Consider the following 144,179-nt stretch of genomic DNA (forward strand, 5'->3'; position numbering starts at 1 on the left):
CATGACTCTGCAGCCAGCTGCCAGCCCTGAGCTGGGAGTAGCAGGTATTGCACCTCTCCCCAAAGTTTCCTTTTCGTGAGTTTAAGGAAACCTGACCTAATCATCTATACTACATTTTAATTGTAATTTCAGCTAACGAAGAAATAAAATCCTAAATTAAAAATCAGATAAGACTGTTTTTTAATTGTTTCTAGCTCATAAAACACCAGACTTTGGATAGCCTCATCCCAGAGGTTCAAGACTATAATTAATTTTATTGAAGATAAGAGTGTGGTATAAGCAGATAACTATGCTCTGAAAATTAGGATGCCGGGAGTCTAATCTCAGCATTAAAATTTAGTATTAACCTAGAGCCCAGGCCTCAAGCCAGGAGCTATGGAGAGGAGGGGTCCAAGCTATGATGCATGGGTGGCTTACAGAGATTAGAGACTAAAGCAAACCAAGAGGGAGGAGAGGAGCTGAGATCAGGGACCCAAGACACTGGTAACATGCCAGGGAAACCACATCATTCTGGAAAGTTCATCTCCATGGGAAAGTGGGAATAAAACAACGATAGCTACACTCAGGCCAAGCAAAGATGTGCGAGCTGCTTCAGCGTGGGGTCTATGGCAACTGCATGACTGTGGTGACCATGATGTCCCCGTTGTCTACAACTTACAAACCCCCTCTTCATAAATGGGACATAACTTTGATATCACAGACGTGGGCTTCCCACTCATTGTGTGACCCTGGGGAAGTCACTAAACTTATCCAAGCCACAGTCAACTCATTTGAAAAATGAGGAAGATGGGCCAGAAATTGTATTCCCTCTGCATCCCTAAAATGACTCTAATTTTATTGAAAGGACTATTCAAGTATATTAGCATGCCAGAAACATATATTCAAGTTAACTTAGCTAAAATATAATACTAAGTCACCAGGGAGTTTACTCTGGATGCACAACCCAGTTGCTTTTTGGATCACTGAGTCTCAGCAGAGCATTAAAGTAATCCACATGGTGGAGTCTAGCTGAGAATCTATACCATGAAGACATTCTGTTCAATTCGTAATGAAATCGTTCCTTATTTTGGGAATGCTTCCCAGGGCCAGGATGAAGAGAACACATACTGATGTTGATGGCAAGTTAGGTGTGTTTAGAGGAGGATTTTCCCCAGAAATCAGAATAACCCATCTTGGAACTCTCCTCTGGAAGAAATTTGGGACATTCAGACTGAAAGCCTATTTTGGCCTAAGTGTGCAGTCAGAGTTCTCATGCCGCCAAATGTGAAACTCTCCTGAGATCCAGGCAGGAGCAGAGACCCCCAGATCCATGACTTCTCCTTCATTCTCTCTTTTTTTTTTTTGACTGTCCTAAATTGTTTATTAAGTAAGAATTTTACAAACATTACTCATATTAATGGTAACGGTGGAGCTGGAGAGTATTGTGCCTTCTCCAAGCTGCACGGCAGGAACCACCAATAAATAGTATGGTGGAACTCGTGGCCCTTTCCAAGGCCACGGCTCTTGCGGCCTGCAGATGTCAGCCCGCGCATCTCCCTGTGCTTGTGGACTGGTTTGGTGATCCATTGGGTGTCAGGATTCCGTCTGATAGCTTTATGGAATGGATCAATGAGGATAACCTCAAAGAATTTGTACGTGGAATCTTCACCAACCCAGTAAGAATTCAGGACTCTCAGAGTCCTACGGTGGTGTCCAGCTCACTCCTCAGCAACAGAGTGAAGGCTTCGAGCAAACTTTAGCTGGTTAACACCATGATGGACAGGCTTGCCATAGGTGGCACCCTTAGGAACTGGGCGTTTGCGGCCACCAAGGCGCACACGAATCCGATATATGACATACCCTTGCTTGGCTCTGTATCCCAGCCTGTGCGCTTTATCCGGCCGGGGGATTGGCGGCGGGGGGGGGCCCTGTGGAGCACAGAGAGCTGGTGGTACTGGCAGCAATGCACCCTGAGAAGAAACTGCATTACGTCGGACTGCTTCTTCCTCCCTAGCTCCTGGATGTACTTGTAAGCACCCATCTTGGTTTACCTGATGGCTGAGGCCAGACCCATTCTCTCTTTTTTTTAAACTTCTGTTTCCTAGTGAAATGCAGAAACTCTCTTAGAATGGCAGACAGCACCTGGCCTGATGAAATAGAATTGGGTATGACAGACTTATGCACATAGAATTAAGGACATATCAGAATTCAGAGCTCTTAGAGGATAGAACACTGAACCCCTTTGACCAGGGAAGGGGAGGGAAAAAAAGCCAGGAAGGCTACAAAGCAATAGCAGAATCAAAGTCAAGGGGCCGGAGCCACAAGGGGATCTGCTCTCATTCCTAAGGAGAGGTTTCTGAGGACCTTGGGGGCACTGTTGCTTGGACAGCAAGTAACATCAGAACAGTATCCCTTTTCTTATGGCAGAGTAGTATTCCACTGTACATATGTACCACATTTTCTTTATACAATCATCTATCGAAGGACACTTTGGTTGTTTCCATGTCTTGGCCACCATAAATAAAGCTGCAATGAACATTGGAGCACCTATATATTTATGGGTAAATGATTTCAGATTTTTTGGGTATATATCCAGGAGAGGGATTGCTGGGTCATATGACAATTCTATACTTAAGTTTTTGAGAAACCTCCACACTGCCTACCATAGTGGCTGCACAAAAGATGAAATAATGCCATTTGCAACAACATGGATCGATCTTGAGATTATTATGCTAAGTGAAATAAGTCAGACAGAAAAAGTCAAGAACCATATGATTTCACTGATGTGTGGGACATAAAACTGAAAACAACAAAGGAATAAGACAAACAAATAAAGAAACAAAAACCATCGACACAGACAATAGTTTAGTGGTTACCAGAGGGTGAAGGGGTAGGGGTGTTAGATGAGGGTAAAAGGGGTTAAATATATGGTAATGGAAGGAGGACTGACTCTGGGTGGTGAGCACACAATGTGATATATAGATGACGTATTACAAAATTGTACACTTGAAACCTATGTAACTTTATTAACCATTGTCACCCCAATAAACTTTAATTAAAACAAAACAACCAAAAAAACAGTAGCCCTTACCTCATCCAAGTCAGAAACAGTATTTTCCCTAAAGCTTTTATATCTACTTGGAATTAATTACCCTGCTAATCTCTTCTTTATTATTTAGTATACTTTTTCCTGATAAAAATACGTCTTCAGTAAAGAAAAAATGAAAAAAATATAAAAAGCATTACAAGAATCAGCTATAATTCTAATATTCAAAGAAAAACTGAAGGATGCAATATTATAGATACTCTTTCAGGAGATTTGAAAATTATATACTACTGCATTTTCTTAACTAGAATTTGGCATGCCATGTCTCTCAACATATTCTATTTTTTTCTGCAATACTCAATAATGTTTTAAAATTTTCATATATTGATCCTATACTTGTCTCTCTGTATTCATCCCAAGTCCCTTCTCTCTTTTTTTTTATTCTTTTCCTTTTCTATTTTAAGGTGGATCTTCATTATAGGATTTTTCTCATTTATGATGAAAAGAAAACTCAGGAATTTTGTATATTTGTTTTAATTTAGCCACTAGATTTAATTTTATTATTAATTCAAATACATCAGTCAATTATTATATGTTTTCAGCATATGTGAATGATATGTTTTTCTTCTTCTTTGTAATGATGACAACCTTTAGCTTCTTTTCATATATAGTGGCTAGAACTTTTTTTGTCATTTTTTTGCCTCTAATTGAAATAACTCTCAAATTATACCATTGTGTTGTACAATGGGTTCAAATATTACTTTCAAGTTAGTATCTGCTACCACTTTAAAGAATGTATCCATTTAGTCATAGTTTCTCTAAATTTTAAAAAATAGTTTTAAATCAATAATGGACATTATATCTTAAACGCTTTCTTCACATCTACTGAAATAATTATATGGTTTTCCGTTCCTCTTGAATTTCCTGTTGTGATGCATTATATTCATTTCCCTCCATACTGTCTTCCTTAAAATGCTGGGATAAATGTTTTCATTAGTTAGGAGGCCTAGAGTCCTTTCTGGATCCCCTGACTCCTGTCAGTGGGTAGAGAAAAAAGAGAACATGGAGAACAGTACACCAACTCCGGTAGCTGGTGACACTCCTTACCACACTCACATTCCATTGGTGAGAACTAGTCACCAATGAGAACTTAGATGGTTCCATCTAAGATACAAGGGAGGCTGGGAAATGCAGTGCAGCTGTGGGCACAGGAGGGGAAAAAATGAGGTTTGGTAAACAAACAACATGATCTCTTGTACAACTTTCATAGTATGTATTATTCTTTGAATTATTTGTTAGATTCTATTTCTAGTATTCCAGTTATAGCATTGCATATTGATTCAAAACCAGTCATTTTTTTCTGTCTGTGATATCTTTGTAAGGTTTTTTTTATTAGCCATGATTTGCAAGGCTTTCCCCATGCTCCCCAATTTATTGTTCTATATTCTGAAACACTGTATGACCTACGTTATTTCTTTCAGAGCTCTTCAATTATTTTCTATGTTAGAACTTTATATCCAGATTGGTTATTATTTAAATGTTATTTTACATAATTAATGACTATTTAATAAACTTTCAAAAATAATTATTTACACTGAGCACTAGTTAAACAAGTGAGTTCCAACCTTTCCACCAGTGTTTATTGTGAATTCCTTATTGTGAATTCCACCAGTGTCTATGCAAATACTTGTACATGGATCCATCTCCCAGTTGGCCTGCATGTCCTGCTTTAGTTTCATAATTTTGGGGGATTTTCATAAATAAAAATGTAAGTTTCTTGCAGAAGTAGACAATTTGTCTAGGCATGATTATTCTAATTCTTTTAACATGATTTTCCCCTTTAAAACTAGACTCTTCAAATGTCTTTTGTCAGAATTGCAAGAAGTTTGAAGCCAGACTTTTTGTTCCATTAGAATTTTCTTCTTCTTTTTCTTCCTCTCCCTTTCTTTTCTCCTCCTCTTCCTCCTCCTCCCACTTCTTTCTCTCCCTTTTACTTCCTTCTCCTTTTCCTCTTCCTTCTTCTTCTTCTTTTTCCTTTCTTGGATGCTTCTGGAATTCTTTATTCTTGAAAAAAAATTCTCAGTAATTACTCAGGCACAGGAGTATTTTAATTAATTTTGCGAGTACTTAGTGAACTTTCTCTGACTAAGGTTTCTTTAGTTCAGTTTAATTTATTCAGTTTGATGAAGTTGTCTTTGTTTCTTATAGCATCCTATTAACTGCATTGATTCTGTTTTCTTTTCATGGGTTTCCTTTTAAATATATATTCTGAGTCTTTCTTCCATCTCTGTGTTAATTGAATATAACAGAAAGTCCAACTTAAAAATTAGATTAAATAGTAAATTAAATATATTGGTTCTATCTCTGAAAATCTAGAGGTAGTTCATGCTTTATTCAAGAAATGAGAAGAGTCCCTGTTTTTGTCAATTCCTTTGGCTCTATTCTCCTTCTTGTGTTGACTTCATCTCCACGCTAACCTCTCAGATGTTATCAAGATGGCTTCCAGCACCTTTCAGGGTTATAATCTTCCTCATTCACATCCTGGCAATCCTCTCTCACAATCACTGAAAAGAAATCTTAATTTCCCTAACCAGGTCATCCTGAATCACATGCTCATCCCAGAAGTAATCACTGTGGAAGGAAAGACGTGGTTAGTTGTGTATCCACACTATCCATACCAGTGGGCTGCCCCACAAGAAGCAACTGCATCATGCCTCTTAAAACTCTCACATCTTTAGTCTAATTTTCATGTATTTATCCCTCTCTGGTTTTTGGATAAATTTCTCAAGTTAATTCTCTTGGACTCCTTAAATTCTCTGTGATTGTGGAGGTATGTGGTGTTGGATTATACTTCTCATTTCCATTTGAGTTTAAAAAAGTGTATCTCATATTAGTACTCATTCAAGAATATGACTCAGAATTTTATTTCTTTTTCCCTAATTGGAGAGGCAGTTTTTCTGCCTCTCTTCAGGGAGGGTTGCATTTTTTTGATCTCAGGTATCTTTCACAGGCTCAGTGATTTTTCTTTTAAGATTTACCCATACAACCCTACACACATTTAAAAAAACAACAACTTTATATTGTTTTTAATAACTGATCTAATATAATATTTCTCATAATTCCCTGACCTGAGAAGTATTGAGGATGTTGGGGAAGGTTGATTAATATCTGCCACTTAGCAGCATCTAAATATCTTTTCTCAAAATATATTTAGGGCAAGTATTGGGTTTTTCTTATTTCCTCTCATCCCCACTACTCCCACAATATGGTGTTTGGGTCTTTGTGGGAGTGTGGCTATATGGCCTTGTGGCCCTGGAGAGGAATAGGGCTCCATGTCTGTATATGGAGTCGGAGTAACGCCTCTACATTGGCCTCTATCTTGCCAAATCCCTGGTTTTGCAATGGGTTCCACCTGGTCTTCAAGCCTGTAATGATACTCAATATCACTAATCATGAAACCTATTATGATCTCTTTTGAATGCTATACCAACCCTTGGCATCCTTCTCTTTTTAATCCCAGGTCTCTGCTGGTCTTCGAGTTCCGTTCAATATGCCCCCTCCCCAGGAATTGCAAACTCTTCTGGACCCCTGCCTGCTGTATGGGAGTTATGGGAAGCCAGAAACATCACCACTGGCTACTTATCCAGGCATTTCCCTCTACTAGTGTTACACCATATCTTCAACACCATTTTGGCCATGTGTCCAGTCAAAGGAAGAGTTTTTCCCTCATGCTACACCCCGAGAGGTGGCTCAATACTCTATTATTCTCAGGCTTTCTCAAACTTCTCTAAATTTTTATAGCTCCTTTCCACTGATTTGGGCACTCCTACACCATGGTGCATCTGTCTCCTATACCCTCCAGGGAAAGAAGGATGGGATGTCCACCTCTCTTACTCTAAAGCACTATGTGTCATGTATCGAGATCTCTACTTTCTGTGCTTATAATATAATTGCTGATTATTCTATCAGGTCTGACTCTTGGTATAGAGTCACAAATAACCATGAAATATATTCATATCCCCCAGACTGCTCATTGAAAAGGAAGAGGCTTGATTTCTGGATTTCTCCTTAAGTATACCATTTGTTTTGGAAGGAATCCTCACAGAGTAGATTTTCTTCCCCTGTTCCTTCTAGCCAATCCTTGCTGCTCTGAGATGGGAGTATTAGGAGTTCTCTCTGGTGTCTCCTTTTAGATGAAAGAAATTGGAGTCAGTCTTCTGTCTTTCTCAATCTAGACACATCTGCTCTATTTCTAGGAAAAAATTTCTATGCATAGATGGTACTCCATTTCATTGCCAATGGTAGTGTCTTCTGTTTTTATATTCTGCTAAGCTTTCTATAGAAATCTGGAAATGGTAGATTTACTTTACCATATTACTTACAAATCTGAAAGTATTTAATACATTTTAAAGTCATGGAAAAGTGTAATAAATCACTGTTTGGTTTTTCAAATGATTTTACCCTTTGTCTACAATGACGACATTTTCCCCACACTGTCAGCAAAGTTATTTTTCCAATAGTGTGTTTGTTGAGTACTACCTTGCCTGGTTTCTCTTATGACCAACAGTATCATGTACTCGTATTTAGCTAGTGGGAGATAGCACAGCAAGGACTATGGGGCAGGATGTGTTTTAGTACCTAATGCTTAGGATTCACACCTTTGTGGCACTGGGCCACTCAGACTGTGCCTGAGACCATCACATGTGGAATGAGCTGGCATAACAGGCAGGAATATAATATGTACAGTAGATAGCTTTGATCCAAATATTTACCCTCACTTTTGCTAGATGTCTCACTCCTGGTAAATTGTTTAATTTCATTTCCTAAACTTCATTTCCTCTCTCTATAAAGCACAAATAATAAGAACAGCTTCCTCCTACTAGTGGTAAAACACTAGTTTTACCACTAGCCGTATGCATTCTAGTAATGGTAATACTTATTATCACTACGGGTATAGTGGTAGTAATAGCACTAATACTAATAGTGAAACTCCATGGAAACTCCTCTTGTCTTGCCAAAATCAAATTTACTGCCATGTAAGCTGAACATAATTGCATTCCACTGCAAACATTTTAGGGATAAGCAACGACTTCCTTAACAACAGTCTTCTTGAGAATTAGAAAGATGGAACTTCCCAAAGAAAGCTCTCCCCACTGCCCGCTCAGTGGGAAGTCGTTAGCTAGAGATTGGAGTGGTTCTTAGGGGGACAGCTGACCCTCAACATACACTGGAGCAACAGGGCCCTTTTATGGCTGACAATTGGCTTTTGCCCAAGTGGCCCATGAAATGTATGGGCCAAGCATTGGTTTTACGCTGCTTTTAAAAGAGGGCTCCAAATGTTGCCGAATAACTTAAAGTCTAAGCTGTTACATGTGGAGACCACCCATGCATGCATAGGTTTTCTCTTTTAGAAGCAGGAGCACATTCCAAAGCTGTACTTGGTATGTCTTGCCAGCCTAGCGTCTCCAGGTTGTTAATATAAACTATTTCTTGAACAATGGACTCCACACTCATTTGCTTAAACTGGGATTTTAAAATTTTTCCTATAAATGGAAGACCTTAAATAAAAAGTCAGATATTGATTTGGTGTTTTTTTTCAGCCAGCCTAAGACAGCAGACAAGGTATGAGCAAGGTGGTTATTGCTGATCATGTCAGCAGTGCACCCAGTCACAGAACATGATTGTGCAGTCAGTTCTAGTGGGGTGAGGACATTGTCAGGATCGGTTACTATGGCAACCGTGAGGCTATGATGATTAAAGGAAGTTGGCCCACGCTCAGTGGGCTTATGGCCCTATACAAGTGGTGTGAACAGAGTGCTATGGAGCAGAGAGGAGAAGGCACTGGTCCTGTCTAACAACCTTGGGGTGGATTTCCTACAGATGGTGAGGTTATGTCTGGGCCTTGACAGAGACATTGAATATCACCAGGATAAGAATAATGAAACCTTATGAAAAGATAGCATCATTTAAAGAAAACAAGTGTGTGTACAACAACAAATTTAAAATGATGTTGGCCAAATATTACAACTATATACTGTAATTGTTCTAACCATGTAATTATTAATAATAGAGTTATTAAAGGAGTATTTTAATTCTCCCATATGTATGCAAAAGGGCACATAATATATCTTCCTAGGAATGGAAATGAAAATCTCTCCAAAGTACCTTCTGGAGGATTAGAGCAAAAAGAAGTAGGTGTTCCTTAGCACCTTCCAAAGGGCGCATGCGAGGCAGTTCCCAGCCAAGGCGGGAAGTCACAGCTCCAAGCTATTTCCCAGCCACCATGAGGCGTCAGTGGGCTGGTCTTGTCTGACTGCTTCCCGAGATTCTCACATTATGTCCCAGGGACCACAAGCAAGATGGAGATTGATGGCCTGAGCTGAGTTTATTTAGAGCTTGAATCAGACAACGGGGATTAAGTCCTCTCACCCAGACTGACTCTTGCCAAGATGGTGGACCTCTCTGCTCAGATTTCCCTTAACTTCTATTTTAACAACCAGAAAAGTTGCTGCTTTTAATTAAGTGTCCAGCCCTTTGAGCTGGATATTCCATCTAGGTTTTTGAATACCAATTCTTCCATTCAGTTTCTTTTTTTTTTTTTACTATTAATCCAATATATATTTTTTCTTTTTTAAAATTTTTTGGGGTGACAATTGTTAGTAAAGTTACATAGATTTCAGGTGTACAATTCTGTATTACATCATCTATAAATCCCATTGTGTGTTCACCACCCAGAATCAGTTCTCTTTCCATCACCATACATTTGATCCCCCTTATCTTCATCTCCCAGCCCCCACCCCACTTGCCCTCTGGTAACCACTAACTATTGCCTGTGTCTAAGAGATTTTGTGTCTCATTTGTTTGTCTTGTTCTTTTGTTGTTTTTGGTTTATATACCATATATCAGTGAAATCATATGGTTCTGTGCTTTTTCTGTCTGACTTATTTCGCTTAGCATTATACTCTCAAGATCCATTCAGTTTCAATTCTCTAAATCCTTGTCTGTGTGGCTCTTGGGATGTAAGGACTGAAGATATTTCTGAAAACAACCTTAACAATGTTTTGAGAGATAGCACTTTTTTAACACTGTCTTGCTATGCTTCATTTTAAAAGTGCCCATTGTACTAACAGAAGTTGATGCGGTCTTTCCTTCTTCATGGCCGGCATCGGCAAGGAAGGGCAATAACTTGAGTTGCTTGATACAATTCAGTAATTAGCTGTTTCTGAGGCATCTCCTACTGGGGTATTTTCTGTTCTTCCCTTCCCTTAGTGGACATGACCTCTCCCTCCCCAGGGTGATCTTAACATCCCCAGAACCCAGTGGTGATGCCAGGCAGACAGGAGGCCACTGTAAACATCAGGAAATGGGTCAGGCACAGAGCAGGCCTGCCAGGAAACAGGAAGTACAGGATTTGAGTTGCTCCTAAACCATCCTCTAGCTTCCTCCTGACTTTAAGGAAACAGTTCTGACCATGCATCTCTTAACCACAGAGAAGTCCCATAAGTAGTGGATTGCTTTGTGTGAAGCACCACATCCCCGGGAGGGGATTGAGGAGACAGTTACCAAGCCACATCGATGTAGCAGGCCTTGCACCTGGAACTACAGATCAGATGAGTTGCTTCTTTAATCTGTACTGTATCACGAAGTAGTGTTATTAGGGCCATTTCCTGAATGAAGAGATTGGTCTAAGAAGATGAAGTGATTTAACCAGCTAGTATCTGGCAGAACCTGGGTGGGAATTGGGCTGGCTTGGCTATACTGTGCTGCTCTCTTGGGGGGGTCACCAGGCTCCTGTGCAGAAACAGCTTTGCAAACGTAGAGGCTCTGAAGCATTCCCAGTAGTCCCTGCACATGTCTTCCTGCACAGGCACCTCAACTTCACAGTCCAAAGCTGAACTCATATTCTCCTCAGCTTGCATCCCCACCTGTAATGTACATCTTTTATCCAATGCCCAAGGAGCAGCTAAGCTGTAGCTTCTAGAGACAGACCATGTGGGTTTGAATCCTGGGCCCACCACTTACCATGTGAGCTTGAGCAAGACACTTAATCTCTCTGTGCTTCAGTTTACTCATTTGTATAATGAAATATGCACAGTACCCTCTTACAGAGCTAGGGAGGCTCAAATGATTTCACAGGAATAAAGTGCTTAAAGCTGTGCTTGGCACATGGTAAATGCTATGAGCGTTGGCCATCATCATGATGTCATCACTGTCGTAAACACCCTCATCTGAATGAAACCTTGTAAGACATTGTTGAGTCCACCCTATTCCTCCATCCTTCTGGGGTCGGGCATTGTGACTCCTAACTATTTCTCAAATCTATTTATTTCTCTCTAGCCCATTCACTATCTCTAACCCACACAATTACACTTGTTTCCTACTGTGTTTCCCCCAAAATAAGACCTAATTGGAAAATAAGCCCCAGCATGATTTTTCAGGATGACATCTCCTGAACATAAGCTCTAATGCGTCTTTTGGAGCAAACCTTAATATAAGACCTGATCTTATTTTCAGGGAAACACGGTACCTAGTTTTCTGTGACTAACACCTTCCCTTCCCATTCACCACCTGCACTGCTGTTGGAGAAATGTTTCTACAGTCGAGTCTGAATATGTAATCTGCTTAAAAACCGGGTTTGTCTCTCTGTTGCCAAGAGGACCAGTTCCTAATGCCTTAGTCTCATTTTCATTTCTTCCTAATTTGACTTTTTCAGTGGTGTGTTTTGTCTCTCTTCTCACCCATCCTGTCATCTGTTGGCCTCCACCTCTTCAAACTTCCCTGAAGACACTTGCAATTTCACATTCCCATGACTTGTCTGGTCTGGTGCTTCTCCCAGAGGCCTTTCTCTCTCTCTACCTGGCAAACTGCTACTCCCTAGCCTTACTACTTTAAGAGACATTGTGAATTCTTTTTGGAAGCCTTGTGAATCCTGCTCTGGCTCCTGTCCCCTACCCAGATGAACTTCCAGGATAGCACTCTGAACCTTCCTCTCAAACCTCCCTCCGTAGTTCTCTCCATTCTATGAGTTTCTTAAGTATTTCTACATTCCCAGCACCTGGTAGAGGGTCTCACCTTGGTAAATGTTTGTTGATTGAAATCTTACATAACATTTGGGGTTGGAATGGAGAACAAGCTCCCTAACCTTTTTGTTTTCAGAAAAAAAGACACAAGAAAAAAAATACATCGTAGTCAGTATATTTATGGCGTTGCATTAAAAATATGTTTCAAATATTGCATCTTAAAAGTTTTGCTTAAACGGGTTCTAACTACACTTTCCTTTCTGCTCTGCTCACCTTAAAGGTTAACCCCAGGTGTGCATACCTATAGGAAAATTGATTCTGTGAGCTTAGATGCTCTTTTTAATAAAAATCATTCCACTATCTTTTGTGGGAACCATCAAAAAATCCAGGATTTAATCTAGGATGCCTGGATGAAACCTTCAAATGAACAGAAAGTCTCCATTTTTAAAATGCAAGCAAATACAAACAAATGGGCCTAAACCCTAAGGAATTTAAAATGACTGAAAACATCTGCCAAAGAGACATTGTGGTTTCTATACCTGGGAGAGAGTCCTCCCTCACCAGCTGCTGCTCCCACAGACTTCTGGCACATGAGTGAATTTGTTTGGATTTGCCTTCTGGTCTATTTAAAAACAAGTCATCTTACTTTTTTTAATAAGTGGGTCAGAATAAAAGCTATCTCAGCTTCACATTTGCAAATGCTATTGTCTGCGTTAAAAATCTTAGAATTTCAGGTTCAAGGGTGTTCTTTTGTAGATGATAAACCTGGAGTAGTCCACCAACCTGCCTATGGACCCCCTTCACACAGTCCCTCCTTCTACCCCACCCCCAAACCCCAAGTGCCTGAGCAGGAACTAAACTTGGGCTCTTGCTTTCAGCCAGGGATCTCTCTAGAGCTTAGGAGAACAATTTCTTCTGTTTTCTCTGGAGCCAAGACCCTCCTTACTTCCTGGATTGGCTGTTGCTTCTGCACAGTCACATTTTGTGTCACTCAATTCGAAGCAGTGTTGAGATGCTCTTTAAGAGGAAGAGCTGTGGGAAAGAGCCTGGCAGCCTCAGAGAAGCCTCGAGTGAAGAGCTGAGCTGCATCCTGAGCTAGGGTTGGGCCCAGAGTTGCAGGCTCTGCATCCACAATTGGAGCAGGGCATCGAAAAGAACCTATGACAGATGCAGCAGAACAGGCCTGTTGGCTCATCTTTCCAAAACTCCATCTACATACAAAGGAAAAGGAACAGCTGCTCCTGAACCATTTCCCAGGCTGAAGGGTTGCATAAGAATGATCCAATGCAACAAATATTCATCAGTAACCACTGTGTTCTGGGTCCTGCACTATATGCTGGGGAAAAAGATGTGGTATGATTCCTGCCCTTGGCAAGTTCTTGGTCCAGTGGGGAAGACAGATGAGTAAACGGTGAACCACGACATAGAATGTGGGGCCTTATCCTTGCATAATGAACAAAATGTGATGGGAATGAAAGTGAGGGAAGGACAATTCACGGTGATGAGTTCTGAGAAGTGGTTGGAAGCATGTGTTGGATTAGGGTTATAGATAGAAAGTAGGTCTCTGAGGGGCGGGAGAGAGAGAGAGAGAGAGAAGGAACAAAGGTAAGGAGTATGGCTGAGCATGGAGAAAGGAACTGGGATGGGCACCAGTAGTCTAGGGTATGATGCCCATGGGGGTGGCGTGGGGGGAGGTGATGATTAAAAAACAGGGACCTGGGAGAGAAGGGCCTTGAATACTCTGGAATTAGGAGCACTTCTTCTGGTGTAAGCCCACTGTGCCAAAAAGAAAGCACTTTCCAAGTTGCCTGTGACCTCAGCTCTAAACCCTCAGGACAGTGGCAGGCAATGTTTGATTCCTGGAATCAATTAACAGACAGCAGGAGCTGCTTTGCTTTTGTTGCAGCCTAATGATACCTGGTAACAATGCTGTTTGTTTTAACATGTATCGTGGTGTTTTAACTGGCAGATTGATGGTGAAAATCCTGAAAACTGAGAGACAAGCCAGCCAGGATGTGCTTTCCTTGGCCCCAGGGGGAGGGTCTTTTGACCCTTCCCTTGTTTGACTATTTCAGGCTGGCTCCAGTCTGTCCCTCAGTTTAGGAAGTCTTACCCAGGGGTCTTCCTTCATATCTCACTGCCCCAAAGGGCAAATATTTGGCAGATTTCTGTCCACGCCTGATTCATCTTGTACTTCTAGAAAAGAAAGAGGTGTCACCAGGGGCTTTGGGAATGTCGACACAGAGGAGACCCACAGACGCAGAACAAGGAACTTTGATGGCAGCCCTGCATTGAGACAACACTACTCACCTTCTCTGCAAGCCGTTGTGTGCATGGCACTACCTGCTAGCCAGTGAAGGGAGCTCTTTTCAGGGGCTGCTTGAACTGAGAATAGCCACGGAGCCCCTTAATCTGAACCTCTCATGTGATGAATAGGAAAACTGAGGCCTGTAGAGGTGCAAAGTCAAATGGGCATAGTTAATCTAGACTTTTGGAACACACATACACACACACACACACACACACACACACGGTGAAGTCAGAGGGGACTAGGTGAGGAAATAGGCTTATTGAAGAATCCCATCTCTCAGCACAGATTTCTACCAACAAGGTCATGAAAGACTCATGGCTAGATCAAGAGAATGAGAAATTGAGATGCTGCAGAGGACTGAGCACTAGGACATGTAGGCATGAGACATGTAAGAAAGTCACCAAGAATTTGAAAGTTCCAGTTAGGCAGAAAGCTGTCTGCTAATCACCTGCCTCACTCTGGTTAATTCCAACATACGTGATTGAGTGCAATTTAAGTGACATTTTTTAGAAAGCCTTTGGAATGATCCTACCTAGATCAACTTGCTTGATTATGGGTCTTATAACATCAAGTCCCTCTTCTTCAGAACACTTATCATAATTGCAATTTCCACCTCATTATTTGATTGAAATTTATCTCTCCATTAAACCATAAGCCCCATGAGGGCTTCAACCACGTCTGCTTTGGTTCACAATTGGGCTTCTAGTGGCAAATATAGCTCCTGGCACCTGGTATGTTGAATTAATGAATAAAATAATGAATGAATACAATTTCTTGAAAATCAGTGGTTGGTAAAAGACAATTTAAAACTGAAATTTTGAAATTACTAAAGGAAATAAGAGAATAAATATATCAAAAGCAAATAGAAAAAAGCATGATACAGATATGAGGCAATGGCTGGCATGGAGGCCGCATCTTTATGGTGGTTTTGGCATACAGTTGTGAAATTGCCTTAGTCACTTAACAAATATTTGTTGAGCATCCATGATGTGTTGAGCTTCATGCTAGTTATTAGAGACATAAGGAAAGCTATATCTTTCATGTGCTTTCCAGTCTAATCATAATCTGTAGTCCCTGTGTGAGACAAATAGTGGGATTGATTCAGGATAGGAAATATATTGGGTGAATTCATTAACAGGGCAGCAGTATGAGAAATTTGGGGGTGCTGGTGATTAAAATTCAGGTAATCAGCCTTGAATGTTCAGGCTGGAAAAAATGAAAGTAAGCCGGTTTAAAGAGAGTGGGGGAAGGAAGAGTGAAAGGAAGGAAGGACTAAAGGAAGAAAGAAAGGAGGGAGGGAGGGAGGGAGAAGCAGAAAAGGAGGGAGGGGAAGGAAGGGGGAAGAGACAGAGAGAAATTGAAAATCTGACTGGGAGAGCATGGAGAGAACATCAGCCTTGTGTTCTCTGTGAGTTTGAAAACTAGTTGTGGTAGAAATGTGGGCACCAGAGAATGAGAAAAATGCAAATATGACAGCTAATTTAAGATTTCAGCCAAGAGGCATTTCTATATGTTTATCGGGTTTTGCCTTTGGTGTAGATCCCTGGAGTTGGATAGAGCTGAGGATGAAGAGACTTGGAGAGGTTAAGACATTGTGAATTCCATGTGTTGGATCACCCATCCAAATAGTTATTGGAGCCACCCAGGAAAGAAAACCAAAATGCCTCAGATAACTTTTAGACCAATAGTCAGTGATAAGATATCCTACACATATCAAAACACAAATGGAGAAAGATAAACTGTCAATTGCAGCAAGATTCTTATGGCATTTGAACCATGTGGGAAATGGTGAAGGGTAAAAGGATTTCTGACAACCTTTATAACTAGAGAGCCCCTAAATTTTAACAGGTATTAACTGGACTTCTCAGTAGGCCATCATGAAACAATCAGACAAAACTAGAAAGGGTCTGTGCAAGTTCTAATCTGAGGATGAGTAAAGGGGTTAGAGTGATGTCAGATGGTTGGTGGAGGGTTCTGGGCCCTGTGGATTTTCCAAAGTAACCCAAAGAAACTCATTTCCAGGATGAAGCTTTAACTGAGAAGAACTTACTAGGAGTAAAATGCAAATTGAGAATGGCAGGGACAATAGGAGTAAAGGAAAGAGAAGATTCAAATAGAAGAAGGTAGCATAAGAAAGCCATCAGATCTTACAATGTTTTAAACTGTTGGTAAAAGCTACAAAAGAGAATATCTTGTATCAAGACCTTAAGAAATTATCTTGACCTTGCAATAATGCAATAAAACTCATCTCACTTAAATATGAGCAATAGAAAAAAATTGTTATCAAATCCCATAGAAAGATATGTTTTTAGAAAAAGAATAAAAACAGAACAGTGTCTAGACAGATAACTAACGAATCCACAAAACAGGTAAAAGCCATAACTTAATAATGAAAAATTAGCTAAGAGAAATTGAGAAAATGATAGATGACATAAAATTAGAGCGTAAATCAGGATTAATAAAAACTCAGAAATGACAAGATTGGAAAAAATTGAAAAGATAGCTATCAAAGCTCAGGAAATAATTATAAATAAAACATCATTGCTTTGTTTAAAATTAAATGCTAATTTTACTTCAGAAGTAAAGACTGTATTAGAAAGTATGTGACAATGCATATCACATACCATGCATTAAGAGAAATAGAAGATAGAAAGAAATGAACATATAAAAATAATTTAAGGGAAAATAACAGTTATAGAAGATAGGCAATGAAGATCCAATTTATGATGATAGGAGTTTCCAGAGAAGAAAATCAAAGTAGTAGAATATAAAATAATATTGAAAATGGTATTAGATTATTTAGGGTTCTTCAGAGATAGATAGAGATAAAGATGATATTTGATAGGTGATAGATAGAAAGATGATAGAATATATAATAAAAGACACAAAGACACATGCACACAAACATCAAGCAATATGATACACTGAATAAATAATATCACACCCCAAATCCTATGCAAACGTAAATGGACATCAGATTAAAAGTAAAATATTTTTAGATTGGCTAACAAAGCTAACTCCAATAATATGTTGCATGGAAAATCACACCTAAAACAAAAAGATTCTGAAGTGTTAACAATAAAAATACTTTTTAAATGAGTAAAGATTTACCAGGCAAATGCAAAGAAAAAATGTAGGATTCACGATCCTGATGTCCAATAAAGTGAAATTCACAAGAAAAGTATTAAAAGAAACAACAAAGTATACTTTATGTAATGACCTGTAATTCACTTTGAATATATAATGATTATTAATATTCTTAAACCCAACAACAAAGTAGCAGTGTTCCTAAAACAGAAATTTCAGGAGATGCAAGAAAAAAATAGACTAATACTAAAAATAAAATTACTTTGTCACTCCAAGACTGATTAGAATGGACAAAACATTTATAGGACATAGATGACCTAGTCAAATGAACTAGCATTTATTGATCTATGACAGACTCTGAACCCTGATAATAGACAATATCCCAAATTTGCAAAAACACATGAAGAATTCTTGAAAATTAACTATAACTTGGGCTGCAAGAGCACACTTTCATAGATTACAAAAAGCAGAAAAAATACTAACAGATTTATCTGAACACAGCACAATACATTTAAAAAATATTTAAAAAAACAATAATGGCCCTTTGATGTAAGAGAAATAAAAAAAATAACCTTTAACCAAGGGTTTTAATGTTGCATTTGTATCATAGAAAAAGACTAGAAATAAAGACTAGTGACTAAATTGTGGTACACCCACTGGCACAATGGAATGAGGAATACGTATATATGCATGTGTATAACACTGTGAAATGATCTGTAGTAATTATTGCTAAGTGGGTAAAATGGCAAGATAAAAATGCATAAAGTATGTTACTGTTTATTATAGAAAGGGGAAGACATAGTTGCTTATATATTTTTTAAATGGAAATAATAAGTCCCAGAATTTGTTTCAGGGTTACCCAACGCTTCAGTTGCAACAGCTAGAAAAAAGATCAGATAAACTATAATAAATACTATTTGTAAAGGTGTCAGAGAACTATGAAAGCAAAAAAAGATTATACCAGCTATAATAATATTTCAGGTAGGAGAAAATTCCTGAGATAAGATGACAATCTCCCTCTGATGAGAGAAATAAAAGAAGATCTAAATAAATGAAGAGATACTTCATGTTCATGGATTGGAAGACTCGATATTATTAAAATATATTAATTCCCAATTTGTCGTATGGATTAAGCACAATCCCAATCAGAACACTAGGAAGCTGCTTTGTAGATATTGACAGACTGATTCTAAAGCCTATAAGGAAAAGAAAATGCCTAGGAAAACCAACATAATACTGAAGAAGAAAAAGAAAGTTGGAGAACTTATGCTACCTGACTTCAAAACTTACTTAAAGCTACAGTAATCAAGACAACATATGATTAGTGAAAGAATAGATGCATAGATCAATGGAACAGGATAGAAAGCCCAGGAATATACTCAAGCAAATATAATCAAGTGACATGTGACAAAGAAGCAAAGGTGATTCCATGGAGAAAAGACAGCTTTTTCAATAAGTGGCTTGGACAGTTGGACATCCACACACACACACACACACACACACACACACATATACACAAATACATACATACAAATATATATATATATATATACACACAAATATATATATACAAATACATACATACAAATATATATATATACACATATGTATATATACATACATATGTGTATATATGTGTGTGTATATATATATACACAAAACGTATACCTTTCACATAAATTAACTCTAAATGTAAAATGAAAAACTATAAAACAGACTTAACACGGGACAAAAATCTAGGTGATCTTAGTTTGGTGATTAGTTTTTAGCTATAATACCAAAACCATGATTCATGAAAGAAAAACATTGATTATTTGAACTTTATTAAAATTAGAAACTCCTGCTCTTTGAAAGAAACTTAATAAATGAGAAAGCAAGCCACAGACTGGGAGAAAATATTTATAAAACACATATCTGATAAAGGACTAGTATTCAAAATATAGAAAGAACTGTTGAAACTCAAGAATAAGAAAACAATTCAAATAAAAATGGGCAAAAGTACTGCACAGACACCTCACCAAAGATACATAGACTTGTACACTAGAAACCTACATTATTTTATTAACCAATGTCACACCCCAATAAATTTAATTAAAAAACATAAAAAATCACAATACAAAAAATCCATTAAATCAAAATCCAGTTCTTTGTAAAGATAAACAAAATTGATAAATCTAATTAAAAGACTTTTGATGGAATCTTTAAGGTTCCACATTAAGAAAAAAAGGGAGGAGCCAAATAAAATCAGAAGTAAAAGATGAGAAGTGACAACTGACATCACAGGAATACAAAGGAGTATAAGAAAATATTACGAATAATTATATGCCAAAAAATTGGAAAATCTGGAAGAAATGAATAAATTCCTAGAAACATACAGTCTTCTAAGACTGAATCAAGAAGAAACAAAAAATCTGAGCAAACTGATTACTGCTAATGAAATCGAATCAGTAATCAAAAAACTCCAAACAAACAAAAGTCCTGGACCAGATGGCTTTACAGGTGAATTTTACGAAACACTCAAAGAAGAAATAATATCTATCCTTCTAAAGCTATTCCAAAAGATTCAAGAGGATGGACGTCCCCCAACCTCATTATGTGAGGCCACCATTGCCATGATTCCAAAGCCACACAAAGACACTACAAAAAAAGAAAAATTATAGGTTGATATCCCTGATAAACATAGGTGCAAAAATCTTCAACAAAATATTAGCAATATGAATTCATTAATACATTAAAAAGATGCTATACCACGATCAAGTGGATGCAAGGTTGGTTCAATATCTGCAAATCAATTAATGTTATATACCACATAAACAAAATGAAGGATAAACACCATATGATCATATCTATAGATGCAGAAAAAGCATTTGACAAAATCCAGCCTGCATTTATGATAAAAACTCTCAGCAAAGTGGGAACAGAAGGAAATACCTCAACATAATAAAGGCCATATATGACAAACCCACAATTAACATATTTAAAGGCGAATAACTAAAAGTGTTTTCTTGAATATCAGGACAAAGATGTCCTTAAGAACAAGACAAGGATGCCTACTTTCACCTCTTTTATTCAACATAGTAATGGAAGTCCTAGCCATAGCAATCAGATAAGAAAAAGAAATAAAAGGCATCTATATAGTTACAAGAAGTGGAGTACAGCATTAGGAATAGAGACAGTGGAAATGTAACGGCTGTGTGCGATGTCAGAGGGGTAGTGGATGGGGGGAGGGGGTTGACACTGTGTGAGGGATATAAATGATAAATGTCTAACTATTACATTGTTTTGTGCACCTGAAACAAAAAAAAAAAAAGAAAGATCTAAAAAAATGAAAAATAAAAAATAAAGATGCGGAAGCTGTAGCTTAAAAAAAAAGAAAAGCATCCAAATTGCACAGGAAGAAGTATAACTGTTGTTATTTGTGAATGACATGATACTATATATAAAGAACCTGAACTATTCCACCAAAGAACTATTAGAATTGAAAAATGAATTCAGTATAGTAGCAGGATACAAAATTAATATCAGAAGTCAGTTGCATTTATATACACCTATAATGGACTGTCATAAAGCAAAATTAAGAAAATAATCCCATTTACAATTGCATCAAAAAGAATGAAATGCCTAGGAATATATTTAACCAAGTAGGTAACAGACCTGTACTTGGGAAATTATAAGATATTGTAGAAAGTAATTGAAGATGATAAAAATAAATGGAAGTGTATACTGTGCTCATGAATAGGAAGAATTAACAATGTTAAAATGTCCATACTATCCAAAGCAATCTATAGATTCAATGTAATCCTTATCAAAATACCAATGGTATTTTTCACAGAACTAGAACAAATAATCCTGAAATTTATATGGAACCACAAAAAAACCCAGATAGCCAGAGCAAATTGAGAAAATACAAAATTGGAGGTATCACACTACCTGATATCAAACTATACTACAAGGCCATAGTAATCAAAACAGCATGGTATTGGCATGAAAACAGACACATAGATCAATGGAACAGAATAGAGAGCCCAGAAATAAATCCATGCCTGTATGGTCATTTAATCTATGACAAAGTAGGTAAGAACATGCAATGGAGTAAAGACAGTGTATTCAATAAATTGTGTTGAGAAAACTGAACAGATACATGCAAAAAAAAAATGAAAGCAGATCACTCTCTTATATGTGCAAAAAATAAATGCAAATGGATGAACAACTTAAATGTAAGACCCAGAATTAGAAAACTCTTAGATGAAAACATAGGCAGTAAACTCTCTGACATTGCTCTTAGTGACATTTTTTTTTTCTGCTCTATCTTCTCAGGCAAGGGAAACAAAAGGAAAAAATAAACAAATGAGACTATATCAAACTAAAAAGTTTTTGCACAGCAAAGGAAACCATCAACAAATGAAAAGACATCCTACTAAATGAGAGAAGATATTTGCCAATGATATATCCAATAAGGGGTAAATATCCAAAATTTATAAAGAAGTCACACATCTCAACATCAAAAGGACAATTAAAAAATGGGCAGAGGACCTGAATAAACATTTGACATTTCTCCAAAGAGGGCATACAGATGGTCAATAGACATATGAAAAGATGCTCAACATTACTAATCATCAGAGAAATGCAACTTAAACCACAATGAGATATCACCTCACACCTGTCAGGATGAATGCTATTAATAAATCAACAAACAACAAGTGTTGGCAAGGATGTGGGGAAAAGGGGACCCTCATACACTGTTGGTGCAGCCACTATGGAAAACAGTTTGGAGGTACCTCAGGAAATTAAAAATTGAACTGCCTAATGACCCAGCAACTGCAGTTCTGGGTACTTATGCAAGGAAATCCAAAACACTAATTTGAAAAGATATGTGCACCCCTATGTTCATTGTAGCGTTATTTAGAATAGTCAAGATGTGGAAGCAACCTAAGTGCCCATCAACAGATGATTGGATAAAGATGTGATACATACATACAGTGGAATATTACTTAGCCATAAAAAATGAAATCTTACCATTTGTAACAACATGAATAGACCTGGAAGGCATTACGCTAAGCAAAATAAGTCAAGCAGAGAAAGACAAATACCAGATGTTTTCACTTATATGTGGAATTTAACGAATTAAATAAACAAACAAAACAGAAACAGAGTCATAGATACAGAGAACAAACTGATTGTTCCTGGATGGGAGTGAGGTTGGCCGGATGGGTGAAAAAAGGGAAGACATTAAGAAGTAAAAATTGATAGTTATGAAATAGTCAATGGGATATAAAGTACAGCACAGAGAATATAGTCAATATTGTAATAACTATGAGTAGTGCCAGGTGGGTACAAGAATAAAGGCAGGATCGCTTCATAAATTATATAAATGTCTAAACACTATGCTATATACCTGAAACTAATATAAAATAATATCGAATGTCAACTGTAATAGAAAATTAAAAAGAAAAGAAAGGTTAGAAATTGTAATACTATTTTTTAACTTGGTTAATATTATATTTGGGGTTAATTTGATCAGGAGGAATGTTGGAGACAATAATTTTTCAAACTTGGCTGGTTTTGAAATCATATGGTTATGAGTATTAGCAGCTTAATATAAAATGTGGTGCTGTCCACAGAGTTAAAAGAAATTATTTTTGTCATAATAAGCTATATTAATTTAATTAGTTATGCGTATGGTTATATTTTCCATTTGAAAGTGAAAGCCGAAGATCTAGTTCTTTAAAAAAAGAAAAAAGAATTGCTTGATATTTTAATTCCATAAAAGTCATTTTGCCTCCTCAAGTTTTATTATTTCATATGTACTAGAGTTTTCACATGCTCATTAACCCCTGTGTTCATTCAGTAAGTGTTCACAGGGGCTCCGTGGTGTGTTAGGGGCTGCCTCACCAAGTCCGCTGCAATGGCCTTGCACTTGGCTGTCCGGTTTCCAGGCTCCCTCCCTCCAGTCCAGTCCATCCTCCACCCTGACACCAAGGCCATCTTCTGACACAACAACCTGGGGCCTGTACCCCTGTATTTCATGCTTTCACAGGGCTTATTAATTCAAAACTGAGGGTCCGTGAGCCGTTTCCAGCCAACAGATTTGTGTTTTTTTGAGTTCATACTGTGATGTAAGACTTATTCATTATTTTTGTTTGTATTTAAATTTGCCTCCAAATTTAAAAATAAGGAAATTTCATATAAAATTCTAGAAATCTGTTTTTTCTTCAAAAATTAAAAAGCCACTAATAATGTCAGTCAACATTCCTTCTGGAGCTAAGCAGAGGCTTCAACATTCCTTCTGGAGCTAAGCAGAGGTTGGTCACAGCTGATGCCTCAGGCCCTGGATGCACTGACATTACCCACCTAGAATCTGAGTCTGTCCCTGAATGCAGGCTCAGAGCCAAACTATTATTTTTACAGGGCTGTAGTATGTTGAATGGTGGCCCCCGAAAGATATGTTCTACCAGAACAGCAGAATGTGACTTTATTTGGAATAAGGGCCTTTGTGGGTATAATAAAGTTAAGTACCTTGAGGTGAGATCATTCCGGATTAGAACAGACCTTAAATATGACTCCTAAAAGGGTGTCTCCTAAAAGACAGAAAAGGGAAAGATACAGAGACACACAGAGAGAAGAAGGCCGTGTGAGGACAGAGACAGAGATTGGAATTATGCAGCCCCAAGCCAAGGAACACAAAGGGGGCCAGCAGCCACCAGAAGTCACAAAAGAGGCATGGAAGGGATTCTTCCTCAGAGCTTCCAGAGGGAATCAACCCTGCCGACATTTTGATTTTGGATTTCTGACTCTAGAACTGTGGATTTAAGCTGGGGGAAAAAAAAAAAAAAGTTTGAGATATTATTATTTTATAATAATATCTCATTATACCAACAGATATAATGAGATATTATTATAAATCTGTTATTGGTTCAAAGAAAGATAAATTGAAGAGTAGAATGGAACAAAGTGCCCAAAATCAAACTCACATATATTTATGATAAAAATAACAGTACAGTTCATTGGAGGAAAAAATGGCCTTTTCAGTAAAATGTGCATAGTCAATAGGATATCTATAGGCAAAAAAGTGATGGAACTAGACTACTTCCTTTCACCAGACAAGTATAATTTAGATCCAAAATACGGATTTTGGATCTAAATGTGTAGTGTCAAACAATAAAACTATTTGAGGAGAACAATAATACATACGTGAGATCCTGGGGTCAAGTTTTGTTTTGTTTTGTTTTGTTTTCTAAAAAAGACACAAACACCAACTGACCATAAAAGAAAAAAGTGATAAGACAGTCTATATTAAAATTTAAGAAATTTTGTTCATCAAAGGTAACTTTCAGAGTAGAAGGAGACATTTTTAACACATATATCTAACAAGGACTTGTATCCAAAAAAATAATATGTTTAAACCCTATAAATCAATAACAAACAACATATGTTTTTATTGTAATTATCAAATGCTGGCACTTGAAAATTCACTTCACTATTTTAATTGGTCCTCAGTTGTACAGAATTGTTTACTCATAATCCCTGGTTCATAACATACTTTCATCATTGATTAATGCATGACTTACTTTATTTAGTTAATTCTTTAATTATTTAATAATATAGTACACTCTTGAATTAACCACTCTTTAAGAACAAGAACTTCGAATTTAAACTACATTTAACCATATTTTGTTCCCTCTCCCTGTTGCCCTGCTTCCTTCAACTCAGTTCACCGTCATCTTGAATATCATGTTCTTACCTAGATTCCTGTTTATTTGATTTTTGTTATATCAATACATATTCCCCAAAACGTGTGCATATTTTTGTTTTAATTACTTTTAAATTGTAAAAAGAATGCTATGTTTTAAATGATTCTGGAATTCACTTTTGTCATTTAATATTATGTTTTAAAGACTTATCGAAACTTTTGTTGTTACTGTTATTTAATGTTGACTGCTATGTAATAGTGCATTATGTGAAGATGCCACATTTTGCTTGTCCTCTTTTTTACTTATGGACATTGGATTGCTTCTATCTGCAAAGCATTCTTGTATGTGTTTCCTAGGGTATACTTATAAGAATTCCTCTCAAATATATGCCTAGAAGTTTTGCTGGGTCATAGCATATGTGGACAGTCAACTGTACATTTGCTTTGCTCTCCACAGTTGTCTGTTCTTCCTAGAGTTTTTCCAAATTATTTAAGTTACTATATTTTATCAGTTCTAACAGATACTTTATTCACATTTTAAATGATCTAAAAAAATAGGAATATTCTTACAATCAATGGTGTATCATGGTTTAATTGTTGTTATTTTTTTTCTAAATGATACATAAAATAGTGACTTGCCTTAAAATCAACAGTATTTTAGATTTGATAAATATGATAGCTTTCAAAAACAACTCTTTTCACAATACACTTCATCACCCCCATACAAAATGTTAAATTCTGTAATTAAAATAGCAAGTACAACTGGCATAAACAAGTGTGGGGGGAAAAGACACCTGACTCTTGGCAAGCATACAAAATTGGTAGCAGGAACGAGACAAGCAGTGAAGAGGAACCTGTGGGGTGGTACTTACCCACTGTGGGCAGCAGCCAGGATGAACCCTGGAGAGAAGGCAGAGAGTGTCCATCTGTAAGTTAGTTAAATGAGCATGGGTGGAGAGAGCTTCCATGAAAACCCTTCACGGTGGCTTTCCCCAGTGCACAGCTGTTCACCATCCCTTTTCCCAAGTCAGCCTGAGAAACGACCAGACCAGGTGGCCTGGCAGGCAGCTGAGCACCAAGCAGCTCTCCTTGCAAAGGGACTGCTGGTCCTTCCGGGCCTGTTTCAGTGAGTGTGGGCCATTAACACATCTTCTCCCTAGCAAAACACTTTATTCAATTCCTTAGAAAACTAAGAAGAGTAGTAAGATAACATCAAAGAAAGGAATGTTACTGGATCCTCAGCAAAACCTTATCTTTTTCTTTGAAAATAAGATGTTCAAAGGGTGTTTTTTTTTAGCTTTTATTTTTCTTTACAGTAACTTCCATTTCCCAAAGAGCTGGGGCAATGGAATAAGCAAGAGGGACTGAAGGGGTTTCCTGGTGGCTTCCAGTTCCACATAGCATGTTTATCTGAAAATAAGACCTAACCAGAAAATAAGCCGTAGCATGATTTTTCAGGATGACATCCCCTAAACATAAGTCCTAATACATCTTTTGGAGCAAACCTTAATATAAGACCCGGTCTTATTTTCGGGGAAACACAGTATCTGTGGCTCTGGGGTGGGCGTTTGAAACTTCCAATCTGAAGACGTAAGTTTGTTTTCTGATTTCCAAGTGAGGGAGGCAGTGTTATGCTTAAGAATGAGAGTGATCCTGTTCACATTCTGATTCTACCACTCACACGGGTTTCCTTGCTGGTGCCAACCCCCTAGTATTGTTGCAAGGCTTAATCATGATCAGTCTGACAAGGCGTTTTGCATGGTACCCATGAAGCAAGCACCTAACACATGTCACCTTCGTTATCTTTACTCATTGTCCATAGACAGAGGGTAGGTGGGAGCCCCAGCCTTTCATCCTCCAAAGAAGAAATTTGCTTTTCACCGTGTTAGGAGCAAAACAAGAAAGTCTCATATACTGCCAACACTTTCCTTGCAGTTTTCAATTTCCCTTTCCTAGGAATAGAGATGGAAAAAATAGGGAAAATGTCATTTGGCAGATAACCTTCCCTCCTCCAGTTTTGTTTTATTATTATTTTCCTTTGGGCATCACATCAAAAAAAGTGGGGAAAATTATTTTATAAAACTTCTTAGCTCAAAAAATGAAAACCACATTTCTCTGTCTGTGGCCTCTGACTTCTAACAGATGGCTTTGGCAGAGCTTCCTGTCCCCACACCAGGAGCAGTGTGCTCTCATTCTTTCACTGATCATTGTGACACACCAATGACACACCAGCAGTGTCGAGAGCCTAGGAAGAGCAGGGAGGCCCAGGACTAATGTGTGAGATAGATTTATTCAAGATGTAATAAAATAGCACAGTCACAGTGATTCTGTTCAAATATGTGTTCTGCAAATTACTTTAAATCAGGTAATTCGAGAAAAGGCATTCAAATGATAAGAATCAATTATGATGTAATCACTTTGTAGTTTGAAAAACACTTACACATACATTGTATTATTTAACCCTGACAGTGACACTATAAGGGGCCATTATTATAATACCTCACTTAACAAATGAAGGGATTGAGGCTTAGAAAAGTTGAATTCTTTGTCCAAAAATATGGAGCAATCAAGGTGCAGAGCTAGGAGTTGAAACAAGCATTTCAGAGTCTCTGGTCTTCCACTTCCAAGAGCTTGGGACTTATATTAGAAAGGATATCAGTTATGTCACTCAAACTCCCCACTACTTCTTTCTTAAGATTTCAAAATAAAAATAGTTACGTTATATGAAACTATAAAGAAAGGAAGGTAAGGGGAGGGAGGGAGGGAGGATAGAAAGAGGGAGGGAGAAAGAAGAGGAAAAAGGAGAGTAACGCCATGGTATCTGGTGTCTCCATTAAAGAAATGTCTGTATTCCCCCAAACCACAAGAAAGGATCCAGCCTTTTATCATAAGTTACCTGAAAGAAATAGCACAGGCTTTGCATCACACAACACAAAGAAAACTTTCTCTATAATCCTCTTTACTTATTTCTTCTTGTCCCTGAAGATTTAAATTCAGACAACTGCTGAACAAGTCTCCTCCTTCTTTCTGTAGAATCCCATGACTATGAGTTTATCCTCCCCTTTCTATTGCACAGCAGGCAGGCTCACTCATCCTGGCCGCCTCAGAAGCCTGGGCTCCCCACCAGTGATTCTCCTGCCTTGAACTGGAATGAACAATATCCTCCATCATCCTATATATAAAGCCCATTGCTCCCTTCAAAAGAAAGACTAAATAAGAGCTGCTTCATGAAATAGGAAGTATAGTTGGTCTTAGAAAAAGAAAATTGGAATTGCCAGTAGAAGTTGGGAAATGAAATAAGGCACCAGAAGTGTCTGGGGCTGCCAGGAGGACTTTAAGTCCCAAATTAAGATAAGTGAGCCAAGACATGGGCAAGGCGAGGCTGAGATGAGGAACACAGAAGGCCATGCATGACCAGGAAGAAATGAAAGCACCTGTCATCTAGGAAGATATGTGGGAGGGGATAAGAGAGGGCAGTGCCCTCCATCACCTACTTCTGTACCTTGTATTACTCTAATCAGTGAATGGAGGCTGGTCATATTTGGTAAACACATTTGAATTCTGAAGAACATGGTACTGGGTATATGGGCCTGCTCAGCCTCCAGGAATGGCCCTTTTCTTTGGGGATCATGGGGGACCACAGGCGTTTTGGAGAATGTGGGAGGAATACTGCATTTGGGAAGCTCAGTAACACCAATGGTCTGATGCCAAGTCAGGGCCGCCCCACTGTACCATGGCCGTCTCTCACATTAACTGGGTGATTGGAACATCTCAATTGTTGATGAAATGAAAAACTGTAGGAGGTAAGCCACAAACTTGTGGGTTCCTAACATTTTGATAGTTTGGCTGTTGTACAGGCTTTATGAAACACAGACCTACACACACATGCATGCAAATCGCTCTAAAAAGAGTGTTTTGAAGATCAGAAGACATTTCGGCCTGGCACCTCCTGCCGCTTAGTGTTCCGGTTGGGGGAGAGGGAGGAGGGGAAGTGATTAGACTTTCCCCGGTTCGTTGAAGGTAGTCTCTCAGTACCACGGAACTTGTGTGCTGGGCTGAATCTCTGTTCCCTGAGTGACGGCGAGCACACGATTTTGTAGAAACAGCACAAGGAAACTCCCTGGTGTTTTCTGCAGCTTCCACGGGAATTTGATACATTTACTACGTCTCTCTCAGTTTGATGAATTAGAAATGATGAGGTTCTGTATTACTGCGTAACCCCTCCATTTGCCAGATTTGGAACATAGCGTGTGATAAGACTCAATAAATGCTATGAATGACTGACAGAGTGAACGTAAATGAATGAGTGAATGAACGAATGCAGGGGAGCCTGGGTTCCATTATGGTTCCTGCACAGTTCCCCAAGGATGAGCACAATCAAATCGCAGCCTTTGCAAGGTGAGCTTAACCCAGGAGCTTTGGGTAGAGGCTAGAGATGAGCCTCCAAGTCCCTCAGTAATGGTGTTTCCTCCTCTGATTGATGCCACAGTCGCACTCCCTAAGCGAGGGGCAGGAGCTCCAGGGAGGATACACCTGGGGAAACTTGATGGGGTTTTCCACCCAGGACCCCAGCTTGCTGGGCGGGGCTACACTGAAGAGCACGTTCTCCTGCCAGTGGATGTGTTCCATCCCCACACCGGGCCCTGCTGTGCATCTGGGGGCATGACAACAAACACTCCAGAACAGCTGCAGGTCCTCCGTCTTTGTCATCTCTAGTGAAATTTTCTAAGTCCTCCGTCTTTGTCATCTCTAGTGAAATTTTCTAAGTCTATCTACAAGCAAACTGCTGAATCTGACACTTGGATTTGTTAATAAATAACAATTATAAATAAATATATGCCTTTTAAATAATGGCTAATGAATATTATGTCAGAAAAACATCTATCCACATCAAATAAAAGGTCCAGCTGAATTTTAAATTTCCATTAAAATTTATTACTTAAACCATAAGTTAGTAGCATTTTTAAAATTTCCAAATATACATGTTTTAAATTTAGATATTTATTATTAACTTCAGCTTAATTGTTACAGCAACCCAACATGAACTCTATAATACATACAATGCTGTAAATTTTATTGAGGCTTGCTTTATGACCTAGTTAGTGCCTTATCAAATTTTGTAATGTTCCTGTGTGCTTGAGAATAATCTATATTCTCTAAGGTTGGATATAAATTTAATTGAGTTGTTTACATCTTCAATATCCTTGCTAATTTTTGTATTTTGAGGTTCTAAATATATTGATGATTTTCAAATCTCCCTGCAGTTCTACCAAATTGGCATCACATAGTATGAGAGTATTTCATTATGTATATATGTTTAAAATGTTTACATCATCTTTTTGTTTTAATTTATTCTTTTTTTTTTTTAACTTTTATTTATTTAAGTGTGTTTTTCCAGGATCCATCAGCTCCAAGTCACGCAGTTGTTTCAATCTAGTTGTGGAGGGTGCCGTTCATAGTGGCCCATGCGGGGATGGAACCAGCAACTTTGTTGTTAAGAGCACTGTGCTCTAACCCACTGAGTTAACTGGCCGACCCTGCTTATATCATCTTGACTCAAATATTTTATTATTGTGTAGAGATTCTCTTGATGCTTAATAATTATTTATTTCTTAAAATCCATTTTTTCTGCACCAGATTTCTTTTGGTTAGAATTTTCCTGACATATCTTTTATATGTTTTGTATGGAGTCCAGAAAATGGATATGTAATCCAGAAAGTAAAATATTTCTTAGGCAATTCTGAAGATAGAATTTTAATACAGAGAATTGGCTACAAATATGGTGGAGGAAATAGAGTAACAAAAGGAGAAAAGTGAATAGTTAAGCTAGATATTAGAAGCTCCATGAGGCCATTTCCAATTAAAGCTGGAGAAGCAAATAAAAATGGACTTTCCCAGAGCCCACAGTGGCTGTGTTGCTGGCACCACTGCTGTGGGAACCAGCATGAGCAGGAAGCAGGAGTCTGTGCTCCCTGGCTCCTGCTGTGGCTGCCACTGCTGGTGCATTATTTCTGTGATTTTCTTTTTATTGTTTTATTGTATCCCTATGCGTTCCTTAAAATTATATTTTGCATTTCAGCTTTTTTAACTTTGTAAAAATGATATGATGCTGTATATAACCTCCTGGATTTATTTTCACATTTAATTGTCTATGGCTAAGGTTTGTTCATATTAAAGCAAGTCTCTCTAGCTTCTTTATAATTCATTGTGTAAACATACCAGTGTTTATTCATGTACTCCTATTGATAAGCATTAGGATTGTTTTCAGAATTTCTGTGACTAGTACTGCTATGACCTTCTTGTGTGAAGGTTTTGTTTAAAGATATACAAACAAGTGAAATTGTGGAACATACGGTGCATGAATAATTAACTGTATTGGTTAATGAGGGGCTGTTTACCAAAGTACTTTCAACAATTTATGTCATAATGATTCCAGAGGTGGATGGAATGGATAGATAGATAGATAGACAGATAGACAGACAGACAGATGACAGGATACGGTAGATAATATTTGCAAGTGCTCTGATAGTATTGACAAAGTAAAAACAAAAGTTCTAAAACACAGACTGTAGAATCACAGTTGCCTAGAGTCACACTCGCACTTGCCACATAAGAAATTTTGGCCTTTCATTCTCCAAAGGGAAAGTAGAAAGTCTCAAGCTGGAACACTTGCTTTTATGTGGTAATGCATTCAAGTCAACTACTTAATGACTTTTTAAAAAGTCCGGTTATTGAGGTAAAATTTACATAGAGTAAAATATCACTCCTTTTAGGTGTACTGTTCTCAGTTTTGACAAATATTAACAGTTGTGTAATCACTACCACAATCAAAGCATTGAACAGTATATCAGTCCAAAAAGTTCCCTTATGCCTCTTTGTAAGTCATCACCACACATCTATCCATAGTCCTTAGGAACTATTAATCTAATTTCTTTTTAAATTCTTTTCATATTTTTTATTTTTTTATTAAATTTATTGGAGTGACCTTGGTTAGTAAAATTATATAGGTTTCAAGTGTGCATTTCTATAATACATCACCTATACATTGCATTGTGTGTTCACCACCCAGAATCAATTCTACTTTCATTGCCATATATTTAACCCCTTTTAACCTCTTCTACAACCCACCTCCCTGCTTATCCTCTGGTAACCACTAAACTCCACTAAACTGTGCTCTATGTCCATGAGTTTTTGATTGTTTGCTTTGTTCATTTGTTGCTTTTACTTTTATATCCCACATATCAGTGAAGTCGTATGGTGCTTGACTTTTTCTGTGTGACTTATTTCATTTAGCATGATAATCTCAAAATACAGTCATGTCGCAAATGGCAGTATTTCATCTTTTCTTATAGGCCAGTAATATTCCTTTTATACATGTATATGTACCACATCTTTATCCAATCATCTATTGAAGGACACTTCAGTTGTTTCCATGTCTTGGCCACTGTGAATAATGCTGCAATGAACATAGGGCTACATATATCTTTACGGATAAATGTTTTCAGTTTTTTGGGTAGATACCCAGGAGAGGAATTGCTGGGTCATGTGGTAATTGTATTCTTAATTTTTTGAGGACCTTCCATACTCTTTTCCATATGGCTGTACCAGTTTACATTCCCACCAGCAGTGTATGAGGGTTACTTTTTCTATACAACCTCTCCAACACTTGTTATTACTTGTCTTGTTGATAATAGCCATTCTAACAGGTGTAAGATGGTATCTCATTGTGGTTTTGATTTGCATTTCCCTACTAGCTAGTGAAGTTAAGCATCTTTTCATATATCTGTTGGCCATTTGTATGTCTTCTTGGGAGAAGTGTCCGTTCAGGTCCTCCGCCCATTTTTTAATTGAATTGTTTGGGTTTTTTTGTTGTTGCTGTTTTTGTTGAGTTGTATGAGTCCTTATATATTTTGGATATTAGCCTCTTATCAGAAGTGTTGTGTGAAAATATCTTCTCTCATTCGGCTGGTTGCCTCTTTGTGTTGTTGATGGTTTCTTTTGCTGTGTAGGAGCTTTTCAATTTGGTATAGTCCCATTCATTTATTTTTGCTTTTACTTCCCTTGCCTTTGAGGTCAAATTTATAAAATCCTCTCTAAAGGACCATGAATCATCCCAAGGTCCATACGTTTAGTACCTATGCTTTCTTCTATGCAATTTATTGTTTCAGGCCTTATATTAGGTCTTTGATCTATTTTGAGTTAATTTTGGTACATGGTGACAGATAGCAGTCTAGTTTCATTATTTTGCACATGGCTTTCCAATTTCCCCAGCACCATTTATTGAGGAGACCTTCTTTTCCACATTAAATGTTTTTGGCTCCTTTGTAGAAAAATATCTGCCCTTATTTAGGTGGGTTTATTTCTGGGTGCTCAATTTCATTTCATTGGCCTGTGTGTCTATTTTTTTCTGCCAATACTATACTGTTTTGATTATTGTCGCTTTATCATATAACTTGAAGTGAGGAAGTGCGATACCTCTGGCTTTGTTCTTTTTTTTCCTCAGGATTGGTTTGGCTATTTGGGATCTTTTGTGATTCCATACAAATCTGATGATTTTTTTTTGTTCTATTCCTTTTAAAAAATGGCATTGGGATTTTAATGGAGATTTAATTAAATCTGTATATTGCTTCCAGTAATATGGCCATTTTAACTATGTTGATTCTTTCAATCCATGAACATGAAATATCTTTCCATTTCTTTGTGTGTCTCCTTCATTTTTTTTTAATATCTTGTAGTTTTCAGTGTATAGGTACTTCATATTGTTCGTTAAGTTTATTCCTAAGTACTTTTTGTTGTTGCAATTGCAAAAGGAATTTTTTTTAAATTTATTTTTCTTAAATTTCAGTGATAGTATATAGGAATGCAATGGATTTTTGTACATTGATTTTGTATCCTACAACTTTACTGTACTTGTTTTTAGTTTCCAATAGTTTTTTTGGTAAAATGTTTTAGGTTTTCTATATAAAGAATCATGAATCTGTAAAAAGTGATAATTTTACTTAATTCACAGTTTGGATTCCTTTTATTTCTTTCGCTTGTCTGATTGCTCTGGCTAAGACTTCTAATACTATGTTGAATAACAGCGGTGAGAGGAGGCATCCTTGTTTACTTTCTGATCTTAGAGGAAAAGCTTTCAGTTTTTCAACATTGAGTACGACATTAACTGAGGTTTTGTCATATATAGTCTTTATTATGTTGAGGTACTTTCCTTCTATAACCATTTCATTAAGTGTTTTAAACATAAATGGATGTTGTATCTTGTCAAATGCCTTTTCTGCATCTATTGATATGATCATGTGGTTTTTATCCTTCATTTTGTTTATGTATTGTATCACATTGATTGATTTTAATGTGTTAAACCATTCTTGTGCCTCTGGAATGAATCCCACTTGATATGATGTAGAATATTTTTAATGTATTTGATTTGCTAGTATTTTGTTTAGAATTTTTGTGTCTGTATTCATATGAGATATCGGCCTATAGTTTTCTTTTTTGTGTGTTATTCTTACCAGGCTTTGGTATCAGGGTAATCTTGGCCTCACGAAATGAGTTAAGAAGTATTGCCTTTTCTTCAGTTCTTTGGAAGAGTGTGAGGAAGACAGGTTATTGATTTATCTTTGAATGTTTGGTAGAAATCACTTGTGAACCGTCTGGTCCTGGACTATTGCTTTTGGGGAGAGTTTAGATGATTGTTTCAATTTCCTTGCTATTGATCAGTCTATTTAGATTTTCCGTTTCTTCTAGATTCAGTCAAGGATGGCTATATATTTCTAAGAACTTGTCCATTTCTTCTGTGTTATTAAATTTGGTGGCGTATTGTCTTTCACAGTATTCTTGCGTTATCCTTTGTATTCCTGTGATATCTATCTTAACTTCTCTTTCATTTCTGATTTAGTTTATTTGTGTCTTTTCTCTTTTTTCTTAGTGAGTCTAGCCAGGGGCTTGTCAATTTTATTAATCTAGTCAAAGAACCATCTCTTTGTTACATTAATTTTTTCTACTGTGTTTTTGTTCTCTATTTCATTTAATTCTGTTCTATTTTTTATTATTTACTTCCTTCAGCAGACTTTGGGTTGCTTTTGTTCTTCCCTTTTTAGTTTTTTATGATGTAATATTAGGTTGTTTATTCGGGATTTTTCTTATTTCTTGAGATAGGCCTCTAATGATACAGATTTTCCTCTTATTATTGCTCTCACAGCATCCCAATTATTTTGATATGTTGTATTTTCATTCTCATTTGTTTCTATGTATCTTTATTTTGTATACTTTAATTTCAGAACAAAATAAACAAACGAACAAAAACCCCACAACATACAACATCCAAACCCAATGTCAAATGAGGAAGGAGAAGTCTCAAGGCCCTTGTATCTTGCCTTAGGCAGAAAGACAAGAGAAGATAAAACCACTAGACATCAGCAGAGGAAACCAGGTGTGCCAGGGCCACTCAGGGCTGCTGGGGGAGTCATGGAGACACTATACACAGGGCACAAGGTCTGCAGGTAGAACTCCTACTCTTTCACATGAGAGGCATCCCATCACCCTCAAGAGGGGGGGGGGGTGAAATCTTGTCAGGAACAGCAGCATTGGGTTCTTCTGCTGTCACTTCATCTTCATCAATGCCTAGGCCTAGCTCAATCATGCAGTAGATATGGTTGGAGTGAGTCTGGGGATCTTCAAGTGAGAAGCCAGAAGAGAGCAGCACAGTTTCAAACAGCAGCACCACAAGGTCTTTAACAGCCTTGTCATTCTTGTCGGCTTCCACCTTCTGCCACAGGGTCTCCACAATGGGGTGGTTGGGATTGATCTCCAGATGCTTCTTAGTCATCATGTAGCCCATCGTAGAGTTGTCCAGAAGTGCCAGGGCTTTCCTGATCTGCTCCATGTTGGCTGTCCAGCCGTAGGTGCTCATCACAGTGCAGCAGGGTGAAGACACAAGTCTATTGGAGATAGTCACCTTTTCAACCTTCTTATCCAAGATTTCTTTCATGAGTTTGCAGAGTTTCTCAAACTTGGTCTGGCTCTCTTCCATTTTCTTCTCCTCTTCATCCTCAGGGAGCTCCAGGCCCTACTTGGTAACTGAGACCAGGCTCTTTCCATCAAACTCCTTGAGCTGCTGCATGCAGTACTCATTGATAGGCTCTGTCATATACACTACCTTGAAACTCCACTTCCTCACTCGCTCCACAAAAACACAGTTGGCAACCTACTCCTTGTTCTCACCAGTGATATAATAGATGGACTTCTGGGTCTCTTTCATGCAAGAGACATATTCTGAAAGAGAAGTCATTTCGTCTCCAGACTGAGAGGTGTGATAGCACAGCAGCTCAGAAAGGCGTCCCTGATTAATAGAGTCATCGTGGATTCCAAGCTTTAGGTTTTCAGAGAACGTCTCGTAGAATTTCTTATAGTTCTCCTTGTCTGCCGCCAGCTCAGAGAAGAGCTCAAGGCATTTCTTAATAATGTTTTTTCAAATGACCTTCAAAATTTTGGTCTGCTAGAGCATTTCTTGGGAGATGTTCAAGGGCAGGTCCTCAGTGTCGACCACACCATGGATGAAGTTGAGATACTCTGGTATCAACTCATCACAGCTGTCCATGAGGAACACACGACAGACATAGGGTCTGATGTTCTTCTTCTTTTTCTAAAGAGGTCGAAAGGAACCCGATGGGGGATGAATAACAAGTCCCTGAATTCCAGCTGACCTTCTATAGAGAAATGCTTGACTGCCAAGTGGTCTTCCCAGTCATTGGAAAAGCTCTTGTAGAACTCTCCATATTCCTCCTGGGTGATGTCATCAGGGTTTCTGGTCCAAATGGCCTTGGTCTTGTTCAGTTCCTCCCAATAAACGTATTTCTCCCCAATCTTCTTTGTTTTCTTTTTCTTATCCTTAGCACTATCATCCTCCTCATCTGAGCCCACATCTTCAATTTTGGCCTTTTCCTCATAATGTTTTTCTTTTTCTTTTTTTCTTTTTTTATTTAGAGGGATATCATTTATATCCCTCACACTGTGTGAACCCCCCTGCCCCCATCCATTATCCCTCTGACATCGCACTGATCCATTACATTTCCACTGTCTCTATTCCTAATGCTGTACTCCGCTTCTTGTAAGTATATATATACTTACAAGAAGCGGAGTATATATATATATATAATTCTAGTTGGCATTCATTATTATTCAGCTTCAGCTTCAGGTGCACAGTGCAGTGATCAGGCATCTACATCATCCCTGAGGTGGTCGCCCAAATGGGAAAAGTGTCCATTGGATACCTTGCAAAACCTTTACAACATTATTGATTACATTCCCCAAATTAATTTTCAAAACCCCGTGGCCATCTTGAGGTTACCAACTGTTTTCTAATCCCCACCCCCCTCCCATCTAGCAACCCTCAGTTTTTCCTCTATGTCTCCAAAACTGTTTCTGATTAGTACATTCACTTATTCTTTTCTTTAGATTCCACATATAAGTGAGATCATATGGTATTTGTCTTTCTCTGTCTGACTTATTTCACTTAACATAATGTCCACATAATTTTTATCTTCTTCTTCCTTCTCACCTTTCTCTTCCTCTGTTTCATCATCACTGATTTATTTCTCTTGTTCCTTCTCCAAATAAAGGGTGATGGGAAAACCTATGAACTATGAATGCTTCTTCACCACTTCTTTGACCTGCCTCTCCTCTAAGTACTCTGTCTGGTCTTCCGTAAGATGGAGCATCACTTTGGTACCCTGGCCAATGGGCTCACCACAGTCAGCTCGTACAGTGAAGGAACCCCCAGCAGAAGACTGCCAGGCATACTGCTCATCATCATCATGCTTTGTGATCACACCACTCTCTCTGCCACCAGGTGGGCAGAATAAAAGCCAACACCAAATTGTCTAATCATGGAGATGACTGCACCAGCCTGAAGAGCTTCCATAAATTCTTTAGTACCAGACTTGGCAATGGTTCCCAGATTATTTATGAGATCTGCTTTGGTCATGCCAATGCCAGTGTCCACCAGAGTCAGAATATGTTCCTAGGGGTTGGGGATGATGTCAATTTTCAGCTCTTTACCACTGTCCAACTTAGAAGGGTCAGTCAGGCTCTCATAGCATATCTTGTCCAAGGCATCAGAAGCATTACTGATCAATTCCCAAAGGAAAATTTCTTTGTTGGAATAGAAGGTATTGATGATGAGAGACATGAGTTGGGCAATTTCTGCCTGGAAGGCGAAAGTCTCCACTCCTCTCCATGGTGCACTTCCTCAGGTATCTTAAAGGTGAAGAGATGCAAGAGTAGAGAGCAAGATGGGCAGAGACTGTGACGGGCTCACACAACCCAAGAAGCATGTGAGGGGGTAACTCAAGAGAGAATTTCTATGTATCTTTTGATGTATCCTTTTATTTCTTCTTTGACCCAGTTGTTCTTCAGTAGCATGTTGTTTACTCTCTCTCTCTCTCTCTCTCCATATGTGTGTATGTGTATATATATAATATTTACATTTATATTTATTTACATATTTCAACTGAATATGTGTGTGTGTGTGTGTGTGTGTGTGTGTGTGTGTGTGTGTGTGTATAATATCAGTTGATCTCCAATTGTAAAATTGTGGTCAGAGAATATGCTTGGAATGATTTCAAACTTCTTAAATTTGTTGAGGCTAGTTTTGTGTCCCACCGTATGGTCCTACCCTTGAGAATGTTTCATGTGCACTAGAAAAGAATGTATATATAGTCTGGTGTTCTAGGACGGAATGGCCGGTAAATATAATTGTGTAATTATGTCCATTTGGTCTAATGTGTTATTTCAGGCTGATATTTTCATATTGATTTTCTGTTTGGATGATTTATTCATAGCTGTCCATGGAGTATTTAGGTCCTACTGTTACTGTGTTTTTGTCAGTTTCTCCTTTTAGTTCAGTTAATGGTTGCTTTATATATTTTCAGGCTTCTTGACAGGGAACATTTACATTGATAAATGTTATTGTTCCCTTTATCATTATGAAATGTCCATCTTTGTCTCTTGTTACCTTCTTTATCTTAAAGTCTGTTTCGTCAGATATTACCCACTTTTCTCTGAATACTATTTGCTTGAAGTATCGTTTTCCCCACTTTCATTCTGAGTCTATTATTTGTCCTTGCAGCTGATATGTGTCTCTTGAAGGCAGAATATGGTTGGGTTTTGTTTTTTGACTCAATCTGTTACTCTGTGTCTTTTTATTGCTGAGTTCAGTCCAATTACATTTAGGGTAATTATTAATGTATGAGGATTTCCTATAGCTATTTTATCTTTTGTTTCCTGGTAGCTCAGTGTCTCCATTGTTTCTTTGCTTCTGTGTTTCTGTCTGTTATTTTAGTTTGGTGGTATTCTATGATTTTTTTCTCTGTTTCATCTATTTTTTGTTATGTGTCTCAGTTCTAGATTTTTTGTTTGAGTGTTTACACTAAATTTATGTAAAAGTAAGTTTCATATATACAGTAGTCCTTTTTCTTCAGCATGCATCTTATCTCCATTTCCCTTTGCAAATTCAGAACTTTACCCTCTCTTTCTTTGTGTTTTTGTTGTCACAAATTGTCTCTATTTATGCTATGAGTTCATTTCTGAGTTGCAGTAGCAAATTTTCTTCTTTTCTTTCTTTTTCTCTTTCTTTTTCTTTTGATTTTTTACCTCCTTTACTGTTTATTTTATATTTAAGTGTGTAGTACCCTATTCTGTGTAGAGGTTGTCATTTCCTGCTTCTGTCTGTCTGTTAGTAATCTTACTCATAGTTTTATGCCTTTTTGTCTTTTTGTTTCACGTAGAAGAGCCTCCATCAGTAGTTAGTTCCTTTAATGCAGGCCTTGTGGAGAAAATTTCCTCATCTTCTGTATATCTGGAAAGGTCTTTATCACTACTTTATATTTATTTATTTTTATTTTTAATTAGTTTTATTTTTAATTAGTACAAAACAACATAATGATTAGACAGTTACACCCTTCAGAAAGTGACAAGCCCAACAAGTCTACTACCCATCTGACGCTGTACATAGCCAGTACAATACCATTGAGTATATTCCTTATGTTGTACTGTTCATCCCATGACATGTGTATATATATATATATATATATATATATATATATATATATATAATGTCAACTATCTATATATATTTATAGTTGGCATTTAATATTATTTTATATTAGTTTCAGGTGTATAGTACAGTGGGTAGGCCTTTATATAATTTAAGCAGTGATCTCCCTGATAAGCCTAATACCCTTCTGACACCATACATAATTTTTACAACATTATTGACTATATTCCCCATACTGTATTTCAATTTCCTGTAACTATTTAGTGACTACTAATTTGTACTTCCTAATCCATTCACCTTTCTCAACCATCCCCCAACCCCCCTCCCATCCAGCAACCAGCATTTTGTTCATCTGTGTCTATGAGTCTATTTCTATTTTGTTTATTCATTTATTATGTTCTTTAGATTCTACATATGAGTAAGATCAGAATGTATTTGTCTTTCTCAGTCTGACTTATTTCACTTAGCATAACATCCACTAGGTCCATTCATGTTGTTGTGAATGGTAAAATTTCATTTTTTTTTATGGCAGAGTAATATTCTATTGTATAAATGTACAACAATTTCTTTATCCAATTATTTATTGATAGGCCTTTTGGTTGTTTTCATATCTTGGCTCTTGTGAATAGTACTGCAGTAAACATTGGGGTGCATATATATTTTAAATTAGTGTTTTGGATTTCTTTGGATAAATACCCACGAGTGGAATGGCTGGGTCATAAGATAATTCTATGTTCAATTTTTTGAAGAACCTCCACACTGTTTTCCATTGCGGCTGCACCAATTTGCAATCGCACCAACAGTGCAGAAGGATTCCCTTTTCCCACATCCTTGCCAGCACTTGTTTGTTGATTTATTGATGATGGGTACTCTGAAAAGAGTGAGGTGGTATCTCATTATGATTTTTATTTGCATTTCTCGGATGATTAGTAATGTTGAGCATCTTTTCATATATCTATTGGCAGTCTGTATGTCCTCTTTGTAGAAATGTTTATTCAGGTCTTCGGCCCATTTTTAAAATTGGATTGTTTGTTTTTTTGGTGTTGAGTTGCATGAGGTTTTTTTTTTTAAAAATAAATTTGGATATTAACCCCTTATCAGATGTATCATTGGCAAATATCTTCTCCCATTCAGTAGGATGTCTTTTTGTTTTGATGGGTTCTTTTGCTGTGGAAAACATCTTAGTCTGATCTAGTCTCATTTTTTTTCTTTTTTTCTTTTGTTGCCCTTGCCCAAGGAGCTATATCAGCAAAAATATTATTAAGGGTAATAATATGTGAGAGTTTACTTCATATATTTTTTGCTGGAGTTTTATGGTTTGAGGCCAAAAAAATAAGTCTTTAATCCATTTTGAGTTTATTCTTGTATATGGCATAAGAAGGTGACCCAGTTTCATTTTTTGCATGTGTCTGTCCAGTTTTCCCAGTACCATTTATTGAATAGAATGTCTTTATCCCAGTGTAAATTCTTTGTTCCTTTGTCCTAGATTAAATGACCATATAAGCATAGATTTATTTCTGGGCTCTTTATTTTGATTTACTTATCTATGTGTCTGTTTTGATTACCATGCTCTTTTCATTTATTGTAGTCCTGTAGTATAATTTGTATCAGGTAGGATACCGCCAGCTTTGTTCTTTTTTCTCAGAATTTCCATGATTTTTTTTTTCATATAAATTTTAGGATTATTTGTTCTTATTCTGTGAAAAATGCCATTGGTATTTTGATAGGGAATGTGTTGAATCTATAGATTGGTTTAGGTTGTATGGACATTTTAACTATATTAATTCTTCCAATCCATGAGCATGGTATATGTTTCCATTTATTAATACCTTCTTTAATTTCAGTCTTCAGTGTTGTATAATTTTCTAAGTATAGGTCTTTTGCCTCCATGGGTAAATTTATTTTTAAGTATTTTTTGATACAATTGTAAATGGGATTGTTTCTTTAATTTCTCTGATAGTTTGTTATTGGTGTAAAAAATGCAACTGATTTCTGATTATTAATTTTGTATCCTGCTACTTTACTAAATGTATCAGTTCTAATAGGATTTTGGTAGAATCTTTGGGATTCTCTATATACAATATGTCATCTACAAATGATGACAATTTTACTTCTTCCTTTCCCATTTAGAAACATTTTATTTATTTTTCTTGTCTAATTGCTGTGGCTTGAACTTTCAGTGCTATGTTGAATAAAAGTGGAGAAAGTGGGCGTCCTTGTTTCTGATCTTAAGGAGAATGCTTTTAGCTTTCCCTCATTGAGTGTGATATTAGCTATGGGTTTGTCATATATGGCGTTTATTATGTTGGGATATGTTCCCTCTAGTCCTACTTTGCTGAGAGTTTTTATCATAAATTGATGCTGGATTTTGTCAAATGCTTTTTCTACATTTATTGATATGATCATATGATTTTTGTTTTTCATTTTGTTTATGTGGTGTATCACATTAATTGATTTGTAGATATTGAACCAATCTTGCATCCAAGGAATAAATCCCGCTTGATAGTGGTGTATGATATTTTAAAGTATTGACGAATTCAGCTTGCCAAAATTTTGTTGAGGATGATTTTTGCTTCTATGTTCATCCGAGATATCTGCCTATATAGCTTTTTTTTTCTTTTTTAATGTCTTTGTCTGATTTTGGAATCAGGTTATGGTGGCCTTGTAAAATGAGCTTGGGAACGTCCCTCCTCTTGGATTTTTTGGAATATTTTGAGGAGAATAGGTGCAAATTGTTTTTTGAACATTTGATAAAATTCACCTGTGAAACCATTTGGCTCAGGACTTTTGTTTGTTGGGAGCTTGTTGATTACTGATTTGATTGCATTAGTAGTAATTAGTGTGTTTGGATTTTGTTCCTTCTTGATTCAACCTTGGAAAATTGTATGTTTCTAGGAATGTATCAATTTCTTTAAGATTGTCCTATGTGTTGATGTAAGGTTGCTCTTCATATTTTCTTAATTTTTTTTTTTTTTAATTTCTGTGGTGTCTGTTGTCATTTCTCCTCTTTCATTTTTGATTTTATTTATTTGGGTCCTCTTTCTTTTTTTTTTTGATGAGTGTGCTTAAAGTTTTGTTACTTTCATTTATCTTTGCAAAAAGACAGCTCTTGCTTTCATTGATCTTCTGTATTGTTTTTTTAGTCTCTATTTCATTTACTTCTGCTCTGATCTTTACTATTTCCTTCCTTGTACTGACTCTGGGCTTATTTTGTTTTTCTTTTTCCAGTTCCGTTAGGTGTAAAGTTAGAATGTTTATTTGAAATTTTTCTTGTTCTTTTAGGTAGGCCTACATTGCTATGAGTTTTCCTGTTAGGACTGCTTTTGCTGTGTCCCATAGATTTGGGATTGTGTTATCATTTAGTTTGTCTCAAAGTATTTTTTGATGTCTTCCTTGATCTCATTGTGGACCCAACTAATTTGTGGCTTCTGAGAAATTCAATACCTGACATTAGCAAAGAGTTGGCATGTTATTTAGTCTGGTGTGTGGCAGGGACCCCTCCCTGTTCTGAGGGTACCTCCGCCTTTGAGGTGCCCCTCCCAACATTCAACCACTGTCTGTGGGGTGGGGGTCAGCTCATTTTTCATCTCCACACCTCCTACTAGTCTCTATGTGGCCTCTTCTTTATATGCTTAGTTATAGGGGTTCTGTTCAGTTACTCCTCAGATCATTCTTGAGGTTGATTGTTGTATAATTTATATTTAATTTCAGTGTGTCCTGGGATGCAGTAGGCATAGTATTTACTGAATCTGCCATCTACTACTTCATATTTAAAGGATAACTTGCCTGGATATATTATTATTGGCTGGTAATTTTCAACAGTTTGAATATTTAATTCCAATCTAATTTCAATCCCTATGGTTTTGATTTTTCCAGAGAGTCAAACAATTGAAATCAGGTAGTATGTAGCCTTTGTATCTGTCTTCTCCCAGTTGGTATAATGCTTTTGAGATTCATCCATGTTATTGTATATATCAATATTTCATTCCCTTTTATTGCTGAGAAATATTCCATGTATGGAGGTACCACACTTCATTTTTCCATTCACCCAAAGAAAGACATTAGTATTTTTCACAGTTTTTGGTGACTGTGATTAAGTTGCTATGAATGTTTGCATACAGGTCTTTGAGTGGAATTTGTGTTCATTTATCTTAGGTAAATATCAAAGAGTGGAAACATTGCATTTTATGGTAAGTATATATTTAACTACATAAGAGACTCCCAAACTGTTTTCTAATATAATTTTACAATTTTGTATTCCACTCACAATACAGTTGCTCTGTATCTTTCTCAGCCCTTGATATTGTTAGTCGTTACAATTTTAGCTATTCAAGTAGGTGTGTAGAGTTATCTCATTATGGTTTTATATTGCATTTTTGTAATGTCTAATGATGTTTAGTGTCTCATAGTATGCTTATTTGCCATCTGTACCTCTTCTTTGGTGAAATGTTTCTATAAATCTTTTCTCCATTTTTGACTGAGCTGTTTGTCATCTTACTCAGTTTTAAGAATTCCCTGTATAATTTAGCTACAAGTCTTTTATCACTGTGCTTTGAAAACAATTTCTCCTAGTCAGTGGCTTGTCTTTTTCATTTTCTTAACAATGTGTTTTAAAGAGCCAAGTTGGAAGGCACACTGTTTAATTTCAAGACTTACTGTAAAGTTAAAGTAATCTAGACAATATGGAATGGGTGCAAGATGAACATGTAGATCAGTGGAACAGAATATAGAGTCAATTGATTTTCAACAAAAATTCAAGGTAATTAATTGAGAAATGATATTGTTGTCAAAAAATTGTGCTAGAACAAATAGCCAACCTTATGAAACAAACGAAACAAAACCCTCAATTGTTCCCTTGTACCACAGGCAGAAATCAATTTGAAATGGATCACAGACCTAAAGATAAAATCTAAAACTGTGAAATTCTAGAAATAATTATATAGTGATGGAAGGAGAACTGACTCTGGGTGGTGAACAAATAATGTGATATATAGAGGATGTATTATAGAGTTGTACACATGAAACCTATGTAATTTTACTAACCATTGTCACCCAAAAAATTTTCATTAGAAAAGAAAAACACATGGGGGGAATCCTTGTGATCTTGGGTTAGACAAAGATTGTTTAGATAGAACACAAAATTATACACCCTAAAAGAAAAATATAATAAATTAGCCATCGTTAAAATTTAAAATTTCTGCTTAGTAACTTTTAACCTTCAAAGCACCATACAGAATAAGTATTATTATCTCCATTTTACAGATGAAGAAATTGAAACACAGAGAATTTTAGATCACAATGATGGGAAGTGGTAAAGCAAGTGATCAAATGTGATAGTTGGCTTCCAAGTGCAGGCTTTTGCCTCTCCATAAACATAGCAATCTATCTAATATAATCTAAATGAAAACATAGGTAACTTTTACTAGCTGTACAAAAACTCCGTCCAAGATAGTTGAAAAATGGATGTATGTTTATATATATGGGTCCCTTATCTCTTGTGTATATGAAGACAGATATACATGCAGCTATGTAATCTCCTGGTGTTTGCCATGACTAGTATGAGGTCACCCAAAATGGACTTTTTCCAACAAGTCTCCAAATAAATCTGATAGGAAATAGCAACTGCCAACTAATTTGTGGCTTCTGAGAAATTCAATACCTGACATTAGCAAAGAGTTGGCATTGCCAACTTTGGCACAGGGATTTAGTGACCACACTGGAAAGAACTCAACACCCATCATTCACCATGTCACATGCTCTCAGATATTAATTAGTATGCAAAATTACCACAAATGTTATGAGGACCTACATTCCCTATGAGTTCCTCTCTTCCCTGTTGCCTGTTGTTCTGCTTTATTCTGAGAGTAGTATCTGAGAAATTTCACCAACAAAGATCAGCATAATTGAACTGGAAACCAGTCCAAAACTCAAAATGCAGGCTTATATCAAATTGTCCAATAAAAACTAAATTGGGGGTGAGGGTGGGGGTTGCAGCCAGTGTGGAAGTTTTCAGGGAACTGAGATCAAAGCTAGAAATCCACCCTAAAAAACACCCATCATTTGCAAGAAAGTTGGATCTCTCCCATGCATGCTTTCCATTTTTTTTCAGATTTATTTTTTTGAAGTGAAATGCTCAGTATAGAGCATAATAGAGTCTAATAGAGCATACCTGATGAAAACAAAGCAAAACTTACCTGTCTCCAATGCAAATACACATCAAACAATAAACCCTTCTTAAAATTACAGGCCAAAATTCCTGTTTAAGTCCCCGATCAAAAAAGAAAATATTACATACAGTCTACCAATGGATCAATTCCTGCATTTAGTTGCCATATTAAAGTAACATTGATTAAAATAGCCATTTCAATTGCAAATTCTATTTGGAAATAGGTCCAGCAGAAAAACAGTCTCCTCAGTTGCAAAAACCAACCCAAATCAATTAAAGAGGAGCACTTCCTCTCAGCCTGGTTTGGTCTGAATCAGGCATCTGCCCCTGGATCCATTGGGTAGAGGAGGGGAGCAGGATCACATTCACCAGATAAGGCCCCAGTGTTTTAATGCTGATGTTCAGACGAGGGGAACTTACTCACCTCTAAGAAGCCACTTTGCTAGGTATCTGGTACAGCTCACTATCCACCCTCCACCCACCTCTCCCGTGCCCTAAACGTTTTCACCTGGTACGTGGGACAGGAGCCAGATTCCTTAGCAGGGTCTGGCTACCACTGAACTTATAACCTTGTGCCTCACCTCTTTGCCCCAACCCTCACCTCTGCCTTAAACTTCTATTGCACTAAACTTCCTGTGGATCCTGTTCAGGCCGTATCATCTTGCATTGTCAGTCTTTTGACTATATTAGGTTAGTGCAGAAGTAATTGCTGTTTATGCAGTGTTGAAATTTGCCGTTTGATATTGGAATACATTCTTTGGGGGGAGGGGGGGAGGGCGCAGCTCACAGTGGCTTATGCAGGGACCGAACCGGCAACCTTGGTGTTATTAGCACCATGCTCTAACCAACTGAGTTAACCAGCCACCCCTGATATTGGAATACATTTTTAAATAAATGAGGTTATGTTATACATCATTTAAATGCACATTTCTCACTTATTTTTTTTGCTAGTGACTTATTACTTGCTGTTTATTTTATACTTATTTTAGATTATGGAAATGATGTTAGACAAAAAGCAAATTGGAGGGATTTTCTCATTTGAGTTCAAAATGGGCCATAAAGTAGCAGAGACAACTCATGACATCAACAACGCATTTGGCCCAGGAACTGCTAATGAATGTACAGTGCTGTGGTGGTTCAAGAAGTTTTGCAAAGGAGAAGAGAGCCTTGAAAATGAGGAGCGTAGTGGCTGGCCACGGGAAGTGGACAACGACCAACTTAGAGCAATCATCAATGCTGATCCTCTTAACTACTTGAGAAGTTGCTGAAGAACTCAACATCGGCCATTCTAGGTAATTCGACATTTGAAGCAAATTGGAAAGGTGAAAATCTCGATAAGTGGGTGCCTCATGGGCCGACCAAAAATTTAAAAAATCTTCGTTTTGAAGCGTCATCTTCTTATTCCATGCAACAAGGAACTATATTTCTTGATTGGATTGTGACATGAGACGAAAAGTGGATTTCATTTGACAACCGTTGATGACCAGCTCCGGGGTTGGACCGAGAAGAAGCTCCAAAGCACTTCCCAAAGCCACACTTGCACCAAAAAAAGGTCATAGTCACTGTTTGGTGGTCTGCTGCTGGTCTGATCCACTACAGCTTTCTGAATCCCAGTAAAACCATTACATCTGAGAAGGATGCTCAGCAAATCAATGAGATGCACCAAAAACTGCAATACCTGCAGCCGGCATTGGTCAAGAGAAAGGGCCCAATTCTTCTCCACGACAACGCCCGACCACACGTGGCACAACCAACACTTCAAAAGTTGAACGAATTGGGCTACAAAATTTTGCCTCATCTGCCATATTCACCTGACCTTTCACCAGCCGACTACCACTTCTTTATGCATCTCGACAATGTTTTGCAGGGAAAATGCTTCCACAACCAGCAGGATGCAGAAAATGCTTTCCAAGAGTTTGTCAAATCCCGAAGCATGGATTTTTATGCTACAGGAATAAACAAACTTATTTCTCATTGGCAAAAATGTGTTCATTGTAATGGTTCCTATTTTGATTAATAAAGATGTGTTTGAGCCTAGTTATAATGATTTAAAATTCACCTTTTACCCTGAATGAATCTACTGGGAAATGACTATTTGTCTTTTTACAGATAGCTTAACCATCATCTTTTCTAAAAAGACTTCCCAAATTCTTTCCATCACACTCTCATCTAGGACTGAATCAAGTTCCATTCTGTCATGCAGGGTGTCATGTGGGGTCTCTGGTCCCACTCCCCACATAAGAACGCAGGATTTGGTGAGGCCAAAAAGAAACACCCACGGAGCTATAGATAGGGGAGTCATACCATTATATTCTCGCTGGCGGCTGGGTTGGAGACACAGGAAGTAGGAGCCACACTATTGGCAACCTGCCGTCCACTTCTGCCAACAAACCAACCCCACTTGCTAGCTGTAATCCGCCCTGCTAACTGCAATCAGCGCTTGCTAGCTCAGCCACCATCTTCTTGCTAGCCCCACCATCTTCTATGCTAGCATCTTTTTGCTGCTAGCATAACCACAGCAGTTATATTAGTGGCCAATGGCTCACTGGTTACAGCTGACGGCCAACTAGCCACAGCTGATAGCCATCCAATCGCAGCTGATGGCTATTTACCACCTGAGCCAGCACCTTTCCACATGAGGTCGAGAGCCTGGAAACTGCACTCCTGGCTCTGTCCCCACACTCCACCCCTACAGGGTCTCGTCTCACAATCTACGCGACAAGCATCTTCCGCGAGGCACCCTGTGTGAGGAACCTGGAGGTGAATGCAATATCCTGGACACAGCCAGGCTCTCTGGGCACAGCCAGGGTTTCTCAGGGCACCACCAGCTCTTCTGGGCACAGCCAGACTTCCTGGGCTTCTTAGGGTACCACCAGTCTCCCTGAACACAGCCAGGGCCTCTCATGGCACTGCCACTCTCTCTGGATTCAGCCAGACCTCCTGGACTCAGTCAGGGTTCTCAGGGCACTGCCACTCTCTGGGCACAGCCCAACTTCCTGGACATAGCCAGGGCCTCTCAGGGCACCGCCACTCTCTCTGGGCACAGCCAGACTTCCTGGACTCAGCCAGTCTTTCTCACATATTCTACCACCAGTCTCCCCGGACACAGCCAGGGTTTCTCACATATTCTCCACAAAAGCTGGTTGAGACACAAAAGCAAACATCCGCCAGTTCCACTACATGGTGGTATGTTCCCAAGCAAACAGTCAAGCGGTCCTTTAAATTAGGGATGGAAGGCAATTCCCCATAGTCCACAGTCATTCGCCAGGGCTGTGCGTTAGCCTCACAATGTGTGCCCTCTTCGCAGGGCAAGGGCTCCATGTCCTCCCCAACCTGGGGGTGAGGGCTTCAGCAAGCATTTCGCAGCCCACAGGGCCGCAACGACCTTCGCTTTCTCTGGTCTATACTGGTTGGAGAACCATCCACATCTTTCCACCCCTCCACGGGGGTCCAGCTCTCCGGCAGCTGCTCCTCCTCGTCTTCCTGAGACTGAGTGTTCATACGCACAAACTGCTCCACCACCCTTCGGAGAGCTTTGGCCGGCACCGTACCCTGCTCGCTGCGCCATGTGTCATGTAGGGTGGCCTGCGGGATCTCAGCTCCCGCTCCCCACATAAGAACACAGACTATGGTGAGGCCAAAAAGGAACACCCACGGAGCCATAGGTAGGGGAGTCATATCACTATACTCTCACTGGCGGCTGGGTTGGAGACACAGGAAGCAGGAGCCACACGATTTGCAACCTGCCATCCACTTCTGCCAACCAACCAACCCCACTTGCTAGACGCAATCTGCCCTGCGAACTGCAATCCACTCTTGCTAGCTCAGCCACCATCTTCTTGCTAGCCCCCATTTTCTGCTAGCGTAGCCACAGCAGTTATATTAGTGGCCAATGGCTCACTGGTTACAGCTGACGGCCAACTAGCCACAGCTGATGGCCATTCAATCACAGTCGATGGCCATTTACCACCTGAGCCAGCACTTTTCCACATGAGGACCAAAGCCTGGAAACTGCTTTTTGAAGGAATGAATAATCAAATCAACCGACTAATCAATTAATTAATTTAGGCTTGGCACCAAGGTTTACATGCTAATTGTTTATGCCAATTCTAGTACTCTAAGTTGAATTTGTATTACTTTGTAATTTGCTTGATTTTTTTAAATTAATACTTCAAAGCCTTGTAATAATATGTAACCACATATTGAAAGTATTTAAGAAAAAAAATCAAAGAAAGAGGTATGTGGGGACAGAGCCCCAGAGAGCAGTTTCCAGGCTCTCGGCTTCACATAGAAAGGTGCTGGCTCAGGTAGTAGATGGTCATCAGCTGTGACTAGTTGGCCATCAGCTGTAACCAGTGACCACTGGCCACTAATATAACTGCCATGGCTATGCTAGCAGAAAATGGGGCTAGCAAGAAGGTGGTGGCTAGCAAGCGCAGATTGCAGCTAGCAAGTGGGGTTGGTTGGTTGGTTGGCAGAAAAGTAGACGGCAGGTTGCAGATCGTGTGGCTCCTGCTTCCTGTGTCTCCAACTCAGCCACCAGTGAGAGTATAGTGATATGACTCCCCTACCTATGGCTCCGTGGGTGTTCCTTTTTGACCTCACCATGTCCTGCATTCTTATGTGGGGAGCAGGACCAAAGACTCCTCATGACACCCCACATGACAAGGTAATTTTAATAGCTCAAATTTTTATAGAGCCTTCTACATCTCAGGCCCTGCCCTAAGCACATTATTTGTATTAAGCCACTGAATCCCTATAGGAACCCTGTGATGTGGATTCTCTTTGATCACACCTTTACAGATGAGGAATCTGAGCTACAGAGAAGTTAAGTAACCTGGTAGGAAGTGGTGGCATCAGGATTAGATGGGCACAACCTTGTTCCCAGGGCTGTGCCCTTAACCAAGAGGTTGTGAGAGACAGCAGGACCCTCAGGTAATGTAGTTTATATATTTAAGCATTGAATTTAGCTCATATTTCTTAGAATCCCCCATGGAACAAAGTCAAACATGTAAAAGAAAGGTTAGGATGGGATTCCTGCACATATAACCTATGCCGCTGCATAAAGAATTGTAATGCTCCTTTGTTGCCATCTTGAAATTCTTAATAACTTTTGGACAGGGGCCCTTGTGTTTCAATTTTGCACTGGACTCTGAAAATTATACATGTTTTTGGAAAAAATAAATTTCAAAAGAAGCATTTTTGAAATATGTGGGTATTTATTTTATGAATGGTGAGTAATAATGGCTATGCATTTTCCCTCAGAGGAAAAATGACCTCTTTCATTTATTTAACCACTTTAGACGTCTGAATTATAATATTGGATCAGTTGATGAGGATGACTCCCTTTCTAATGCAAACATCCCATGGAACTAATTTCCTAAAAATACTTTTTCCAAAATATATCTAAAGCAATAATCAGCATTTCTTTCTCTGGCCATGCTGGTGGAGGAGAGAGGGCGCAGATACATGATCAAGGGAATCCAAGACGAGCAGCAGGGGGTGGGGGTGAGAAAGCATGAAAGACAAACCTGGAAAGAAAGATCAGGCAGGACAGGAAGGGAGCTTGGAAGCCAAATTTAGAAGCAAAGTTTAGATGGTGTCTTGTACACACTTTGGAATGGTAGCCTGAGGCTTTCTGTGGATAGAAAGAACATGGTAAAAGTTGAATCATACAAATTAGCTAGGAAGAATTGTGTGTGTGTGTGTGTATGGGGGGGTTGGGAGGGCAGAGGAGTTTTTGAAGAACATGAGGCCTGCGTGCAGAGACAACAGGGTTGGGTTTATGAGGTCCTCTGAAGAGGTGTTTGGGTAGAAAAGGACTGGGGCTTCATGAAGATGCTAGAGTGAAAATAAGCTGCATCTGATGACTGCTTCGCTATGAGACAGAAGGAAAGTTGGATAACGCTGAGATCTTGGGCCAAAGCAACAAAGAAATGTGGTGATATGTTGAAAACTGATGGAATAATTATATTCTAGTCAAACTTCCATGTCTTTCCTCACTTGTCAAATTGTAAGTCCCCTAAAGGCAGGTTCTGTTTCATCAGTGCAGCGCCTACATGCCTAGCATGGTGCAACAGACTGCATAGAACCATACCATCCCTTGTCCCAGTTCACAACGTGTGGTGATGGGATCATTAATTAGGCTGTGAGCAATGGTGACCAGTGACATTCATGAGACCTGAGAAACATGATGTGGATCGGATGGGGTGGACCATATGGATAAATTAAAACTGTGCTAGAGACTCTTCCATTTTGTGGAAATCCTGTCAATTGCATTGAAAAATGGTCATTTATTATTGAATGAGAAATACTTCAAACGTGTATAAGCTGACAGAGATATTTGAAAAGACAAGAAACAGGAATAAAGTTTCCTGTCTGAATCACTGCTTCTTTATTTCCCTCCAGTGCTGTTTTTACATGTCCAGAGTAATGATTTTGCCCACAACTATGAATTTATCATGTTTGATGCTATCTGTAGCAATATTTTGGAACCTCAGCTGTACCTAAATAAGTAAATCATGATCGTCATTTCATTGCATGTATGCCAGTTGTGAAGGCATTGTCTCTTGGCTCCGAACCTGGCCTTTTAGTCTTGACTATGATACTGGGACTGGAACTCTGAAACTCTCCATTACTCTCTACCAACAGGTGTTGCTGGAGTAAGAAAAAAGAGTAAAGGGGACTTTCATTTTCCTATTTGTTTCATTTTCTACTAGGTCACTCTGGCCTCACTTCCGGTGAGCTGTGACAATATATTCCAAATTGTTTTTAATGGACACATATGGAACTCTGCACCCAATAATTATGGAACAAACATTCTTCTTGGGCACACATGGTACATTTTAAGAAATTGACCAAGTATTAAATTTTAAAGCAAGTCCCAACAAATCCCAAAAAATCAGTAACATGCAGAAAAAAATTTCCCTCACTATGATGCATGGTAATTAAAAACAGCCTCATACATTTGCAATAATAATAACAATAAAGAAACCACTCAAAAAAATTCTTTTGTAACTACCTCATGGGTCAAAGAAGATTTGGGAATCTTAAAAATAGTTAAAATTTAGTAAAAATGGAAATAAAACATCTAAATTTATTATATTTAGCTAAAATATTACATCAAAGGAGATTTGAATATTTTATTTATATTAGGAAGGAAAAAAAGGCTTTGCATTTATTAAACAAAGTTAAAAGAAAAAGAAGCACAAAGTCAACAGAACAAACCCAAGATAGCAGAAGAAAAACAGTAATACAAAGGGAGTAGATATTAATGACAGTGCAAGTAAACACACAATAGAGATCATCATAAAGGTCAATGCTGGTACTTTAATAAAAAACTAATGAAATAAGCAAACTCTGGTGAGTGATTAATAAGACATAAATAAGAGAATATACAATAGCAAAATTAGAACTATTAATAATAAAAAGGGAGACATCAGAGATTTAAAAATTAATATATACAGTTTTGTGGGGTTTTTTATGTATATGTCTCAACTTGCCATTCATGGAATTTTCTGATCACTCAATCTACTTCATTCATTTAATGTATATTTTTGAACACCAACTCTGTCCTAGGCTCTATTCTTTATGCTGAGGATTCAGTTGTAATCAAGTCAGAAAGGTCCCTGTTCTGATGGACTGTATATGTCAATAATGGGGGGAGACAGAGAAAGATGATTCTTTCAGAAAGTAGTGAGATTATAAAGAAAATAAAACAGACTGATGTCATTGTGGGTGGTGGAGGACCTACTTCAAACTGAGTAGTCAGGAAAGCCCCTCACTGGTGGAGATGTGTGTGCTAGGATACGGTGGGTAAAGAGAAGCCAGCTGTGAATATGTCTGAAGAAAAAATAGACTAGTGCTGTCCAGTAGAATTTTCTGTGATGATGGTCTATGTCTGTGCTATCCAACATGATAAACACATGAGGCCATTTTGCTTTCATTGTGTTTGTTTTAAATATATGTTTTTTTCAATTACAATTGACATACTATGTTACATTACTTTCAAGTGTACAACACAGTGATTAGACATTTATATAACTTACAAAGTTTATCACCCCAATAAATCCAGTACCCATTTGACACCATACAAAGTACAAAACTGACTGATTATATTCCCCATGCTATAGTCTACAACCCCATGACTGGTATTTTGTAACTACTAATTTGTAATTTTTAATCCCCTCCCTAATTTAATCCATCCTCCCAACCCTAATCCCCAATCTGGCAACCATAAAAATATTCTCTGTATCTCTGAGCTTGTTTCTGTTTTGTTTGTTCTTTTTTCCTGTTCTCTACATATAAGTGAAATCATATGACATTTTTCACTGTCTGACTTACTCTACTCAGCACAGTACCCTCTAACTCCATCCATATTGTTGCAGATGGCAAAATTTCATTCTTTTTATGACCAAGTAATATTCCATTGTGCATATGTATCACCTCTTATTTATCCATTAATCCATTGATGGACACCCATATTGTCTCCATATCTTGGATATTGTAAATAATGCTGCAATGAATATATGGATGTACATGTCTTTTTGAAGTAGTGTTTTCACTTTCTTTGGATACATACCCAGAAGAAGAATTACTGGGTCCTTCTTTGTTTCTTAGTATAACCTTTGTTTTAAAGTTTATTATGTCTGTTATAAGTATTGCTACCTAAGCTTTTTTTGTTTGTTTGTTTCTATTTTCATGAAATAACTTATTACATCTCTTTACTTTCAGTATGTGTGTTTCTTTGGATCTGAAGTGAGTCTCTTGTAGGCAGTATATGTAATGGTGTTATTTTCTTATCCGTTCAGCCACCCTATACCTTTAGATTGGAGCATTTAATCCATTTACAATGAAAATAATTGTTGATAAATAGTAGTTATTGCCATTTTAGTATTCATATTTATGTTTGTTTTTTTCTTTTTCCTTTCTTTTTTCCCCTCATCTTAAAGAAGTCTCTCTAACATTCCTTGTAGTATTGGTTTGGTGGTGATGTACTTCTTTAGCTTTTTCTTGTCTGGAAAGCTCTTTACCTGTCCTTTGATTCTAAATGATAGTTTTGCTGGGTAGAATAATCTTAATTGTAGGTCTTTGCTTTTCATCATTTTGAATATTTCATGCCAATCCCTTCTGGCTGGCAAAGTTTCTGTTGAGAAATCATCTGACAGTCTTATGGGAGCTCCTTTGTAGGTAAATAATTGCTTTTCTCTTGCTGCTTTTAAGATTCTCCCTTTGTCTTTAAACTTTGGCATTTTAATTATGATGTGTCTTGTTGTGGGCCTCTTGGGGTTCATCTTGTTTGGGGCTCTCTGCACTTCTTGGGCTTGTATGTCTATTTTCTTCATTAGTTTAGAAAAGTTTTCTATCATTATTTCTTCAAATAGGTTTTTGATTATTTGCTCTCTCTCTACTCCTTCTGATACCCATGATGTGAATATTGGTATGGTTTCTGTTGTCTCAGAGGTCCCCTTATACTATCCTCATTTCTTATGGATTCTTTTTACTTTTTGCTCTTCTGTCTGTTTTTTTTTTCTGCTACCTTATATTCCAAATAGCTGATTTGATCCTCTGCTTCATCTAATCTACTGTTGATTCCCTCTAATATATTTTTTATTTCACTTATTGTATTCTTCATTTCTGACTGGTTCTTTTTTATGTTTCCTATCTCTTTGTTGAAATTCTTCATGAGGTCATTGAGCATCCTTATTACCAGTGTTTTGAAATCTGCATCTGGTAGATTGCTTGTCTTCATTTTGTTTAGTTCTTTATCTAGAGCTTTGTTTAGTTCTCTCATTTAGGACTTGTGTATTTGCCTCCTCATTCTTTGTCCCCCCATTTTGTTTGCCTCCCTGTGTTCATTTCTATGTATTAGGTAGATCTGTTATGTCTCCTGGTCTTAGTACCTTATGTAGTAGGTGTCCTGGGGGACCTAGTGGTGCAGTTTCCCTGGTCACCTGAGTCAGGTCTGCATGTGTGTCCCTTGTGTGCATTGTGTGTGCCCTCCTGTTGTAGTTTACCCTTGGTTTCCATTGGCACATTGACGGGAGGGATTGACCCTTATGCTGATTTGTTATGAGGACTGGCTGTGACTACAAGAGAGGAACAGGTGGGCAGGGGTTAATACTGCAGAGCAGGATCTGTTAAGCATGATTCTGGTGCCTGCTCAGACTGCTCTTTTCGTGTGACTTTTGTGGAGGTAGTTGGGTTGTGCTCTGGTGTCATCTGAAGCTGCACTAGGTGTTGGTTTTGGGGCCGCTTGGCATGTGCTCTATTGCAGGGTCAGGTCAGCCACTGCCTGTGCCCTGTCCTGGGCCACTTGGTGTAACAACAAAGTGATCTGCAGATGGTTGCCACTTGTGTTGGGCTTGGAGGTGATGGGGGAAGTCAAGTTGCATACTGAGGCCAGCTGCTGCTACTGCTGGGCTTGGGGGGTTTTCAACAAGAGGTACAGGACATGCTGAGGCCAGATTCTGCTTGTTTGGGGTTTGTGAACCTTTGAGAGATTTTAGGAAAGTCCACAAAATGAGTCAAGACAGGTTGTTTGTATGGAAAAGCCATTGGAAGTGGCTTGGGTGTGCCCAAAAGTTGGATGGGGTGGGGTCTCAGAAAATGACCAGGGCAGGGCAGATGAACATTATTAGCCAGGTTGATGGAGATTCAGATATGGTAGCCATCTGCATCTGTATGTTGGATGAGGCTCACAAAAGGAACAATGACTTTCTGCCAGCACTTCTTTCTGGGAGAAAGCTGCACCTTCAGAGCTTGCCCTGAAGCCAGACAATTCAGTTTCTCCCCATATGTCCCTGGTGCCTTTCCAGCTGCTGCCAAGTTCTGGATCTCAGAGCGAATGACTCCATCAGTAAGTAAATCTATGCACAGGCTCTTTAAGAGGAATGCCTGAGACTCCAACAGCCCTCTGTCTCACTCAGCCTCAATCTCCACTGGTTTTCACAGCCAGAAGTAATGGGAACTTCTCTTCTTGGCACTGGAACCCCATGATGGGGGAGCCTGGTGTGGGGCTGGGACTCCTTGCCCCTCATGGGGGAACTCCACAGCTGAGATATCCCTCCCAATTTTTAACTGCCACTTGCAGATTTGGGACCAGCCCATTCCGTGTCTCCACTCCTCCTATGAATCTCAAGGTGGCTTCTTCTGTATGTCCTTAATTATAGGACTTCTGTCAGCTAGACACCAGGTGATTTTCAATGATGGTTGCTCTGTAGTTTACTTGTAATTTTGATGTGGTCAGGAGAGGAAGCAAGTATAGCATTTACCTACTCCACCATCTTTGGCCATTTTGCTTTTGAAATGTGGCCAGTATGACTAAGGAACTGAATTTACCATTTAATTTTAATTAATTTTAATTAAAATTGTCATGTGTATGCCAACAAATACAACATCTTAATTAAAAAAATCATGCAGAAATATATTCACTAAGCTACTTATGAATAAAAGAGGAAGGTTTAAATACTAACTCTTTATAAAAAAAAAAAATCTTCCTACAGTGAACACCAGGCCCAGTAAAACTCACAAATTTTATTCTCAGTTATAATCTTATACAAAATATTGAAGAAAAGTAGATAAACAGGAAATACTTTTCAAATTCCTTTGATAACAAAGCCTGAGAAAACTACACAGGAAGAGAGATTTTATGGACCCACTTTAGTTGTGTACATAGAAACAAAAATACTAAACAAAATATTAGCAAGCCTAATCCAGCTATAACCATAACTGAGATAAGGACCAAAGTGGGTTAATTCATGGAGAGAAAGTTTAGTACATATATACTGAATGTAACTGTAAGCTAATCATTTCCAGTTGCAGGAAATGTGGCAGTGAACAAAACAGACACGCTAGCTTTCCTGGAACTAAGAGACTATGAACAAATAAATACAATATATGACGTCTGATAATTACGTTCTCAAACTTGCCCCCATGCGCTTACATTGGCAGCACTGTACGAGTATAAACAGCTCAGTAAGGTTTCATAACCTTGGTATATCAGTGTGTCACAGCTGTGTTCATGTCAATGTGTGATGATGTCTTGCTGTGTGGTGTTCATTATTGTTGTTGCGTGATTTTTTGTGCTGTCGCAAGAATGTCTGAGCTTGAATTAGAGCAATGAACAAACACTAAATTTCTTGTTAAACTTGGCAAGAGTGGAAGTGAAATCAGGGACATGTTAGTCCAAGTTTTAGGGGATAATGCCATTAAGAAAACGGCATTATAAATGAATTAAATGTTTTTCTGAGGGGAGAGAACTCATCACTGATGAAGAGAAGTCAGAGGGGCCATTAACGAGCAGAACTGATGAAAACACTGCAAACATTCGTTAAATTTTGCGTCAAAATCATCAGCTGACTGTGAGAAGCATAGCAGACCGAGTAAACGTAGATAGAGAAACAGGAAAATTTTAACAGCAAATCTTGGCATGAAAAAGGTATGTGCAAAAATGGTCCCAAAGAAGCTCACTGATGAACAAAAGCAAAGGAGAGTCGAAGTTTGCCAAGACTTTTGGAGATGCAAGACCATGTTTTGGGCCATGTTATCACTGGCGATGAAACATGAGTGTACCAATACGACCCTGAAACAGTGTCAAAGTGCACAAGGGAAGTCAGCCAATTCTCCATGACCAAAAAAGATTTGTCAGTCCAAATCAAGAGTCAAAACGTATATTGCTAACCTTTTTTGATATCAGAGGGATTATTCATTATGAATTTGCACCAACTGGACAAACAGCCAAATTTACTATTTGTAAGTGCTGAAAAGGCCACATGACAGAGTTAAATGAAAACGACTTGAGCTTTCGCCAACAATTCATGGCTCTTGCATCATGACAATGCACCAGCTCACACAGCACTGTCTGTGAGGGAGATTTTAGGCAGTAAACAAATAATTGTATTGGAACACTCTCACTACTCAGCTGATCTGACCCCCATTGACTTCTTTCATTACCCGAAGATAAAGGAAATATTGAAAGGAAGACATTTTGATGACATTCAGGACATCCAGGGTAATACGATGACAGCTCTGATGGCCATTCTAGAAAAAGAGTTCCAAAATTACTTTGAAGGGTGGACAAGGTGTTGGCATTGGTGTATAGCTTCCCAAGGGGAGTATTTTGAAGGTGACCATAGTGATATTCAGCAATGAGATATGTGGCATTTTCTCTAGGATGAATTCTCTAATGTAATTGTCAGGCCTCGTATAGTGAAGCACAATACAATAAATTCTATGAAGAAGAAAGCAGAGAAAGGGGGTGGATTTGTCTATGAAAGCCTTGTAAGAAAAGGACATTTGAGAAAAGAGAATAATGGTGTGAGAAGAGCCATGTGAATAGTGGAGAAAAGTTTTCCAGCAGAGGAGTTGGGCATGTATAGAATATTTAACCTGTAGCAGGAAGCCAGTGTGACTGGCACTGAGAGCAGAGAGGAGAGGTGGAGGAAACGTTCTGGGGTATGACGAGTGACCAGACCGTATAAGGCCTTGCAGGCCAATACAAAAAGTGCATGCATCAGACACGAAGCCACTGAAAGGTCGAGATTAAAAAGGGACATCATACAACTTGATTTTTTAAAAAATGTGCCCCTGCTGGCTGTGGGTTATGTCTGGGCACTTCCAGAATCTAGGACTGAGAGGCCAAGAAGGTCAAAGAAACACAGTTATCAGGGCAACACATGGTCGATGCGGGTCCTGCATTCCTTCCTCATGCTTGGCAAACTGGTGGAAAGCATTTCCAGCATGTCACGGTTTATATTTTCTTTCTATCCCAACAGAACATGGCTAGGAAAGAACACCACATATCTGAACTGGATGTAAATCAGATGGAAGGTGGTCCACAGGAGACTTTGGTTCAAATAATAGGTCAGACCTATTCATGCTCCATAAAAAGTGTCATAAAGATCAGTATCTATAAAAACCTGAATTCCATTTTCCATTAAAGGAAACTTGAAATCACCCAGGGCCTCTGTCAACTTCATTTTATCGGTGGACAGATGGAGAAATGAGTAGATCATATCTCATTCCTTCAGTAGGTTATAGAATCCAAGAACCATAGAATCTTGTGGCTAAAGGGTATGTCTGAGATCAGTTTACCTGACCTCCCTCCAGAAACTTGAAATAAATCTCCACCAGTAACGTTATAAGAAAGAATCCCTTCAGTGGCCCTAGCAGGGGGTCAGGACAAGCTAATGTTCTAGGACCACTTTGGAAACGTGGAGGGAGTGGAGGAATAGAATGGGCTCCACGTGTAGCAATAGAAAATAATACATTGGATGATGTCAATGGAAAAAAAATGATCAACTACTTAGTCCAAAGCAAAAAAGCAGGAATTGGAGGGTGCTTATTATCATCGTACTCCACCCACTCTACAAACATTAGTGGGAGGTGCCTCTGCAAATAATGTATCACATATATTAACAAAACCTATTGAATATTTACACATTTGATCCTCTACAAATCATCATTCAACTTAAGTTATGTCTGACACCCAGAAGAGGTAAGTGACTTGCCCAAGTTCACAGTTAGTAGGTAGAAGATTGTAGAAGCAAAACAGTGTACCTTGTGGTCTAATTTCTTCCAGAAGAGGAGCCCACTTTTTATTGAAAATATATTTCTGAATTAATTTTTTATTGTGGTAAAATATATAACCTAAAATTTGCCATTTTAATCACTTTTCATTATATAATTCAGTGGCCTTGATTACATTCAAATGTTTTATATCTAGCACAACTACCTATTTCTAAAATTTTTATGACCCCAAGACAGAAACTTTGTAATTATTAGGCAATAACTCCCCATTCCCCTCCTCTACTCAGCACCTGCTAACATCTAATCTATTTACTATGAATTTGCCTTTTCTAGATTTCATATGGAGGGAATCATACTAGTATTTCCCCTTTTATGTCTAGCTTATTTGAAACAAAATGTGTCAAAGTTTATTCATATTTTTCATATATCAGAACTTATGCATTCAGTTTTTAATGGCTGAATAAAATTTCATTGCATGTATATATCACATTATATTTATCAGTTTGTCTCTTGATGGGTAGCTTCCACCTATGGATATTGTGAATAATGCCATAACGAACATTGATGTATAAACATCTGTTTGATTCCCTGTTTTCAGTTTTGGGGGAATATATTCCTAGAGGTGAATTTGCTGCATCACAAAGAAATTCCATGTTTAGCTTTCTGAGGAAATACCAAACTGTTTCCCATGGTGTCTATACCATTCTACAGTTCCACCAACAATGTATGGGGCTTCCAATTTGTCCACATCCACTTATTTTCTGTTTATTTATAGCTATCCTAGTAGATATGAGGTGGCATTTCATTGTGGCTTTGATTTACATTTCCCCAGTGACTAATGGTGTTGAATATCTTTTCATGCGTTTATAAGCTATTTGTATATTTTCTTTGGAGAAATTCAATTCAAGTCCTTTGAATATTTTAGATAATTTTGTATTTTTTCAATTACAGTCAACATACAATATTACATTATTTTCATGTGTACAACATAGTGATTAGACATTTATATAACTTACAAAGTGATCACCTGATAAACTAGTACCCATCTGACACCATACATAGTTATTACAATGTTATTGTCTATAGTCCCTATGCTGTACTTCACATCTCCATGACTGTTTTTTAAAATTATTTATTTATTTTTTCAGTTACAGTTGACATTCTATATTATTTTATACTATTTTCAGGTCTATAGCGTAGTGGTTCGACACTTACATAATTTATGCAGTGTTTTTATAACTACCAATTTGTATTTCTTAATTCGTTCCTCTTTTTCACCCATACCCCCAAAACCACCCTCCCACCTGGCAACCATCAAAATGTTCTCTGTATTTATGAGTTTGTTTCTGTTTGTTTGTTTATTTATTTATTTATTTTAAGTTACAAATATAACTCTATCAGTAGATGAATGGATAAGGAAGAAGTGGTACAAATGTACAAGGGAATATTACTTAACCATAAAAAGAATGATATCTTGCCATCAGCAACAACATGGATGGACCTAGACAGTATTGTGCTAAGCGAAATAACTCAGACAGAGAAAGACAAATACCATATAATTTCACTTCTACGTGGAGTCCTTTGAATAGTTTTAAACTGAGCTGTTTATTTGTGTTGAATTTCAGGAATTCCTTAGATATTCTAGACATGAATCCCTTATCAGCTATATGATTACAAATATTTTCTCCCATTCCATGGGTTGCCTTTTCACTGTTTATTTGGGAGTGTCCTTTGTTGCACAGAAGTTTTTAATTTTGAGAAAGTCAAATACTAAATCATATGCAATGTGATAATATATGATTTTATATTATCCATATAAAGAATTTGTTCAAAGCTCTCATACTCTAGTGCTAGTGTTACTACGCAAAAGATCCGAATGCTCGCCGTAGGAAAGCCACAACTCAAGAGCTGAGGTTGGTAGAAAGAAAAGCAGGTTTATTCCAAAATGCCAGCATTAAGGGAAGACAGTGGACTCCTTGTCACAAAGACTGCCTTCCTGCTCTTAATACCGCCAAAAGGTTTTATAGGCACGCAAGCAGAGGCAGAACAAAGGAAAGGAGCTGTTAGTCAGGCAACCCCAGGAAAAAGGTGCTTCCCAGAGGCTGGCATGCCCCAGGGACAGCAGTGGATCTCATACAGATACAAACATCTCTCCTAAGACAAAGGGCAGGCATGCACAGGGTCTGAAACAAACAAAACCATTGGAACTGGTATGCATAGCAAATGCATAGTAAACAGAGTCATAAGGGTTTGGTGGACTGGAAGGGAAACAGAGAAGAAAAAGATTAAAAAAGCCCCAAGGCAAACCACACTGTCAAATCGAATTACATCAGAGGTTTAAATCTCAAAATAGAAGATAAAGGGTCACTGTTACACTAGGAAAACTGACATTATGTGCCAGGTCAGACATGTTCAAATATATTATCTCTCCTCCAGAATGGTGGTGTTAGGAGCTCCATAAACGTGTTCTCAGAGAAACAATCACAACCATTGAAAAGTAATTTTAAAAACAATTATTTAAGTCTCTGGAAATTGTTAAAGCATACAGTAAATGAGGAAACGTTATTCAAGCTAATCTAAATCATAGAACAATAAGGGTTTGTTCTAACACTGACTTGAGCCACACGCACTCCTTCCTTCTCTGCCCCCAGGTCACATCCTTGTGCACAGCTGTGGCCAAGGAGATGGGACTCCTTCCCTACCTCCCTGCCAAAGGCTACAGTAGTTCCATGGAAAGCGCAGGTCACCACTGTTTTCCATCACCACCATTACCACCCAGGTTAATGTTGCAGAGGATGAATTTCAGGTGAGTGCGGCTTAGAGATCAGAGGCTCCCTTCTTCCAAAGTGACCCCACTCATAAGGTGGAAGCTCTATCCCAAGGATTGCCAACCAAGAATCCTTGCAGCCCCAACTGAGATTCTGAGATTCTTATGGAGATACAAGAAGAGCTACAATATCCAAAACAATTTTGAAAAATAAGAGCAAAGTTAGGGGACTTTCATTTCTTGATTTAAAAATTTATTTTAAAGCTGCACCATCAAGATAGAAATATAGATCAATAAAATAAAATAGGAAGTCCAGAAATAAATCCTTATGTTTATTATTGAAATGTACGCTTAAAATGAGTTAATCATATAATATGTAAAATATACTTCAACAAGGTTAAAAAAAGAAAATACAGTTTGAGTCTAACTAAAGCTGCATCATTGCTCCAACATAGCTTAATTTCTGATTAGATTTCAGTGATCAGTTGTTCACACTATGACAGTTAACAACAGTAAAACCTAGTGAATAGTGATTGAAGTCAGAATAGGTGTTATCTCTGAAAGAAGGGGTATCTAGACTGGGAGACACAGGAAGAACTTTGAAGAGATTAAATGTTCTATATCTTGGTCTAGGTTGCTGTTACATCTTCATACTTATAATATATACATGTGTATATAACATGTATATTATATTCCTATAATATGTAAAACATATATACATATATAGAGCTGTACATTTAATATCAGCTCCCTTTGTACACTTAAATGAATGTATGTTATACCTCATCTAAAAAGAACAGAAACAAACAAAAACATAAATAATGCCAAATGCTTGATTGTATTCCTAACTTTTCATTGTTAGCAGTTTAAATTGTATGTAATATTTCAGTATAATAAATATTATATTTTAGGAAGAAAATTACCACATTTATTTATTATTTATTTTATTTTTCTATCATTTTTAGTTTCAGGTGTACAAAACAACATAATAGACATTTACACCACTCACAAAGTAATAACCCCCCCAATCTACTACACCTCTGACATCAAATACAGCTGTTACAATTCCATTGACTCTATGCCCTATGTTTTATTCCACATCCCCTGAATATATGTGTGTGTGTGTGTATATATATGTTTATACACGCACACATTCAATATTATTCAACTTCAGCTTCAGATGTACAGTGCTGTGCTGGTCATCTATGTAGTTTATGAAGGGGTCTCTCTAGTAACTCCAGTGCCCATCGGGCACCCAAAATAATCTTTACAACATTATTGATTCTATTCCCCAAACTGTACTTCATATCCCCGTGGCTCTATTGTGACTACTGATTTGTACTTTCTAATCCCTTTACCTTCCACCCCATCCCCACCCACCTCCCATCTAGCAACCATCAGGTTTTTTCCCCCTTATATCTCTGAGTCTGTTTCTGTTTTGTTTGTTTATTTATTCTGTTCTTTAGATTCCACATATAAGTGAGATCATACAGTATTTGTCTTTCTCCATCTGACTTATTTCACTTAGCATAATGTTCTCTAGTTCCATCCATATCGTTGTAAATGGTAAGATTTCATTCTTCTTCATGGCCAAGTAATACTCCATTATATAAATGTATCACAGTTTCTTGATCCAATCGTCTATCGAAGGGCATTTCAGTTGTTTCCATATCTTGGCTATTGTGAATAGTGCTGCAATAAACATAGTATAGCATATATTTTTTAGAATTAGCGTTTTGGATTTCTTTTGGATAGATATCCAGGAGTGGAATTGCTGAGTCATAAGGTAGTTCCATTGTCAATTTTTTGAGGTACCTCCATAGTGTTTGCCATAGTGGCTGCAATCCCACCAACAGTGCACAAGCGTTCCCTTTTCTCCACACTCTTGCCAGCACTTGTTGGTTGATTTATCGATGATAGCCATTCTGACAGGGGTGAGGTGGTGTCTCATTGTGGTTTTTATTTGCATTTCTCTAATGATTAGTGACGTGCATTTTTTCATGTCTGTTGGCCATCTATATGCCCTTTTTAAAGAAATGTCTCTTCATGTCCTCTGCCCATTTTTAAATTGGGTCGTTTGGTTTTTTGGTGTTGAGTTGTATGAGTTTTTTTTTTTTATATATATGTATATTAATCCCTTATCAGATGTATCATTGGCAAATATCTTCTATTCAGTAGGATGTCTTTTTATTTTATTGATGGTTTCCTTTGCTGTGAAAAAACTTTTGAGTTTGATGTAATCCCACATGTTTATTTCTTCTTTTGCTTCTCTTGCCCACAGGGATATGTCAGTAAAAATATTACTCAGGGTAATGTCTGCAAATTTTCTCCCTATATTTTCTTCTAGGAGTTTTATGGTTTCGGGTCTTACATTTAAGTCTTGAATCAATTTTAAATTTATTCTTGTCTTTAGTGTAAGGAGGTGGTTCAGCTTCATTTTTTTGCAGGTGTCTGTCTAGATTTTCCAGCACCATTTATTAAATAGACTGACTTTTGCCCCATGCAAACTCTTACTTCCATTGTCATACATTGAATGGATTTATTTCTGGGGTCTCTGTTGTTTCATTGATCTATGTGTCTGTTTTTATGCCAATACCATGCCGTTTTGATTACTCTAGCCTTATAGTATGATTTGATGTCAGGTAGCATTATACCTCCCCTTTGTTCTTATGTCTCAAGATTAATGTGGCTATTTGGGGTCTTTATGGTTCCATATAAATTTTAGGAATATTTGTTCCAGTTCTGTGAAAAATATCATTGGTAATTTGATAGGGATTGCATTGAATCTATATATTGCCTTAGGCAGTATGGACATTTTAACGATATTAATTTTTCCTATCCATGAGCATGGTATGTGTTTCCACTTATTTGTATCTTCTTTAATTTCTCTCTCTCTATAATCTTATTAAATAGGAATAGATAATTATCCATAGAATAATAATAATGACAGTGAGGATGAATATAAATGAGAAAAAATGTTCACAGAATTGCATGATGACCTAGTGGCACAAGTGGGAACAGATTTTGAAAAGTGAGATGCTCATATCTCATAAGACAATGAATATGGTAACCTCTGGAAAAGAAATGTATTGTTACATAAGTTACTCCTCCCAACTCTAAACTCCTCCATCTACCCCCTGTGAGTTCTTTCCAAAGAAAGCTTTAAATTTCCAGATTGAAATACATAAGGATGAGGACACCTTAAGAAATTTGTTGCCAATTTCTGAAATAAAAGGAATAAGGTATGTCCTAATTATCACTTCTCATTCTTACCACATTTCTAATGACCAACCAACTCTTCCTCCCAAGACAGTAACTGAGGACATCTGTGTTTAACACACTTTTGTAGAAGCAGTTGGTGTTTTCCCACAGTCAACTGGGGACAAAACTCAGGTAGGCAATTGGATATACGATGCAGCCAGATGGAGGCAAGGCTGACAACGCAGGATCCCTTCACTGTCACCGAGTCACAGATGGCCAGCACTGAAAGAAAGGAGCAGCTGTGTTATGAGGTGAGCCGAGAAAAGTAAGCATCCGGCCCCATCCATCCCATGGTGCATGTGCACATCTGGTCCTGATTGATTCCCAGGGCAGCATGTGTGTGTGTGTGTGTGTGTGTGTGTGTGTGTGTGTGTGTGTAAGTGCAATCTAAGCAGGTGAGAACTTCCAGCAAGCAGACCACAGAGGAGAAATGTGGGACAACTGGGACAAGGCGCAGTGGTACAAGCTGAGAGGAGGCTGCCAATAAAAGTCTCCCAAGGCCACTGCTGGAGGAAGAGGGCACATCACACCTTTCACAAGCAATAAGTGCTTACTTTTTAAGAGTTTGGGAGGATGAACTTCTGACCCAAATTTGTGCAGAAAGGTGAATCTGCCTCTAATTAGAGCTCAGTTACCTCCTCCTGAGAGTCTCAAATTTTGCATCTTCCTTGTGGTTCTTTTCGAGAACTAAATATCTACATTTCATCTGACTTGTTCTCAGCGAAGCCTCATTCCCCACTCACCATGTGCTTCTTGCAGTCTATACATATTCTCACCTCCCTGACTCCCTGTCTTGTCCCCCTTCACCCTCTGTCCCTCCTCTTCCCGTCTCTCCCCTGAGGTCCTGCTGATTCTGCTAGCCCACACAGCGTTATTCAGTGTCTCAGGCAGACCTCACTTTCCTCTCACTCACCCTCATCATTCTAATGGTTCTCTCAGGGTTTGGAGCTCAGTGATCACCTGAAGGTGCACTTTGGACTTAAAGGAGTGGAGGATTCTATACCACTGGCTGATTCAGGTTTTCAGACCATCCTGCATGGGAGGTCATCAGCCTACATGCTACTAACCAGTACCTCCTGGAGTGTGTACTACCCTCGAGAATTTCACAGGAGGTGTTGCTGTGCTTTGAGACACAGTTGAGCATTCCTGGATTTCAGTTATAAACCATCTAATCTCATCAAAATGTCACCAGATTCCTAATAGGATAACATCCATTTGTGGGAGTTTACCTTCTGTTGAGTGGGAAAGGAAGGAACAAGGAAAGGCTGGCACTGAGTTAAAGCTAGGACGTCCCAGACCTACCCTGTGCTGTACACTTTCAACACTCCAAGTTCCATGCCTCTGCCTGTGGAGCTTCGTACATCATTGGATCTTGGCCCTTACTAGATTATGAGCATTATATAAGTTATCAATATATGAATAATAAGCATTGTTCTTAAGGTCAGAAAACAAAGGACTGAGTGATGACCTGTCAGTGCAACATGCATGTTAACTGTGGACACATCACACTCTTTTGGCCTCGTTTTCCACACCTATAATAATATGAACACTATAAGCTCATGAGTGTTTCTTTAGTACTTATCTTTCTATGGGTCGGTCAAAGTTCTAGGATGTGCCCATAAGCATCCTTTTCTTTTCAACATTTCCCCATAGTTCCCTGTACTGACACGGGATATGCCTGATATTTTGTTAAATAAGTGACAATCTTTAGGCACTTAACACATTCATAAATTGCACAGAAGTTGCCATAAATGTCTTAGGAAGGGCTAACCCATTATTCTCAGAGTTGACAGGGCCCACACTAAAGGCACACAACCACTTGGCCCAGAGCTGCTTACCTGTATGCAGAGGTTATGTCTTAACCCCACAAACAAAGCCCAGAGATGATGCATAAAGGTGGTCACCCAGGTACATCCAGCCCTGCCTCTGGCTTCAAGCCCTAGGAATGTCAAAAACAAGAAAATAGATGTGAAGGGTAGGTAGTAAGAATATACCTTTACAAATATTGTTTGATTTTTTATGAAAATTTTCAATACACTTTTTGTATAATTGTATGTATATGGATAAGATAAAAAGTCAAAGACATCTCAGATCCTCCCTCTCTTACTCTGTCCCTCTCTCCCTTTCTCTTTCTCTTAAGATACATCAAGATAGCACTTCCTTTAGCACCCCTTCTAGTAAGATCTGATGAGGTTTTCTTTATTGGGATATAGGTAAGATGATGTTACAATTGTGACCCACAGCCATCCCCCCATAGAAGGAATGGTGGGATCCCCAGCTCTCTTTCTCACTTGTCTAAACCCTCTAACACAGTCTAAAACCCTCTAACACAGCCCCTTCAGGATGTGACCCAAACCCTAATCCACTCTCCTCTGTGAAGTGACCATGAAACAAATCTCGCAACCTGCAATCTCACCCTCCAATGCCACATGTGTGGTGGCTTATAAGACAACACTCCTTGGATGACATTTTACCCTTCAAAGTCACATGGCCAAACTGAATCGTCTTCTCCTTCCAACTTTCCCACATCTGTGAGATCTGGTTCCATCATCTTCCCTCAGAAACACCTCCCATCTTTGGTCCTTAATCTTTATCCACATCACCACACCCAGAGTCACGTAATGGGGGAGGGATCTCAAAGGTCATTTGGCTTCATTTCCTGCTGCCACACCCCACAGGTGCTCCAGCAGCCCCAGGAGCAGGGGAGGCGTGATTCACTGCTGAGAGCTCAAGGCACTGTGTGTCAGCTTGAGGCACCACCTGCTTTTATGGTTTTCACACATTCTGCCTCCTGGGCCTCATTGAACAAATCAAATCTCTCCTCCACACGATATCCCTGAAGAAACTGAAAACTCAGCTTGGTATCTGTGAGGGGTCTCTTCATAGCACTGTTCAAATCTGCATATGGCATTACTTATCCCTTCCTTCCCAGGTCAGCCACCTCTGCACACACTCTCCATGTGTAGGCTCTGATTTAGGAGTGGCCTATTGCTGCAAAGCTTTGGGAGATGGTCCCCTTCCTGTACATTCTAGGACCCTCCCCAGAGGCCTGAGGGCTGCAGCTACAAAGCTGATATCCTCCAGGAAGCAGGTGCATGTGCAACAAAAGTGCCTTGACTCTCAATGGCATTGAATGGCAACTTGGATTACTACTGATTGGCCCTGGTTTTTCATTTTTGTAATTTTAAATCTTTCTGTGGAAGCCAATAATATTAACTGAGAATTACTGGAGATTTCCACACTATTGCTGGGGTTTCTATTTTCAAGTAGAGTAACAAGAACAATAAGAAAATTAATATATGATTCTGTACTACCTGTGATGGTTAATTTTATGTGCTAAATTTTATATGTCACAATGCCCTGGTATTTGGTTAAGTACCAGTCTGGATGTTGCTGTGAAGGTACTTTTAGATCTGATTAACATTTAAATCAGTAGACTTTGAGTAAAGCAGATTGCCCTCCATAATATGGGTGGGCCTCATCCAATCAGTTGAAGGCCTAAAGGGAAAACAAAACAAAACTGATTTCCTTGAGGAAGAGGGAATTCTGCTAGCAGATGGACTTTGAAGTCAAGCTTCAACATCAACTTTGCTCTAGAATCTTCAGTCGGCCACACTGCCCTGCAGATTTTGGACCTGCCAGCCTCTACAGTCACATGAGCCAATTCCTTAGAATAAATCCACACCTCTCTCTCTCTCTCTCTCTCTCTCTCTCTCTCTCTCTCTCTCTCTCTCTATATATATATATATATATATATATATATATATATATATATATATATATATATAAAGGGAAATAGACAGATGTGATGTCTTTTCCAGAAAAAATGATACTATCCATACACATGAGAATCCTCATGTTGAGGTGAAGGGTGAGAGAGTGAAAAATAAAATAAAACCACCTCGGTTTCCAGTCAAGATGGTGAAGTACATAAACGCTATGCTCATCTTCTTTCATAACCACATCAAAATTGCAACTAAACTACAGAAAAGCAGTCATTGAGAATTTCTTGAAATCTAGCTAAACTGAAGTCCTACCGCTAAGGACATACAGAAGGAGCCACTTTGAGAGTGATAGTAGGGGCAGAGATGCAGAATGGACTGGTCCCACACACGTGTGTGTGAACATTAAAAATTGGGTGGGATATCTCAGCTCCAGATGTCCTCCCAGAGGAGCTAAGGGTCCCAGCATCACACCAGACTCTCCAGCCCAGGGTTCCAGTGCTGGAGAGAGAAGTCCCCATAACTTCTGACTGTGAAAAACAGTGGAGATTGTGGCTGAGTGAGATGGAGGGTGACTACATTCTCAGGTATTCCTCTTACAAGATCCATGCATGGATTTATTATACTCTGTGACACACTCAATTGCTTTGCCCTCCAGCCCTGGGACAGCAGCTGGAAGGCACCAGCGACATACAGGGAGGAACTGAGTTGTCTGTCTCTCGGATGAGGACTGGAGGGGCAGCTTTCTCCCATTGCTGGCAGAATCCATTATTTCTTTGTGGAGCCCTCCACTCTCACAATGTGCAGAGGTAGGCAGCCGCCATATCTGAGTCTTCATCAACCTGTCTAATACTGTTTGCCTCATCTTGGTAATTTCCCGAGATCCTGACCCTCTCAACTTGCGAACCCAACCAAATAATTTCTAGTGGCTTTTCCATACTAATGGCCTGTCTTCTTTCATGCTGTGGACTTTCACAAAATTCCTCAAAAGCTCAAAATCCCCAAATAAGCAGTGGCTGGCCTCAGTATGCCCTGTACCTCTTGCTAAGCAGCCCCAAGCCTGGCACGAGTGGCAATTAGCCTTGCTTTACAGTTTAACCTCTCCCAGGCACCTCCAAGCCCAGCACAAGTGGCAACCATCTGCAGATCACTTTGCAACTCATGCCAAGTGGTTCTGGTCAGGGGCTGACCTGGGCCTGCAATAGAACCTCTTCCAAGAGGCCCCAAACCAAAACACCTGGTAGCAAGCTTCAGAGGACACCGGAGCACCACCCAAGCATTTCCAAAAACAACACACCCAAAGGACAGAGTCAGCAGTCATCAGAGCCTCACTAAAGAATACCCTGCTCTGTAGTGTCATCCCCTGCCCAACAGCTCCTCCACTGTAGTCATGGCCAGTCTTCACAACCAATCAGTCTGAGGGCCAATCCCTCTCACTGACATGCCAACAACAATCAAGACTCAACTACAATAGCAGGACACATCCAACCCATACAGCACCTGGCTCAGGTAACCATGGAGACTGTGCCACTGGGCCCCACGGGATACCTAATATATAAGGGCACTCTACCAAAACTGGAAGAAGTAGCAGCTCTACCTAATACATAGAAATAAACACAGGGAGGCAGACAAAAATGAGGAGACAAAGAAACATGTCCCAAATGAAATAGCAGAACAAAGCTCCAGAAAAAGAACTGAAGAAAATGGAGACAAGCAAACCTCCAGATGCAGAGTTCAAAACACTGGTTATAAGGATGCTCAGTGATCTCAGGGAGAACTTCAACAAAGAGACAGGAAGCATAAAAATGGAGGGAAAAAAACCATAAAAAAGACCCAGTCAGAAATAAAGAATATAGTAACTGGAATGAAAAATACATTAAGAGGGAATCAATAGATTGGATGAACCAGAGAATCAAATCAGTGATTTGGAAGATAAGGCATCAGAAAACACACAAATAGAACAGCAAAAAGAAAAAAGGATCCAAAAAAAATGAAGGTAGTTTAAGGGACATCTGAGACAATATCAAGCGTACCAACATTCGCATCATAGAAGGAGAAGAGAGACAGCAAGGAATTGAAAATCTATTTGAAGAAATAATGACTGAAAACTTTCCTAACCTGGTGAAGGAAATAGACACACAGCCCAGAAAGCTCAGAGAGTCCCAAACAAGATGAATCCAAACAGGCCCACACCAAGACACACCATAATTAAAATGACAAAGGTTAGAGACAAAGAAAGAATCTTAAATGCAGCAAGTGAAAAGCAATTACCTGCCTACAAGAGAGCTCCCATTAAGACTGTCAGCTCATTTTTTCAACAGAAACTTTGCAGACCAGAAGGAGTTGGCACAAAATCTTCAAAGTGATGAATGCAAGGACCTACAACCAAGATTACTCTGAAAAGCTATCATTTAGAATCAAAGGACAGATAAAGAGCTTCCCAGACAAGAAAAAGTTAAGGAGTTCATCATCACCAAACTAATGTTACAAGGAATGTTAGAGAGGCTTTTTAAGATGAAAAAAAGAGAACATAAACGTGAATAATACCGTATTTCCCCGAAAATGAAACCTAGCCAGACCATCAGCTCTAATGCATCTTTTGGAGCAAAAATTAGTATAAGACCCGGTATTATATTATATTATATTATATTATATTATATTATATTAATTATATTATATTATAATTACATTACATTATGTTATATTAAAGCACCGGGCTTATATTAAAGTAAGACCGGGTCTTATATTAATTTTTCCTCCAAAATATGCATTACAGTTGATTGTCCGGCTAGGTCTTATTTTCGGGGAAACACGGTAAATGAAAATAACTGTATATCAACAATTACCTTCAACGTAAATGGATTACATGTTCCAATCAAAAGATAGGGTGAATGAATAGATAAGAAAAGAAGATCCTGGGCGGGCCCTGTGGTTCTTCGTGCTCCTAATGTCAAAAGCTGCTGGGTTCGATTCCCACATGGGCCAGTGGGCTCTCAGCCACAGTGTTGCCAGTTCGACTCCTCTACTCCCCCAAGGGATGGTGGGCTCTGCCCCTGTAAATAAGATTGAACACGGCACCTTGAGATGAGCTGCTGCTAAGCTCCCAGATGGCTCAGTTGGTTGGAGTGCATCCTCTCAACCATAAGATTGCCGGTTTGATCCCCATAAGGGATGGTGGGCTGCGCCCATGCAACTTACAACGGCAACTGGACTTGGAGCTGAGCTGCGCCCTCCACAACTAAGATTGAAAGGACAACAACTTGACTTAGAAAAAATCCTGGAAGTACAAACTGTTCCCCAATAAAGTTCTGTTCCTCTTCCCCAATAAAATCTTTAAAACAAAAAAGAAAAGAAAAGAAGATCCTTACATATGCTTCCTTCAGACTGAAAGACACACACAGACTGAAAGTAAAGGGACAGAAAAAGTTTCTCTCTCAAAAAAGCAAAAGAAATAGCTGGTTTTTTGTCTCAAAAAACCAGACAAAATAGACTTTAAAACAAAGGCTATAACAAAAGACAAAGAAGGACCCAGTCACCCCATTTCTGTGTATCCAAAAAAAACCAAAACACTGCTTTGAGAGGACATATGCATCCATATGTTCATTGCAGCATTGTTTACAATGGCCAATGTGTGAAGGCAGCCTGGGTGTACATCGAAGGATGAATGGATAAAGAGAAGGTGGTACATGTATACAATGGAATATTGCTTGGCAAGGGAAGGAAATGGGTTCTTGCCATCTGTGGCAGCATGGATGGACCTGGAGGGTGTTGTGCTAAGTGGAGTATGTCAGACAGTGAAAGACAGATGCAATGTGATTTCGCTTATATGTGGAATCTAAAGGACAAAATGAACAAACAAATCAGAAACACACTCAGATACAGAGAACAATTTGAAGGTTGCCAGATTGAAAGGGGGCTGGGTGAAAACGGTGAAGGGATTAAGTACAAATTGGTAGTTACAAAATAGTCATGGGGATGTAAAGTAAAGCATAGGGAACATAATCAATGATATGGTAATAACTATGTGTAGTGCTAGGTGGGTACTAAACTAGTCAAGGGGTTCACTTCTTAAATTATATGAATGTCTAACCACGATGCCATATACCTGAAATTAACATGAAATGATACTGAATGTCATCTGTAATTGAAAATTTAAAAAATGGGGTAAAGGTAAAGGGGAATAAGAGGATCAAATTTCCAGCTATAAAACAAATAAGACATGGGGACATAATGTACAGTATAGGGAATATGTCACAATAATATTGTGACAGTGTGGTAAGGTGTCAGATGGTTGCTGGACTTATCATGGTGATCACTTCTTTAAGTCTATAAATGTTGAATAACTATGGTGTATACCTGAAACTAATATAATATTGTATTTTAACTATATTTTAATAAAAATCTTAATAACAATAACAACAAACAGATAAAACCACCTCAGTAAAAAATGCTTTTTGGCACATTGTTTTCAAAGAAATATAGAAGAGAGTTATTTATTTTGCTCTACGAAATACACTAATTTTAACTTATGAATGTAGCTGAGTGCCCGGGCATAGAAAGCTCTGCACAGTGGGTCCAGTTAGGGGCTAACGGCATGATCTGGACCCAGGGACCACGTTCATGTCTTACAGTCTGTGGGAGGAACATGATCCAGACACAAACAGCCACGATGCAACAGAGGCAGGGAATATAGGAACAAAGGCCAGTACCAGGAAACGGGAAAAAACTATAGAAAGTGGGTGCATGGTGTCAGATATCTCTTATGGGTGTGTATAGAGAGATGGGGATGGAGTGGAAAAGTTCCTTCCAGAAGGAACAGCCAACATGTACATGAGCCCAAAGCCCAGGGTGTGTGGACTGTGCAGGGTGCAATAATGATTGCTCTGGCTGCAGGTAAAAGTCATGCTGGAAAAGTAGTAAGTTATAGGTGGGAACGACTAAAACCAGGGATGGCCTGCGGGGGCACCCCTCTCGGGCATTTGGCTGGGGAACCAACCTCGTGGATTATATGCGTTCAAGTCGGTCATACTTTTCTGCAATTGTAGGTAGGAGGTTTCAATGTCACCTGGTGCCTGGTGAGAAGTGCTTGAAGTACCCTCTCCCAGTTTCACAACCAAATGTCCATGGAAACAAAGTATAAAGCAATAGACACACGATTCAAGATGGAAAGACCGTCAACCAACTGCAAAAATCATGAGACATTTCCCCTAAAATAAATCAGCGTGTAAGATGTCATAGCACTTTTGTCAGCTTGTTCTCTTTTATATGCAGAAAGAAAGCAAACCTTTTTCTAGTAAAAAGAAAGACGGTGTTCCAGAACCCTCTCTCACTGCCTGTTACCTACTCAGAAACTCAAGAACTGTATCTATGAGAAAACCAAACAGCAAACATACTATTAAATCTTCATTCAATCAGAAGATCGTCCCCACCCATTATCACACACCTATCTCATCTTTATCCTGTTCTCTTTGCACATTTAACCCCCCCCAGAACTCCCAGGGGCTGAGGGATGGGGAATCAGGACAGGTCACATTACTTCCTGGGAAACACAGCCTCTACCAATTCCTGATCTGCACCAATGGCTCCAATGAATGACCCTCTTCCTTCCTTTTTCACCCTATCCCCCTTTCCTCTCCCACCACCGATTTCATATGAAAAAGAGATGACCTCATTCTCTTACTTAAAATTGTCCAGTGTTTTTTACTGTTCTTTTATTAATATTTAAAATCCTTACTACTGCTTCCAAAGTCTTAAATTATCAGGGTCATTTTATTTTCTGATTTTGTTTTGGTTGTTGTTTCCTGGCCGATTCTACCAGGTCTTTGCAAGGTTAGCTCCTTCTCTTCCTTCAACTCTTAGTTTACCTCCTTAGCACTTCCACGGCTGTTGTCTCTAAAGTAGCCATGACATCATCTAATATAATTTAATATAATTATAATTCTCTGCCTAGACTTCTCATCATTTGATATTTTTATGATGGATTGACTGCAGAGAAATGTCCATTGCCATTTCTATCTACAGGACGTTACTCGGGTGGGTACAGAGCAGGAGACTGTGGACTCATTCATTACAGGCATTTATGGAACACAGAGTGTATTCCTGGTATCAGTATTCCTGTTAGCAGACACTGTGGTGCCCAGAGAGGCAAGTTCTCTGTTCACACACCCTGTGTTTCGGGAGGGCATAGGTGCAGTAAAGGCATTTAATAAAAGTTCAACACCCATTCATGGGAAACACTGTCAGGAAACTCAGGTATAAAGGAAGTTCCTTATTCTGATAGAGTAGCTGTAAAACTCTACAGAAAACATACTTCTGGTAAATCATTGAAAGCTTTTTTCCTAGATATAAGAGAAGAGTTCTGGCTGTCACCACCTATTGAACCTGACAAGAGAGGTTGGCGTATTGGGCGTTAGAAGTCAGCACAGTGATCCCTTAGGAGTGAGAATTGTCTGGAAGGAGAGATTCTCATGGGGTTCTTTAAAATCTGTTTCTTGATCTGGTTTAGATTATAGGGTGTGTTCCCTTTGTGAAAATTCTTCAAAATGTACACTTGTGATTTGTGCACAATTTCCATATGAATGTTACACCTCAATAAAATATTGATTTAAAAGTAATGGAAACATGGTTGCTAGATGGGAGGGGGATAGAGATGGGGGAGAAGGTGAAAGGATTAGAAAGAACAAATTAGTAGTCACAGTATATCCATGAGGATGTGAACTATATATAGTTTGGGGATTATGATCAATAATATTACAAAGTTTATGTAGGGTGCCAGATGGGCACTGGACTTATTAGGGAGAACACTTCATAGACTGTGTAGATGCCTGACCACTGTGCTGTACATCTAAAGCTGCAGTTGAATAATATTGAATGTCAACTATAATTTTATATATATATATATATATATATATATATAGTCACGGGAGGTGGAGTACAACATAGGGAATAGAGTCAATGGAATTGTAGCAGCTATATGTGTTGTCAGAGGGTTTGTAGATTCGGGGGTTTTCACTTTGTGAGGGGTGTAAATGTCTAACTATTACATTGTTTTGTACACCTTAAAATTAAAAAAAAAAAATTGGAAGCAATCTGAATCTGGATGTCTATCAATAAGAGAATGGATAAACAAAGATATGTACACACCGTTACAATTTATTCAACAGTTTTAGAAGAACGCAGGAGACCTATATGAATTGTCTTAGATAAAACCTCCAAGACATATTAATGTGTGGAAAGGTGAGTCACAAATAATACAGACCACATGGTCCTGTTTGTGGTATGAGCTGATGTTGATCCCACAGAATTGCACAGGGCGGCGTGCCTGGGGAAACAGTGTCCTGCCTCTGCTGGAGTTTGGGGGCGGTGACCAGGGGTCAGGGCTTCATCTGTAGGGCTATCTTCTAGTGGTCTGGTGACTTTGGCAAGAGTCTCAGACATACTGATCGGGTGTTCTTGTGTAAATAAGAAGAAGGAAGTGAAAGGCAAGATTCACTGACCTAGTTCTGCTGTGTGGAATGTGGCTTTATCCACTTTGTCACTACTTCCTGCCCCTGCAGCTCCTCCTTTCCTGTGTGGGACTCTAAGCAAATGTCTGTGGGTGAATCAGACTGTTCAACACAACTTTGACTTTCAGTCAACTTTCATTCCACTCTAAAGCCAGAGACAGCTATGATGTTGAGGGGCGTGACTTTAAGAGGTGTTGGTTGCTAACTCTGGTAGGAAGGGGGGCTCCTGCACGTTGTTCAGGGGCAGGGTATCCCCCAGATCTTAATTTCCCTGACAGCATTTCAAATCACAGTTACTGTTTGTCCTTTGGTGCCTGAATGGGGAGACAAAGCCTAAGATTGTTACTTTAACAGGGACAAAATACATACAAACAGCAAGAAAAAAATCCAGGTTTAAAAATAAACAGTCAGCGCAGACAGCTACCCTAAGTGACAGATCACCTAGCCGCTTACAGCCAGCAGAACACCTAGCGGGCAGCCTCACTAATTGTTCCGATGGAGATAGAATACATATCCCTCCAGAGTGGACCTGCTCGGCCCACATTAGAGCTTACTTTGTAATCTAGTTTATATTTATCTAATCTTTTCTTCCTGCCTGTCTTGGCAGACAGTTCCACACCCGCTGTCCCAGCCAGCTCTCGGGACTCTTAGCATGTCTCCTCCCCTGGCTGCGCGCATCTGCGTATGCCCCATCACCGCTATCGCCTGCATGTCCTTCACTACAGCTGAGATAAGTGCCTCTTGGGGAGCAGAAGTCAGTGGGGTCGGGGGCATAAGGGAACAGATGCCTCCCCCACAAGCCACATACTGCTGCCTGCATTCAGGCCACGCCTCCGGTAAATTGTCAGAGGGGGTCACTACCTCTCTTGTGGAAAGGTCCTCGTTAACCCCTCGCTGGAGATTTAATTGGCACCACCTTGGGGGCGCTGTGTGTTTATAAAATGATATACAACTCCAGACATTCATTAGTACTGTCAGTGCCTTTGGAATGATAAATAGCGGGAAAGCTCCATCAAAATGCTTCTGGAGCTAAACCCAAATTAACTTTTCTATACCCTGCCAAGAAGAAATATGAGAGCAATGAAGGTTTTATGATAGCCCATAATCTCACAATTAAACAAGCGACTGGAAAAAATGGGACAATGCATTATATTTTAATTGAAATGTAGGAACCAAAATAAACACCAGCACCTCAGAGCCCTTCTGGTGACAAGGCCTAAGGCGCCTGTACTTTAGCACTAAACCCTAGCGCCACACACAGTGGGCTGTGTGTCATGTCCATCATGGAGCCCGTCAGCCCTGCCCAGGCTTGGCATCTGTGTGTATATTTTTTGATCAGTATGAATGGGCTCTGTCCTGCACTCTGTTTTCACACAGTCCCCTCCCTCCAACAGTTGCTCAAATTAAACCATTGGAATTCTATGGGTAATAGAGTTGTTTAACCTTTCCTATAAGAAAATAATTCAATTCCACTCAATTTCCCCACAGTCTGGAGAAAATGTGGAAAGGAATGAAGCGCCTTTAGCTGAATTACCAAGGAAGAGGGGAAGGAAAGGTAAGAAGGGCAGTTGTTTGCACTCTGGAGAGTTATGTAAACTAGAGCTTAACTTCCCCTCCAGGCCACCCAGTTGTATCTCTTTAGAAAAACATCGGCACATTTGAAATGCCTGGGAGCCACTTTGGAGTTAACTAGAAGTTCCACCTTCATGTTTTATTAATAGAGGGAGGTTCCAGGATACTTGGGACATATCAAAGCAATTGCACCCTCTATATACTCACATAAATATTTAAAAAATTGCATCTTAAGGAAAAATCACTCTTTTCCTGTTTCTTCTTATTTTAACTAAATTCAAACAACCCATTTTGGTTACTGAAAGCTCAAGTCCATAAGAATTTTGGAATTAATTTCTCAGGATGTGGAATATCTCTTGTACTTTGCTTTCTCTTTCAATATTTCAGATTTTGAAAACATTATTTTGTTTGAAAAAGACATGTCTAGGTGGTAGGCTTCCTTTTAACAGTCAGGACAGGGATCTGAGAAGGCCATGGTTATTGCTCTCTGCCCTGTCAGAGGCAGGGGTACCCATCACAGGCCCTACTTGTGAAGTCACAATGCTCCTTATACCACAGCCGTCAATGGCACCACCAGGGTCAACTCACCTCTTGTGTTACCTCTTGTTGGACAGTGGGTGAGTGTGCTACAGAGGAAGCTTCATTTTCCAGAAGACCCACAGATCCTCTGTCAGGAAAGAACCTAGGTTTGGACATAATGCCTATAGATAGGCCTTCCTATGCTACATCTGAGGGTTTGGACACTTTTCCATCCAAGAGGATCAGCTTAACCAGAGGAAGAGCAGAGCAGACCTTCCATGGCAGGCCCAAGTTTGTCTGTTCCCACGGTGGTTCTCTGTGCTGAATATACTACAGGACGTTGACCATCCTGGATTCTCTTTTCAGTGTCACTTCACAAATTCAAACCTGGACCTATCCCATGGCAATTAGTGTGTTTTTGTAAGATGATTGACTTTATTTTCTTTTGTCCTTTAGCCTTGTTTTTGTTCACGTTTACAACAGGTGATTCATTGCCTGCTTGTCTCCAGCCTGCTGGCCAAGATCGTCTGTCCTGAGTGGAGGAAGAGTGATGCTAGACAGCAGCACTACAAAAATGTTCTCCCAGGGATGACCAGACATCCCAGAGCCAACTGAAAGGGCTTCAAGAAGCCCAGCCACTCTGCAGTTAGAGCTTCCTATAGAAATGGCCTCCAAAGAATGCCTGGACAGCACCTGCTTCTCTGGCCTTCACAGCAGTCATTTTCTGTAGGATCCATCTCTGTGGATGGTATGTTCTGCTCCATGCTCCCTCTGCACAACTTGGGGTGGGTCCACGTGCCCCTCACCCCCCAGAGCCCGTGTCCTGAGGAGTCCTGGGAGCTGTGCCCTTATCTAGCAAAAAACAGAACAGTGGACAGTTTCAGTCCTCTGTGCCTGTGCCTTAGGGTACAGGGCATGGGAACCATGAGATCTGGGCCTCTACGACCTGGGTCAGACTAGACGGTGAGTGAGGAGAGAGGATGGCAGTGGAGGGATGTGGGGGGAGCAGCATGGCCCCTGGTATCAGATAACACCCTCTTTTTTCACTCAGTTAAAATGGACTGAGCTATAGCTGTAGAACTAATTCTAGACCGCATGAGCAGAAGTGGGGGTGGGTGTTGAGAGCTAGGGAGGTTCTGTATAAAAGGGCCACCCCACCCACCCCCACATCCAGCCTCGCCACGTCAGGAGGCTTGACCATGAATCTGAAGAGCTGAGCGACACCTCACGGCTGCCTCGTCCTAGCCTGACAGTCCTAGAAAGGAAGCAGCCCACACTGACAGCACAGCAGGTGACCATGCTGGTGGTCACCGTGTCCCCACACTGTCTCCATCCCCTGGAAATTAGCCAGCCCTCCAGGCCCCCTTCTGACCATGTGTGAGCTGGGGCACAGCACAGGGGAGAGGGAAGCGCTTAAGTTAAACTCGCTCGCAATTCTCCCGTCAAAATACTTGTCAGTAAGTTATTTTAGGGTTAGCATATGTGAGGTTGAGAATCATTTGGAAAAATAAAGTGTCTTTGCAAATCCACAGTGGGATGAGGAGTGGGGTTAGAGGCTTTACCGTTTGAGCCCAGCCTGGTCTGAGCAGGGAACGTTCAGGGACGTTAGGCCATGTGAACTAGGCCGGGCATGGGGACCAGCTGCCCTGAGTGCCCCTGGGAGATGGGGGACCATCAGCCCAGATGTGGGTCCAGCCCTTCACTTCCTGACTAGCTGTGACATCTTGGGCAGTTGCTGAACTTCTGGGGACTCCAGCTGGGGATAACGGTACCTTCATGGAAATGTTGTGGTGAAGACTGAGACAATGTGTCTGAGCAGTGTTTGTTTGATGAACTTTAAACAACAAAATATGGAAGAAAGTGAGAAAAAGGTTGGGAAAGGGCATCAGGAGAAAGAACTGATCGCGTCTGCAGGGATGAGTGGCAGGGCTTCCACTGGTGCTGGTGAGAGCCGCACACCTCTAAACAGTGGTTTCCAAACTTTACTGTGCAGCTAAATCACCTGGAGGGCTTGTTAAAGGATGCCTGGCCAGGCCTCGCCCCCAGAGGCCCAGATTGAGCAGGTCTGGGTGGCACCTGAGAATGTGCACTTCCAACAACTCCTCTGGAGGTGCTGATGCTGCCGGCCCCAGGCCGCACTTTGAGAACCTAAAGCACTTGCCTGACTGCCAGCCTGGGCAAAGAAATGAGGGGTGCCTGGGCTCACAGGGGTGGAGGTGCCCCTTGGCCCTCAGAGGAGCCGGATGCAGGACTGAGAGCTGGTTCTACTCAAGAACTGTACCCATCCCTGCCCCCGCCCTACCCAGATGCCCTGAACCAGCCCAAGTGTGTGTCTGGGCAGCCTTCCACTTGTCTTTGCTGTCTATGTGCTGCTCCTGTTCCCCACCAAACTCACCCAAACTTTCTCCACTCAACTCCTACTTAGCGCCTTCCTCCCCCCCAGTGGACTGACCCCCCTCATGTCCTGAGAAAATGTTCCTCCCATTAACTCTCCCAAAAAATAAGAGCATGTCTACACACAGAGACATAAACAAGAAAATTGCTCACTGTATTGTTTATAAGATCAAACACCTGGAAACATCCTGTCTGCCTATTGACGGGGGAGCGGCTGAAGAACATCTGACACACACCTACTTCAGAATGTGGAGCAGCAGTTCAATCAGGAGGCTACTCTCCAGGTGCTGGTGTGAGTCACTCCCAGTACATTTCATGAAAATGCCAGAGCAATAGGCATAGTGTGATCTCATTAAGAAAATGAAATTTTAAAAAGAAAAACAAAAATATGTATTCCTATAGTCTTTATTTATAGATACAAATAAAAGACACATAGATCAAAAACATTGACCAATTCTAGGCAGGAGACTAAGAGGCGAATGGGTCAAGTAGAGCTTTAATTTCATCTATATTGTTCGGAGTTTTCAAGGACATATTCATGTATAACTTGAATAAGTTAGAAAACAGTTTGAGAAAATAAGTAAAATGAGTGACATGGACTCTGTAGCTTCCTGTCACTAGTCCTGTATCCATTCTCATTTCCTTTCCTTCCATCTCAAAAGACCTTTCTTTTTTCTAATATTTATTTTTATTTCGAGATCCACTGATCCCTGAAACTGAACCCCATAATCTTGATGTCTTTTTTTCTTCAACTGTGCCTTCACTAGTTTGCACTGCCCTGCCCCACAGAACTGCTTCTGCTGAGTGTTGCAGGGTCCTTGTGTCCCCCTGTGTAGACCAGCTAAGTTGGAGATCCCTCTCTTCTTGAGGCTTACCATATCATAACTTCATGTTTTGTAAGGATTACTTTTTCCAAAAAGTTCTCTATCGATGCTTTTATAAACATTACATGAAAATTCGGAGTTGATTTGGGAGGAACAGTCATTATGGCAAGATTCATTGCCCTTTGACGATTCTGTATTTATTCAAACTCTTCCATTTCTGGAGAGATGTTCTCATCACGTAAGTTCTATACACACTTCATCATACTTAACACTAGAGATTTTGAGTTTTTTGACATGGCTAATGATGTCTCTCCACCGCCACTGTATTTTCTAATTAAGCACCGCTTGTGTGTGGAAAGGCTATCATTTTAAACAACTTAGGCCACTTTATTAAACTATTATTCTCAGAGATTTTATAATCTTGAGTTTAACTCTATGCCATCTTCAACTAATAAACATTTGTGTGCTCTAATCCAAAATTATCTTTTTATTCATAATTTATATCTAATTTAATTCACTTCCAAGAAAATGTAAAATCACAGTTGTGATAGGTGTCTATCCTTCCCTTTTTCCTGATTAGTATTTTAAAAACTATACAATAATTCACTTGTAAAAGTATAATGTTTCTTAAAGTATATGGTCAAAAAATTACTTCTCTTACCTTTCTAGGATTTTTTTTTTGGAATGAAAAAAAAAATCGATGTTGATTTTTATCAGATTACTTCAGCATCTTTTTGGCTATACATATGTTCTGTTTGTCACATCTCAATATTAAGCTTTTGTTCTGGGATACATCATGCTTGCTCCTGGTGGATGGTAAATTTTATGTACTGTGAGATTCAAGTGTTATTTTATTTTTTTGTTAAGATCTTTTGCATCTATAAGTAGACACTTGAAAATCATGAGATATGTTGGAGACTCAAAAATCCCCAGAATTTCTCTACGGAATACAGCAAAAAGGCATTTATGTGTCTTCATCATCTATTATTTCTCAATAATGTTAGTATGATTTGGTTTTCTTACAAATCACATATGAATCTTATAGTATTTGCTTCTTGGGAGCACATCCTCATAATCCAGACCTGGTCCTTCCTTGAGCTCTCTGAAAGCAGATTCTGAGTTGAGGATTTGGCAGAAGGTAAGGTATTTCAGACACGATCCCAGGAAGCAGGAAAGGGAGAAGGGGAGGGAGACAGGGAAAGCGGCAAAACCAAGGAAGGACATATTAAGGAGCAGGTTATCGGTGTGGACAGCCAGGGCTTAATCTGGATGGGAACAGGCTGAAAAACACATAGAATATACCTTGGGAAAGTCCTGCAGAGAGGTGGGGAAGCAGGTGGGGTGCTCACTGCTTGAAGATTGCCCTGGAGGCATGAAATCCCAGGTCTTCTGGTCTGTCTGTGCTGCCTGCAGTTAGAGTGCCTGCCAGGACCTGGGCACCAGAGATGCAGGTGGGCATAGCCATGCCTTCAGGTGGGAGCCACTGCCATTGCCAAGCACATGGGATGCAGAGCAGCATTAAAGCATCTGGTACAGACAGCATTTCCAGGGTGGCTTTTTCACATGCTCCATTTCATGAGATCTTTGCACCAGCAAAAATACTCATTAAACATTTCCCAACTAGCTTCCTCCATATTAGACTATATGGTAAAATTGTTTGGGTCAATGATGCCAAAAAAAGAAACTTTAATGGAGAAACTAACCAGTTCCCAGAGTGCCATCATTCTTGATGGCCTGAAGTTCCTTGTGCCTCCATGGGTATCTTCAAAGCAGCTCCTGTTCCCTGAGAGGCCTGGGTCATTTTTCTGTTTGTCACATCTCAATATTAAGCTTTTGTTCTGGGATACATCATGCTTGCTCCTGGTGGATGGTAAATTTTATGTACTGTGAGATTCAAGCCTTTGTCTCCCAAATGAACTTCTGGAGCAGACATGCCTATATGCCATGGTCTCGATGCTGCCCATCTCAGACTGTCACCCAGTGTGAACCACCTGACTTGGAGATGTATCCTCCACTCTTCCCACCGCTCACCTCACCCCACCCCTGAGGCTACCCTACAGGGTAGAATGAGGGATGGTATAATATCAGGAAAGAGAATGCAGTTTTGCATTAATTAATTTGCATTATGTGGTAAAGAAACAAGCTGCAAGTTTAATAGTTGAGACTTTGAGTTTTGCTGGAATGTCCCCAGAGCTTCAGGGACATGGTCTCCCTGCCCCAGACGACCTCTGTAGCTCTGGAAACTTAAAAGATGCTGCCCAAGATTCACTCGGTATTTATTGAACAGCCCTGTTTTGGGTACCCAGTGTGACACGTGACCATCACATGATCCCAAACTGTGGCCTTTTGTTTGTGATGCAGGAGAAGAGGCGCAAGGCTCCAGACTGTCTCTCTCTTGGTGGGTCCCATTTGTGTAGAGCCCTGCCTGACACAAAGGAGCATCATTAAAAGAGCCCCTGGAATACCAACAAGTTAGTCTGCCCGGATACATGCATGGCTAACTCCCTCACATCTGGGTCTTTGTTTAAATATCAACTTCTCAGGAAAGCCTTCACTGACCATGCTTCCTGAAAGAGCAAACCCTACTCCAAACACTCCCAATCCCTTTCTTTCTCTGCTGTATTTTTTAAATTACACTTATCACTGCTGTCACCCTACATATTTTATTCCCCTGTGGTCTGATTGTCTTCTCTATAATGTGAGCATGAACAAATTGAAGTTTTTTGTCACTTTGGGACATTGGTGAAGCCCCAGTGCCCGAGGCAGGGCCTGGAACATATTAGCACTCTATAATTTTTATAGAATAAAGAAAAAAATCAACAAATCAATAAAAGAACTATTTTCTCCAATGCTGCAGACTTTGACCACGCTTTTCTGAGCTGATGCTCAAGGACTTAGGTGTTGAAAATACCAGAAAACCTTTGTGAGGCAAAGTAGCAAGTAATGTAAAAGTTAGGATATGTTTAAGACCAATTATGTAATTATAGAATGTTAGACAATCCCCTTGATCAAAAAAAAAAAAAAAAGGCAAGAAAAAGAAAAGATAAAATGATAAACTCTCTCTAAACAAGTGTAGCCCTGGTGGACAGACCTCTGGAAACCTGCATCTCTAGTAGGGTATTTAAATGTTTCTCACAGGAAACATTTGGCTCCTGCCTAAGGAGTCAAGAGGAATCCTTCCTCCCCAGGACACAGCAGAGGTTATGACTGACACCATGCAGCTGAACCACAGTCTGGTCACGGTGGGGAGCCATCTTAAGGAGATTCTGGCAGGGCTACCCAGGCTATTTGGGAAGTTGGGCAAAGAGTGTTTTTTCAGAGTCCCTGTCTAAGTGAACAAAGGTGCTCAGGGAAGCCTGGGTTTTCTCAAATTGTCCACATTCTTTCTGAAAATGTCACCCGAGAATGTGTTTGTCAACCGCAATTGACAGCAGCTTGTCTGTTGACTAGAATATACGGGGGTTCCTGTGGAGTCCACCATTCTCTGACTTCTCACAAGATGGCTGAACGCAGACATGCTTAGGATGTCTGCAAAGCAGCAGGTTTCTCCAGTTACCCTGCAAAGGAAAAGCATGGGAACTGAAATCAAATTAACAAATGGATAATCATTGTCTGAATGAAATCAACTTCAAAATTGAATTTGCTAAATAGAATAAGTATAGGGGCAATCCATATTTATTGTAAAAATTGACAGGATGCCTGGAGATCTCTAACAGGTTCTCACAAATAAGTAGTTGACATGCTTTCTCCATTTTTGTGATCATTCCCTAACTTTGATACAACAGCAAGGAAATTGAAACAATCATCAAAAACCTCCCTAAAAGCAAATGTTCAGGACCAGGTTGCTGCACTACTAAATTCTACTAACCAGTCAAAGATGATAATAACTGTTCTTCTCAAACTCTTTCAAAAAAAGGAGAAGAGACAATACTTGCTAATGCATCTTATGAGACCAATATTACCCTGATACCAAAACCTGGCAAGAATAACACACACACACACACACACACACATGCACAAAAGAAAACTACAGACCACTATCTCTGATAAATACAGATGTAAAAATCCTAAACAAAATACTAGCAAATAGAATACAATACATTAAAGAGATTAAACATTATGTCCAAGTAGGTTCATTCACGGGTGCATGGATGGTTCAACACATGCAAATCGATCAATGAGATACACCACATAAACATAATAAAGGATAACAATTGTATGATTATATAAATACATGCAGAAAAAGCATTTGATAAGATACAACATCTATTTATAATTAAAACACTTAATAAAATGGGTATACAAGGAAAGTACCGCAACATAATAAAGGTCATATATCCTCAGCTACTATCATACTTAATGGAGAGAAAACTAAAAGCTTTTCCTCTAAGATCAGGAACAAGACAAGGATGTCCCCTCTTACCAGTACTTTTCAACATAGTATTGGAAGTCCTAGCCAAAGAAATCAGGCAAGAGAATGAAATAAAGAGCATCCAAATGGTGAATGAAGAAGTAAAATTGTGATTTTTTGCAGACAACATTATTTTTTATATAGAAAATCCTAAAACTGCACCAAAAAATATGAGAAACAAAAAACAAATATAGTAAAGTTGCACAATAAAAAAAATCAGTGTGCAAAAATCCATCGCTTTCCTATACGCTAACAACGAAATTTCAAAAGAAAAAATAATTTCAATTGCAAATGCAACAAAAATAATAAAGTACCTAGGAATAAATTTAACAAAGGATGTGAAGGACCTATACACTGAAAACTAAAAGACATTATTTAAAAAAAAAATGAAGAAGACAAAGAAATGGAAAGATATTCAGTGTTCATGAATTGGAAGAATCAACATAGTTATAATGGACATTTTACCCAAAGCAATATAAAGATTTAATGCAATCTCCATAAAAATCTTAATGGCATTTTTAGGAGAGATAGGACAAAAAATTACCAGATTTGTATAGACTCGCAAAAGACACTGAATAGCAAAAGCAATCCTGAGAAAAGAGAACAAGGCTGAATTTAGCACACTCCCTAACACCAAATTATATTATAAAATGACAATAATCAAAACAGCATAGTATTGGCAGAAAAACAGACACACAGAAAAATAGAACAGAATTGAGAACCCAGAAATAAACCCACATATATATGGACAGATAATTTTCAACAAAGGAGCCAAAAGCATACAATGGAGAAAAGAAAGTCTCTTCAATATATGGTGCTGCAAAAATTGGACAGCCATGTGAAAAAGAAAGAAACTAGACTACTTTCTGTCACCATGTACCAAAATTAATTCAAAATGGATCAAAGACCTAACTATAAGATCTGAAACAATAAAATGCATATGAGAAAGCTAAGGTACTGAAATTATAGAGCTTGGTCTTAGAGAAAATTTTATGAATTTGACCTCAAGGGCAAGGGAAGTAAAAGCAAAAATAAATGAATGGGACTATATCAAATTGAAAAGCTGCGCAGGAAAAGAAACCATCAACAAAATAAAGAGGCAACCAATCGAATGGGAGAAGACATTTGCAAACAACACCTCTGATAAGGAACCAATATTCAAAACATATAAGGAACTCACACAACTCAATAACAACAACAAAAAAACAAATAATCCAATTAAAAAATGGGCATAAGACCTGAACAGATGACTTGTCTCAAGGAGACATCCATACAGACAACAGATACATGAAAAGATGCTCACCTTCACTAGCTATTAGGGAAACACAAATCAAAACTACAATGAGATACCACCTCATACCTGTTAGAATGGCTATCATCAATAAGACAAATAATGACAAGTATTGGAGAGGCTGTGGAGGAAAAGGAACCTTCATACACTGCTGGTGGGAATGTAAATTGGTACAGCCACTATGAAAAACAGTATGGAGATTCCTCAAAAAACTAAGAATAGAATTACCATATGACCCAGTATTTCATCTTCTGGGTATTTACCCCCAAAAATCTGAAAACATTTATCTGTAAAGATATGTGTACCCCTGTGTTCATTGCAGCATTATCTATAGAGGCCAAGACATGGAAACAACCAGTGTCCCTTGATAAATGATTGGATAAAGAAGGTGTGATTCCATTGTGTGTGTGTGTGTGTGTGTAAATATATATAGCAGGGGTGCCATAAAATGTATACAAATGGACACTTTGGTCAATGTTGCTCAAGCAGTAGTTTGCTATAATCAGAAGTGTCTGGACACTAACCACTCTGAGTGCCTCTTGTAATTGCAGAAGTCAAATGTGACTTGTATTCATCTTTTGTTATCGGTGTATATTGAGTATTACAATTTTAATACAGTTTTCCTTTCTTAAAACATGCATACATTTTTTGCCACCTCTGTACATACACAATGCAATATTACTCAGTCATAAGGTGAAACAGTACCATTTGCGACAACATGGATGGATCTTGAGATTATTATGCTAAGCAAAATAAATCAGAGAAAAAGTGGAGAACCATATGGTTTCACTCAGATGTGGGATATAAAAGTGAAACTCACAAACAACCAACCAAAAACTCATAGACACAGACAACAGTTGAGTGGTTACCAGAGTGTAAGGAGGGAGTGGAGAGGTAGAAAAGGGTAAAGGGGGTCAAATATATTGTTAAGGAAGGAGATTTGACTTTGGGTGGTGAACACAATGCAATATATAAATGATGTATTATAGAATTGTACACTTGAAACCTATGTAGTTTTATTAACCAATGTCATCCTAATAAGTTTAATAAAAAAATTTTTAAAAGTATTTTCTCTGCTTTAAAATGAAGTTTTAGAAAGAGAGTTCCAGAATCTAATTTTTAGGTCAAACCTTGTATTTCCTAATACTATTGACATTTCTTACTAAGAATGACTAATGTTTGTAGAGGTCTCCCTTGTCTAGGAAATCATCTTGTTTCACATTAATTTTCTTCTGTCTTAGTCCTGGGAGAAACTAGGGCAGGGATTGATACTATTATTAGATGGAATAGTATCCTTTTTACTGGGAAAAAAACAAACAAACTAATTCTCAGAGTGGTTAATTGACTAGCCTGGAGTCACCCAGCACAAACCCTTGCCTCTGAGTGATCTTGCGAAGATAGCCCACCCCTCCTGTGTTTGGCCCATTTTGCCCTCCTCAAACGGTCCATGGGCCTCTTGTTGGTTCTCTGTGTCCTTTTAACCACCTCGTCTTACATTTTGCCTTTGCTCATAGGTTTGTCACTGATGCTGAAACTAGGACAGAGCTCATATATCATACAGACTAGAAAAAGTGAGGGGACCATGAAGTTTGGGGACCCCTCCTCTGTCCAGCCCTCAAGTGAAGATGGCAGCATATCTGTCACCAAGGCTCCAGGGAAACCAACAAGGCTTCAATCCAGAACTTTTTTCTCAGGAAAGATAAGGTATTAAAAATAAATGAGAATGTCTGAAGTTCTCCAAATCAGGGAAGGGAAGCTCAAGTTTGCTGGGCCACCTGCCTTCCTATAGCACAGATGTGGATGGACTCTCCATGGTGTCACCACATTCAGAGGCAGTAATGAAAGCCTACTCCATCCTCCCCAAATAGAATCAGACATCTTCCTCCCTCCAGGGGTCATGTCAGACACAGTGTTTCTAGAAGTTTCCATGGTGACAATTAATCCTGTATTTACCATGGACACCATGTCCAGCAATCCCTCAAAAAAATGGCTTCTGGATGTAAACCTTCCCATCATTTATCCAATAACTAAATGAACTTTTGCTTTCTCTCACTTATTCTTGAAGTCACTCAGACATTTATTCACCTGCTGTGCCCTGACTCTGGCCCAGGCTTCAAGCTCGTTACCAGGAATACGGGGGTCGGGTCTGACTTGGTATGAACTTAGGGAACTCATAGGCTATTTAACTGTCTAACTAATACAATGTGAAGTGTTGTGATATAAAAGCAACACAGAAGTGTGCCTTCGATGTCAGGAAGGGAAGACACCATTTAGCTGGGATGTTAGAGGAGGGATGTTATAAAGAAAGGTTAGTGTGAAGGCAACATTGGGCTGGGTCATTAAGAATGAAGGGGAGGAACTACCTGGGCAGAGAGATAAGGGACACGCACTTCAGAGTAAAGAAGGATGCCAGTTGTCATGCGGGGTGTCAGGCAGGGTCTCTGGTCCCGCTCCCCACATAAGAACGCAGGATATGGCTAGGCCAAAAAGGAACACCCACGGAGCCATAGGTAGGGAAGTCATACCACTATGGTCTCGCTGGGTTTACACGACGTGCGACCTGCTGTCCGCTTTGCTGCCAACCGACCGACTCTCCTCCACTCTCCTCCACTCTCCTTCAGTCTCCTCCTCTCTCCTCCTCTCTCCTCGACTTCCCTCTGTAGCCGCGGCAGTTATATCAGTGGCCAATGGCTCAATTGTTACAGCTGACGGCCAACCAGCCACAGCTGATGGCCATCTACTACCTGAGCCAGCACCTTTCCACATGAGGCCGAGAGCCTGGAAACTGCTTTCTGGGGCTCTGTCCCCACACTCCACCCCTACAGGTTCTCGCCTCATAATCTACGCGACAAGCATCTTCCGCGAGGGTCCCTGTGCCATATTAGCCTACTGACACCTACGGACGAAAAGAAACGGTAGTTTTAGGAACCAACAGTGGCAAATCCCTTCCATCTGGGAGGATACACGCTAGCTTTTTGTCTTGGGAAAGGAGGGTTGCTGCCACTGGCACCTTTCCCAGTTTGTGGTACCAAACCTTTATGGCAGTGCTTGGGGTCCCTTGCATAGTTTCAACATGTAACAGAACAGGGGATCCCATAATAGGCCATAGTGAGAGCACATAGTCTCCCCACAAAATCATCCCAGTATCGGGACCTTCGTATACTACAGTCACTTGTGGTGGCCACTCAGCCACCACCCCTGGCGTCACTTGCAAATCATGAGTCAAACCGGCCCCCCATGGGGCTATCAGGCCCAACCACCGACAGTGGGGGCTTTTGACCTGCCAGGGACAAGTCCATTGCTGCCGTTCCCCTGCTTTCAAGCATGTGGGTGCTGGCAGCAAAATGTTTCCATTCCTGCCGTAGCCTGGCTTTAACAGACTCTCAGTGGTGGTAACTTGTAATTGAATGGGAGCGGCCGTTCGATGTAGCAGAGCTTCCACTGGTGCGGGCCCTCCCTTCCGTGGTCTCTCATTCAGGACTCTCAGGACATCCCATAAACGCGAGGCCCAGTCACGCATCGTGGGAAGGTGTTTTGACACCCGGAGACCTTGCTTCAAAAGGCCGTTATAGCGTTCAATCATGCCAGCTACTTGTGGGTTATATGGAGCATGAAACAACCATTGCACGTCCATCCTGGCAGCCCAGCGCTGCACTTCTTGCCCTGTAAAATGGGTACCCCTGTCACTTTCAATGACTTGGGGGCGCCCATAGAGGGCGCACAGCCGTGTAAGAGCGACCACAGTATGCCGCTGATCCGCAGCTGGACCCGGCCAAGCAAACATCAATCCCATAGCAGTGTCCACTGCTGTAAATGCGTATATCGCATTGGGGCCTTAGGCAGGGGTCCAATGTAATCCACTTGCCAGCGAGTGAGGGGCACCCTCCCTCACGTAATCTGCTGTGTCTCCCAGGGGAGCCTCCGCCTTTGGGGGTTGTCCTGGGCACAGACGGCACAGTCATAACAGGCATCTGCTATCTCCTGCCATTTCAAAGGCAGACCCCAGCGTCTGCTCACCTGCCACATGGTTCGGCTTCCGGCGTGCTGCAATTTCCTATGCAGCCAATGGACTACATCAGTGGCAGAAGCCCGCTCTAACCATCGAACCCGTGCTATGGCATCTGCTTCATCATTACCTGGGGACACTAAGGGGGAGTGACCTGGGACATGCATTAGGGTCACCTCTTTTCTCTGCCCTAGGTCCCAAAGGTCCTGCCACATGGCTTGACCCCACAATGGACGGTGCCCTACCAACCAGTTTTGGTGTTTCCACGTAGGGAGCCACAGCGTTAGGCCCCGGAACACCGCCCAGCTGTCAGTACAAATAACTAGGGGCCCGGGCTCGTGGCTGATTACCATCCACACAGCCCGTAGCTCAGCCCACTGGCTACTCTGGCCCGTCCCAGTATCAAACCAAATGGTGTCTGTTTTGGGCTGCACACCAATAGCCGTCCAAACAGCTGCAGCCCCTCGGCTAGAACCATCGGTAAACCAGGCATCCTCAGGTACTGGGGACTGTCCTTCTTTATAGGGCGAGGGCTCCAAGTCCTCCCCTCTAGGCAGAGCGCTTGGCTCAGCCTGGGCTACAAGCTCCACAGGCCCCAGGACCTGTTGTAGCTCTGTCTTCAAAGGGCTTGAACTAAGGGTGCTACGTTGTTTCAAGTAGGCACCCCACTTGGCAAGGGTGGTGGTCTGTGCCACCCCCGTTTTGGGTCCCTGGGTCCCCGTACGGACCCACCCCTGGACAGGATAGGTTGTTCGAACCAACACCCGTGCCGTTCCTGTGATGGCTTCTGTGGCCACTAGGGCTGCGTACACAGCAGCCAGCTGTTTCTCTATTAGTGAGTAGCGGACCTCTGCTCCTTTCCATAATTGGGACCAAAATCCCACTGGCAACCGGAGACGCTCCTGCCGTTGCCAGAGGCCCCATCCGTACCCCTCTTGGGTTACGTGAACATCAAGTTCAAAGGGGCGGCCAGGGTCCACTACTTGCAGAGCCTGTGCCTGCTGCACTGCCTATTTTGTGGCAACAAAGCCTTGCTCTACAGCCTCTGTCCAATCCCATGAGGCCCCCTTTTTTATCATATTGTACAAGGGCCTTGCCATTTGTGCTAAATGGGGTACAAACGCCCGCCAATATCCTAGCAGACCCAAAAATGTCTGCAGTTGGGAGACCTTGGTCGGCCGGGGAAAGGCTTGTATCTTATCAATGATTGCCTCAGGTATAACCTTTGTCTTACCCGACCACACAACACCCAAAAACTTGACGGATAAGCCAGGGCCTTGGACTTTTTCCTCATTCACCGCCCAGCCGCGTGACTTCAGGTGGCGGAGAAGAGAGGGAGCTGCTTGCTCTAAATCAGAAAGAGAATCTGATGTTAACAGAATATCATCGACATAATGAAACAAGGCCACAGAGGATGGGCGATCCCACTGTGCCAAATCCTGGGCCACGAGCCCGTGGCAGATAGTGGGGCTGTGCAAGGATCATTGTGGAAGGACTTGAAAAGTCCACTGCCGCCTGTCCCAAGTAAAAGCAAACTGCTCTTGACACTCGGGTGCAATGTCAATGGAGAAAAAAGCATTGGCCAAGTCCACTACATAGTGATATGTCCCCAGGCGGACAGTCAGACGATCCATTAAATCATGTATTGAAGGCTCTGCAGCGTGCAAGGGTGATGTCACCTTATTTAACTCCCTATAGTCCACAGTCATTCGCCAGGTCCCATCTGGCTTCTTGACAGGCCATACTGGGGAGTTAAAGGGACTGTGCGTTGGCCTCACAATATGTGCCTTCTCCAATTCCAATATTGTACGACCAATCTCCTCCTGCCCTCCTGGAAGGCGGTACTGTCGCACTGTAACCACGCGCCGGGGCTGTGGCAACACTTGAGGAGGGTGGTGAGCATGCCCGCGTGTCACCGCTTTCACCCCCCGGATCCAGAGACGGAACTCTCCTACCGATGTCTGTCAGCTGAGGCCATGTAGCACGTCCACCCCTAGAATATACTCCGGAACGGGTGAGACATAAACCTTGTAGGTACGAGGGGGAAGCCTTCCTATACCCAGTGGTAAGGAAACGGCTTTCACAGTCACAGTCTTTCCCCCGTAGCCATCAATGCAGATTGCTGGTCCAGGGAATAGTTCTGGGTTCCCATAAACAAGACTGCAGTCTGCACCAGTGTCCACTAGGGCCAAAACCCTCTGCACATTAGAAGGGGACCAATGTATGGATAGTTCCAATGGGGCCTCTGGTCCCTGCTCGTCCCCTCTGACCGGGTACCTTGGCCCCACCTCTAATCAAGCTGAAAGGAGTCGGCCTCAGGTGGCCGCATGAAGTCCTGCAGGGACACGGGTCGCGCTTGCCCAGACATCTCCTTTATGCTTCTCCGGATTTGTTCCGGACGCAACTGTTTCCAAAGTTCCAGCAGGAGTGCATTGGGTTTTCCGTCTATTTTCTCCCGATCGACCTCTGCTGCCACAAGATCACGCCACATCTGTGCGCGTATTACTCTCTGAGGTCCGCAACCTCGCCCCTTTACCTTTGGTTTGGGCTTCCAGGTCTCAACTGTGCAAACCTCCTGTCTTAATTTCCTTCGCCTCCGGCTTTCAACATCCCCTAGGGTGGCCATGGCAGTTGTAACTTCATGGATCCGTCGCCCTACATAAGGTGTAAGAATGGCAACCAAGGATCCAAAAGCACTTCAGGTGCAGTATCCAAAACCAGATCTCTCATGCTGGCTGTAAAAAGCTCGTCATCTGGCCCCTGCATGTTAAGGTTAAAAATAGCATGTCTCATACCCATTTCACAGATGATTTGCGTAAGTTCCGTATATGACTGCCATTGACTCACAGTGTCTGGCAGCTCGCCAGCCTGTCCCCATACTGTGCGGACCGCAGCAGTGAGCCACTCCATTAGAGAATGGTTGCCCTGGTCTTGGGCCAACCTATGGCAGTTCTGTAACCTTTGTCGCAGGGACGGATACACTGTCACAAAGGCTAGCTTTTCCATTTGCCCGGGGAGCAGAGAATGCTGTCTGCCCCCTCATCCCATAAACGTAATAGCCAAGCCGAGACTGGCTCTCCAGGGCTCTGTCTGTACCGCCTCCCCAGCTCCTGCAACTCAGTGGGAGTGTAAGGGGTGTAGGTTGTGAACTCAGTCACAGCTGGGTTGCCTGCAGCAACACCCCCGGGGCCCAAAGGTTGCTCACGTTTTACTCTTTGCTTCAAGATTGGCCGGGCTTGGGGGTTGGGAGCTACATTGTCTCCACTGGCTTCCTCTGCCTCTGCCTCAGAGTCTCCACTGTGGGGCCCCGCTTCCCAACAAGCGGACCCGAGCTTCCAGCGCTTCCAACCGGGACACCTGGTCCAGCACCTGGGCCATTTCATTAAGCGCATTTTCCGTATTGAGACTCAAGGCCGTGAGGAACAGCCAGCCCACACGGCCGGCTGTAGCCTTCTCCTCCTCCGGCAACCGCTCAGCCAGAGCCTTCAGGGCGCTCTCCACACTGGCTGGAGAGCCATCCATGTCCTCCCACCTCTCCTTGGGGGTCCAACTCCTGAGAACGGTGGCCACCGGACACCACATACTGTGTGGGGGCCACCCGCCCTCCTGCCCAGAGTCAGACTCCATTCCTACCTGGTCGGAATCTTGCTCACCGTGACAGGTGCCTGAGTGGGTGGAGGCCTCCTTATAAGATGTCCACAACCATCGGATCCTAAGGCCGCAGCAGATCATCAAAATTAAGGCAACGCCTTCCATGGCCAAGAAGGTGGTGTGCCAGCTGGAGGCTTGAGTCTCCCAGGCGGACCGCGCCTCCCGTTCCCAGTGTCGCTCCTCACGGGCCTCCTGAAGCTGAGCTCTCACACGCACAAACCGCTCCACCATGCTTTGGTAGGTTTTGGCCTGCACCACACGCTGCTTACGAAACTGAGCTTTGATATGTGTAAACTGCTCCAGTACATTCCGGAGAGTTTCGGCCGACACCATACCCTGCTCGCTGCGCCATTTGTCATGTGGGGTGTCGTGCGGGGCGGTCTGCGGGGTGTCAGGCAGGGTATCCTGCCGACTACGCCAAGTGTCATGCGGGGTGTCAGGCAGGGTCTCTGGTCCCGCTCCCCACATAAGAACGCAGGACATGGTGAGGCCAAAAAGGAACACCCACGGAGCCATAGGTAGGGGAGTCATACCACTATAGTCTCGCTGGGTTTACATGATGTGCGACCTGCTGTCCGCTTTGCTGCCAACCGACCGACTCTCCTCCACTCTCCTTCAGTCTCCTCCTCTCTCCTCCTCTCTCCTCGACTTCCCTCTGTAGCCGCGGCAGTTATATTAGTGGCCAATGGCTCAATGGTTACAGCTGACAGCCAACCAGCCACAGCTGATGGCCATCTACTACCTGAGCCAGCACCTTTCCACATGAGGCCGAGAGCCTGGAAACTGCTTTCTGGGGCTCTGTCCCCACACCAGTACAAGAACCTGAGGTCTGAAAGAACATGGCAAGTGTTGGGTCTGGCTGTGAGTTTGGGTGGAGAGATGGTGACAGATGGGCCGGGAGGTCCAGGAGTCCAGGTGTAGGAAGGCCCAAAACCTGCACTTGATCCTGCAAACAGCATGGGGCCGGGAGCATGAGGATTAAGGTTCTAAAATCAGAGGACCTGAGTCCTGTCCAGCCTGTGTGAGCATGGCTATCGTCACTGGTCCACACTGCCCTACCTGCCTTGTGGGTGGCCGAATGGCTACTGTGAAAAAGCCCAGTGACAGGGTATGTGCATTTCATGGGCTGAGGTGTCCTTCCCTGCCTGCTTCCGTCACTGGGTTGGGCACAGCCTGGGGCTGCTTTGCTGATCACTGCCTTGAAATATCTTTTAAACCACAGGCTATCACTGAGCTTTCCACGTCCATGTATGCTTTTCCCTCGGCGTCTTCATGAAGGTTTTGCTCAATTTTTCTATGGCCCCCACAACCAAAGCACAGGCTTGGTCCACATTATGGTATTCAGAACACTTGTGCTCTGATAACAAGTCACCAAGGCTCCGGGGGCTGCCCTCGTGTGAAGTAGCCTATCCCCTCTTCCTTAGGACTTGTATGCAGGCCAGTTCTCAGGGCCTTGTGTGAGTGCTGCAGATAGTGGAGGTGTGTGCACTACCTGCTCTTGGCTCACATCGGCCTGGAGCATGGTGGGTAGAACAAAGTAGCCAGAAAAGTGAGAGGACCTGAACCCCTCTTGCTGGATCACCACGGCATCTCGCAGGCCTGTTGACTGGTAACTCTCCTGCTCAGGTGCCCTGCAAGGGAGAGGGCTGCGGTGGGCTCGTCCACAGCAAGAGTGAGAGCCCAAGGGGTCAGGCTGGCAGAAAGAGTGACACTCGATGTGGGCATTGGGTGACAGGCCCAGGAGGAGTGAATCCAGAGCAATCCTGGGTGGGACAAAAGCCCCCACAGGTGCAGGTACTGTGGGCAAGCAGGACTCCAGGGGATCCTCGCCGATGTTTATGCAGGTTCCAGGCTTCCCACCAGCTCTGTGCCCGTCACCATCCGGACATGACCCTCAACATCGTCACGGAGCCACGCATGCCCTGCGGCTCTCCCAGACCCAGCAAGGGACCCCACATCTCCGCAGTCCTCAGCCACCATCTCCGATCCAGAACACCCAAGACACCTGATGGCCTTTCTCCAAGTCCTGGCTGCCTGTCCTTGTCAGACACAGAGGGAGCATGGTCAGTTGCAAGGAGTCAGGCTCTGATGTCAGACAGGACAGAGTTTGTCCCTCCCTTCCTCCCTATCTGACTGTGTGATTTGGGACAAGTCAGCTAAACCCCATCTGAATGTCAATTCCCTAATCCGACACCAACTTCACAGGGCAGTTGTGGAGATTAAAGGAGCTATGTATATAAATAATGTGCTTGCACAGGGCCTGACACAGCACGTGAAAACCTTGTCGAGGCGGCAAGCTGGCATGATCCTCTCACAGGAAGCATGCATTTCCAGATGCCATGAACCAGGCCAATTCTGCCTCCTTCCTCGGCAGTTCTGCAAACAGGCTCTGGCCTGTGCTCAGTGGCCTTGGATAAGTTGCTCCTCTCCTCCAGCCCCCTTTTCTCTCTTCTGCAGGGAAGTGGCTGAGCAGCTTTCCACACTCCTTATGCCATGATTCTGTGATCAACACTTTCGCTGCCAGAAGCCTAGGCTTTTTGCCAAATCAGATGTTGCGAATCATCTGCAGTCGGAAAATTGGAAAGCAGTAGTGACAGGGATACAGGCTGCGTCAGCCCAACCACACACGCACATCCTTCTGACTCTAAAGCTGTTTCTAACCAGAATTGCTGTAACTAAAGAATCTGTGGCTTTGCCTTTCTCAAACTAATGATTCTAACCACACAGCAAAGCTCTGCCCCCCTGGTTTCCAGCAAGACCCCTCATCTTCACAAAATGTGCCAGATGACCTCATGTTGCCTGGTGCCCCATGCACAGCTTTACCAGTGGTGCCAGGAGCTAAAAAAACATTTCTGGAGCCCAGGCCAAGTGCTTTTCCCTGGAGAGCAGTTGCTCTGTAAATCTGTGATCCTGCCTGCCAGCTCATGTTCTAAAGAGGAAGTCAGTGGAGCACCCAGGAAATGAATGTTAATTACGGTGTCCGACGCTGTGCTAGCCATGCTCTGATCACTCCATGTGGTCCCCACACAGAGCAGGAAATGGCGGAGAGCAAAGGACTAGTCCAAGAAGCCGAGAGAGCCAGCGGGGAGCTCTGGTCTGACTGTAAAATACGTATTATTCCTACTGCCCCAAGGCTATGTGTCTCTACCACAGTACTCATGTGCTTGAGAAGAGAAAATGTCACTGTGCCCACATCCGTGGGGACTCACTTCTTTGGTAAAGCTATGTTGGCACAGAGTCGATGCATGTTCTGCCTCTATTTCTCTTTCTTTTACTAATCTGGAAATCATCTCTCCAGCAAATATTGACCAAAGTAGACATTCTTCCAACGGTTCTTCTGAATGTATTCATACACATGTACACATGAGAGAGAGATAGAGACAGAGACAGAGATAGAGAGAGAAAGAGGGAGAGAGAGAGAGAGAATACACACCAAGTACATAGTGCCTTTTAGCTTACAAAGCAATTTTACATTTGTTATCATATCCAGGCCTAATGCCAATTATTAAAGAAACACCATCATTGCTATTTCTGTACTTAAAAACTTTTATTTTGAAATAATTATAGTCACAGGAAGTTTCAAAGACACAGTACAGAAAGTTACCCTGTACGCTTTACCCAGCTTCCCCAATGGTTGCATAACATCTTACATAACTATAGAACAATATCAAAACCAAAAAGTTGACATTAGCATAAAGTGTGCATGAATAGCTCTCTGTCAGTTTATCACATGTGTAGAATCACATAACTACTGGCAAAAAAAGCCAATATCAAAAGGTCATAAACTACATGATTCCATATATATAGCATCATTCCCAACTTAAAGATGAAAAACTGATGTTCAGAGAGATGACTGGATTTGCGCAAGGTCACACAACTGAGTGGCATTTGGTCCCAGGCCACGATTCCAGCCTAGCATACCAGATTTTGAGATCTCAAAAGTGCAATGAAAATTCTCAAAAGTGCAATGAAAATTCTCAAAGAAGTTGATTTCCCTGAAGGAAACAGACTGCCATTGAAAGACCATGCTTGCCTATCCTCAGTTTTCATCTGGTGAAGTCCTGGAAGCACCAAGTGTGGTTCAGCCCCACCTGAGAGTGGGACATGGACTGACTTTCGACACCAAGTGCTCCTGTAGGATCTGGGACAACTGTGGCCTCACAATGTGGCCAATTCTGCCCTTAAAGGTTCAAGAAGAACTTGTCTAGATCTCAGTTCTGGATTCCAGCTCAGCCACCCTCATAGAATTCCACTAGAGAAGCTTGTCATAAAATGTAAGGCACTTCCTGAGCATGTCCCAAGTGCTGTGCTTTTCATACGGGAGGAATGTGTGCTCAGAGTTCTTGATTTCCTAAGAATTCTGCAAATGTTATTTGGCCAAGCCAGTATTCTCAGCATATGGCATTTAAGGGTGGAAATGTCCCCCTCTCACTGGCTTGATTCAGGCATTTGTCATTTCTGCCTGAAAAATTATAAAATTTCCCAATAGTTTCTGTGTTCTAAATCTTATCCTGCTCCAATCTTTCCTTCCGATATCTTTCTAGAATTCTGATTGTATTTATACCATATTTCCCAGAAAATAAGACCTAACCAGAAAATACGCCCTAGCATGATTTTTCAGGATGCTCGTAACATAAGCCGTACCCCAAAAATAAGCCCCAGTTAAGATCATCAGCCAGATGGACGCATTTAGTACTTCTGTTGCAACACACGACAGACATATTGAATTATAAAATAATAATATTAATATATAATTAAATATAAATAAATAACATTATTGACATTAATACTTAAAATAAATGATAATATAAATTATAATTAAGTATTTGTAAACACCCAAGTGGGCACCTTTGGATGAGAGGTAAACACCTATGTAAACAGATGAACTCGAGACTTACTGCTGAATTACCAATCATAGTACAGACACAACGCACGAGTAATGTGCGCACTTGATAACGAATGGACACGGTTGTGTCTAATACAAATCTTCATAATTCGACAAATCGTATATTGTAATGGACATACTTAATGAACTTGTGTAAAATAAAGAAACATTTTCTGAATTTTGGTGCCTGCAATTTTTCATCGCTTTTGTGTGGACCATCATTCTTAACTGTCATCATTTTTGATGCCACTCCTGTCTCATAAGTCTTCAGCTAATAATATTCAGGGAATAATATTTTGACCCCCAGACAAGATGAGTGCAAAAAGAAAGAACTATTCTGTCAAGTACAAGAAAGGAATCGTGGGGGACTCCCGGGGCAAGAATCTTACCACTTTCTGCAAAGAGAAAAAGTTGGATCTCCGAATGGTCCGAAAATGGCGAGCAGAGTATGATAACCTCAGTCAACAGGTGGACGAGGGAAATGCTAAGAGGAGCAAGTGTGGATCAGGTCGGCAACCATTATTTCCTGAGCTGGGAGACATCATCTGTGAATGGATTGCTGACAGGAGAGCAAAGGCTTTGGTTGTGCGCAGGGTATTCAAGCATTTGCCCTTGTGATGGCACCCCAGTTAAAAATATCCCCAGAAGAATTCAGCATATCCCAACACTGGCTGGATGGCTTCCTTCAGCGATATGAACTGTCTCTAAGAAGATCAACAACACTGTTCAAGCTGGAAGATACTGAAGTTATTAAACGTGCACTTGCATTCAAGTCCTTTGTTGATGGCATCGACTTTTCTAAGTACCAACTCCCCAACATGATTGCGATGGATGAAACTGCAGTGTTTATGGGCCAAGGATCTCAAACGACAATTGATCAGAGGGGTACCTCGTCAATCTACATTCCCTCTATTGGTTATGAAAGTGCACGTGCTACCTGTATTTTGGCAATTCATTCTGGATGGAAAGAAAGCCCCACCTCTATTCATCACTAAGGGCAAGGTTGAATAAGGTTGAACGTGTTTTAGGCATTTATGTTCTTGAAACCGAAAAAGCCTGGTGCACACAAGCAGTTATAAAGAAGTGGGTCAATTTAATGCTGCCACTTGTTTTGTGAGGTGGCCAAAGAGGTCTGCTGGTCTGGGATTCAGCCAGCACTTACCGCGCTAAAGACATGAAGAACTTCCTTGCAGAGGGAAGAATAGATCAAATTGTGATTCCTGCAGGAATGACTGCCTATCTCCAGACTCTTGATATTGCAATAAACAAGCCATTCAAGGACCATTTGCATATGGAAATCAATGATTACATTGAAAACAGAATGGAGAGAAACCAGCGTGGAAACTTTGTGAAGCCTAGCTTGCAAAAGGTCGTGATTTGGGTGAAGAATTCATGGGATAAAAATCACTGACAGCTGTGTTGCCAATGTACTTTGAGCAGGCTATATGTATAAGAAGTGTTCATTTAAGGAGAGCTCTATTGCTGGACATGAGAGATTGGGGCCAATGTTTCTACAGGAAATGGGGTCGCAAGAAATTCAAGCTGGAATTCGAGGTTTGGAGAGTTATGATGATGTTCCAGAAGATGGCATGACTAAATATAGTATTTGAATAAATATAGATTTTTGTACATGAATAAATGAATAAATGTAGATTGTTGTACATGAAAAATGTAGATTGTTGTACATGAAAAAAATAAGACATCCCCTGAAAATAAGCCCTAATGCAACTTTCGGAGCAAAAAATTAATATAAGACCCAGTCTTATTTTTGGGGAAATATAGTAATAACTGACGTGCCAGGCACTGCAGTGAGCACCTTAGACCTATAATCTCATTTATTCCTTGCAAAGAGCCTACAGGTAGATCCTCTTATTCTCCCCATTTTACAGATAGGAATCATATTTAGGGAGGTTTCCGTAATGCCCTGGGTCACACTGAGTAAGTGAAAAGACTGGTCTTGAATGCAGGCTAAACAGACCCCAGAATATTGCCTCTCATTTACAAAACATGAATCTAACCTTGCTATTACCCTGCTTAAAAAATGAAGTAGATTCATCTCTCCTTGTTCTTCCCCACTAAATAACACTGTAAACCCTAGAAATAAACATAACAGGTAACCAAAAGAGAACTATGAAAGGTAGGGAGAGGAAGCTGTACTGGTTAGGAATCCCGGACTAGAGGAAAAACACAGTAGGATGTCTTAGGATGTCCAATCCAGCAGAAAAAGGGGACTAAGGCTCCATGTCACTTTACCTCTGATTCGGCAGCAGAAAATGGCCCAGGTAGGCTCATCCTTACTCTGGATGGAACAGGAACCCCACTCACAACATCAAGTCAGCCCAGCTAAGTGACAAAGGGGGCTGAGCAGATACTTGCTGACAATAGGCAGCCAGGGAAAGTCCTCTCATTCCTTGCTGAGCTTGAGGCTCCCTTCAACCAATCAGAGACACTTGGGAGCCTGGACATCAGTGGTGGTGGGAATTTCATCACAACAAGAAAATTACCCAAGAAGTGTTATTTGTCCTGATATCTATAGAATCCTCACACCCCACAAAGAAACAGGTGGCTCAGTGGTTTTCATGGGGAGGCAGTGGAAAGCTCACAACACATAGAGTGGCATGACTCAGATTTTTTGTCCTTGGATCATTTCCTCAAAAACCACAAACTACAAAACTCTCCCAAGATGAAACAAACAGCATGAATAGTCCTGTAACAAACCATTGAAGAAATTGAATTCATTATTAATAATCAGGGCTCCAAAATTAAGGGGAAAAGGAGCATGGATGTTGAGTAATCAGTTAGCTGCAATAACTTATTTTTTTTTCTTCTTCCAGGCCTACCCCCTTTTCTCACATTAGATGAATCCAGTCGTGTACTGCATATTTCTATCTGAACAGACAAACATTACAAATTTAAGATTTCTTAATGGAACTCATCTTCCTTTCCATAGTTTTCCTTCTATTTTCTATAAATTAATTTGTGGCACCAACTTCCCTTCAGTCACCTACTCTAGGAAATGTTTCCTTTTTTTATGTCTCACACCCAAGCTCTAATCAAATCAATCATTTCCCTGTACCCAACATTTTTTTTTCCTTTCCGTTTTTTTTTTTTGTTTTTTTTTTTACTTCTAACCTCATCCTTCACTCCTTAACTGCATACATTCATCTCTGTAACTCCTACTTATCTTTTGGATCTCAGCTTAGCCATCATTTCTTCCCATCATGTTTGAGTTAGATGTGCCACCATGTGCTACCAGTGTACCTGGGGCATTCTGGAAAAGGTGCTATCTCATTTTATCTCATTCATCTGGTTCCCCTTGAGACTGTAGGTTCTAAATCCAAGAGTCTCAAACTTGGCTCCACATAGGAATCACCTGGCGTGCTTTAAAAATAGTAATGTCTTGGCCTGCCACCAGACTTCTTCTGTTTTAAGTGGCATCGTGTGTAGCCTGGGCATTGGAATATTTTAAAGCTCCCCAGGTGATTCCTATATGTAGCCAAGTTTGGGAACCACTGTTCCAAAGCTTCCAAGTCTATCTGACCACCTGTTTTCTGTTTTATTCCCAGTTCAAAACAGAGCCTCATGTAAAGTAAATCCATAAATACTTTCCAACTGACTGGTGTAAGAAGTGAAATTTATCACTATCTTCCTAGAAATCCTTAGGTCACAGTATATGAACCCCATCAGATGCACGGGATGACTTATCTCTGAAGAGGGGTGTATCTCAGCACTCTTGTGGATGCAGCCAGGCCCCTAAGGGAGCTGGACCGTGTTCTCCTCTTTCCTGCACTTGGCCTGAGAAACCTGCCTCCCAGGCAGAGGCCCAGAGTGCTGGACTGGTGTGCCCTTCTCTCATGCCCTGAAGCATGGCCGATCAAGCCACTGGAGCCTGAGCGTGGCGAAGTCAGACTTTCCCTTTTGGATGGAGCCAGGATGTCAGATTCAGTGGTTTGCGCATGGAGTCTACATTCTGCAGATGTCAGTAAGTGTGTTTGTAGCGCAGCTGCTGTGCTGCTGCTGGCCGTGTGTGTTAGGTAGAGAACAAAAGTCCTGTTGCTGAAGACAAGTCACAAACCACTGGAAAACAATGCACAGCCACCCCACGCTCAGGTCTGACTTACTCCAGGCAGATGTTCTTATTGTCAAAACTCATGAAGAAAAATCTTTCAAAGATGCAGACAAGAAAGTCAAGTTATTTTCTCTCACAAAAATGAGCTGAAATATATTTTCTGGGTGGACAGAGTTGAGATCATTTGACATGGAGCCCAGAATAGCAGATTTTTATGACTCGGAAACATTACTTAGCCCAGTAATCTCATTCTGCATCTAAGGATACCTATGCATGAACAGAGAGAAGTTAAATCTTCAAGGTTCAGGTCAAATGCCTAGTTCTTGGCAGAAGCAGAATAGAACGTACAGATGATTGGAATAGCATTAAACAAGTTTCAAGCTCTCCGCACTTTTCAACAAATAAATAACCACCATTCATTTACCCATGCATTCAAAAGCATTTATTGAACACCTACCATAAAATAAACATATCACAAGGCACAAGAGATTCAAAGATGCAAAGCAAAATCCTACCTTTAAGGAGGAATAGAAAAAATAAATGGAAATAACACAGAGTAGTAATGGTATGGTGGTGGTGAACATGGTGCTACTGAGACACCGTGGAGAGATGGCTAAGTGTGGAGTGATGGTTAGAGCAAGGGAGCCAGAATACCTGACTGGAATGACATAAGGGATGCACTGAATTGAGGAAATGAAGAAAGTTTGAATGGCTAGCTTTTTCAAGAAGCAAGTCCGTGATACAAGCACTAAAAACAGCATGGGTAAATCACTTTATAATTTTGAAGTGGAGAAAACATTTTAACCATGTATGGTTCAAAATCCAGAAGCAGTAAAAGGGAAGATTGATAAATTTGATTGCATAAAACTTTATAAAAATAGGAGACAGCATCATAAGCAAAGTAAAAAAGACAGAGATAGACTGGGAAAAACACAAGTCATATCAAAAAGGGTTATATGGTTAGCATCCTTAATTAAAAAGGAGCTTCTAAAATCAGAGGAAATGACCTCATGGAAAAAGATCTGAAGAGGATAATTCACACACACGTAAAGAAATGTAAATGGCTTCTCAACTCTCTCATAGTAAGAGAAACACAAATTAAAAATAGACTGAGATTAGCAAAATTTCCTGTGTTTGAAAATGTATTCTACTGATAAAGTTTTCAAGAAAAAAGCTCTCATGCCTCCCTAGTGAGAATTTACCTAGAGATTGACCTTGTTCACCTAGTGACACAAACACTGTGAAAGGGAACTTGGCAATATCTGGCAAAACTGAATATGAATTTCCCATTGGACCTAGCAATTTCACTTCTGGGGATCTACCTCAATGGCACATGAGCAGAAATATAAAAACAATCTTGTTCAAAGAGCCTCATTACATTACTATTTGCAATAGAGAAAAACTCTAAACAACCCAAATGTCTATCAATATGAAAATAGCTTAATGAACTATTATACATGCACACAATGGAATACTATTCAGCTATAAAAAACGAGAAATATCTCTATACACTGTTATTTGAATGATCTCTGGTATTATTGTTAAGTAAGAAAAAAGTAGAGATAAGTATCTATAGTATGTTACCATTTATCTAAGCAAAGACAATGATATAAATGTGTATTTATAAGCATATATATTTGTACTATAATTAAAAAACAATGAAAGAATAAATCATAATTATTTTTAAATTGCAGGGGAAGAAATAGAGTGAAGGGGTAAGGTTAGGTGCTAGATTTCTCTAAATAACTGTTTTATAGATTTGTAACTCTATAAATATTTCACAATATTAAAAACCAAAATTCAATTAAAAAACACTTCCTAAAATTCTAGTGAAACAGATTACCCTAAATGTATATACATAAACACAACTATTCCAAAGGACTTTAAAATTCAGTCATGTGATTATACATTCCAAGCAGATTATAACTTAAGGACAACAACAACAACTAAAACAAAAACCCCACAACTCTTAACAGTTTCCATAAATCACTTCACTAGTGGTAGTGTTGATAGTGTTGTTTTTATCATGAGACAGGTATGTGAATATTGTGGGATCTATCAAATGATTAATTGTGCTCGTATCATTTCATATGCAAGATTCATGTATTTAAGTAAAAACCTGCTGACTTGCTTGACTCTGAATTGGATGTAACGGGAATACACAATTTTATAAAAGAGATACGTATTTCCACTGAAATACATATCCACTGAAAAGACCTAGAAACAATTACAATCTAGCAGCACACACTAACACCACATTTTCTGACTCCTCTGCATTTCATGCATGTCTCGCCTGAGCAGAACAGCTACACATAAGAGTCACTTACAGAATTCACATGTAAAAAATTCCCATGCCTGGGCCCCACCCAGAAATTGGTTTCATTGGTCTGGAGTGGAGCCCAGCCGTTGTGTTTGTTGTTGTCCCTTGTTGATGTTGGTCAGGTGATTTTAGAATGTGGCCAAGAATGCAAACCCTTGCTCCATCTGGGCGCTAATCTTTTCTTCCACAGCTGCACTGAGCTGTGCTTCCTGCCAACTGCTGTTTGTCTTCAGGGATGCAGCTCGATTATCTTTTTTAACCTTCCTTATTGCATTCTAGCAAAGAGGGGATCAAGGTGCCAGCATTCCCAGATGTCTGCCCAGGGGAGCCATTGTAATAGAGAGATCCTCTTTCTTATTCTTCCAGGATTCTCAGGTGCAGTGCACTTGGCCCAGCGGCCCAGCAGAGTGGTGTGGGCAGATAACAGAGGCGCGGCTAACATTTCAATAGTAGAAACGATGAAGTCAAGAGTCAAGGAGACTCCCCACATTCACTGCTGGGAGAAGACGTGCCGTCTTTCTTTCGTCTTCATGAAGAGGATTTTCTTCAATGATGCTTTTAAGGCTTTCTCTTTGACGGCAAAGTATCAGCAAGTTTTACCCTGGGGTTTGGGGAAACTAGAATTTTACATAATTTGTCTTCCAATCTTTATGACTGGAAGAGTTGTGGGAGCAGGATGTGACAGGGTGAAGGGGCCTCTGGACCTCGGCCGTCTTCTCCTGGGCACTCCTGTGGGCACTCTCCCATGTCCTCACCCTTGCTCCCAAGTCTGTAGCACACTCCTGCCTTCCCTGAGCTCATGCCCATGAACCAGAAGTGTCTCCAGGGTGCACACAGGATGTGCCTCCCCGGCAGTCCCGCCTTCCCAGTGAAAACCTGGTCCTTCCCCTCAGCCCTTGTCTCATTCTTATTGCGTGGACGAAAAAAGGGCCACATACTGAACCTGACAAGCTCAGCGGAGGCCAGCAGCATGGCAGGCCCTATAAACTCAGAAACTGAAATTAACCACATAGGATGGTCTAAACATAAAAATTCCTAGCTAACAGAGGGTCGCAGTAGATAGTCACATCCTAGGTCTGTAGCTTGCTTGACAAAGGTCAGTCTTTCGGTGAAGTGAACATGTCTGTTGTCTTTTTGCATCTAAGATAACATACCCTTGGAATGTCAGAGTAATCCCCTTTTTCTGGACCCCTGAATCTCACCCACACACCAAGACAAGAGACCTCATTGTTATCTTGTTCCCCAGATACCATCTCTATGTGTTATAAATGTTAATTATTAACTATGCTGTATCTACTCATGTAAAATAAATATGTGTCTCTCTGTTTTAATTTTTATTCAATTACAGAGATTTCCCTGCTTTGCTTTCTCCTGCCCCCTTAATCTACCAGCAGTAGATTTCATATAACCCTTCTTACGTCTACTCCTTTGATTCTAATGTACACAGTACACTTGAAACCTATGTAAGTTTACTAACAATTGTCACTCCAATAAACTTTAATTAAAAACAAAATAAAATAAGCTGCAGAACTGCCATTCTCCAGAGCATTTTCTCAATTCATTGAGGTTTTGCTTCTTGGCAATTAATTGTCAACAGTTTGGCTCAAATAAACTCATAAAAATTCTCTACAGGTTTGGAGTTTCTTACGTCAACAATTATATTTCCTTGCAGCCATAAGGTGGTCAGCAGAGAATTCTGAGCTATCCTGGAGACAGGTGAACTCATCAAGAGTGTGCTTAGCAAGTGGTCAGTGTTCAGCAAGAGTCCGGTTTCCTTTCTTTCCCCTCCTTCGCTGCCCACATTCAGTCATGACCGAGCCCAATACAGCCTAGTCCTGAGTGCCTCCCCTAACCATCTCCATCTGCACCCCTGCCGCCAAGCAAGGGTGGAAGTGGGTAGCCTGGTGCAGGCTATGAGGGAGCACGTCAAGTTTAAAAACAAGAATAAAAACAGCTTCAACCCACCAGTAGTTCTAGATGTCAGTGATAAAAATACTCCTCTCTCTCAAAACAAAACAAAACAAAACAAAACAAAAAAACTCCTCTCTCCAAAACATCTTTTATTAGTCTAAGTTCTAAAGCATTGCTGCAGTTAACTATTGATTTTTAATAACATATTTGCAAGCTTCAATTTTATTATGTAAGTTTTAATAAACACCATATTTTATATGGAAGTTAATTTGGAAACTTTCAGTTATACAGCTTGGTCTCTGGCCCAGCTAATCTTGGCCGTGTGTGTCCATTTCAAGGGCAGGTTTGTAACAATTTGAAGTAATTAGAACTTGCTTCAGATCCTATTTGTGTCTCCTGCCTTGTTGCACTACATGTTCCCGAAGTTAAACAATAGATTCAAAACCCATGATGATGGCCCAGTGAGGGAAAGGAAACAAAATGTGAGCCACTTCATTTCTGTCATTCGTGCCCTTCACGCGTCACTTGGAATTCCTACTTGTACCTAAAGTTTAAAACAATGAAATAAAAGTATTCAGTGTGGGGTTTAATATTTTTGTTTGATAAGCACAAATTTTAGTTCATCCATAAAATATTTCATTAAATTTGAAAAGTTATTTTAAATTAAAATGTATCATTTTAGAATTGCTTTTTGTTTGAAAACTAAAGAATAAATCAAGAAAAGTAATGATTACCACCAATTATCACATGACTATTGCTAAAAATAATTTTTCCTACCGGGGAAGGAGGTGTTAAAATCTGATCCATCCTGGATGTCAAACATTAGCATACACCCTTGATTGTGTTTCCTCTGGAGCAATGGCCTCCTGCTTCCTCTCATTTTCCTTGGAAGCTTCCTTCATATCACCCCCTGTATAAGATGTCTAAAAATCTCACTTTATTACCTATATGCAAAGTTCATCCTCATTAGTTTGGGATCACATAAAGGTGTGAGCCAACTGCCCAGCATTTTGGACTTCATTTGAATGAGAAAGGGACTTTGTGTTCAGGTGCTGAAATTGGGTTTTACCCACTAATCACACGCTGTTAGAGTTTCATACCTTATGGCTCTCTGCAGCACCTGAACATCCCGACCCACATTACTGTGCTGGTTCCCTGCCCCCGATTTTACCCTCTCAGCCAGAGTGGGTCTCCCTTGGCCACATGCACAGGACAAACCTGCCTTTGGGTCTCTTCCTGAATGAGACATGCTCTGCTGAACAGTTGAGCCTGCCCACTTGTACAACACTCAACAGGGAACGTATTACCTTACAGTTAGGACCCCACAGCTCGTCCAGAGACCATGAACTCAAGCACCTATTTCACAACTGAGGAGACTGAGCAGAGGTTGTGTAAAGACACAGGTCGGACCCCAGTCTGTGCCGTTCCACACCAGCACGCACGCACCAGCAATGCCTCCGCGAGAGTTTATGCTGAGAGCAAGTGAGGTTACAGACCACGCATAAATATCAAAAGAGCTCCTACGGGCTCTGCCAAGCTATGCAGGCATCTGGAAAGAATTGTGATCTGGGCTGGAAATCGTGTTTAGAAGGACGTTTTCCCGTAATTTCCCCTTTTCTAAATAGACACATCATGGCTGTTCTGAGTCTGATTTCAAGGTCTAAAATTTGTTCAAATTCACACTGACTTGGGAAGAAGGAGGGAGAATTCATGTAGGAGGTATAGTCTGTCCCCAGCAACTGTCGCAACAGCATGCACATGTTCCCAGGAGAGGTAACACGACTTTGGCAGAGCTCCGGAAAGGGATGCCTGCATAAGCCCAGCCCCTGCCACATGGGCTGAGTCGGCCCTCCCTCCCTAGCTGCAGGGAGATTGCTCATGTTTCTTTTTCCTATCCCAAGCAGAAGCAGAGGGAGCAGTAGTTCTGTAATCAGTGAAGCTTATAACCCTAAGGGATGAATATTACCTGAAAGTAAAGCCTGCTTTTTTCCTGAAAGGAAAAACCATAAATTCATGTGAGGTTCAGAAGACAAAGAGTTCTTAGTTCTCCCAATATACTGCCTCTCATTCAATAGCGCCCATCAGGATGGGCAGCAAGGACTCACCTTCCTCTGTTTCCCTCTTTGTTTATTTCCTGTGGTCCCCCCTCTCAATAAGAGAGAAACACCTCTGAGCTCCCCACCTTCCTTCAGGTCAGTGCTGTCTAGTGCTCTTTCTGACCGAGCTACAGGTGAGGAGACCTTCCGATTGAACCATCGATAGGAAAGACAACAAGGTGTTCTCTGTTCACTCTCTCTTTGCACTTTGTGGACATGGTTTAAAGCTCATACTTTCTATCTCTAATTTCTCTTTTCCCAAAGACAGGGAGGGGAGACCCTAGACAGTGAATAAGAGCTGGAGGGAAAGGGGGTAGACCCCCCCAAGCCTCAAAGTGCATGTGTTTCTCTTTTGTGCCATGTTAGCTCTGATCTAGAGTGGGCCCTCCAGAACAGTCTGCTTTTCTCCTCCAGATCTTGAGATTTTCACCTGTCACCCCCACCTTACATGTGCAGGTGCACACACATGTGCACACACATGCACACACACACATACACACACACATACACGGTAGGCACTCACTGCTCCTTTCTCAATTCTGCCATCCTATATTTATTTTGGATATGTGCCTGGGTCTTAGATTTGACCACTAAGATCTACTAAAGAAAATGTAGCTATTTTGTGCCAACATGGTGGTAGATACCATCTGAGGCTTCATATCAGTAGACACTTCCAGATTTCTGTATTCTCCTACTACTCATTTCTCATCTCCTGGGAGGGGAACACAGACACATCTGTCATCTCAGGTTGTACACTTCTGGGTTATCCAGGCAACAATTGTTGATGTCAGCACGCCGGATGGTTTTGGTCTCCTCTTTGCCAGTTCTTTGATGGGTGAAGTATGAATATATTTTGCCCTCACTGCTCTGGCTGTGGCCTCCAGCTGCACCCAACACACTGTTGAGGATTCTGACGGGGCTGCCATAGAACATGACACCCTTTCACATGGGCTATTTCTAACTGATACTCCTAAATTTTCTAGTCATCCCTATGTCAGGCCCCAGCTGTTGTCGTTGACTCCACTGTCAAGGTGGTGGGCTTGAACTGGAGAAGTAATTGCAGCCACTGTGTACCCTACACTGTTTTCCCCCGATACTTAGTAGCCTAGGATTTTTGTTTTCTACCAATGAACTGAAATAAAAAGTGAAACCCAGGTTTCAAATGACATCTTCCCCTAAATTCTATCCATTCTGTTCTCATTAAAAGAAAACGAAATAAATAATAACAAAAACAAAATGAAAAACAAAAGAAAAACCATAGGCAGCTCAGTCAGGGCACCTTGTTTCATATATAAGGGAGTAAACGATGTTGGGCAAATACAATTATTAATTGAATGTGCAGGGGCTGATTACCTATGTTAAAAATAGTAATAGACCATGCATTTACAGAAAAATGTGAATTTCCATCCATCAGAAGAAACTTCTGGAACTACATGAGGTACCACCTTGTGCTCCATCAGAATATCATAAGAACAAGGCAGAAACAGGGAAAGGTGGAAATGTTAAACAACTAGCAATAAAACATGGTGTTTTAGCTCCATGAGTTAGAGCTGCAGGTCCCTGGAGCTAGCCCAGACTGACTTGGTCACCCTTTCAATGGGCAGGGTCCACAGTACAGAAAAGGAAAACAAAGCTGCTGTAGCTAGAAAAAAGTAATCTCATTAATTTACTTAGTTTGTATTCCCTTCAACAATAAAAACAACAAGTCTTTTGGCAGAAAAGAAATGAACCAGGAAGAGGGGAGAACTCATAAAACCAGAATATGATGAGCCATTTCCTTCCTCAGCAGATCATCTGCAGGACTGTTGTGGAGTGAGGAGAACAGGCTGCAGAATGCCAAACTCATGTTAAATAGGTTTCATTTTTAACATTTGAAAAATAAAGGGCTTAGCTAAATGACAGAAAACAATAACAGATTGTTTTAATTAAGTCTAAACTTTTGCCCATTTTTCATCCACAACTTGTAATGATTTGTGTGCTCAAATTGTTGTGCTTGTTATTTTTCTTACACATGAAAATGCCATCTGGAGAACCATATTATGTTCTAAATAGTTAGCATAGAATTAATTAAAATTAGATTTGAATCATGCTTTGACCAGCTTTATCTCCAATAATAATGTTATTTTTCCCTTTTTGTTGTCTGATTAATTGATGGTGGGTAGAAATAGGTGCTTGATGCACCAATGATTGCTAAAGAATGAGTGAAGACCAAAACATCCTTCAAGAGCTCATAGAAAACTCTTAGTCTAAATTCATATCAGTCTGGTAGACCATATTTTCACCCTCACCCATATTCTCTCCCTTTCCCTTGAGCACCACTGAACTTGATCGGCATTGCTTTATCTCCTTGGAAATATATCAGTTGGCATGGAAAGGGTCTCAAGCACATGGATGTCAGGCTGATATAAGAAGACCTTTGGTGAGATAGTGCTTCAGAGGGACCTTCCATCAAGACAGGGGGGGGGGGGCTATAAAGTAAACAGGGACAATGTCCTCAAAGAAAGGGGAAATGTTGAAGGAAGAAAATGACTTGTGAAGTAAGTGATTTTAACCACCTTCAAAGGAGATTGCTCTAAGGAAGAGATTACTAAATGCCATTATGAGAATAGACGTTGGTGTCCACAAAGTCTCCCCAAGAAAAGTAAAATAATTATAACAATGAATGTGAACTTCACCAGTCATGATTAAAAAAATGTTTTCATAGCATATTATCCTTTTGATCCTTGCCACACCCTGGCAAGTAGGAAATACTATTTACTTTTTTACACAGAAGATAAAAATAAAATCAAAATCCTGAGTTTCTCCCTCATGCAACCAGAGATTGCACCCAGATTTTGTCCTTTACTTTAGTCTTTCTAAACCCTTCCAAGTCACTGACTATAAAATGAGGGTTTTTGATAATGACCTCACTGGATTTTTGTGAAATAACTAAAGCAATTAAAACAATACCCAAAACTTAATGGACATACCCACAGTAGCTACTTTATAATAGATTTTAGAAAATTAAAGTCTAAAGGGATCATTTACCTTGGTCTAAAGTTCGTCAAAAATAAGTTGTTGATGCAAGTAGTGTCTTTATTACTGATAAAGTCCAAGACCTTATCAGTATGTCTATTATAATTATCAAAAGACATACTATTAAGAGGTAGAAAACGTATGCTTTGGTAATCCATTTCAAAGATAATAAAAATATGAAAAGATGTAGGTGTAGGTATGAGGGTATTCACTATGGAAATATTTGTGATAGGAAAAGACTGGAATGAGCGTACATGGTGGCCAGTAAGGAACTGGTAGAATAAACCATGGTTCATTTACACAATGGAGTTATCTGAAGCAATAACAAGAAACAAGGAATAGCTTTACATATTGTTCTTGTGGGCTGTTCAAGATATAGCTTGATGGGGATTGCATTAAATCTGTATATTGCTTTGGGTAAAATGGCCATTTTAATTATGTTGATTCTTCTAAACCATAAGCATGGAATGTCTTTCCATTTCTTTGTGTCTTCTTTTAAGAATATCTTATAGTTTTCATTGTATATGTCTTTCACATACTTGGTTAAGTTTATTCCTAGGTATTTTATTCTTTTTGTTACAATTACAAAAGGAATTTTTTTTCTTGAGATTTCATTGTTGGTATATAGGAATGCAGTAGATTTTTGTATGCTGATTTTGTATCTGGCAACTTTACTGTACTTGTTTATGGTTTCAAATAGATTTAATGCAATCCCCATCAAAACCCCAATGGCATTTTTTAAAGAAATAGAACAAAAAATATCAGATTTGTATGGAACCACAAAAGACCCCGAATAGCCAACGCAATTCTAAGAAAAAAGAACAATGCTGGAGGTATCACACTCCCTGACTTTAGCTTGTACTACAGAGCAACAATAATCAAAACAGTATGGTATTGGCAGAAAAACAGACACACAGACCAATAGAATAGAATAGAAAACCCAGAAATAAACACACATAAATATGGACAGCCAATTTTCAACAAAGGAGCCAAAAACACACAATAGAGAAAAAAACAGCCTCTTTAATAAATGGTGTGGGGAGAATTGGAAAGCCACATGCAAAAAAATAAAACTAGACTGCTATCTGTCACTGTGTATCAAAATTAACTCAAAATGGATCAAAGACCTAAACATAAGACCTGAAACAATAAACTGCATAGAAGAAAACATAGCTATGAAACTTATGGACCTTCGGTTCAAAGAGGATAATATGAATTTGACCTGAAAGGCAAGGGAAAAGCTAAAATAAATGAATGGGTCTATAATAAACTAAAAATCTTCTGCCCAAGAAAAGAAACCATCAACAAAATAAAGAGGCAACCAACTGAATGGGAGAAAATTTTTGCAAACAATGCCTCCAATAAGGTACTAATATCCAAAATATATAAGGAAACCATACAAAACAAGAACAACAAAAAAATCCAACTAAAAAATGGGCAGAAGACCTGAATCGACATTTCTCCAAAGAGGACACACAAATGGTCAATAGACATATGAAAAGATGCTCAACATCACTAATCATCAGAGAAATGCAAATAAAAACCACAATGAGATATCACCTCACCCCAGTTAGAATGGCTATCATCAACAAGACAAATAGTAACAAGTGTTAGAGAGGCTGTGGAGAAAAAAGAACCCTCATACACTGTTGGTGGGAATGCAGATTGGTGCAGCCACTGTGCAAGGCAGTGTGGAAGTTCCTCAGAAAATTAAGAATAGAATTATCATATGACCCAGCAATCCCTCTCCTGGGTATCTACCAAAAAAAATCTGAAAATATTTATCTGTGGAGATATATGTGCTCTGATGTTCATTGCAACTTTATTTATGGTGGCCAAGACATGGAAACAACAAAAGTGTCCTTCGATAGATGATTGGATAAAGAAAATGTAGTATATATACACAATGGGATACTACTCAGCCATAAGAAAAAGTGAAATAGTGCTATTTGTGACAACATGGATAGATTTTGAGATTATTATGCTAAGTGAAATAAGTCACACAGAAAAAGTTGAAAACCATATGATTTCACTGATATGTGGGTTATAAAACTGAATACAACAAAGGAACAAGACAGACAAATAAAGAAACAAAAACTCGTAGACACAGACAATAGTTTAGTGGTTATCAGAGGGTAAGGGGGAGGGGGTGTTAGATGAGGGTAAATGGGATCAAATATATGGTGATGGAAGGAGAACTGACTCTGGGTGGTGAACACACATGATTTATAGATGATGTATCACAGAATTGTACACCTGAAACCTATATAACTTCACTAACCTTTGTCACTCCTATAAACTTTAATTAAAAAAAAATATATATATATATATATAATATATATATATATGTGTATATATATATATACATATACACATATATATATATACACACACACATAGTTTGAAATGAACAAAGCAAGGTGGCCAAGAAAGTATGTATATTATGTTGATACTTATCTATGAACAAAAAGAATACACATATATGTTAATACATAAAAAGTGTGAGAGACTTCCACTTTTGGAAAGATGGAGTAGAAGTACTTTTCCATATTCTTCCTGCTAATTAGAATGAAAATGCTGGACCACATATTAGCTGGACTATAAAGTAGAAGGAAGACTACCCTGAGACATTGTTGTTTGTTCTCTGGGTTTTCTTTTTGGGTCATATTTTCCAGACATGGGCTGAAGAAGCCAGCTACCTGTGATCATTTTCTCAATGGTCACAGACAAAAAATACCCCAACAAAAGCTTGCTCTCTGATCCAGGAAAAGGAGGGCCTACCAAGACAAAATAATAAATCTACTCTAGCCAGACACCCCAGAGAAAACAGTGGCTTCACTCACATCAACAAAGGCCAAGTGAGGAGTCTAGACTACACCAGTCTGTAAAGAAACACCCCAACACCACTATTGATGTGGTGTCAGTGAGAGCTCAGTGGGGAGCCAGGACTTTCAGCTACACCAAATGATAAATAGTCCCCTCTATGCTGCACAGTGTCATGGAGACCATATGGGGAGTCTGAACTTCCATTCCTACCCTGAAGTAATGAGGCACTCTTCCGCTCCCCACTAGGCTGGTGACAGAGGAAAGTGTGGACTCTCACAACCACTCAATGGTAATGAGGACACATCATCTGTGCATCCATGTGGGGAGCTGTAACAAGGTATAACTACCACTCCCAGATAGGGAGCTATCAGTGGAGGCCTAGTGGGGAGACAGAACTCCGGTCTCTGCCCAGGATGAATGAGAAGTTCCCTGTCTCTTGGATGCCAATGGAGGCCAAGTAGGGAAACTGGATTTCTAACTCCATCTGACCACAATGACACAACAAATCTCCCTTTCATTGGTGGAGTACTGTCAGAAAAAAGTCAGCTAAAACATATGGTTTAAATAAGATGCAAAGTCTCAAACATAATATGCGAACTGACAGGATTCAATAAAAAAAATCACTCATCATACCAAAAACCAGGAAGCTCTTAAACTAAATGTAAAAAGATAATCAGTAGATGCCAAAACAGAGATGACAGAAATGTTATATTTACCTGAAAATGATTCTAAATCAGTCATCACAGAAATGCTTCAATGAGCAATTATGAACATACTTGAAACAAATGAACAAAACAGAAAGTCTCAGTGGAAAAAAAAGAAAAGAAAAAAGAAAAAACCAAGTGGAATGAAAATTTTCAAACTGAAAAATACAACAACTAAAATTAAAAACAAACAAACAACTCAATGTATTGGGCTTAACAGCAGAACGGAGACTCAGAAGAAAGAATCAGTGAACAGACAGAAGAATAGGAATTATTCAATCTGGACAACAAAAATAAAAAATTAATAGAGCCTCAGAGACTATAACAAATATTATAGTCCTTGAGTCCTGGCAAGAGAGAAGAAAAATTGCTCAAAAGTACAAAACTAAAAAGAGAGCAAAAAAAGAATACTCAAAAAATTATGACTGAAAACGTTCCAAATTTGGGAGAAAAATGAAATATAAATCTATAGATTCAAAAAACAGAGCAAATCTCAAACAAGATAAGCTCAAAGAATATGCACCAGGGCACATAATAAAATTTTAGATACTAAAGACAAAGAAAATATCACAAAAGCAGCAGGAGTAAAATTATGTATTGCCTACAGGGAAAAACAACTCAGATAACAGTGGATTTCTCATTAAAAACCTTAGAGATCAGAAGGAAGGGACACGCATTGTTAAAATACTGAAAAAAGAGAATTGTCAACCCAGAATCCTATATCCAGTCAAAATATCCTTCAGGAATGAGGGGAAAGTAAAATATTCTTAAACAAAGGAAACTAAGAATTTATTACTAGCAGAGCTAATCTAAATGAATTGCTAAAGGAAGTTCTCCAAATAGAAAGGAAATAAGGAAAAATAAACACATAAGAGAAATTATAACTAAATGTACTAGACTTTTCTTCTACTCTTGAGTTTTCTAAATTATGGTTCAAAAAATTATAACATTATCTGATGTGGTTCTAAATGTATGTAGAGGATATACTTAAGACAATTATAAATGGGGGAGGGTAAAGAGACATAGAAAAAGACAATGCTTCTACATTTCACTTGAACTGGTAAAATAAAATATGACACCAGTATACAGTGATTTATTTATATTTATATTTATATATATACACATGCATAAAATTACATACAGCCACCACTAAAAGAGCTATACAAAGGTGTATACTCACAGACACTATATAAGAATCAAAATGGAATTCTAAAAAATATTCAAATAATTCATAGGAAGGGAGAAAAAAAGAGAGGGATAAAAAAATAAAAATAAAATGGAAGACTTAAGTCTTAAGGTAGCAACAACTACATTAAATATAAATGTTATAAACACACCACTGAAAAGACCAAGATTATCAAAGTGGATTAAAATACACCACCCAACTGTATGCTGGCTATATAAAACTCACTCAAATATAATGACACAGTTATATTGAAAGTGAAAAGATGAAAAAAATATAGCATGAAAGTATTAATCAAGAAAAAATCAGGAGTGACTATACTGCTATCAGATAGACTTCAGGGCAAAGAAAATTACTACGGAAAGAAAGAGACATAGAATGATAAAAGGGTGAATCCATCAAGAAGATAGAGCAGTCCCAAAGTGTATGCAATGAACGATAAACTTGCAAAACATATGAAACAAAAGCTGAAGGAACTGAAAGGAGAACTTCACAAATCCACAAGTATAGTTGGAGTCTTCAACATTCCTCTCCTGACAATTGATAGAACAGATGGACAGAACATCAGAAAGAATATAGAAAAACTCAGCAATACTATTAAACAACAGAATCTATTTCACATGAATGGAACATTCCACCCAACAAGAGCAGCACACACATTCTTTTCAAGGACCCACAGAACTTTCTCCAAGGCCATAACCTGGACAATAAAACAAACTTCAGAAAATTTGATAGAACTGAAAATTTGACAATTATATAGGAATTGTTCTGTGACTCCAAGGAAGTCAATGTAGAATTTAATAAAATAAAAATACCAAGAAAATTTCCAAATAGTTAAAAATTAAACAACACACTTTAAAATAATGCATGGGTCAAATAAAAAATCTTAAAGGAAATAACATTTTTTTTAACTGACTAAAAATGAGAACAACATATCAAAATTTATGAGGCACAGCTGAAGCAGTACTGTCATGGAAATTTACAGCACTAAAACATACATTAGAAAAGAGGAAAGTCTCAAGTCAATAATCTAAGCTTCCATCCCAAAGACCTAAAATAAAAGACCAATAGAAACCAAAAGCAAGTAGGAGGGCAAAATAGGAGGATAAAGTAGGAGGGTAAAGTAGGAGACAGCTTTTATGTAAAGAGTAGAAATTATGGAAATAGAAAACAGAAAAATAGAGAAAATTAATAACTTCAAAAGCTGGCTATTTGAAAATATCAATACAATTTACAAACCTATAAGACTGGCAAAGAAAAATAAGAGATGACACAAATTACCAATATCAAGAATGAATCAGGGAATATCATTTCAGACTCTGCACACATCAAAAGGATAATATGAAAATGTTATAATAACCCTATACCCACAATTTGAAAACATATGAAAAAAACAATTCCTTGCAAAGAATAAACAACTAAAATTCATCAAATATGAAATAACCATTTGAATAGTTCTAAAATTATTAAATAAGTTAAATTTATAATTAAATGTCCCCCACAAAAAATTTCCAGACCCAGATGGTTTCACTGGAGGATTTTACCAAACTTTTAAAGAATTAACACCAATTCTGCACAATTTTTTCCCAAAAATAATAGAAAATGAGGGACACATTCAATTCACTTTATGAAGTTAACGTTTCCTGGATGCCATAACCAAACAAAAACAATATGAAAACCATATGAAAAGGAAAGGAAAGGAAAGGAAAGGAAAGGAAAGGAAAGGAAAGGAAAGGAAAGGAAAGGAAAAGAAAGGAAAGGAAAGCAAAGGAGAAGCAAACCACAAACTAATATCTCACATGAATATAGATATAAAAAAATCATTAACAACATATTAGCAAACAATTTTTCGAAAACTAAGACTACAGAAGAACTTTTTCGACTTAATGAAATGTATCTACAAAAATAGAACCCAACAGCTAGCCTCATATTTGAGGATGAACGATTAAATGCTATCCCCAAAAGTATGAGGATGAGGCAATGATACTACTACTACAATCTTACTACTTTTATTCAATATAATACTGGAAATTTTGTGGAATAAGGCAAGAAAAGAAAGTAAAAGAATGCAGAATTTAAAGGAATAAATAAAATTGTCTCTATCTGCAGATGTCATGATTATCTATATTACAATCCAAAACATGTACTCAAAACTCCTGGAACTAATCAATGGGTTCAGCAAGTTCACAGGATACAAAACAAACACACACACAAAAATCAATTGCATGTCTATACACTGGCAATTAACTGTTAAAACCAAAATTAGAAAAAAAAAAAGGTCAGACAGGAAAAGTTGAGAACCACATGATTTCACTGATATGTGGGATATAAAACTGAAAGCAACAAAGGATATTGGCAGAGAAATAGACACAATTATCAATGGAACAGAACAGGTCAACCAGAAATACACCCACACAAACATGCCCCATTCATTTTTGACAATGGTTCAAAAGCAATTCTGTGGAGAAAAAATGGCCTTTTTGACAAATGGTGCAGAAACAAATAAACATTCACAAGGAAAAACAAGAGACAGCCTTTATGTAAACCAAACACCTTATACAAAAATTGACTCAAAATGGATCATAGTCTTAACTGTAAAATGCACAACTATAAAAATTTCAAAAACTTGAAAATCTTCAAGGTTTAATACTAGGTAGACAGTTGATACCAAAAACACAATTCATAAAATGAAAAATTTAACAAATTGGACTTCATGAATATTGAAAATGTTTGTTCTGTGAAAGATCCTGTTTAGAGTATGAAAAGATGATCTATAGACTGGAATAACATGTTTGAAAACCACATATCTGACAAAGGACTAATATTTGGACTCTCAAAACTTAACAGTAAAAAAAAAACAATTAGAAAAATGGGCAAAAGACATAAACATTTTATTAAAGAGGATAAGCAGATGGAAAAATAAGCACATGAAAAAATATTCAGCATCACTAGCCATTAAAATATGAAAATTAAAACTACAATGTGATATCACTATGCACTTACTAGAATAGCTAAAAAAATGATAATACCAAATGTTAATAAGGGTATTAACAGAGAAATAGGATTACTCATACATCATTCATGGGAATAAAAACATTCTGGGAAAATTTGTCAGTTTCTCATAAAACTAAATATGCAACTACCACACAACGCATAAATTGTACTTTTAGACATTTATTCCAGAGAAATAGAAATGTATGTGTATGCAAAACTTTATATAGATTTTCCTAAAAGCTAAAATACTAAAAATGCTCAGAGGTTCTTCAATGAGTAAATTGTGAAATAACCTCGTCCATAGACATCATGGAGTACTACTCTGCAATAAAGTGTAATGAACTACACTTACATGCAAACCTTGGGTGACTCTCAAGACAGTTATGCAGAGTGAAAGAAGCTAGTCCCGCAAGGTTACATGCAGGGTGATTTCATTTATATATTACTCTCGAAATGACAGAAGTATGGGATGGAGAAGAGATTAGCGGTTTTCAGGAACTAAGAAGGGGCAAAGCAGAAGGAAAATATAACATGGCAATGTGAGGGATACTTGTGGTGATGAAAATATTCTATATCAATCTCAGTATCCTGGTTGTAATATTGTAGTGTATTTTACTGCATTTTACGTTATATTGTATTTATATTATATATAGTACAATATTGTGTGTATCTTGTTTTTGATTTGCAAAATGTTACCTTTGGAAAGACCTGAATCCAAGGTACATAGAATTTCTTTGTATTGTTTCTTACAACTACATTTGAATCTATAACAATCTTAAATGAGAAAGTATAATATTCACAATAACCAAAGGTAGAAACAATCCAAATGCCATCCATGGATGAATGGATAAACAAAATGTGGTATATACATACAATGAAATATTATTCAGCCTGAAAAAGGAATGATATTCTGACACATGTCACATATGGATGAACCTTGAGAACACCATGCAAAGTGAAATATGCCAGTCACAAAAAGACAAATACTGTATAATTCTACTTATATGAGGTATTGAGAATAGTCAGATTCACAGAGACAGAAAGTAGAAAATGGTTACTTTGTGGGGATGTGTTGGGGGAGGGGGAAATGTGGAGTTAGTGTTTAATGAGTACATAGTTTCAGTATAGGATGATGAAAAAGTTCTGGAGAAGGATAGTGGAAATGGTTGCAAAACAATGTGAATGTAATTAGAACCAATGAACTGTAATTCAATTTTAAAGGATTAAAATGGTAAATTTTATGTTGTATATATTCTACCAGTAAAATTGAGAAAAACCCAAAACAAAGCAAAACAACAACAAAAGTTATATGCGAGGGAGGAAGAGAACATGAAGGAAGGAACAGAGATAGATGCTTGACTTCTTTCAATATGCTTTCTTTTGGCATATTTGACTGTGTAAAATTTTTATATAATTATAATATAATTAAATTTAAAATCTGAATTCCTTATAAAACAAAAGCTGATTGAAAGATATATAAGGAGTGATCAAGAAATACAGTGAATGTTTAAATTAAAAAAAAATATTACAGTAAAAGACACATTGCTGTTAATTCCTCTCAAAATACTCACCCTTGTTTCAGACACACTTATCCCATCCTTCTTGCCACTTTCTGAAGCAGTTCTGGAAGTCCTCTTTCATGAGTGTCTTTAGTTACTCTGTCATGGCTGCCTTGATATCCTGAATCGATTCAAAACACTTACCTTTCATGGTCATTTTGATCTTGGGGAAGAGCTATAAGTTGTATGGTGCCAGATCCAGTGAATAAGGTGGATGAGGACACCCTGGAATATTATTTGACAGAAATTGCCATACAAGAAGTGATGTGTGACATGGAGCATTGTCATGATGGAGGATGATTTATGGCATACTTTAAAACCTTCTCTCAACCGTAGCTCACACCCAACTGACTGCACTAAACAATTTGAACTTTGTCACACACTGTTGCTAAGGTTCGACATACTGCTTCCTGTATTGAAGTTCCCTGCCTTTTCATTGGGTGGCACTCAGCAGCAGCATTCACCGTATTTTCTGATCATACCTCATATATCTAATTATATTGACTTGTGGCATATACAGATAAATTTTGGAAAATATCAATGTTTTCAGTAATCATATTGTTGAAGATGTTTGGTGTTGTTATTCTTACACTATTTTTAATGTGTTTATTGTAAGATAAAACAAATTAGTAATTTTGTTGGAGTTGCCGGGAACTGAGATTCTTTGCCCAAGAGAAAGACATACATGTAAGATTAATGAGGTTAAGTAAAAATTCTGTAGTGTGCAGACTGCCAATACCAGACAAGATAGCCTAGATTCCCCTCTAAATACAACAAAATCTTGCAAATAATTCAACATACAATAAAAAAGGACTCTGCAAGGCAGAAAGAGGAAGGCAAAATGGCTAGGGACCTCAAGATGTGAGGACTGGCATGATGGTGTGTCCTCTGAGTTTTTTTTTATTTCTTTTAATTTATTTACCATGTGTTCCAGACTGGTTACTTCAGAGGCTTGCAACCTTGAACTACCAGCAAGGATAGACATAAAAAACCCCAAGGAAAGCCTGCTTTCTCAGCTGCAGCACAGAGAAAGGAGCAGCCCAGATATCATAGTGAAGATCCCTACTCCTGTTCCATACCCAGTGGTAGCAGGTAAGCTTGGGTCACCTGCACAGGTGTTTAATCAGATCAGATTGGGGACAGAAGATCAGATGGGGAACCTCATTTTCTCTTCCCCAACCAGCAGCAGCGGGTAGATGCATACCACCTCCATGCTGACCACAGCCATAGCACAGGCTGAGACTGGATGGGGAACTCCGTCTCTGTACCACACAGGAGCAGCAGGCTGCTCTCTCTGCTGGAAATGGTGACAGGTAAAGACTGGGTGGGGAGTACCATCTCCCATCTACCCACAACTTACATAAGCAAAGACAAAGCAGGGAAACTTCTCTTCTGTCCCCTATGCAGTGACAGCAAGAGGGTCTGCTCCACTCAACCATATGCACCAGCAAGCCTATTATCTCCTATCCAGCAGTACAAGGTGACCCACATTCACCCACAGCAGAGAATGACTCAGTACTGGTGTCCTGTGGTCATTTGTCCACTGGCAGAGGGTGACCTAGGCTCAGGGTCTTCTAATCTCACCTTCAGTGGCAGAAAGCAATACAAACAGACATCTTCCTCACCTGGTGACACCAGTGGAGATCTAGCAAGAAGCCATTAGCATCAGGAGAACCAGGTATCATGCTCAAGGAAGCTATATCTACCCTGCATGCCTGGCACCCCCCAACTCCCACCCAGGAACACTGGAAAGACCAGAAAATACCTTTCATTCCTGCAAGTGAACCCCATTAGGGATTAAGTGGGATTCCGACGAGCACTGAGCAACCAGACACAAAATGTCACATATTGTATGATTCCATTTATGTGACATAATTAGAGTAGATAAAACCATAGAGACAACAAAGATATGTGGTTACCAGGGTGAAGGGGGGGTGGAAAAGAGGAGGAAATGTTTCATGGGTAATAGGTTTCCTTTTGGGTTGATGAACATACTCTGGGACTAGATAGAGATGGTGGTTGTAAAACATTGTGAATGCAGTAAATGCCACTAAATTGTTCACTTAAAATGATTAGTTTTGAGAAGGTCCAAGATGGTAGCTTAGGTAAATACTATGCTTGCTGCCTCCCATGATCATACCAAAATTATAAATAAATTATAGAAAAATCAACCTCAAGAATCATCTGAAAACTAGCTGAATAGAACGCTTATAACTAAGAATTGAAAGAAGAGGCCACCTCAAGACTGGTAGGAGGGGTGGAGACAAGAAACGGGCTGACCCCAAAAACCATAGTTAGTGGTTGAACACTAGGAGGGACAACCTCCTTGGCAGGGATTCCCCACAAAAGAGAGAGGAGTCCCAGAGTCACACCAGGTTTCCAAGCCTAGGCATCCTGTGATGGGAAGTGGAATTCCCACAATACCTGGCAGTGAAAATCAGCAAGGACACTATTTGTCTATCCCAGAGAGATGGAAGATGGCTGGAAACCCAGACAACCACTTAGAGGGACCACACACAGACTTGCTCTCTTGCAAACACTCACCAGATAAAGGAGCGGCAACTCAAGAAGCCCTAGAGACGTACAGGGAAAGACTGAGTTGTGTGACCTCAGAGTGAGGGCTAGAGTGGCAAGCCATTGTCCCAGTATGGAGCCTACTTCACATGTAACATACAGGAGGGCTCCATCTTTTCTATGTTTAACCCTCTCACAAAGGGGTAAATCTGAGACTCAGTCGATCTGGCAAAATCCGTGCATATGCACTACCTTGGATACCCTGGGTTCTTGTGCTGCACAGCTAATTCTGCATCACCTGGGACACTCTCAGCTATGGAGAGACTGGCCCTGCCACACGAGCTGTGGAAGCCTGTTATAGCAGCAGATAGCCCATGGCAGCCTGGGCAGGTTTTGATGATGAGCAGTGAGCTACACTCTGCACCGCAGCCTCTCTTGGGCAACTCTCTGGGACTTGCAGGCCTGGGGTGAGTGGTGGCAGCAGCGATGTTCTCAGGGTGTTTTTGCAAAGAGGTCATAGGCCAAGCACTGGTGCAAGAATCAAAACTGCATTAACTTTGTAAAAACCACTACCCACTCCTGTGACTCCTGGGAACCTGGCCTTGCCCATCTAGTGCTGCACTGCCAGGGACACTCTCAACACCAAGTCAACTAGCCTCGCCTATGTAGCTAAGGAGCCTCTTTTAAAAGCTGAGCCTTAGAGGCGGCTGGCAGGTGCACAGGCACAGGGAACTTGCTAGGTGGCCCCAGGTCCAATACTGGTGGAAGCTGGCCGCAGTTCAGAGCAAGGCCACTTCCACAAGCCTCTGGATCTAGCACAAGCAGTAACCAATCAAATATAGCTGCACAGCTCCTACAAGGTAGCTGCAAGCTGGTAATAGGCAAGGCTGAAATTGGTCTGCATAGGAGCCCCACCCAAGAGACACCAGAAACAACATATCCAGAGGCCAACTTTAGACAACACCAGAGCAATACCTGGTTAGCACTACAAGTGACACACCCAAAGTGTAGACCCAACAGGCAAAAGAGCCCATGGGGGCAAAACCCACTTGGAGAGGTCAACCTCCACACAGCAGCTCATACACTGTGGGTACAGCCAATCCTCACCATCAGTCAGCATGGGAGTCAATTCCCAGACACTGATGTACAAAAATCAGTCTCAGGTCAACTACAACAGGAGAATTCACACAACAGACACAAGGAACACTCCTAGAGCACACACACAGGAGATCAGGGAGATTTTGCCATTGGACCACACAGGACACACACTACAGAATGCCACCCCGAAAGACTGACAGACGTAAGAGATCTACCTAATAAATAGAAGCAAAAACAGAGAAGCAGCTAGAATGAGGAAACAAAGAAACATGTCCCAAATAAAAGAACAGGAGAAACCTTCTGAAATAGAAGTAAATGAAATTGGAGTCAGCGAAACTATCAGACAGAGTTTAAAACACTGGTTGTGAGAATGCTTAAGAAACTTAGTGAAAACTTCAACAAAGAGATAACAAGCATAAAGAAGGACATTGAAACCATAAAAAAGAACCTGTCAGAAATAAAGAATACAATAACTAAAATGAAGACTATACTAGAAGAAATCAACAGCAGATTAGATGAAGCATAGCGTTGAATCAGTAATTTTGAAGACAAGATACCAGAAAACACCCATTCTAAACAACACAAAGAAAAAGGAATATGAAAAAAACTAAGATAGTTTAAGGGACCTGTGGGAAAACATCAAGCATGACAATATTTGCATCATAGGTGTACCAGAAGTACAAGAGAGGCAGCAAGGTATCAAGAACCTATTTGAAGAAATAATGACTGAAAACTTCACTAACCTGGTGAAGGAAATAGATACACAAGCCCAGGCAAAATAGAGGGTCCCAAACAAGATGAATCCCAAAAGACCCCCACCAAGACACATCATAATTAAAATGGCAAAGGTTAAAGGCAAAGAGAGAAGTCCTAAAAGCAGAAAGAGAAAGACAACTAGTGACTTAAAAGGGAGCTTTCATAAGACTATCAGTTGATTTCTCAACAGAAACTTTGCAGGCCAGAAGGGAGTGGCAGGCAATATTCAAAGTGATGAAGAACAAGAGACTACAAGCAAGACTGCTCTACTCAGGAAGGCCACCATTTAAAATTGAAGAAGAGATAAAGAACTTCACAGACAAAAAAAAAAAAAAAAAAAAAAAAAAAAAAAAGCTAAAGGAACTCATTACCACCAAGCTAGTATTACAAGAAATGTTTTTTTTTTTTTTAATTAAAGTTTATTGGGGTGACAATTGTTAGTAAAGCTAAATAAATTTCAAGTGTACATTCTGTATTACGTCATCTATAAATCCCATTGTGTGTTCACCACCCAGAGTCAGTTCTCCTTCCATCACCGTATATTTGTTCCCCTTTACCCTCATCTACCACCCCCAGCCCCCTTACCCTCTAAGAAATGTTAAAAGCACTCTTTTAAGCTAGAGGAAAGAAGACAAAAAAAAAAAATGAAGATAAAAAATATGAATAATAAAATGGCAATGACTATGTACCCATCAATAATCATTTTAAATGTAAATGGATTAAATTATCCTATCCAAAGACATAGGGTGGCTGAATGGATAAGAAAACAAGACCCACTCACATGCCGTCAACAAGAGACCCACCTCAGATTGGAAGACACACATACACTGAAGGTAAAGGGATGGAAAAAAATATTTCACTGAAATGGAAATGAGAAAAAAGTTGAGGTAGCAATGCTTATATCGGACAAAACAGACTTTAAAACAGAGATTATAATAAGAGACAAAGAATGACATGACATAATAATAAAGGGATCAATCCAACAAGAGAACATCACCTTAGTAAACATTTCTGCACTCAACATAGCAGCACTTACATATATACAACAAATATTGACTGATATAAAGGCAGAGGTTCAACAGTAACATAATCATAATAGGGGACTTTAACACCCCACTGACACCAATGGACATTTTCCAGACAGAAAATGGCCTTAAATTACACACTAGACCAGATGGATTTAATTGATATTTTTAGAGCATTTAACCCCAAAGCACCAGAATATACTGGAGGAACCAAAAAACTGTATATACATGACTTGTATTCATCTTTTGTTATCGGTATATATTAAGCATTACAATTTTAATATAGTTTTTTCCTTTCTTAAAATGTGCATACATTTTTTTTGGCACCCTCTTTATATCCTTTTCAAGTGCACATGGAACATTTTCCAAGAGAGACCGCATATTTGGCTACAAAATAAGTATCAATAAATTTAAGAAGATTGAAATCATATCAAGTGTCTTCTCTGATCACAATGGTATGAAACTAGAAATCAATTACAAGAAAGAAACTGAAAAATACAAACATATGGAGACTAAATAACATGCTACTAAGCAATGAATTGGTCCACAATGATCAAGAAAGAAATCAAAAGATACCTCAAGACAAATGAAAACACAACAAACCCAAATTTGTGGGACACAAAGAAAGCAGTCCTAAGAGGGAAATTCATAGCAATGCAGGCCGACCTAAAGAAACAAGAAGAATCTCAAATAAACATTATAACTTTACACCCAGGAAACTGGAAAAACAAGAGCAAACAAAGCCCAGAGTGAACACAAAATTGGAAATAAAAAACACCATAAAGGAAATAAATAAAATAGAGTCTAAGAAAAACAGTACAAAAGATCAATGAAATAAACCTAGGGCTGTTTTTTTTTTTTTAAAGTGACAAACCTTTGACCAGTCAGCCAAAAAAAAAAAAAGAGAGAGAGAGAGAGACAGAGAGACAGAGAGACAGAGAGAGGATTCAAATAAATAAAATCAGAAATGAAAGAAGAAAATACAGAGAATTTTAAGATAATACCAGGAGCAACTATACACCAACATATTAGAAAATCGGGAAGAAATGGATAAACTCCTACAAGCATATAATCTTCTAAGACTGAATCAAGAAGAAGCAGAAAATCTGAACAGACCAATTAAAATTAACAAAGTCGAATCAGTAATCAACAACTCCCAACAAACAAAAGTCCTGGACCAAGTGGCTTCACAGGTGAATGTTAACAAACTTTCAAAAAAGAATTAACACCTATTTTTCTCAAACTAGTCCAAAAAAAATCCAAGAGGAGGTAAGGCTTCCAAGCTCATTTTTTGAGGCCACCATTATCCTGATTCCAAACCAGATAAAGACATTACAAGAAAAAAAAAATCTATAGGCTGATATCCGTGATGAACATAGATGTAAAAATCTTTAACAAAATATTAGCAAACGAAATTTAGCAATACGTTAAAAAGATCATACACTACAATCAAGTGGGATTCATTCCTAGTATCCAAGGTTGGTTCAATATCTGCAAATCAAGTAATGTGATACACCACATAAACAAAATGAAAAATAAAAAGCATATTGTCATATCAATAGATGCAGAAAAAGCGTTCAACCAAATCCAGCATCCATTTATGATTAAAAAAAAAAAAAAAAAAAAAAACACCTCTCAGCAAAGTGGAAATACAGGGAATATATCTCAACATAATAAAGGTCATATATGACAAACCAATCGCTAATATCATACTCAATGGGGAAAGGCTAAAAGCATTCCACCTAAGATCAGGAAGAAGACAAGGATGCCCACTTTTAGCACTTTTCTTTAACATATAATAGTTTTGGAAGACCTAGCAACAGCAATCAGACAAGGGAAAAAAAAGGCATCCACATGGGAAAGGAAGAACTAAAATTGTCATTATTTGCAGATGACATAAAACTATATAGAGAGAACCCAAAAAATTCCATTAAAAAACTATTAGAACTGATAAAAGAATTTAGCATAGTAGAAGGATAAAAAATTAATATACAGAAATCAATTACATTTTTATACACCAATAACAAACTAACAGAAAGAATTTAAGAAAATAATCCCATTTACAATTGCATCAATAAAACACTTAGGAGTAAATTTTACTAAGGAAGTAAAAGACCTATACTCAGAAAATTATAAGACATTGAAGAGAAAAGTAAAAGATACAAATAAATGGAAACACACATGCTCATAAATAGGAAGAATTAATATAGTGAAAATGTCCATTCTACCCAAAGCAATCTATAGATTCAATGCAATCCCTAGCAAAATACCAATGGTATTTTTCACTGAACTAGAATAAATAATACTAAAATTTATACAGAACCATAAAAGACTTCGAATAGCCACAGCAACCCTGAATAATAGTAATAAAGTGAGAGGTATCATGCTGCCTGATACCAAATTATACTACAAGGCTATGATAATCAAAACAGCATGGTATTTGCATAAAAACAGACACATAGATCAATGGAACAGAACAGAGAACCCAGAAATAAATCCATGCCTGTATGGTCATTTAATCTATGACAAAAGAAGCAAGAATTTACACTGTGGTAAAAATAGTCTATTCAATGGTGCTGGGAAAACTGAAAAGATACATGCAAAAAAGTGAAACTGAACACCACATGCAAGAAAACTGGAAAGATACGTGCAAAAAAATGAAACTGAACACCACATGCAAGAATAAACTCAAAATCGATTAGAGACTTAAATGTAAGACTCCAAACCATAAAACTCTTAGACAAAAATATAGGAAGTAAACTCTCAGACATTGCCCTTAGTAATATTTTTAGTGATGTATTTCCTCAGGCAAGGGAAACAAAAGAAAGAGTAAACAAATGAGACTATATCAAACTAAAAAGTTTTATCACAGCAAAAGAAATTATAAACAAAACAAAAAGGCATCATACCGAATGGAAAAAGATATTTGCCAATGATACATCTGATAAGGGGTTAATACCAAATATTTATATAAAACTCATACATCTCAACACCAAACAAAAAAAATCCAATTAAAGAATGGACAGAGGACAAGAAAAAATATTTCTCCTAAGAAGACATACACATGGCCAATAGACATATGAAAAGATGCTCAACATCACTAATCATCAGAGATGCAAATAAAAACCACAATGAGATACCACCTCACTCCTGTCAGGATGGCTATCATCAATAAATCAACAAACAACAAGTGCTGGTGAGGATGTGGAGAAAAAGGAACCCTCGTTCACTGTTGGTGGGATTGCAAATTGGTGCAGCCACTATGGAAAACACTATGGAGTTTCCTCAAAAAATTAAAAATACAACTACCTTATGATCCAGCAATTCCCCTCCTGGCTATTTATCCAAAGAAATCCAAAACACTAATTTGAAAATATATGTGATTAAGTAGGCCCCATTGTGTAATGGTTAGCACTCTGGACTCTGAAAATATATGTGATTATTATGCTAAGCGAAATAAGTCACATAGAAAAAATAGAGAACCATATGATTTCACTGATATGTGGGATATAAAACTGAAAGCAACAAAGGAACAAGAACACAAATAAAGAAACAAAAACTCATAGAAACAGATAATAGTCTAGTGGTTACCAGAGGGTAAGTTGGGCAGGGGGGTGATAGATGAGGGTAAAGGGGAACAAATACATGGTGATGGAAGGAGAACTGACTCTGGGTGGTGAACACACAATGTGATATACAGATGGTGTATTACAGAACTGTACCCTTGAAACCCATATAATTTTACTAATAATTGTCACCCCAAAAAATTTTGATTAAAAAAAAAATATGTACCCCTATGTTTATAGCAATGCTATTCACAATAGCCAAGATATGGAAACAACTGAAATGCCCATCAATAGAAGATTAGATAAAGGCATTGTGGTACATTCATACAATGGAGTATTACTCTGCCATAAAAAAAGAATGAAATTTTACAGTTTGCAACAACATGGATGGACCTACAGGGTATTATGCTAAGTGAAATAAGTCAGACTGAGAAAGACAAAGACATTATGATCTTACTTATATGTGGAATCTAAAGAACAGAATAAACAAAGAGAAGAAAGAGAAGAAACAAAACAGAAATAGACCCATAGATACTGATGAACAAACTGATGTTTGCTAGATGGGAGCTGGGTGAGAAAGGTGAAGGGATTAGGCAGTATAGATTGGGAATCACAGAATAGTCATGGGGATGTGAAATACAGTATGGGGAATATAGTCAATAGTGTTCTAAAACTATGTAGGGTGTCAGATGGGTATTAGACGTATCAGGCGGATCACTGCATACATTATACAAAGGCTAATCACTGTACTGTACACCTGAAACTAATATATAATAATACTGAATGTAAAAAAAAAAGGCTGTGGAATTTCAGCACATGCTAATTATAATGTCACTATAATCTCATTTACGTTGCAGCTACTACAACTGCCATCATGCATCTGACACCAGGACAGTTTCAAAGGAACCAAATAAGGAAGAAAAAGCATCTGCTCCCACCCAGGGGAGCAGATGAACGAACCACGTCAATGGGATGTCACCAATTCCTGCTCTGGGAGAATAAATACCCCTGGTAGTGACTTCCTCTGAGTGACTCATTCTCTGAGTTCACCCTCACTTTAATCTCAAGAGTGTACGGATACTTTCATTTTCAATAAATCACTGCACTTTCCTGCATCTGTCTCACTCGTGCATTCTTTCTTGTGTGGACACAAGAACCCAGTCACCACTGCTCTGGGTTGAGTCCTCTATTGGAAATCCTGGAGACTCCTGGGACAGCAGGGCACCCCCACCCAGAGCCACATGACCTGTAGGATGTGAAGCCAGCAGTCCTCCGGGCCTGGCCATGTGTGCAGTTCCTGCTGACCTTCTCCCTCTAGTTTCACTGGATCTGCTTGCCCCACAACTTACGCTGCCTGTACCTTGGACTTCGAAGGCTCCTCTGTCTGTAGGCCAGCTGTGTTCTCGCTCAGTCACTCTGCTGCCTGAAAGACTGGACTTGGGTGGGGGAAGGGCAGAGGGAACTAGGACACTGGCTAACAGACACTGCGAAAGGCATTTAAGAACTGATGTGGGGGGAGACAAAATCAGTCACGAAATCAGTTCCCAAACAGCTGCCTCTGATGGCCGACTCTCTTGCTTCACTCAGACAGGCTTTCGGATCTTACTTTATAGGACTCTGTGGTCTGAAATACTCCATAAATCTCCGTGAACCTTTCAGACTCCTGCTCTGTGTTTCATTCACACATCCTGACAATTCCTGTTCAAATGGGGAGCTCTGTGCAGAGGCTGGCCATAACCTGGCCAGTCCCCTTGAGCGCTGAAGGATAAATCTATCAGTAGCCTGGCAGGACAGTGCCCCTTCCCTGAGCTTTGAGATGTGTGCACAGGGTTAGGGCCTAGGAGGATCAAAAGTCTGGGAATGTTTAATGACAACAGTGCTTTTCGAAAGCATAAGAGGGGCATGTTCCAGGCTCTTCCCTTACATCTTTCAGATAAACATCAGTTGCAGTAATCATGGTAAAGCCAACCTACATTGGGCTCCCATGCAAAGTGTGGTACTAATACCAACAGGACTAAGACAAAAGGCATAACCTGAGACAACCTTAGCCTGGTTCTTGGAGCTGGAATCAAGCTGAGGCCCAGGACACTGGTGTGGGAAGAGAGGGCCAGGGAAAAGGCTCCCACTGACAGAGCTTCTAGTACATGCCACCCTCCAGGGGACACACCTACCTACCTGTTCATCTACCTTGCCAGGTGCATCCTTCAGACATCCCTGAGGCAGAGAGAGTGTCTGTTTTTCCTCAGTCAGAAGAAGAACAGATGTCACCCACCCAACACCTGTATGTGTTAGATTTATGAGAAGGGCCCAGTGGATGACAGCTACATGCAAACAGGCTGGAGGTGTTGGAGAGCAGTCGCTTTGGGGTCTCTGGAACCCTACAGCATCCAGAAGTTCTGGACTGACAGGACACGTATCTCCTGGCCACCTCTCTGGATGACCAGCGCAGGCCATGCAGAGCCCCTGGTGAGCTTTAAATAAGGACACTCTGACTTTCTTTTCTTGTTTGCTCCCAACTCCTGCCCTCAGCTAGAAATGATAAACATGGTGATGCAAAGGCTAATCCATACCATAGAAGTGACTAATATTCCCTCTAAGATGATCTTAAATAATATAAAACAATACCCAGAGAGTCTCTCTGTTTTTATCAAATAAACCTATTTCTGAAGGTGAAATGTCAGACATTGCAGAAAGCCACGTGAAAACATGTTGAAACCCAAAACCCCTTGAGCAGGCAGCTCCCTATTGTAAGTATAAGCTGGCCCTGCCCTCCTCCCTCACACAAACTTACACATAATTCCTATGTCCTTATTTTTTTTGGGAGCCAGATTCCAGTTAGGCTATAATCATGGATTGTTCCCATGAAGATATCACTTCACAACTGCCCCTGACCCCCCCCCCTTTAAGTGCCTGGTCTTTCCTCTCGATTATAGCATGATGCCCAGAGCAGTCAGTCCAGGTTCCACTGCCTAACTGTGTGACTTGGGGCACCTGGAATAACCTCTCTGTTCCTCAGTTTTCCCATTTTTAAAATGACTCCGATAGTGGCACCTGTCTCCTAGGTTTGTTGAGAGGGTGAAATGAGGTTCACCCACAATTGTGAAGCATGTCGAGTAGTGCCTGTGACCTGGGGAAGCACACAACTGACCGCAGCTGTTCCCGCAGAGAACGTGCTTCCTCCGTACATCAGTACCAACCACCACCCTTGCTAGGGTTGCACACCAAACTTCGGAGACTGTGATCCACTGAACTTACTATTTTGTGAATTACATTTCATACAGGATCTGTTCAGCCCAGGAAACCTTAAACAATGGCTCCAGAGAGGCTTTGGGTTATAAAACATCCTCTTTTACTTGCCCAAGCAGAGCAGATAGAAGCTATGGTTACAAGGCAGGAGCATTTGGGGAGAGATCCTACCAGTGTTTGGCACAGCCCCTGCTATGGGGATGCTCAGGAGTAACTTGCAGGTGTGTGCCAAGTGGCTGAGCAAGCCCAGGGCAGAGCAGGGCTTACGGCTCAGTGCTGTCCTCTCCAGCCATGTCTCCATGCCTCGCATCCCCCACCCTGCCCCAAGCTCCGTAATAGATTCATCTTCCTACTCTCAGCAACTGGCATTGAGCCCAGTGGCCACATGACCACTAGCATGAGGGAGTCTGTGTGTGTTCTTTTCTGTGGATCACCCTATATTCTTTCTACCTTGGAGATGGTCCACAATTGGTTCCCAAATCCAACCCCATTGGGCTCATCTAGTCCACAGCTTCGATGTAATAATCTCCAAGGGACCTCAGCAGAGACTGGCTTCACGCCTAATTACCCTCAGCATCACAGAACATATAATATGAAATATGAAATCCAGGGTAATATGAAATCCTGCACTGGAAACACTCATCACTTGGACAAAATTTAACCAAAACATTGCTCCAACTGTGGTGTTATTTGACAGTAGAAGGCAACTTGGTAGAATTTAATGAAAAGAAAGCTATATATAACTTGTCTGGGTAGAGTTAACCTCTGTGTGGAGTTTCTTGGAGATCTGCTGCGTTTATCACACACCAAAACTATTAATGCCATGGAAGATTGCTATAGTGTAACACACACATGCTGTCATCATCTTGCAATAACGGAAAACCAAGACGTTAACTCAGACTGGTCTGAACCCTTCATTTTGACAGTTCCAGCTCAGTGCCCACTAAACGTGCAGTGCAAATCTGCATATTATTTCTCAACTTTGATTCACATTTGTAGCTACATGAGGCCAAATATCCATGAGAAAACTGAAAAGCTCCATTAAAAGTCTTGATTTTTAAATATCCAGATGTTTTACTTTGTCTTGTAAGAACATCGAAAATTTTTATGGCTTTTTTTTCTCAGTATTTGGAAGCCCATAGACCTATTTAAGATTTCTGGCCATTCAAAACTCAAACCTGAAGCTTATACTTGAAAAGGACCAATAAACAACTTCCAGTTATGTGGAACTGCTTCTTTCATTCCCAGGCCTCTCAGAGCAGTTGTCATGAACCCCCAGACAAACGGGATATAGCTGTCTAGTGAGTTGGAGCTAAGCAGCCTTGGGGACATGGGGGTCATGCTCACGGTCAGCTCTCAGCAACATGTGTTTGGCAATCATTGAATGTTGTGGGCAAAGCCTTATTCTCAGATGATTTTTTATGTTAACCCTGTGTCTTACAAAGGGAAGGACATGCAGGGAAACTCCAGGCGCCTATAGCTGATCAGTCAGCCATAGTCTAACAGCAACATTATAAAGAAAAAGTACTGTTTTCAAATTCTGTTTCTATGACGTGATTTTCCTATCCAGCAGTCCCCAGGGAATCCCTTTCCTAAAAAATAATTCCATCTTACCCATCTATTATTCAAGACCTACTGTTTCTCAGGGATGAGTGTCCTTTCCATCTCCGTACCATCATCATCATTATGCCTTCATCTACTTGTTTTCCATACAACCTTGCCTGGAATTCTTTCTCTACTCTGAACCTTAGTTTCCACATCTGTAAGTTGGGAGACATTTTCCTAAGATTGTTCAAGGATTCAATATGACCACTTAAGTAAGGGGCTCAGCCTTGCAATGGTAAGCCCCTAGGTTGGACTTGACATATACCCCATTGACAGCCTTTACTGGCCAGTACAGAACAGAGGCTTAGAAGTCAGACTGAGTCTCCAGATGGGTAATCTTGAGCAAGTTAGGAGCTTACCACACAGATGACAAATTAAATGAGTTAGCCATGTAAATCACTTTGAACAATGCCTGGCACCTAGAAGTGCTAGTCAGCACAATAAACCAAGAAAAAATAAAGAAAAACAGACAGAGTAAAAGGAAGAAGTAAGCCTGTACCTATTGGCAGATGACATTATCTTGCATATAGAAAATTTTAAAGAACACACACATACACACAAATTAGGACTAATAAATGAATTTAACAAGGTTGTAGGTTATAAGGTCAATATACAAAAATCAATTACATTTATATATACTAGCAACAAAATATTTGAAAATAGAATTAAGAACACAATTCAATTTACAACATCAAAAGGAATAAATACTTAGGATAAATTTAACCAAGGAAGTGGAAGACTTGTATAGTACAAATTACAAAACATTGCTGAAAGAAATTAATTAAAGACTTGAGTAAATAGAAAGACATCTTGTGCTCAAGGACTGAAAGATTTGATATTGTTAAATGGCCCTATTTCCAAAATGATGTACAGATTCAATGCAATCCTTTCAAAATTTCATTTCAAAATCTCAGCTAGTTTTTTTTTTTTTCAAGTATGGACTCACTGATGCTAAAATTCATGTGCAAATACAAGGGCCCCATAATAACCAAAACAGTCTTGAAAAAGAATAAAGTTGGAGGACTCACTTCCCAGTATTAAAACATACTACAGAGCTACAGTAATCAAAACAGTGTGGTACTGGCATAAGGATGGACATGTAGATAAATGGAATAGAAGTGAGAGCTCAGAAACAAATCATCACATTTACTGTCAGTTGATTTTCAACAAGGATACCAAGACCATTCAATAGAGAAAGAATAGTCTTTTCATAGACTATGCTGGGACAAATGAACATCCACATGCAAAAAACTTAGGTTGGACTGATACTTCAAACAACATATAAAAACGAACTTAAAATGGATCTAAGGTCTAAACTCTTAGAAGAAAACATAGATACAAATCATTATAACTTTGGATTAGACAATGGTTTCTTATACTATATAAAAACAAAAATACAAACAACCAAGTAAAAATGGATAAATTAAATTTCATCAAAAATTTAAAATTTTGTGTTTTGAAGGACATTATTAAGAAAATGAGAGGAAAATCTACAGAATGGGAGAAAATATTTGCAAATTATGTATTTGATGAGGGACTTGTCAAAATATATAAAGAACAGTTACTACCCAAAAATAAAAAGACAACCTAATTTAAAATGGGCAAAGGATTTGAATAGACATTTCTCCAAGGAGATACACAATTGGCCAATAAACACAATAAAGATGCTCAACATCATTAATCATTAGGGAAATGAAAGTCAAAGCCATAGGAGATGTCACTTCACAACCACTAGGATAGACACAAGTTTTTAAAAAGATGGAGAATAAAAAGTACTGCAGAGGATATGAAGAAACTCGAATCCTCATTCATTACTTGTAGGAATGTAAATGGTACAGCCACTTGGGTAAAACAGTTTGGTATTTCCTCAAAATGCTAAACATACAGTTACCATATAAGCCAGCAATTACACACCTAAGTATATAACCAAAAGAAAATAAATGTTTACACAGAAACTTGTAAAAGAATATTCATAGCAGCATTATATGTAATAGCCAAAAGTGAAAACAATCCAAATATCCATCAATTAATGAGTGGATAAACGAAATGTGGCATTTCCATACAATGGAATATTAGCCATAACAATCAATGAGGTACCAATATGCTATAACAAGAAATGAAGTATCAACATGCTACAACATGAATTAATTTTGAAATATTATAAGTGAAAGCATCCAGATACAAAAGGCCACCGATTATATGATTCCATTTGTATGAAATGCCAAGAATAAGCAAGTCCATAGAGACAAAGAGTAGATTAGTGATTTCTGGGGAGTGGGAGGAGTGGGGAGTGGGAAGTAACTGCTGATGAATACAAGGATTCTTTCAGTGATGTTGACAATGTTCTAGAATTAAATAGCGGTGATGGTTGCACAACCTTGTGAATATATGAAAATGCACTTAACTGTACACTTTAAAAGGGTGAATTTTGTGGTATATAAATTATGTTTCAATTTAAAACAAGCAACATTTAAAATAAGTAAAATACCACTTCCTTGTGATTTCTATTATTTCAGGTGAGAAATCCACTGTTTTTGCAGGTAGCTTTCCTCTCTAGGTTATGTGTTATTTCTCTTTTACTGTTTTTAAGAGTTTGTCTTATTTTGTTTTATTTTTCTGAAGTTTAATTACAATGCATATTGGCATGGATTTCTTTGAGTTATCATTTTTTTTTTTTTTCCCTCTTCTGCTTAGCTTCTTCAATCTGTGGGTTTTTGTCTTACACCAAATTTAGGGAATTTTATTCATTATTCCTTTGAATGCTCTCTCATTCCCACTCCTATTGTACTCTATTCTGGGGCTCTGATACTACAAATATTGAATTATTTGTTCTTGTCCTACAGGTCCTTGTTGTTTTCTTTTTAAATCTATACTCTTTTTGTTCTTCAGACTAAGAATTCTATTTATATGTCTTCAAGTTCAGTGATTCCATCCTCTGTCATCTTCACTTTATCACTGTGCCCATCCACTGGAAAAAAATTAAATTTCAGTTATTGTATTTTTTTATTTCTATAATTTCTTTTTGGTTCTTTTCATAGATTTTGTTTCTTTGCTGAGATTCTCTTTTTTTCATTTGTTTCAAGAGAACTTGAAATTTATTATTGGTACATTTTTATGATGATTTCTTTAAAATCCTTATCAGATAATTCCTACATCTGATTAAACTTGGTGTTGGTATCATTTGATTATTTTTTTTCTCATTGTCATTGTGATAGTTAATTTTATTTGTCCACTTGACTAGACCACAGTGCCTAGATATGTAGTCAAACAGTATTCTGGTGTTTCTGTGAAGTGTTTTGGATGAGATTTACATTTAAATTATTGCACATTGATTAAGGCAGATTACCATCCAATCAGTTGAAGGGATGAATAGAACAAAAGACTAACCTCTTCTGAGCAAGAGGGAATTCTCCAGAAAAGGCCTTGGGACTTGAACTGCAGTGTTGACTCTTCATGTGTCTCCAGCATGTTGGTCTTCCCTGCAGATTTTGGATTGGAATAGATATACTACTTTTGCTTATCATTCATCACTCAATGGATATTAAGCTGTTAAAATTTTTTTTTCTAATTTCTCATATGCTTCCTTTCTTGTCCTATTGATTGTTTGTAAATACGTTGCTTAATTTAGGCAAACTTGGGGATTTTCCCAAATTTTTTCTGTTATTCATTTCTAATTTCATTCAACTTAAGTTGGAGAAAATACTTTGTATGATTTCAAGCCTTTTAAACTTAGACTTATTTTGTAGGATGGCACATGGAAAACAATTCATGAGCACTTATATGGTTTATACTGTTTTTTCAAGGTGCATTCATGTGATTTATAGTGTTATTCAACATCCATTTATGATTAAAACAGTCAATAAAATTGGTAAAGAAAATCACCTCAACATAACAAAGATCATATATAACAAACCTCAGCTAATATCACTCTCAATGGTGAAAAACTGAAAGCTTTTCCTCTAAGATCATAATGCCCCCTCAAGGACATTTCTGTGGCCAGTTTTATTTTTTTCCTGTGTTTAAGGCATACTTTCTTACCTCTTTGAATATTTTTTTTTTATTGTAAACTGGACTGGTGACTTCTCCTTCCCCAGGTCTTTCCCGTGCATGTTCATGGCTTTGTGCATATATGTAGACTTTCAGACCCCCAGGAATATGTCAGAGCTTTTCAAAGTTCCCTATGGTAGTGTAGTTCTCCAGGATTTCATTTGAAATTCCCAATTAGGTTCTAGTTTTCCCTAAATAAAATTACACCTCAGGGAGCTGAGATGTTGCCATCAGTTTGGTATTGGCTCAGTAATGTCCTGGGGGTAGGTTTCCTTCTCCTCCTCCCCATTTCTCACCCCTATCTGAGCTTAGATGAGCTCTGAGTCAAAGCAAATAACCACCACATTCTCTGGACAGAGATTTATCACAGAGCTGAAAGTTATGACAAAATATTGACTGCCCTTTGGGGATTGCCTCTTTTTTGTCTCTACTGAGGACTTTAGCTGTTCAACTCACCTGTTAGCAGTAGGTGTGCTTTTTGTCCTGTCTTAGGATGATTTTTCATATCACTGGACTTAGTCTCTCAAAATGCATTTATCCATTTGTGTATCATGTATATTCTGATGACTTTGAAATATAAATCTCCATTCTAGCACTCTGAGGATTTAAACTCTTAAACCAGAAAGCTTCTTTTGAACATTCTTCCAACAATAACAACAACAACAAATGTTTCTAAAACTAAACTCATTCTCTTCCCTGCTCTGCTTCTGTAAATGTCTCAAATTCCTGTTTCTCATATCAGTGGCAGGGACCCCTCTACAAGGTAGTCCAAACATTGTCTCCTGAGTTTTCTTCTCCCACATCACTGTCACTCCACATCCACATAGTTGAGGGTCCAAGTAGTTCTGCTCCCTAAAGTCTCTCCTACACTTCCTTTCTGTTCTATCCACACTCTCATTGTCCCATCCTAGGCCACTCGCCTCCATTTCCCAGGCTGGAGTAGCTACACCCCTGGCATGTACTCCTGTGGTACCCTATAACTAACCCACTGAATTACCACTCGGAGTTATAGTTACCCTTTGCTGATCTATCCCCCATCCCGGATAATCTCCAGGAAAGGGTCAGGTCCCATTTACCTCAGCCCCTTGGCTGTCACGCTTGGTAGGAGCTCAAATTATATATATATATATATATATATATATATATATATATATATATATATATATATATATATATAGAATAGACAGGCAGCAGAGACCCTGCCCACAGCCCGTGTTTCTGTCAAGATCTCCTCCTTTAGAAATGGTCTTCCGGTTATAGAGGAGGATATATATATATATATAATACATATATATATAGATATAGATATAGATATAGATATATATAGAATAAGTGAACATTTATAGCAGCAACTGGAATTCTAATGATGCTCAGGTCAAACTGGAAATGGCATTATCCAGGAAAAAAAAAAAGGATGACAGTTAATAAAAATATACTGAAAATGCTCCTGCCATTAATCGGATGTGTACTCTTGAGATGTCTCACCAAGCATGTGTGAAGGAAGAAGATGAGAACAACATGAAAAACTTTCCAGTTACTCCTCACTCTGCAGAGTAAGTTTGTGGTTCAGATGTAATTTAAGAAAAGATGTAACTAGACAGCTCTGGATCACTGTCTTGAATTTTTGGACTCCAAATTCTTGTTACTTGGCTAGAAAACCCACAGAGATGTGACTTCAGTTTTCCTGAGAATAGAAATGTGTTTCTTTCAGTTACTGGCAGGTTGAAATATTTCTTTGCAATATTTGCGCAAACTCTGTTTAACAATGTCCAGCAAAACAGATAACCCGACCGCTGGGAACTTTAAATTTGAATTTGAAATGAAGTCATTGGAATATACAAGATTCAAATTGAAAACATCCTTATGAGGCATCTAGCTCCAGAATCTGGAATTTGCAGACTAACTCTCCCACAGCTTGTGTCCACAGCTTGCTTTCTAGTGAGGCTTGAGAGTAATG

General features: G+C 39.6%; 2 pseudogenes; both read right to left on the minus strand.

Moving 5' to 3' along the window:
* Positions 1-1,393: 1,393 nt before the first annotated feature.
* LOC117035883 (60S ribosomal protein L15-like) lies at positions 1,394-2,020 on the minus strand (annotated as a pseudogene).
* Positions 2,021-35,641: 33,621 nt separating this feature from the next.
* On the minus strand, positions 35,642-98,761 carry LOC117035884 (heat shock protein HSP 90-beta-like; annotated as a pseudogene).
* Positions 98,762-144,179: the final 45,418 nt, after the last annotated feature.

This window comes from Rhinolophus ferrumequinum, chromosome 16 (assembly GCF_004115265.2).
Source record: "Rhinolophus ferrumequinum isolate MPI-CBG mRhiFer1 chromosome 16, mRhiFer1_v1.p, whole genome shotgun sequence".
NCBI lineage: Eukaryota > Metazoa > Chordata > Mammalia > Chiroptera > Rhinolophidae > Rhinolophus > Rhinolophus ferrumequinum.